This window comes from Monodelphis domestica, chromosome 8, assembly GCF_027887165.1.
Source record: "Monodelphis domestica isolate mMonDom1 chromosome 8, mMonDom1.pri, whole genome shotgun sequence".
NCBI lineage: Eukaryota > Metazoa > Chordata > Mammalia > Didelphimorphia > Didelphidae > Monodelphis > Monodelphis domestica.
This window is the reverse complement of record NC_077234.1, coordinates 64,342,243-64,486,421: the sequence shown is the minus strand read 5'-3', so window position 1 is coordinate 64,486,421 and position 144,179 is coordinate 64,342,243. Positions and strand designations below refer to the sequence as shown.

At 35.1% G+C, this 144,179-nt stretch overlaps 2 protein-coding genes across 6 annotated transcripts in view; both read right to left on the bottom strand.

Moving 5' to 3' along the window:
* FAM124B (family with sequence similarity 124 member B) overlaps positions 1 to 11,946 on the bottom strand; it is a 58,975-nt gene extending 47,029 nt beyond the window's left edge. For all 4 annotated transcript variants that reach the window (XM_056808196.1, XM_056808197.1, XM_016425283.2 and 1 more), the window contains exon 1: positions 11,541 to 11,946. The gene's annotated coding sequence lies outside the window, so the exon portion shown is untranslated. The remainder of the gene's footprint in view (positions 1 to 11,540) is intronic.
* A 22,855-nt stretch (positions 11,947 to 34,801) lies between these two features.
* On the bottom strand, positions 34,802 to 137,937 carry CUL3 (cullin 3). Of its 2 annotated transcripts, none has more exons than XM_001365391.3 (16): positions 137,325 to 137,937; positions 107,094 to 107,291; positions 91,898 to 92,011; positions 74,697 to 74,857; positions 72,558 to 72,672; positions 71,517 to 71,745; positions 62,598 to 62,743; positions 57,138 to 57,314; positions 54,859 to 55,029; positions 54,361 to 54,468; positions 48,805 to 48,929; positions 47,688 to 47,784; positions 44,811 to 44,945; positions 40,762 to 40,948; positions 36,383 to 36,528; positions 34,802 to 35,277 (listed from the first exon to the last, which is right to left on the bottom strand). In XM_001365391.3, the coding sequence occupies exons 1-16, from the start codon at positions 137,388 to 137,390 to the stop codon at positions 35,146 to 35,148; spliced, it is 2,307 nt and encodes a 768-aa protein (XP_001365428.1). In that variant the 5' UTR covers positions 137,391 to 137,937; the 3' UTR covers positions 34,802 to 35,145. The 2 variants fall into 2 exon arrangements, with proteins under 2 accessions (XP_001365428.1, XP_056663358.1); XM_056807380.1 differs by lacking the exon at positions 137,325 to 137,937 and adding an exon at positions 136,685 to 136,708.
* Between the last annotated feature and the right edge of the window lie 6,242 nt (positions 137,938 to 144,179).

Below are 144,179 nucleotides of genomic sequence, written 5' to 3'. Positions count from 1 at the left end.
AATAAAGTCTCACCTAATCCCTCTTAATTTTAATGCTTCCCTTCTATTAATTATTTTTTTATCCTGTATATAGTTTGCTTTGTACGAATTTATTTGCACATGCTCTCCCTTATTAGACTAAAAGCTTCCTGAGTGCAGGAACTATCTTTTGCATCTTTGTATCATCTCACTCAGCACAGTGCCTGGCACATAGCAGTCACCTAATAAATATTGATTGATTGATGATAAAGGACTTTGAATGCCAAAATAGTCTATCCTGAAATAAAGAAGACAAATAATTAGAAAAATATTCAGGGGGCAGCTGAGTAGCTCAGTGGATTGAGAGCCAGGCCTAGAGATGGGAGGTCCTGGGTTCAAATCTGGTCTCAGACACTTCCCAGCTATGTGACCCTGGGCAAGTCACTTAACCCCCATTGCCTAGCCCTTACCAGTCTTCTGCCTTGGAATCAATACACAGTATTGATTCTAAGACAGAAGGTAAGGGTTTAAAAAAAAGAAAGAGAGAAAAATATTCACTGTTTAAGATCAATACATGCCAAAATGATAAAAATGATATTACTCCATATTAGTAGTAATTAGGTAATATAATAGATTAATACTGAAGTTGAAGCCAGGAAGACCTGAATTGAATCCTTCCTCTGATACTTATGAGTGGTGAGACCCTGAGTAGCTCACTTAACTTCCTTCAACCTCAGTTTTCTCATCTATAAAGTGGAGATAATACCTTCTTATAAGGTTGTAGTGATCTAATGAAATACAGACATATAGGTAAATTTCTCTGCAAACCTTTAAGTACTATATCAATAATAGCTATGATTAAATCACATGTTTAATGCTAAGCCATTAAGGCTAGGGTGAGTTACTAGGAGAATAATTTTTTTTCCTTGACAAAAACTGGGATAAAATTGGAAAGGAATTTGGCAGAATTCAAGTTTAGAACAACCTCTTACACACCACAATCAACCCAAATAGGAGAAGGAGCTGAATATAAACAAATGATATCATAAAAGAATATAGGAGAATGACAAGTACCTTTCAAGACTAAGATGAGAGAAGAATTTATAACCAAACAGGGGAGAGATGAGTTCATAAAACTGACAGCTGTGAAGACATAAAACTGAAAAGCTTTTGCACATATAAAATTAATGAAGACAGAATCAGAAAATTCTGATATCTAAAATCTAAATATCTAAAAAAATCTAATATCTAGACTATTCAGAAAATGGATAACACCAATGCCAATTCCTCAAAAGCAAAGTTATTAAGGGATATGAAGAAGAAATTTAAAAAGAACTGCAAATCCTAAATGGCCCCATGAAACCATGCTCTGGATCAATAATAGAGAAATGAAAACTCAAAAACTTTGAAAGGTACTTTATACCATGCATACATAGCAAAGGTGAAAAAAGATAGGAATAGTCATTGTTGGAAGGGTTATGGAGAAACACACACACAGATCCACTTTTGGTAGAGCTGGGAATGGTCCATCCGTTATGAATTTCAATTTGGAATTACTCGAGAAACATGATTATGATTTCCACCGCCTTTGGCCTTATGATCCCACTAATAGTTTTGATCCTAAGAAAGTCAAAGGCAGAAAAAAGGGTCTAATACATGCCAAAATATTCTAAGTGGATACCTCTGGACTATGGAATGGTTGAAAAATGATGGTAAGTAAATGCCAGATGATATTGTTGTACAGTAATAAATTATATATATATATATATATATACATACATATAAGGAATTTAGAGAAATGAGGAAATATTTGAACTGATGCAGAGTAAAAGAAAGAGGACTACTAAAACATATATCCATATGACTAGAACAGTGTTAATGAGCAAATCACTCAAAGTTCATCAGTTGAACTCTGAACAATGGAAAAATCCATAAAAATTCTACAAGACAGACACTGAATACAATCTCTTCCTTCATGGTAGACAGGGAAGGGACAACCAAGGCAGAATATTGTATACATTGTCAGACACTATCTCTGATTAGGATTTTTTTTTTTTTGCTTAATTGTTTTCTTTGGCACAAGGAAGGGTAAAAATCTGGACTGGGGGTGCAAGTAGGAAATGACTGGTTTGAACACAAAAGACATTTCAGTAAAGCATATTTTTAAAAGAGAGCAAGAAGTAGATCTCCTTTTATAGAATCAAAATTTTCCTACTGAATAAAGTTAATCCAGTGAACCTACTTCTGAAGCTAATGCACCTAAATTTCTCCAATTACATAAATTATAATAAGAATTCATGGGAAGCTTTGTAAAGAAAAGAATTTTACTGCAAATGAGTGACTCACAAAAGCATGCCAATTGTCAAACATTTCCATTTACTAAAAAAATAATCACACAGAAGTTCACATCCTCTCTTGTCCAGCGCTTTCCTCTAACGGAAGAGCTATGTTTCACAGCTGATGAGAATCATTCCTACACTAATGACTTGTTTCCTTTGGAATGGCTGGATGAATGGTAATAAAATTCTTCGTGATTACTGTAACAAAATGGGGCTTTCACTCTATTGTTAGAAAATATTTTTCATAAGATTTACAAGTCAAATTTTCAATTAGAATTTTTAAAGAGACTGCATGTAGCCCAAATTTATTTTAATTTTTTCTCAATTACATGTAAACAAAAACTTTTATCCTTCGTATTTAAGATTTTGAATTCCAAATTCTCTCCCTCTCCAACCTTCCCTCTTCCTAGAGAAGGCAAGCAATTTGATATAGATTATATATGTGTCATCAGGCAAAACACTTCCATATTAGCCATGTTGTAAAAGAAAACAGACCAAAAAAAAAAACAAAACAAAACCCAGAATAATAAAGTAAAAAAAGATGCTTGAGTCACGTAGTTAATATTTAACAAAAGGATGACTATAAAACAAGCATATAACAAGGATTTTTGTCAGTAACTTTCAGAACATGTATGCCTGTAGCTTGATCTCCTACATTTTTGTTATTCAATCATTTTTCAGTCATTTCTGACTCTTCATGACCTCACTTAGCAAAGAGACTGGAGTGGATTGCCATTTCCTTTTCTAGCTCATTTTATAGATGAGGGAACTGAAGCAAATGGGGTTAAGTGACTTGCCCAAGGTCATCCAGGTAGGAATTGTCTTAAGGCTAGATTTGAACTCACAAAGATGAGTCTTCCTGATATCAAGCCTGGCACTATGCAGTATGGTGGCATCTAACTGTCCAATGTCCTACAAAGACTTTAGCAGTAACTGTAGTAGGGTACCACCGTAATTGATGTGCAGCATTATCACCTGAGTCCCAAACAGATCTGCCTAAGATAATATGATTTAATGCTGGAAGGGGACCTAATCAAATAATATCAGAGTTGAAAGGGATATCATAGAACATCTACTTCAATCTCTATCAGAACACCAATCTTCTTCCAATATACCTAATAAATGGTCATCTAGCCTTTGCTTACAGACCTCCAGCAAGGGGAAATTCATTGGTTCCTAAAGCAATCTCTCTTGGTTTTCAGATAATTCTAATTGTTAGGAAGCTCTTCCTTACATTCTGTCTAAATCTGACTCTTTCCAACTTCCAACTGTTTCATTCATCTCTCTCTTAAGCTGAGAATAAAAGTCCATTTCCTCTTCCAAATGATGGCCCTTCCAATAGCTCTCATGTCATTGTGCACCCATGCCACTTCAAACTCTTCTTCAGCTAAATATCCCCTGCTCCTCTGACTTATTCTCATATGGCTTGACATCCAGGCCATTCTCTATTCTGATTTCTCTCCTCTCAACACTCTCCAGATTATAATGCTCTTCTTAAAGGTGATAACCAGAACTTAATACAATCCTGAGATAGGGTCTGAATGACAGCAGAAAAAAATGAGACTCCAGCCTCCAAGGTGGGCAGTCTACACCTCTCTTAATGCTGCCTATAATCATATTGGTTTTTTTGGCTACCATATTGAATCATCCCTTATCGTCCAGACGATTCCTTCTAAGGAGCTTGGCTGGAGCTGCTCCACTACTAGTAGATTGACAGATATTTCCTCTGTGACATCATCTGCTTTCATTCAATTTGTACCTAGTTTATATCTTTGATTAATTCCATAGATATATCTAGGAATTGTGTATCCATAATTTACACCTTTAAGTGAATGACTGATTCAATTAATTAAAAAAAAAAGGCATTCTAACCTGAATACACTAACAGGCAAAGAGTGTATATTGTTCATTATGTGTACACATAGTTTGCACCTTTAAGTAATTGACTGATTCTGTTACTCAAAAAAAGGCTTTCTAACCTGAACAAACTAAGGCGATGAGGATGTACATGCTCATTATATTACAAAGAAAAAGAAAAAGGGAATGCCATTCATCTAGCATGTTTTTGATAGCCATGTGAGATCTTATGATTACAATTTATCTTTTCAGTTATTCTCCAATTATCTATTCAATTGTTGGGAGGAATTTTTATGCTGTCTCCATAAGAGGCATTAGACAGCTCTGACTGTCATTTAAAAAGAAGGAACGGACAGATCTTGTCTCTATCTCTTTAAGAGAAAAATCCTAAAAACCAATGAAGAGAGCCAGTTAGGAGCTCCATTTTGCTCTGGCTTTGGCCTGAGAGGAGCTGGAAGGTGCTGGCTGGTTCAGTTTTCTCTCTACTGGCAGTGAAGATTTCAGAGTCTGATCTTATGATGGATACTGAGCTGGGAAGAAGTCAGTGACTCAGAGATCAGACTGAGCAGCTGGACTGTGATGGGCAGTTTGACCATTTTGGAGTTGAGGCAACAGGAGTTCTGGGACTGTTCAGTTTGGGCTCTCTGTCAAGAGGTCTCTCTGACAGTTGGCTTCTGGCAGTTTGGGATTTCAGTGAAGGAATTAAGGAGGCTGAAAGAAGAAAGACTTATGAATTTTGCTTAGGAAAGTTAAATAGAATTTTAATCTTAGTTTAGTGAGGCCAGCTCCAGTAGGCAAGAAGATTCTAGCTTAAGGTTTATTAGAGATTTAGCATAAGGTGTTAATATAGGCATAGTAATATAATCTAACAACCATATTCTCCATTTTGATCCATAGGCAGAGGAGATAAAAGATAAGATATACATTGTTCTAGTTTCTATCCTTCTGTTTACTATCCCACCTCTACTATAAATAAATGAGGGTTGTTGTATTAAACTGCTTTAAGATGTTTATCAACTACCTATCAATATTATTACCCATAACACAATAACGTGTTTTAGAATTTTGCCTCTAATGTATAATTTGGAGATTCCATTCTCAACTCTTTTAAAAATTGGAGGCAGCTGGGTGGCTCAGTGGATTGAGAGCCAGATCCAGAGATGGGAGTTTCTGGGTTCAAATCTGGCCTCAGCCACTTCCTAGCTGCGTGACCCTGGGCAAGTCACTTGACCCCCGTTGCCTAGCCCTTCACACTCTTCTGCCTAGAACCAATACCCGGTATTAATTATAAGGGTCCCCCCCAAATTGGGACATTTGCTCTTCTCCAGCCTCTCCTTTACAGTTTTTCAAAACACAGCTTTCGTTAAATAACATCTGGATTTTGGAAATCAGATCTAGGATCCACATCTTAGTAATAATATTGATATGGTGGAGAGAGCCCAGAAAAGAGTAATGAGTGTGGGGAAGGACTTCATGATCACACAGTGTAAGGATCCATCCAAAGAACTATGGATGTTCAGATTTAGTGGGCAGTGAGATGGCCTTAGAACCATGAAGATCCATATTCAATTTGCCTCTGACAAATACTAGCTATGTGACTGTCAGCAAATCACGTAATCTCTCTTCTTCCCCGAAGCCCTCTAAGATGTATATTGCAGAATGGTTGCCAATTGGACCTACCAGTCATCCTTTCACAACCCAGTACTCACAGCCATCATTGGGAGAGGCAGTTCCTGTGGAGAAAGGGTCAGTTACCCCATTAATTGCCAACCAGTTGCCACCTATAACACAAGAAAGTCAGCCTAGTTGAAGCAGCAAGGCCACTATTTTGACCACCATCTTCCCTCAAATCCCATTAGAGATAGGCTAGAATCCCTGACCCCAAGAGCCTTTGACATAGCAACGCTTCCCACTCAATGTCCATAGCTATCACCCTAGAACAAAACTCCAGTGGAAAGGCAGCCTGGCACTTGGTTCTGTAGGTGCTACAGTTACATCTATAGAAGAACCAAAAAGTAAAATTCTTGCTACTAAAGTTCTCAGCATTGTCAAATGGTTCAACATTGAAACATATGCTTTTTATTGGTGGAAATAACATTTAAGAGGAGAAATGACTTACTATGTGCTTTGCTGTGGACCCTAAGGACCATAGGACTACTCCATCTGTCTCACAACTGAAACCTACCATATATATTCTCTCCCCATTTAAAAGTAAGCTCCTAAAAAGAAGATACTATCTGACTTCTTTCTTTGTATTCCCAGTGCTTAGTACAATGTTTTATACATAAGTGCCAATTTATTCATTCATTCATCTGCTTTAGGAGTGAAAATTTCCTTATTGAGAGCTCCCTTACCTAATGTTCCCTACATCGATGCTATCATAGGTCTGGACCAGTATATGACATGGGAGAAGGGTTACACTAATTTGGCTGCAGAAGCCAGAAATAGTAGCAAGAGGCTGAAGCTAAAAAGAGATAAACTGAGTCAAAATGTAATGAACAGTATCCTAACAAGTTGAGCTATTCAAAAGTACGACAGTCTTTTAGAGGCACTCTTGGGAAGCTCCTCTTAGAAACTATCCAACAGAGGCTGAATGACCAACTGCCGAGTAGGCTGTCAATGATTTTCGTTCAGATGTGGGTTCCTATTCACCGTGAGATTCTGTCATTTCATGACCAGAAAGTCCAAACATTCAAAATGTGGGGTGCTGTAACTATTCTAGTTAAACAAGATTTTAATTTGATTTCTTCAGTCTACAGTCTACATGTCATGTAGACATAACATGGTCATCCTAGAGACATGGTTTTATAAGGAATGAAGAGTTTGCCAACTGATACAAGGCTAGAAAAGGGAGAAGCGATTTGAAACAGAAACACAGGAAAGAAGAGTTCATGAGGAAAACCAGGATTGGCTGCATTTTAGCAGATAGAGGCATGCATAAGTAAGCTTTTAAAAGAAAAATTTTAATTTAAATCTTCAATCTTCTTATCAATTTTCTACCTTCTGTAGAGCCAAATTACCATACTAACTGAAAAAAATCCCATAAACACATTGACATGTCAGTGCTTTGTCAGTTTCATTGCTATCTCGAGCTAATTCTTTTTAAAAGCATAAGAATTATAACTATAGAATTACTAAAATAGCCATAGCTCACATCAACACAATGAAATATGATTTCTTGAAGTCTTTTTCTTTCAAATTTTTTCCTAATCACTTTTTAATGAACAGTATTCCAAGAAGAAAAATTACAAATGAAACTAGCAGAGATGTCTGCCATATTAGATGACAGAATTGAGATCCAAACATTTTTTGGATAGGGTAGAATAATGAACTATAACAAAAAGAAAATTTAGTAATAAATGTAAAGTCCTTGCTTAGGTTCAAAAAATGAATGGCAAAAATAGTAGGTGGGGGAAATTTACTTGGCTTAACAGGAGTTGACATGGAAAATATTTAAATTCTAGTAGCTCATTAGCTCAATATGAGACAGAATATATATATATATATATATATATATATATATATATAACTTAGTTTCCCAAACAAAAGTAAATGTCATCTTAGGCTTCTTTAATAAAAAGTAAAGCGCACAATGTAAACTGCACTCTGTACTCAGATAGGTCATATTTGGAATACTATGCTCCATTCTGGGACTTCCATTTTAAGAAGATTCCTCACAAACTAGGACCTATCAAGGGAAGGCAAGTAGGCTGGTAATGGGTATGAAAATCATGTCATATATGGAGAGCCTGAAGGACCTGGGGATATTTGGCCTGAAAAGAAAAGATTTACAATCATTTTTAAATGTCTGGAGGGCTATCATGTGGGGAAAAGATCAGTTTCATAGAACTCCAGAAGGAAAGAAAACCAAGGGGAAAGATGGAAAGTTTCAAGGAAGCCGATTCTGGCTCAAACATAAGAAAGGGTTTTCTAGTAATTAGTGGGTTTTTTTTGTTTTTTTTTTAAAGGAATTGGCTGCCTTCTGAGATGGTAAGCATCTTTTCCTATGAAATTGTTTTGAATAGAGGCTGGCTGGCTAGCTACTTACTAGGAATATTTTATATGTAATTCCTGTACTAGTTGGGAGATTAAACCAGATAGCCTCTAAACTTCCTTTCAATTCTATGACCTTAAGTCAAAAGAGAAATAATTTTTTCCTTATTAATACATATGGTTGAATATATTTATAAATTGGATATAACAATGTTTTTAAATTGGAAAACAAGATATAATTTTGTATTTATCTTCAATTAACCCAACTTTCTTTTCTTTTCTATTTGCCCCTTTAATCCTACTGACCACATATTTTAAGACCATTCTACAATTATCTACTTAACCCCTTAATTCAGCAGCTAGCACTTCTCATATCTCAGCACTATACTTACTCGTATTCATTTGAAATATAATATTTAAATATCTATTGTGTGACCTGGAAGTTAACCTCAACACCTCAGAGATTACTTAAATTCTCTACACCTCAGTTTCCTTATCTGTAAAAATGGAGGAAGTAGATTTATTGTTCAGTCATGTCCAACTCTTTATGACCCCATTGGGGTTTCTTGACAAAGATACTGGAATGGTTTGACATTTCCTTCTCTGGCTCATTTTACAGATGAGAAAACAGAGGCAAATCTGGTAAAGTGACTTGCCTAGGGTAACACAGATAGTAAGTGACTGAGGCCGCATTTCAAGTCAGGAAGACGAATCTTCCTGACCCCGGGGCTGGCACTCTACTCCCTTCACCACCTACCTGCCCTTAGGAATTGTACTAGATGTCTTCTAAGGTCTGTTCCAGTTCTAAATCCATATCTTAGCTCTAGAACATTATTCATGCTGGTGGACCTCATCTCAAACACTCACTTTTCATTTCTTCTCCTTTCCTTTCCCCCCTCAAACCCAGTTTGAGCCTCTCCTTCTGTACCAAATCTTTCCACCTACTTGGGCTCAATGGTACCAGCACATTCTCTGCTAACCTCCTAGATTATTAGGTACTTCTGTGTTTTACCCTAGCGATAGTTCAGGGCCATTTATGTCTTTATCATTGGAGTTTATACACTGGAATTCATTATGGCATTATTCAGCCTGGAGGACTAGGTCAAAGTCAAACCAACAGTTTTGGTTACCAACAGATTTATGATGCAGCCTCACTTAGGACAGGATTCCAGAGTGAAGAAAGACAACAGTATTACAACAATGACTCTTGTACTCGTAGATAGATTAGTCTGATTCATTCCACGTCTCACTTGGGACTAAAAGGTCCTCGAGGAGAGCAACTCTATGTGCCAATTAGCATTTCATTTTCTACCGTACCTACAGTAATATAAAGTTCTGTACTCAATGGTAGTTCGATAAACAAATGGAAAGGCAAAATCAGAAACAAAGAATGATAAACATGGCTCTGATGGGACATTTTCTTCGCAGTTAAGCAGAAAAGGTGGGAGTTATCATCATAGGGAGAGTCTTAGAGGCTTGGTTGGAATCTTGGCTTTGCCATTTTCTAGCTTTGTGACTTCTGACAACATACGCCACCCTGACAGTCATCAGTTTCCAGGTCTACAATCTGTACCATGGCAGTACCGAGGTTTGTGTCAAAATGAGTTTACAGAAAAGAAATGTACGGTCACACCTATTGCTCAATCTATAAACATATTTCCTATGATGTGTTAAAAATCACACACATTTTCATGTTTGGTTACTCTATCAACTGTTTCACCACTTAAGAGGCTTCTAAATTCTTTCATTGGCCCAATCATTGCCAAGATTATTTCCATATTCCAGATCTAATCTGCAGCTTTAAACGTCTGTCTTTCTGCCTTTGCCTTAAAATAGAGGAGCTTCTCTTTATGTTTTCTTTACTTGACCATGCTCTAACTGAAGTTTCCTACCTACTAAATCTATTTACTCCAAGTCTTTCTTATGAATTGGTAGATAGAGTCAGAACAGCACACTCCTTTCCCCTTCCACATTTTCATTTCTACTGTGGCTATACTGTAGGGAATTCATTTTGGGGTATATTTTTCTGACCACTGCTCCCAAAAAGTTGATTTCCTAAAAAAAATAAAAAACCAACAAACCCTTTAAAATCATTTCCCAGGCATTCTCTTCAATGGGTTAAAATATAACATTTACAGCACCAAAATATAGTCTTTATATATGCATATATAAGTTTTAAGTATTGGGAATTTGTTTTGTTTTTGGCTAAAACCACTAGCTGCTGAAATCTCTTACTCTGGTTTCTTAAATTTCTTTCCTTCCAGGTCTAGTCTTAGAACCTGCCAAACAGCTCCAGTATTGTAGGTTTCCTTACTAAATAAACTCTGGTCTTTTATTTTAAGCCCAAGTTTAGTCACAGGAGCTCTCCCGTGTAATAAATAAAAGCAGTCAAGCAAAATGAATCCATACATTGGCTCTATTTCATTTTGCATCTCTAGTCCATCACCTTTCTGCCAAGAGGCAGGAGGCCCGTTTAATTATTAGTCTTCTAAAGATATCAGCTTATGAGTTCTGAAATCTTTAGAAACTGTTTTCATTTCTGTTAATCTGACAATTTGAAGGGATTAGAGCCTATAATTTAATCATGGGGTGGGGGAAAGTCAATACACCTGGTCTCATAATTAAGGACTGATAGATGGCAAATAAAAGAACACAGGAAACCACTTGGAAATCCAGTAGGAAGAAGAAAATTATCATTTCTAAAGTTTTGTTTTGTTTTGTTTTTGTAAATCAAAGGGCCAATTTCTTAAATACTCAGGGAATGGAGATTAATAAAAAGTAAGGTTGCCAGTTCCCATAGTTATTTTCCTGCCATTATTTGTTAGAGAGACAAACGAGATTCTGGTCTCTGCTCTTTAATGATCAGATAAATAAACTTGATTGCGGAGGAAGCTGGGAAAAAACCTGTGTCCCATTACAAAAAAGCCTCTCATCAAGGTAACTAAGGGTATTTTTAAAGGAATGAAGTCTTTAGTGGTTGTGTGCGTTTGTGAGGTGGCCTTTATTTTTATTGTATTTTTTTAACCCCTTACCTTCTGTCTTGCAATCAATACTGTGTATTGGTTCCAAGACAGAAGGGCTAGGCATTGGGCATTAAGTGACTTGCGCAGGATCGCACAGCTAGGAAGTGTCCTAGGCTAGATTTGAACCCAGGACCTCCCATTTTTAAGTTTGGCTCTCAATACACTGAGCCATCCAGCTGCTCTCCTCGGGGTGGCCTTTTGACAGGGGATATTGGCCCATTTAAAGAGAAAAAGAATCAGAACAGCCAAGAGGCACCAAGACTACAACTGCAAAGAAGGGGGCGTCCCCACACCCGTTTGACAAGAGAAGACAAGGCAAGGCGCCCTCCCTACCGCAGAGGCAAAGACCACATCTGCTGGCCAAACACACCTCGAGCCCGCTGGGAAGCAGCTTTGGACACGCAGCGTCTCTTCCAGATGCAGTTGGTAGCGCTTTGGATTTGTTCAAAAGCAGCAATTTTCCAAGATTCTGCAGAGCCAACTCCGAGCCGGGACCAGAGCCGGGACTTCTCGGTCCGTGATGACGCCAGACCTGCTGCCGTGCAGTTAGTTACTCGCCGGGTTCAGCCAGAGCAGAATTCCAAAAGGACCCAAGGCGTGGGATGCGCCCGGACCTGGGGGCTCAGGGTCAGCCTGGGAACCCAGCTCTGTTGCCACGAGCTCCCCCTCTGTTCCTCCTCACTTACGCACACACTTTCCTGCCCACAGGGCCGAGGACAGACAGATCCCGGGTGCGTAACCCGGCACTGCTGACCCCTCGGCCGCTCCCTGCCTGGCCCCGGGGTTCTTCTAGGTTTCCACCCACAGCGCCTGAAGCTCCTCCTTCTACCTAACAGCGCCGCCCTGACCCCAGACCGGGACTGGACCGCGGCTCACTCACCCTTCTGCCAGACCCAGGGAGGGCCAGGGACAGCCGCAGGAGCATAGATCTCCCTCTGATCCCTCAGTGCGTCAAGGTCACCTGGGGCCACTAGTGCAATCCTTTACGCCACTACCTTGGACTGAGCTGGAGGCTGTCTGCTTGAGGCTCTTGAGCTGCCCACTGTGCTTGACTGATCCTGTTGATCCTGGACGTTTGGGGGTTGGCACAGAAAATTAGCATGGACTCACCCTTCGCGCTGGTCATCACGGGTTCCCTTTCGAATGGGATCAAAAATGGTTCGTGAGGTAGAGACTGCATAGCATTTCTGAGAAGTAGGTAGTTCAGATTGTACTCCCATTTTACAGATATGGTAACTGAGGCTGAAAAACGCTAAAGAGGAGACAGAGCCAGGTTTTCAAAGAGGGTGATTTAAAATTGGTAATTTTCTTTGCAAATTTTCCTCTTTCCACTCACTGCAACCAACTACCTCAGTAAATGGAAAAAGAATGGAATTTAGTACTTAGATGTTTTCCTGCTTCCTATTTTCTTTTCCTTGTTTTCTTTTATATATAATATGATCACCATTATATTTCTACATAGCCTTCTTCCCTAGACAAAAATATCAACAATGAAGAAAACAGCCATTTTAAGAAAAAGCTCGAAGAATTCAAGATTGCTGCTGCCTCGTTGATAAATGGAGGATTTCTTCCCTTAACTATCTTACAGAGTTGTTGTAGGAATTAAACAATAATAATGTGTGTGATAAATTATGTAAAGCACTATAAAATTATGGTTTTAATTTCCTTTAGTCACAACACTTGCCTGGTAAATAATTTTTCAGTGATTTCCCACTGTATATAGGATAAAGTAGAAATTTTTTTGGCCTGCCACTAAAAGCCAAAAGCAATTTGACTTAATTTTCTAACTTTATAATAACTACTCTTATATAGAATCCTCTACCCTGGTGGGGAACCTCTCTTCCTCTTCCTGAACATCCTTCTGTTTGAATTAATGGCAACAGTTTTGCCTCTCTCTCTACTTTTTAATTTTTTTTTCATCCTATGTAAATTTTTCTCATTCATCCTGCAATGTACAACTTACTGGAGACTCACTCCTGCCATGATATAATTACTGTCCTGGATGATCTTTTCCTATTCAGAGTTTCTATAGCCTTTTGCAATTGCTGCCACTCATTTGGACATAACTGTGCACCATATGCAGCTTAGAGTCAGGTTGAATTCCTATTTGGCCAGAAATGAAGAGAATCAATCTATGGACTAAATTCTGGGTTCACATAGCCAAGGGCCACAAAGTGCAGGAATGTGAGAGCCCAGCCACTCATCCTTGATTCCTCATGGCTCTGCTTCTTACCTCCTGGACTTTGCCACTATATAAATGTCTTCCTTTTCCCAGCTTACTCCCCATTTTTCAGCTTTCTTTTATGTGTTATTAGAATGAACATTAGACCACAATCTCCATGAGGGTAGGAACTGTTCTTCCTTCTGCTTGTGTAGTGAGGCTGTTCCCCACATGGCATGGGAAGTGCCATTCTGTGGCTTGAGGAAGGCAGAATAGCTGTCGCTAGACTCTTCCCTATCCCCTTCTTCAAGGGAGGTAAAAAGCAAGAGGTGAGGGCCAAAAGCTTGGCCACTTTACTTTTCTGAGAGAGAAGGTCATCCGGCTAAAATCCCAACTATCTGCACCATTAAATATTACCTTATTAGTCCGAATATAGTATGATGCTCCCCCCCCCCCCATATGAACCTTTGAAAGTTGCATTCTCAGGGGCAGCTGGGTGGCTCACTGAATTGAGAGTCAGGCCCTGAAAAGGGAAGTCCTGGGTTCAAATTTGGCCTCAGATCCTTCCTAGCTGTGTGACCCTGAGCAAGTCACTTAACCCCCATTGCCTAGCCCTTACCACTCTTCTGCCTTGGAACCAATGCATAGTATTGATTCTAAGGGGGAAGGGGAAGGGAAGGGAAGGGAAGGGACAAGAAAGTTGCATTCGTCCTATATTCTAGTACTTCCAGCTTTGAAACCCCTTGACATGCATTTCAGCGCATCTATTTATAATCACAACATTGTAAATGAATCAAGAAATCATGCTATGATGCAATATGGTTCGAATGTACTGGAAGTGATTTGAGGAGAACACTGAAAATAGATTTAGGCTAAATTGTTGCAACTTCACTTATGAGTTGTCTCCTGGGAATCTTCTTTCACATACGCGTTATGTTGCGGAGGCCATAGATCTAACGCCATTGTTTTGGGTTTTGGTAGCTCTTACGCCAATATCTGAACATCTACCCGTTATTATTTGATGATGGGTAAAGAAAATAATATTGACCATGTTGAGAAAAAAAAAAGAAAGACTTTTTCCACAACCCAAGTTCTTTTCCTTTTTCTGAGTTACCCTTCAAAACATTTGGGATCACACTATTTTGGGGTCCTGTAATATTCAGGCTAAGGGAAATTCTCCCACAATCCTTAGCGGTCTTCCTTCCCAACCTGGTCTGGGAGCAGGATGACTCCCGCAAAGAGGTGAAGAGAAAAAAAAGGGACGTTCTGCTCTCAACAAGGTGGTGACCAGGGAATACACCAACATTCACAAGCGGCTCCATGGAGTAAGCTTCAAAAAGCGAGATCCCGGGCTCTAAAGGAAATCCACAAATTTGCCATGAAAGAAGTGGAACTCCTGATGACACCAAACTCAACAAAGCTGTTTGGGCCAAAGGAATAAGGAAAGCGCCGTACCGTATCCGAGTGCGTTTGTCCAGGAAACACAAGAAGGTGAAGGCTCAGTCTAAGGAATGTGGTTTTGGGGTTCAGGCTAAATTCGTGATCCTCATTCATTAAGGAGGGAAGCAGGACCCCAAACTTTATATCCAAGGCTTGGCTCGAATGGATAACAAAACAGAAATTGAAGAAAGTAGGTGCCGGAGAACATAAACCAAACGATACAGAGTGAAGCCCTTCCTTAGTGAGTGAGATGACAGCCTAACCAAGAGTGAGAATCCCAGATCTCAGCCAAGGAGAAATTCCCTAAAGTCCGTAGAAGCAACCTGTGGATAGAGACGTGATGGAGGCCATTAGCTTTTCTCATGTTGGTTTCTTCCCATATTCTCCACCCCTTCAGCAATATGAAGTGAAGTTGGCATCTTCCGTCTTCTCTAGAGTTAGTGCTAGTCAAGAGATGGCACTGCAGAGACTAAAGAGCTTGAAGGGACTTAAAAAGCCCTACAATCTCCCCTCTTGTTCTTGGCGAATTTTTTTTATTAATAAAATTTATTTACAAATGCTTCAGCCCCTTCCTTCCCTCCCTCCCCCATCCAATAAACAGATGTATATATATAAATTATGCCTTTTATGTTTCCATTTTTCAGTTCATTCTCTGGAGGTAACATTCCCGAGTTATTCTTCAAGTATGAAATCTGTCACTGTGTATAATGTTCTCTTGGTCCTACTCATTTTGCTATTCCTTATCCCATGTGGTTCTTTCCAAGTTTTTTTTTTAATTAGCTTATCTTTAAGCCATCATAATCATAAACCATAATTTGTTTAGTCATTTCTCAATTAATGGGTATCCCCTCAATTTCCAGTTGCCACCACAAGGATTGCTGCTATAAATATTTGGGGACATTTAAGTTCTTTTCCTTTTACCCTGATCTCCTTGGCAAAAAGACCCAGCAGTGAGGGCACACAAGATTTTATAACCCTTTGGGTGTAATTCCAAATTGCTTTCCAAAATGATTGGATCAGATCACAGATGCACAAGTGGTTCAGCATCCCTATTTTCCCACATCCCCTCCAACATTTGATAATTTAATCAATCTGATGGATGTGGGATTGTTTTGGTTTGCCTTTCTCTAATCTGTAGAGATTTAGAGCATTTTTTTTCACAAGCTTATATAGGGCTTTGATTTCTTTATCCAAAAAAATTGTCTCTTCATATCTTTTGCCCATTTGCCAAGAGGGAGATGGCTTTTATTCCTATAAATTTGACAAAGTTTTCTATATATTTTATTTTTTTTAAAACCCTTACCTGCTGTCTTAGAATCAATACTGTGTATTAGTTGCAAAGCAGAGGAGTAATAAGGGCTAGGCAATGGGGGGTAAGTGACTTGCCCAGGATCACACAGCAGGGAAGTGTCTGAGGTCATATTTGAACCTAGGACTTCCCATCTCTAGGTCTGGCTCTCAATCCACTGAGCCACCCAGCTGCCCCCTCTCAATATATTTTAGATATGAAATCTCTATCCAAGAGGCTGTCTACAAGTCCCCCTTGCCAATTTTCTGCTTTCCTTCAAATATTGGCAACATCTGTTTTATTTGGACAAAAACTTTTCAACTTAACATACTGGAAGTTATCTATTTTATATTTCATAATGCTCTCCATCTCTTGTTGACTCATAAATTCCTGTCCTATTCATAAATCAGATAGATAATATGTTCCCTGTTCTTCTAATTTACTTACCCATTTTCATCTTATCTTGGTGAATGGTATAAGATGTTGGTCTATACCTAGTATCTGCCAAACCACTTTCCAGTTGTCCTGATGACTTTTACCAAGTAGTGATTTCTTATTCCCCAAACTTGGAGGCAGGTGCCAGGTACTGATCTCCACCAATGAGGAGAGAGTTGAAGACCAGTGGGCTTTGGGATTCACATGACACCTGTATTTGTAGTCCCAATGATTAGTACCATGCCTGGTCAGTGGTACGCCTTAAAAAAGCTTTTTAATTGGCTTGAGGTTGTTCTCTGGATCTAATGTCATCTTCTGCCTTCATGCATTTACATAGATCATGTCCCCCGTGCACTCCAACAGGCACCTGTTGCTCAGATCGAGGAGAAACATTATCTTCGTTCTCGGGATCATTACACAGTATTTGTTCTAGAACAGTGTTATTTTCCAAATTCTTCTACAGTCAATGCTGCTACTTGTCCTACAGAGAAATTTAGAACTGGAAGGGATCTTGGGGGAAAAAAATCTAATCCAACCTCATTACTTACAGATAAGTAAACCAAGGATTATAGAGATGAAGTGATAAGTATCTGAGACAAGTAAGGTTATTGGCAGTCAAGATTTGAGTCTAAGCGAAGCTGGCTCCTATAGAGGGTGCTTACAGTACTTGGAGTTGTTCAGCAGCCTAAACAGAACTAAGCTCATTATCTTTTTTTAGCAAGACTTTAATTAAAATAGAGAATATTTGTGAGAAAGTTACCAGAATACCCATTCACTCTCCCCACCAGGTAAATGGAAAGGTCTGATTCTTTTTGGATTAGAACTTTTTTCCATTAGGTGGCCCTGAAGGTGGGACCTACCCTTGGTCTAACCCTGTTCTACATTGGTGTTTAGTTGTGTCTGACTCTTCATGACCCCATTCAGGATTTTCTTGGCAGAGATACTGGACTGGTTTGCCATTACCTTCTCTGGCTCAATTTACAGATGAGGAAACAGAGGCAAACAGGTTTAAGTGACTTGCCTAGGGTCACACAGCTATTAGCTGAGACTGCTTTGAACTCATGTCTTCCTAACTCCAGATCATGTACTCAACTGTCCGACTTGGAGTCGAATAGAAGCTGGAGGCAGGGGCTGGATTCTAACCCACATTGGGCTCCTTTTCAACAATAGCTTGTTTTTGTATAGGGTGAAGGAGAAAAAGCTCTAATATGGATTATCAAATTATTAATAATGAAACCCACAAGTCACCCTCAGAATCAATTTCCCCTCCAGCTAGTAATCCCTAGCTTTCTAAAGAATGGTCTAATCATCTGATCTAATTTTATTTTTGTCAACTAAGTTAGTAACCGGCATCCTCCATTGCAATCCCCCCTTTATATACAATTAATGTATAGGTATGCTTCCTAAAGAAGGTATAATCAATTCCAGTTTTTATGTGAACAAAAAAAAATCAGAAAATATATACAGTTTAAAGAAATAGAAGGGAGAAAATCACATAAAGCACCTTTCAGCAACAGGTGGCACTTGGATAGAGCTGGGATGAGTTAAACCTTGAATAATTCCTATAGTTCTTAAGGGTCATGACCAGAAATCTCAATGTATTCCAGTCACACTGTCCCTAAAAAGCTATTTTCTCAAGAAGAGACCCTCAGATATTGGAGTCAAACCTACAAGGAGAGACTGTAGTCTGTCTGTCTCTCCTCTTTTTTCTTTTCTTTTTTTTCTGCTATCCCTCTTTTCTGAAGCAGTTCAGCTCACAAAAAGGAGGCTAAAAGTTACTAGACACTGTTCCATCTTGCTGACACAGTCTTCTTGCCAGAGAGACACGGTAGTTAAGAGCAACACAGGTTTAGAATAGGAGTACACTTTCAAAATACTAGAGAGAAGGGTGAAAGAGATTTATGAACAGTATCACCTGCAAAACAGCAAAAACCAGTTTAGGAGAAAATGAGCCTCAAGGAGCTTGGTATGAAATCCAGTTAAGTCAGATCATCCTGAGAAAATCTGTTTCTGAAAGTGAAATGAGATGCCTATCATTTGACTATTCCAATTGCCTTAAAAACACACACAGCCCTTACCTTCTGTTTTAGAATCAATACTTGTGTATTGGGTTTTTTTAAAAAATCGTTTTAAAGCAAAACTTTCTAATACTACCACTTCCTGAAAACAGTGAAGGTACCCTACAAACTAGATAAAATGGAAAGTGAATTACTAAAGACAGAGGTTCTTAAATGCATTTTTATGATTCTTCCTCTTACCCCCACTGGTTTTTTTGTAATTGTATTTTTTTAACCAATTGCATTTAATAAATGTCCACATAATATAATCGAACGTAATGGAATTCTCCATTAGTGGCGGTGTAATGTCCCTGAACAATTTGCAGGGATCTAGGAGAAAAAAACACTATTCATAAGCAAAGGATAAACTATGGGAGTGGAAACACCAAGGAAAAGCAACTGCCTGAATACAGCAGTTGAGGGGACATGACAGAGGAGAGACTCTAAATGAACACTCTAATGCAAATATTATCAACAAAGCAATGGGTTCAAATCAAGAAAACATGTAATGCCCAGTGGACTTACGCGTCGGCTATAGGGGGTGGGAGGGAGGAAAAGAAAATGATCTATGTCTTTAACGAATAATGCTTGGAAATGATCAAATAAAATATAATAAAAAAATAAAAATAAATAAATAAATGTCCACATAAGTTTTCTGAAGTTATATGATCCAAACTATCCGTCTTTCTTCCTTCCCTCCCCACTCCTAGAGCCAGCAAGCAACTCGATCTGGGTTATACAAGTATTATCCTGTAAAATATTTCCATATTGTTCCTTTTTAAGTGAATAATCACGTGAAACAAAAACCCAAATAAACATAAGTGAAAAATGGTTTGCTTTCACCTGCTTTCTGTCTCCCACAGTTCTTTCTCTGAAAGTGAACAGCACTTTGTCATAAGCCTTGCCCTGGATCATTGTATTCACCACGAGAGTAGCTAAGTCTACCAAAGTTGGTCATTCTATAACATTGTTTTTATTATGTACAGTGTTCTCCTGGTTCTGCTTATTTCACTCTACATCAGTTCATGGAGGTCTTTCCAGCTCTTTCTGAAATTATTCTGTTCATTTCTTATAGCACAATAGTATTCCATCACTATCACATATCACAATTTGTTCACTCTTTCCCCAATTGATGGATTTCCTTTCAGTTTCCAATTCTTTGCCAACAGAAAAGGAGCTGCTATAATTATTTTTGTACAAGTAGGTCCTTTTCCCTTTTTTTGGATGTCTTTGATAAACAGACCCATCTGGATCAAGGGATGTGCACAGTTTCATAGCCCTTCGGGGCTCCCAATTGCCCTCCAGAATAGTTGTATCAGTTTATAACTCCACTAGCAATGCATGTGTTTCAATTTTGCCACATCCCGTCCTTTACTGTCATATTGGACAATCTGATAGGTGTGATGAGGCATCTTAGAGTTGTTTTCATTTTCATTTCTTTAATCAAGAGGGATTTAGAACATTTTTATATGATTATTAATAGCTTTGATTTCTTTACCTGGAAACTGCTTATTCATATCCTTTGAGCATTTGTTAACTGAGGGATGACTTGTATTCTTATAAATTTGACATTGTTCTTTTTATATGTTATAAAATTTTTCTCCAGTTTGTTATTTTCCTTCTAATTTTGGTAACATTGGTTTTGTTTATATAAAAACTTTAAAATTTAACATAGTCAAAAGTATTCATTTTATATTCTGTAACGATCTCTATCTCTTGTTTGATCCTAAATTCTTCCCTTCTCCATAGATCTGACACGTACATTCTATGTTCTAATTTACTTATACTATCACCCTTTATGTCTAAATGATATCTCCGTTTTGACGTTGGTAAAGGGTGTGAAATATTGATCTGTACCTAATTTTTGCTATACTCTTTTCCAGTTTTCCCAGCAGTTTTTGTCAAATAGTGAATTCTTATCCCCAAAGCTGGGATCTTTGGGCTAATCAAACACTACATGGCTAGGGTCATTTACCTTTATATCTTCCTTTGACGCTCCCTTCTATCTCCTCGCCAGTACCAGACAGATCTGTGTATTGGTTCTAAGGCAGAACAATAGTTAGGGCTGGGCAATAAGGGACTTGTCCAGAGTCACACAGCAAGGATGTGGTAGAGGTCGCATTGGAACCCAGTCTCCTGTCTCTAGGTCTGGCTCTCTCATCACTGAGCCACCAAGTTGCCCCCTCCAATTGCCTTCTAATTGACCTCCCTGCTTCAGGTCTTGACTATCCAATCTATGATCTTAGTTGCCAAATTGATTCAAATGCAGGTCTGACCTGCTCAAACAGGAGATAAAAAAGAGGTTGCAATCTCCATGCTGGAGGACCTAATCCACACTGATGAAATCACCAATTCATATACATACTGTAGGAATGTAATGGATTGAGTAAATTTCATAGATTGTCTTTAAGAGGAAAGGAAGAGAATTTGGATCCAAGCCCTGGTTGGGGGGGGGGGGAGGGAGGAGATTCTGGAAGGAGAGGAGGATCTTGGGATTTGACTGACTTTAATTGTCACTCTGGATCTAGCTTTTGACTGAGCTTGTAAGGAGTTTTTTTCTTTGGTATCCCTTGGAAATCCTGATCTTGTGGAAAGATCTAGATATTCTTGAGTGGGAGATCTACCTTTCCCTGAATTACAGAGACCATCTGCCTGAGATCCATCTGTCAGAGACCCTCTGGGCTAAGGTAATCCCAAGGGTTAGTCACCTGGTCCTCTGGGTTACCTAGGAAACCAACCCCAGACTTGAGAGGGAATTTAGGCTACTGGTGAGTCCTGTCTTCTTAGCCTTCTTAAAGACAGTCTGGGTCATTAGGTTAGCAGATAGTCAGATAGCATTTGGGGGTTTTAGGTAAGAGCAGGGAGTAGATGGAGCCTAAAGAAGCAACAAAGAGTACCTCTTGCAAGGTACCTAGGAGGTGGGTCTGAGTTTAGATCTCTGGTTTAGGACCCTTCCTACCCTTTCCCTTTTACCCAAATTATCAAAATAAACTTGATTTCAAAAGCCCAAGTGTTTGTACTTTTCTGGCCTTGGGGAGGTCCCTAGTTGGGTGTTTCTCCATCTAGGCTTTTTCCAAACAATCTTTCTCTCTTTGGAGGAAAGATTTTATTTCAATTCATATCAACTGAATTTGCATTTTCTTTAATTTTAAAATTCTATTCAAAATAACTTATACAAGTATTCATTGATAACATGACAGCTATTTATAAAACTCCTTTTAACTTCTGGGTTATATGATCCTCAAATGGAAGGTAAGAGCTTTTCTCTGATCCTCCTGAACTCTCAAAGCTCTCTAATATAATAATGATGATCAAGAGGTAAAGTAATTGTGGCCAGGGCCCTAGGAATCTAGTGAGGTGATAACTTGATGAATTAACAGCTCCCAGGTGCTCCCCCAAGCACTCTCACAGCCCCTTGTTCTGCTGGATTCTTAGATCCATTCATTGATTTCCTGGTCCTTGGCAAACCTTGCCTGTGCCTTTGCCTTCCCTCCCCTCCCCGCTCTGTGGTGATGAGCATCAGGATTCAGCTCCCCCTCCTGTTCTGAGGGGAGGAGATGAAGGCATAGGAGAGTGTAGAGTGGGGAAGAGTGAGGCAAAAATGTCTTTTAAGACATCTTGGAGATAATATTTGCCAACCCTTTCACTTGAGAGAGGAAGGAACAAACCGTGGTCCAGTGAGTTGAAGTAACCCGCTGAAGTCTAAATAGTTAATTCCTGGCAAACCAAGACTTCGACTCCCACCAGACCCATTTATTTCTAAATCTAGTTTACCAGTGTGGACATCTCTGCTGCTGAAAGATGTCTTTAGGGTACATGATCTTGTCCCAGCACTAGAAAAGAAAAGGGAGTCACAGTAAAAAGTTGGAAGCTAAAATAAATTTAATGCTAAGACATTAAAGTGTCAGGAGCATCCATGTGTCATCTCTTCCATCTTTGCCTTATATCCTTTCCTTCATGCTGCTGCAGGACTTGTAGGAAACACTTCTTCACACCCCACCTACGAACTGACGTTGCCATGCTTATATTCTAAATTCCAGAGATCCAAGTGTTCCATGATGATCATGATTCCATATACCTAAAAAAATCATTAGGAGTAATGGAGCCTCTGTAGTGTGATTTACCCTAAGTCCTTTCTCCTTAAAGGAAAGCCTTGAAACCTTGCTTTGTCTGCTGGCTAAAAGACATATCCACGTTGGGAAATGGCCATCTCATGCTGGACATGCCCAATATCTAGCTTATTTTCCTGTCAAAATATTCCTTTGGGATCCCTGCCTCTGGTGAGGTGATGCCCTTAAAAAGCAAAAAGGGAAATAGGCAACAAACACGCCATTCTGTTTAGAGAAGCATGCCAACGTAAGCCCTTGGCACATCAGATATCCCCATTCTGGCTGACGTTAGAGCACTGAATGTGTGTATCAACATATAAAAAAAACTTGTCTAGAGCCTATACATACATAGAGCTCAGCTAATTTAAGGCACTGCATCCGGCTTAAAAGTCATTCCCTCTTGTTGAAGAAGATCTGATTGTAGGGCGAAATGGAATGGAAACAAGGAAAGGAGAGCTGAGGAATTAAGAAAAAAGAACAAGAATTTGGCACAATGACAGAATGTAGTTGTAAAAGGACTTCAGTCTGAACACCTGCTGGAACACTGACAAAAGCAGAGTAGCCGAGACATTCTTAAGGATGATTTAATTCTTTACAAGTTGGACAAAGGAAGGGAGCTGTTCTTCTGGATCAGGAAAGGTTTCTTGTAATAGATATGACTTCAGCTGGGATTTGAAGTCAAGTGAGGCAGAAAGAGATGGGAAAGGAGAGCTTTCCACCCATGAGAGGCAGCCATTGAAAATGTCTGAGCTCAGGAGATGGAGTGTCTCATTCAAGGATGAGGAGGCTAAGTATCACTGGATTTTTATGCTTGATCCTGGAGCTGATAGGGAGCCGCTTGAGTTTTTTTTTTTTTATATTTTATTTTCTAGTTATTTTATTATATCTACTTTTTTATGCTTGAGTTAATTGAGTGGGGGCTGGGTGGCATGGGAGACCTTTAGGAAAATCACTTTAACAACTGAGTGGAAGAAGGGAGAAGCTATATTTTTTAATATACCATTAACTATTTTTGGACACAAAATTTCTGCATAAATTTCCTTTAAATCCAAACCTTAAGCCCCTACCCAGGAGATCATTAGTATTATTGTGAAAATTATTAAAGAATTAAAATATCTATAATTGAAATGTCTAAAATGACATTCATTAGAAACGTTTGTCCTTCATTTTTTGAAGAGGAACTGGGGAACATCTTGACTTCTGGATGAATTGGATGTAAGTCAGAAAGTTGCCTAGTGTCAGGGAAGTTCCACAGCAAGCTAAAAATCAAAATGCCTGATGATGGCTGATTGCAGAGCCAACTGGGCATCTCCAAGAACACTTTATGCCCTTTTTTCTTTACTAATATTCACTAACTAGACTGGTAAGTTAGGGGAGAGCTATTTGTCGAGACTTGGGTATCCTTATTTAAAAGGGGAAAAGATCAAACAAGAAGGCGAATTTGACTCATAATTGATTTCAATGATCTGGCCAAAGGAGAAGCCATCCAATATTGGGAATACCGACCAGGAGGGAAGTTGGAACCTGCTGCATCCCAGCAATCTGTCTCTGGCCCTGGAAGGCTCCCCATTTTATCAGAGACTGGAATGAAGTTGTTGATGGCACTTCTTAGCTCCACCAATGGGAAACTGGGAAGTAAAGAAGAGCCAATATAGGAGAGTCAGGGCTCAAAAGATGCTATTGGTTATATGGCGGCTCAAATCTGATGAGATGTCTGCAAAGCTGTTGTCTTTGTTACTTTCAAAACTGTCCTACTTGGCAGTTTTGTTCTGTTCTCTTCTGTGCATTAAAAAATTGTTTCGGGGTGGGGGGCACCTATGTGGCTCAGTGACAGGAAACTAGGCCTGGAGACAAAGTCCTGGGTTCAAGTTTGGCCTCAGACACTTACTGGCTCAATCCCCCCCAGCCCAGCCTTTACTGCTTTTCTGCCTTAGAGCCCCGCACTGATTCTAAGACAGAAGGTAAGGGAAAGTCCCAGTGATCCTTTTTTTGGCATTGCTATTGCTATCTCCAACTTTTAAAGTATAACCCAAGAAAACGCATCTGCTCCATGAGGATGAGCTCTGTCTCTCATCCAGGCCTTGTCAGGAGAGAGGTCTCCTGATTCAGCATGGGTCACTGATCTGTGTGTTTTAATAACGCTGATGTCCTGGTAGAAACCATTGTCCAGATTCTCACTTCACTCTGCTTCATTCGTTTTACATGCCTCAGGGAGGGGGAACAGGGCAAAGGTGTGGGGCTTTGGATCCAAGAAGACCCTGTTTTCAAATCTTGCCTCAGACGCTGTGACCCTGGGCAAGTCACCTAACCTCTCAGTCTGTTTCCTCATCTATTAAACAGGAATAAAAACAGCCCCTCCCTCTGTTGGTGAGGATCAAATGAGTACTTTGCAAATAAAGTACATTGCAAATCTTAAAGCTCCAAGTGTTAGAATACCCATTCCCACCCATGATTCATTCCCATCATTCTCCAAGTGATATACACTCCCATTAGATTCTAGAATTCTTTCCCCCCTTTAATTCCCTCCAGCACCAGGAATTAATTTTGCTTGTGGCTTCCCTTAACTAGTAACTGCCCTCACATTTTGGCCTCATACGATGTATTTCTAAAACTGTCCAAATCTTTTCTTTTCAAATAAGTGAGGTTCAACTTCTCTTCCTTTCTCATTATTTTCATGCTTTCCAATTATGTGAAACAGTAAATTCCACCATTTCTTCCTTTTTTTTTGTACAAGTATACTCCTTTAATCCCCCTTTTCCCTTAAAATCCTTATACACAAATTAATCCATCCCCTGGTGCTGCCTTGCTTGTTTACCTCAAGGTTCCAAAGGGGCACGTTACCACCTCACAGCTCAAATATACCTTTCTAGGTTTGTGTTTATATTTCAAAATTCCTACTGAGCTGTTTTTTTCATCAGACATTTTCAAAAATCCTGTTCTATTAAAAATTCATTTTTGTTTCCCTAGTATTATACTCCTTTTTTCAGGGTAAGTTATCCCTGATTATAAGATTCTTTGGGCTTTTGGAAAAAGATCTCCTGATTTAAACAGGAGCTACCTAGGGTTATGCGTGATCTTATGGCTCACTGATACTTTGAACTGCTTTCTTCTGGATACTTGCATTATTTCTTCTTTGATTTGGGAACTCTCAATTTTGGCTCTGATATTCCTTGGTCATTTTCTTTGGAGCTTAAAGGTAATAAATGCTGTAATCTACACTTTGCACTCTAATTCTAATAAATGTAGGTAGTTGATTTCCTTACAGTTCCTAGGATTCTTTTTTTGTTTTAGTTTTCAAGGAGTCCGATGATTCTCAAATGATCTCTCCCTTTTTAGGTCATTTATTCTTGAGATCAGATGTCCCTCAACCTTTGTTTTATTCTAATATTCCTGTCTCACAGCCAGATTTTTTTTTCTATTCTATGGTTTAGCACAATTTATAATTCTTTCCTTGAGAGCTATTAGTGCTGATTCTCTTTTGTTTCATTTCTTCTAGGTATTCCTATAGAAAACTCATTTTTTTTCCTTTCAGTCTCTTTAGAGTAATATATATGGGTAAAATAGTGGTTTACTCATTTCTCCAGCTTCAGTTCATGAATTCAAGTCTACTGGCAGAGCCAACCTTCTGCTACACTTTTGGGAAGGGTGGTTAGCCCTACTATTGATTCTACTCCATGCATGGTCACTTGGGTTCTTTTGCTGACCTTCCTCTAAATACTACTTCCATGTATTTTACATTACAGTAGAATTGGGGTTTCTATCTCTTTTTTTGTAGTCCTTAAATGAATTCCACCGATTCATCTTTTTCAAGGTTAAATTCAGATGTTATTTTTGATAAAAACCTTTCAGGGTAAATGTGATCTGTTTAAATAGCTCACATTTTGCCAGCAACTTCTCTGCTCTTACCTCTTTACTTCCATCAGTACCTGGTGTTACTGTCTTCCTTCACACAGCAAGACCTATATTGTATCTCCAGTGATGTGTGTGATGAGATATTGATTACAGCTGGTTTGTTGAATATAATGCCAGATTATCTAATGCCAGAATCCTGGTCCTGGAATCAGAGAAGACCTGGGCAAAAATCCTGCCTCTGTCAATAATTGTCAAAGTGTCTTTGGACAAGTCACTTCAGTTGATACATCTGTAAAATGAAGGAATTGGACTAGTCTGGGAACCTGAAAATCTGCAGTCCTACAATATTTGCAATCCCCCCCACCCCCAGTGGCAATTTAAAAAACCTTTACCTGGGACAAGGTTGTCAACTAAATAATGAGAAGACAACAGGCTTAATTTTTATGTTATATTCATCAAAATAATTGATAAGGCCCTAGTTCTCAATAGAAAAAAGTATTAGCTTCTAGAGAAAAAAAGCATTGTTTATTAGAAATGATGGCTGATTAAACTGCAAGGCTAAAAATGTTTTAAAAATATTTTATTTACATAAACTCCTGGAGAATTCAACCAGCATTTATCCCCACATTTCAAATTCATCTTATGATAAAGAGACAAATGACAAATATACAAGCTGGTACCAGAAATTTATTTACAAATAAACAACACCTTCCATGGCATGTTTTCCAGATGGTACAGGTTCATTCAACTCTCCTACATTTACAGTACTGTACCAAGAGAAGTGATGCTTATAACGAATATAAAGCACAAGATCCTGAAATTTCTTGTGAAGCAATGAAGCATTAAATGATGCTCAGTACTGTTTATATGTTAAGTATAGTTTTATGCATTCTACTTTGAAATTTACTTAGTAATATCCATGCATGGTATATATGGTAACTTCAGTTAACAGAATATTCAATTAACCGGAACACCCCATTCCTCAATCATTCTGGACAAATGGGAGTTTACTATATATGCCAACATGGTAGTTTGGTGGATATGATTTTATTGGTGAAGCCACTCCAACTACTGATAATGATTTGCCTCCAGTACATAATTTTAAATAAATAAAAGATGTTACCCTTAAGATGACTGTAAAAAAGGTAGGATAGGCATGTTTTAAGGATAAATAAAGGATAGTTGGATAGTTTGAGGACTTCACAAGTAGCCCAATAATGTTAAAACAGTGGAATGCCCAATGGAAAATGAGAGCATTACAAGAAATGTAGCTGGATTGTTGATGATCTTTACTATTGGAGGTAGTATCCAGATAGATGAGATCAGTACTGAAGCAATAAAGAATGTATTTTAAAGAGTCCATGTAAATGCTGGGAGGGAAATCAAGACCAAAGGTTGAGCTTCTCTTAACTGAAACTTTTTTCAGAAATCATCCTTCCTTTCAAAGGTTCCTTTCCAATAAACCGAGATTCCAAAAGGCATCTTTTAGGCTCATTAGCTGAATGGTAGAGATTATCTTTAATTATATAAACACATTTCAGTTATCAAGAGTTCAAGCTACCCCAACCCATTGTCTAGAAGGAAGCAAAAGTCTCCAAGAGCCCAGAAAAAATTTCATAATGCCCCCACACTAAAGTCATGCACTTTAGCCCAGACACTCTTGTCCAAAGCCACCAACAATAAAAGAAACCGCTTTGGTTGTCTGGGTTGTTAGGCTATAGTAGAATGGAAATGGGTATGTCAGAAGTGATAAGGAGCAGTAATCAAAAGTGGGTACACCAACATCAGAAAGGACTTAAACAACTAAAAAGCCCACATCTGAATTAGACATAGTATAATAGTGGATGGTCATCAAGATTATATTGCGTTTAGTATCCTGTATTCAGAGGCTTAGAATTAGATGTGTTTTGTACCATTCTAGCATGATTTCCATCAAAAACTAATGAGATGCTTTGGCACTTCTGGGGGGGAAAGGGAGAGAACATAAAGAACATAAATTTGAACTGTTTGGAAAACTTTATGTGAATCATAACACTGTTTGCTCATCTGCTAAAAAATGGGGACAATAGCACCTACCTCACAGGGTTACTGTGAAGGTCAAATGAGATAATGTATGTAAAGTGCTTTGTGAATTTTAAAGCGCCATATAAATGGGAGGTATTACCATCATGCATATTAGTATGAATGAACTGCTGTTCTGGTTTCTGTAATGAAACACAGCCTACCATAGGAAAGTTTTACAAACTAGTTAATGCTGGGAAATTATACTGGTAAAAGTAATTTTTTTCTCAGTCAATTCTCCTAGTAAGTATTATAGGCTTTTCTAGTCTTATGTGTGTGTAAAATTATTACACGGATTTGGAAATGCTGATATTAACATCTATACTCAAACAAATCTGAGGACTGTTATCTATGCTTTTCAGAACTACTTTTGATAAATTACCAGATCGATGTTAGCAGACATAATTTTTCTTAACATTTAAACTGAATTTTGAAATGACTTCCACAAATCCCTTGGTTAGTATGTTTTACATTCATTTGCAAATATGAAGACAGGAAAAATAAAGTACACTTAATTATGAACACAGTAGGAAGGGGTTAAAAATACTGTTATTTTACAAATTGGACACCATTTAGGAAAAATTATATTTACAATGGAAAAAATTTGGGGGATTTACTTCATTTAATCTACTAAATAAAATCCAATTTGGAATTTCTTAGCTGTTCATTAGCTCAATGAGCTGAAGCAAGATATTAACCCTCAGAGTAGTTAACTGACTGAAGACTTTGTATTTAGTGGTGGAACTGGGCTGAACCTCTAGTCTTCATTTCAGACTCACTTATTAGAATGCAGTACCTTAACGGATGGCTCTAACTGGGTCTCACCAATACTGGGCTATAGAAGGCTCACCTAAGGTGGCTCAGAGCAGTCATTCTTAATTGATGTCCAACAGAATGAGCACCATCTTTTTCTTTAGCCTATGTCAGGCCTAACCCAATAATAAAAATTTAGGATTAAAAGCTTAAGATCCACTATGCCTGAAAATCTGCAACACTCTAGAGGACCTTGGGGAAAAGTGAGATTTCACACTGCCATTTATCTCTGGTTTTATGGATTCTGACACACAAATAACTCAAACACGTCAAATTTTGTAGGATTGACTAACTTTTTAACTGTTTATAGTTTGCTATGCACATCAGTGATTCTTCTAGAAACAAATCTAATCTCCACTGGTCAAAATTATGTGTTTGAGATCATTTTCTTATCTGAGAATCATCCATTTATGATAGTATGAATTTGCATTGTCCAAAAAAGGTATACATTTCCTTGTTTCTAAAATTTTAATGGTTTCTTTTGTTTCTTCCATAAAATTATAGGTGCCTGTAAAATCTATTTCAAAGACAGGTGAGGATGAAATAGAATAACTAATGCCAGGAGTGAGAAATGTCAACCAGTCTAAACTGTCAGACATATAGGCTAATGTATATAGTTGACTTGTTACAAAATAAACACACTTAAAACATTTCAATTAAGTTTTGATACCTTGAAAGTTGTGACCTTAAAAGATGCTGAAAACATTTTTGGAGCTCATGTTCAAAGTCATGGTGTCTCTTCTTTTTCAAATTCTTTAATGGTAGAAATATATTAATTATTTAAAAGTGACTTTGATCTTAGGGAAAAATACAAGGTAATTGAAAACCAAATCTGAGGAATAACATAAATGATCAATATAGTTTTTAAAATTCCTTAAAAAACATATTTGACTTATAAGACTATTCTTCTATTAACTAACTGGCAGCTCTTAAAATAAGAACACTTTCAAATAGCAACACCATTGGAACAAGCATATTATTCTGTCAAAGGGCTTTCTTTGAAAAAGAAAAAGGGTTTTTTTTTTTAAAGGTAGAATAATTAGCAAAATATATATAAAAGTTCTCATTTGTGAGGATTGTATGCTAGGTACTGACATTTCTAAACTATATTTTGAGGAAGAACAATCTGAGTATACTCCACATACTATATGTATACAATCTATTTTTGAGTCATTAAATAGAAATGACTTTCACTCACAAATTTTCCTGGGTTGGATATGAATCAGTTTCATGTTCCTTATTCAAATCACCAAGTTCTTCATGATATACTTTCTAATGATAGCAAAAACCAATTCATATAAACTTTCACCAAAGTGGCTGTAAAGGAAATTCCATGATATAAGTTAAATCATTATTAAAAAGCAGAGCTTACCTTTACTTTCCCAGCCCTGAAGTCATTAAGCTGGATTCAAATAAGACCAAACAAGCAAATGAAGTAAAGGGGGTCAAAAATCAGAGTACTGAGACACGAAGGGGAAAGAATCATTTTGTCTGAATTTTTTGGTTCATTATGTTGGGCACCACCAAAATCTATTATGCATCTGAATACCAAACACATCAATAAATTCCTCATTCATTATACTCCAAAATAAATAGATGATTATTTTATACATTTTTAATTCTTTGCAAGTAATTTTCCCCCTTTTCTAAACTTTACTGACAGAAAACTTGAAAAAGTGAATATTTAAGGTAGTTTTAGTTAGAAAAGATTTAGATCCAGATGTATAGAAAAGACTAAATTTGTTAGACTGCAAATGTTCTTGTGTAAGCATATTTAAATTTTATTCCATAATCCCTAAATTTAAGGATTTGTCATTTCCCTCACAGATTTGTTTTCAGCACTGTGTTTTGCTGAGTCACTTAGTTTAAGAAAAGCTAATTCTTGATTTATTTTTTTCTATAAACTAAGAAACTAATCCAAAAGATCTTATCTTGTAATAGCAAGCTTAAATAAACCAACTGTCTACTTCTAAAATATTCTTCAGCATAACTTGTGTTATGTTGTTGTATCAACTGAAAGAGTATAATACATTATCAGTATTTATGATGGGCCTACATGTATTGCATCAGATATACTTATTATAGTTAAATATTTCCAACAACACATTTTAAAACACTGTTTCATCTCTCTGGGAAGGAAAAAATAAAGACAATTTTTAATATTGAGTGCTGACTTGTGTAGTTAAAAGTTCACACTACCTACTGAGCAAAAGAATTCTCAACTTAGTTTTCTGAGAGGAAAACAAAGGAGTTTAAAAATATCCTTTTAAAAGCATATACTCCAATGAAGCAAACAAAAAAAAAGCATGTGTTATCACAATATTCAATGAAAATACTAAAAGTGCTAGATTGAGATATTTATGCATCTGCATCTGTTTGCTAGGCAGTTTTAGAGTATATACCTCATTATAACTTTTCTTCAGGTGAATGAGAAGGTAAAATGTTAAAAGTATTCCTTAAAAACATATTGTCAACATGCTATGTAAATATCATAGTAAGAATTCAAGATTATTTCTCTCTAGAATAGAAATAATTTTACTATCATTTGACTAACTTCAAGTGTTTTATAATATACTTTCATGTATAACAGGCAATGCTTGCTGACTGTTTAAAAAGAAAACTGCTGTTTTGATTTGGAATACATTTTTATATGACTGAGAAAACTTGGTAATCTTTTTAAGATTACTTCTGAAAATGTACAGCATTAACATTCCCTTTTAAATATTAAGGTAGCAGAAATTTGTTTTATTGGGAAAACCAAATACTAATAATTTAATACTTCTTACTCTTTTGATAGTTGTACATTAATACAGTTTTAAACTGTTAATAATGTTAAATTCAGTCAATATGTGTTATGGATAGATAATACTTTTTCCGAGTTCTATATTTTACTAAATTTTAACTACATAAAATGTAGAATCTTTATTGATGTGGTCTTAATTACCTCATTTGTAAAATAGTGAGGATTGGATTAGATAGTTCTAAGTATTCATTCAGCTTTAAATCCTCTGATCCAAGATGTAATTCAGAAGATATATAATGTTATAAAAACATGAGAGAACATTAGGAATATATAAATGTCCAACATAAAAACTCTCTTGATTCAACCTATTTGCTTTCTTAATGTAAATAGCCATATTTATCCAAGTGAACAGCTTTTGGGAAGGACATTTTTTAATTTTTAAAGCCTGAACATAAAGGGGAAGAAACCCAAAATGAATAAATCTATAAATCTGTGGGAACAACAAATATGAAATTAAGAACAGTTAGATAAATTTTACTTTGTACAAGAGCTAAATTTTTTTTCCAGGCAACATTCTGGTATTTATATATTATAGTTAATTTTTATGCAGCACCAAGTAGCATCCACAAAATGAATTAATTTTTTTTCTGACAGTCTATATCAAAACATTTCATTCATCTGGTTTGTTCAGAAACATTTCTGAGAAATCCTGATGTTAGAAGCACAATGACTATATTAGAGATTACACTTTCTATTTGCTTTCCCCCTTCAACACCAAAAATCAATGTAATTCCGATTTTATTCAATCGATATTAACCAGTACTAATTTTTTTGAGGAAACAAAAGCATCTGTAACCACTTTGTTAATATATTTTAGACACTTCTTCCATTTAAAAAGTGTCATCTTCCCTTCCTCTCTTCTATTTTGAAAAAACAAAACAAAAAAACCTTTTGTGCCTTATGAATAAAAGCACACACACATCAAATAAAATAACCTGCATGTGTATTACCTGAACTTAATTGTACAAAGATATCTAATTAGGTAAGGAAATTACAAAACAAACCAAAAACAAGAACAAAAAACCCCCAACCATTTGGTACCCCCTACAACCCAAATACCTCTTAAGAAATCTTAACAACCCTCAACTGAAATTCTCATTATATAAAACTGGACAAGGAAAACCTCTGGCTTTCAATTTTAAGAATGACCCAATATCCACATTTCAGACTTTAAAATGGATGAGAAACAAAAAACCTGAGAATGATGCTGATAATTTTTTTCGTCTCTCTTGTATTGCAACATGTAAAAATCAAAAAATAAACTGTTGAAATGGTTATAATGTAAGATTCTGAATGAGCTGAAAAAAGAAATCTAACAAGTACATTTGCCAATTTAGAAGGAAAAATTATTACCCAAGACGCATGGGAAAAAATATTTACGTGGAATTTTTAATCCAGATCAAAATTCAATTGCTATAACTTTACCATAAATTTGAACAGAAACCATCTTCTGAGACACACATTCTAATAAATGTATCAATAGTACTTATATTCAACCAAGTGTCAGTTATTCAAACTTGTTAGTAACAATCTATTTTCCCACCCAACAGGCATCTATAGTGGTTTGTCCCAATTACATTTTTGAAACATTGCCTTAGGAAAATAAAACAAGACAAAAATTAAATAAAACCAAAGATAAAAAATACTTTGATGTTAAAATAAAGAAAAATATAGTCCTTGGCAGATGTTAGGTCAAAAACATCTGCGAATGTTTGGAAGTACAAGAAAACTGAAGTACATCTTCAGTACAAAGCACATTTTTTAAAAAAGTAAAACTGATTCTGTGGAACACAATTTTTGTCCACAAATCACCAGCTTTAAAAAATATTGCTTTATCACACTCCAAAACACAAAATTTGGCTGTAAGAACTGAAGATTTCATTAAAAGGTTAAAGTAACCATATTTATTGCATCTTTAGATTGTATTTTAAAACAGTAAATTAATAGTGCACAACAGGCTTCACTTTTATCTCCCAAAAGTATTTAAAGTGGAGGAACTTTATGGTTGCAAAAAAACCAGACATTTATAACAAAGTGTAGACTGGTGTGCTTTTCAAAGGGGCAAAAATAACCAACTGCCACCTTTGTGCTCTGACATATTTGAATTAGTGGGTACGTGAACACTAAATCCATTTATTTTGAATTTGTCTACAATAAATGAAATAAAAACACCGCCCTGTACAATCCACTATCAGCAGTGAGTACAATAGCAAAAAAATTATTATACAATTTATACATACTAAAATATTTTCCTTTTTTACCTCTAGAAATAATGCAGAACAAAACCTAATCAATATAAGGACTTAATTTGGAAGAATTCAAATTAAAACAGGAAACGGCCAAATTAAGATAAAAATAAAAGATTCATGGTTGTGAGGCTAACTTAGTAAGTGCAATTTGAGTAGTGAAACATGCTAAAATTGTATCCTTGGGTTTTTGACTATTACCAAATCTCTAAATTAAACATGACTCAAGAACTGTTGGAAGTAGAGTAATATAATTGGGAATTCTGTCATTTCTTTTATCTTTCTGTTACCCAACTTATACAATGCGCAAAGTGCTAAGCAACACTACAAAAACACATTTACATCAACACTGAAGACCTGGGGAAATGAAATTCCAACAATTTTATTTTTTAATGAGCTGTATTTTCTAAATTTTTGTTTTATTTTTTTTTCCTGTTTTCATACAGTATTGAAAACAAAACGCGGCACATTCACATTTTCCCGAGGAACTGTAAAGATGATCTCTACAGGGATAACGTTGAAAAGCCTGAAGCTCAATCAATTGATGTTGAAAACTCTCTAAGGGAGTAAAGGCTTGATCTGAATGGTCTAGAACAAGTACTGCAATTTAATAGAAGAGATGGTCGTCTTAATATTTAATGATTTAAAAGAACTTCCCAGTTCATGCGAAGAGTATAGTCCAAGAAGAAATCAATTTTTCTGAACGCATTTTATGCTACGTAAGTGTATACTTTGCGATCCTCAGGTGTTCGTGCCAAATATTCTCTCTCAATAAGTCCTTCAATACGTTTTTTAATAACAACTGGACTTGGTAAGAATCGGGCCTTCAGCTGTTGAGTTACCTATAGGGGAAAAAAAAAAGACCAGCCCTTAAATTTTCTACAGAAAATTCATCATTGAAAATGCTGGTCTATAGATATGAAAACCTTATTTTGCATAAATATGAAGTTCTATATGCTTTAAACCTCAAAATTATAGGCCAAATCATTCTTATAAAGTTTATATAAGCTTTCATTTGAAAATTTAAACCATTTATAAAAATCAATGACCTCATGATGTTAAAGCTCAGAGTTTTGTTGAAGTAGAAAATTGAAGGTAATTAGAATGATAGATAATTTTAGACTAGATTGTATGAGGGGAGTAATGAAGATGATGCCTGCTAGATACTTTTCTTCCTTGTGATAAAATCTACAATTTTCCTTGTTCAACTGTTACTTTTCTAAGATGATGGGCAACAATCAAGTATGATAAAAAATGAAACAAAAATAAGAAAAAGGGCTCAAACAGGGCCTATGACATATTAAAATTGTGGCATTAGTCTCACATATCACAAGCATAATTCAAACTCCTCTGTGACTGAACCATTTGATTAAAAGTGCTAAATCAAAAGAAGATACTGATTGTGCTCCAGGTAAAGAAAATTCAGAACCATACCTAGGGGACTCAAATGGGTTAATATACAATATAAAGTGATTTGTAAGCCTTGAAGTAGTATATAATATGCTAAAGTAGTGTGTGTGTGTATATGCTAATGACTATCATTATATTATGAATTCGAAACAAATTTCAATATAGGTAACGAGATTTTTACTGCTAAAATAATGGCATAAATTGTGTATTTGCAGAAAAATGGTAAAGGCAACATATTACATTTGCTTGTATAAATTTTACTAGAAATATGTAAAAGTATAATTAAGGGGGAGGGAGAAGTACACTAAAGCTTTCTAAACATTTGCTTCCTTAAACTATTGTCATATTTGTTATTTTCATGAAAAATAAATGTGAACTGCTGAAGTTTTTGAAACACTGTATTTGCATCATGATATAAAATCTATCCTTTACTCTTATTTATTGGCAATTCATATAATAGTCACTTTCCTAAATTTTATATTAAAAAATGCATTCTTTTACAAGTCCTGCTATTCATCTAGACTGCTTTAACCTTACCTCTGCTACCAGCACATTGTGCTGCATCTTCTTCCTAGATTTCATTATCCGTACTATAGCAGCCTCTATCTCATGCTTTCTGTCGTCATCTACTTTCTGCCTTGTTTCTTTTCTTTCTGGGTCCGATTCCCCTTGTTTGGCAGCAACTATAAAAGTAAATGAAACAAGTTATATGCAATAAAATAATTTAATCTACAAGACACCAATTACATATCAAGTTATGCTCACTCAGAATGTCTTTCAGTCTATAAAATAGACAAACCAGTTAACACAAATGACATTCTTCAGAAATGTGCCGATATTTGAATTTCTGTATTTGTAAACATCCACAACAAGAATTGCTATATTTAACTTAATACTTGTTTACATGAAGATCTTCTTTCAGCAATACTGAACACTTTAGCCACTGTAAAACAATTAAAACACCCAGCTTCTGAAATATCACATTTTCATAAATGGCATAACAAAGAAATCAGGTTTCAGGTTACCCCATTCTCCTTTGTCTTTCTGTCAGAAAATATTTTTAAAAGGAAGAAAATAAATATTGTAATGTCAAGGATGTTTATTTGATACAAATTTGTGAGGACAATGTTTTGCTGCAGGCTTAATTTTATTTCTATGACATTAGTAAACCAATGATTAATTAGGTATCTTCCAAGATCATCTTTTCTAGTACCATATGTCCTATCTAAATTGCCCATATCACCTCAGTCCAAAGATTCAATGCCAAGTTGTGTATGAAGGACTTTCTACTTTTTAAAAAACTTTGCTAATTTAAGTTTTAAATGTGGCAAAGGACTTTGAAAACTCGGGAAGGAAAAGAACATTTTTTTCCAAGATACTATCAGTTAAAATTGCTACTGAATTGTTAGTCAAAGGAACTCCACATACATTGAAGTAATTAACTTTCTCAGTAGGGCACTCCTAGAATTCTCTTTTCAAATTTTATTAAAATTTCTCTGGTCACATTTTCATTTCTATCCCAACTTTATACCTTTCTTGATTCAGAAGTAGATGGCTTTTGTTGAAGAATCTTGCAACTATAATTAGTTACTCCTTATTAAAACTTTGTTGTAATGAATTACAAAGTAACAATACCAGGCTAAGTCTTTCCAGTTCAGCCTTTTCAATACTAGAAACCTCAAGCTAATGAAAACATTTTTAAAAAACTGCCAACTTCTCAAACTAAAAGATACTACTATAGTAAGAAAATGAAACTTGTATAAAGCAACTAAGATATTTTAAAAACAACTTAATCTGCTTTCTAAAGCAGAATTAAATAAAAAAAAATAAATGTTTTTATATGTCATCAAATTAGTACTGCATTATCATCTTAAGAGTCATATAAACCACAAAGACACTTTAGATGTCAGCTTGCTATCAACTGCACCAAGAATTATTAACTCACATGGAATTTCGTTCTTTTCTTTCTTTTTAAAAAATTCTTTATTAAAACTCTTACCTTCTGTCTTAGAATCAATGCTGTGTATTGGTTCCAAGTCAGAAGAGAGGTATGGGCTAGGCAATGGGGGGGGTTTTAGCTAGGAAGTGTCTGAGGCCAGATTTAAACTGAGGACTTCCTGTTTCTGGGTGAGGTTCTTAATTTACTGAGCTACCCAGATGCTCTGGAATTTGGTTCTTCTACTTCAATGTACTCAATATAAAGGGATGTCTAGCAAAAGATAGCAAAAAGGGGGAGGAATCCCCAAGTACCTGGCTATGTTCCTAAGAAATACAATGCTTCAATGAATGAACCGAAGTTTAACCCCTTCTCACTGGATTTATATAAGAGTGGGAAAACATCGCTTTTGAACAATCTATATAGTTATGATTTATATGAAGGAAAGTTTTAATGGAACAGTGAATAAGGGCAAAGTACAGTTAAAATTACCACAAAGGAAAAACATTTTTAGTCATGTTATAATAAGACTTGAATTTGCAAAAAATAATTAGTAATGATAGGAAAATCTAAAAGTAAAAATTCTATTCTTTTGAAAACTTGAGTGGGTCCCTGGAAACAGTGGCATAGTAAAAACCATATAGATTTCCCTGGAATACATATAAAATGAGCAATCCTTTATAAAGCAGCACAAATCTTGACAAATGTTTAAATTATATCCTCTAAATGATAGAAAATAGATTCATATTTATTCTTATTGCTGCCACTGACAGTTCCCCTTATCACATATGTACATCACGGTAACTCCAAGCCAAATCTGGCTGATGAGTATTATGACACAATCTGTAGCAATGGGAGAAGTACATAAGCTTTAAATGATAGCACAAAATTAGAAGACATAATTCAGTTTTTAAAACAATAAGTATAAATTCTATGTCGATGAAGAAAGAAATGTTAAGGTGCATACAATTAACTGCTCGATATTATTGTATTGCTGTGAATTGTAAATAAACATGGAAAGTTTTAAAATATCTGTTGTGTAACTTAAAAACCACAAATTTACTCTAATAAATTTTAGCAAGTAGGGGCAGCTCAGGGGAATGAGAGCTAGAGATCTTGTGGTCAAATCTGTCCCCAGATATTTCTTAGCTGTGTGACCTTAGGCAAGGTCACTTAATCCATCTCACCTACTCTTTAGTACTCTTCTGCCTTGGAACCAATACAAAGTATTGATTCTAAAACAGAAGATATGAGTAAAAAAAAAATCAGGAAAAGAACATTACGAGTTGAATCAGAGAAATTTATCCCACTGCAATTTTTAATAAAAAAAAAAAATCCTGGATATTGTTTAATATATCAGAAGGAACTGAAACAGGACTGACTTCTCTTAGACCAGTTCAGAATTTCATGGGGTAGGTTTAAAAAAATTGGTATGGATACATTCTTTAGAAATAATACAGGAAATAGCTAGTAAGAGCATACTAGTGAAGGATATCAACCTTCCCCTTTTACAACTAGATAAATCGAACCAAAAAATAAGTGAGAAAGAAGTAAGGGAAGTGAATGAGATGTTAGAAAAATTAGTTAATCGATATCTGGAGAAAATTAAATAGGAATAAAAAGGAATTTACCTTCTTCTCAGCAGTACATGGTACATATATAAAGACTGACCATGTACTAGGACATAGAAATATTGCAAACAAATGCAGAAAAGCAGAAATAATAAATGCAACTTTTCCAGATCATAATGCAATAAAAATTATAATTAACAAGGGTCCATGGAAAGAAAATTTAAAATCAATTGGAATTAATTGGAAACTAATTGAATTCTTCAAAATGGTGGGTCAAAAAACAAACAAACAAACAACCCCCCCCCCCCCAAATCATAGAAACAATTAGGGACGACTTCATTTAAGAGAATGACAATGAGGAGACAACATATCAAAATCTATGGGATATAGTCAAAGCAGTACTTAGGAGAAAATACATATCACTAAGCGCCTATATCAATAAAATTGAGAGGGAAAAGATCAACAAATTGGGCTTGCAACTTGAAAAATTGAAAAAAAAAATTAAAAATCCCCAGATGAAAACTAAATTGGAAATCCTAAAAATTAAAGGAGAAATTGATAAAATTGAAAGTTAAATTTTCATAAATTGAACTCATAAATAAGACCAGGAGCTGATACTTTGAAAAAACAAATAAAGTACTGATAAATCTTATTTTAAAAATGTTAAGAAAAGAATCAAATTAATATTATCAAAAATAAAAAGGGCGATCTTACTTCTAATGAAGAGGAAATTAAGGCAATTATTAAGGCTACTATGTCCAATTATATGGCAATAAATGTGATAATCTAGGTGAAATGGACAAATATTACAAAAATATAAAATTCCTAGATTAATAAGAGAGGAATAAGAATACTTAAATAATTCCATTTCAGAAAAAGAAATTGAACAAGCCATCAAGGAACTCCCCAAGAAAAAATCCTAGGACCTAATGAATTCACAAGTGAATTCTATCACACATTTAAAGAACAACCAATCCCAATATTACACAAACTATTTGACAAAATTAAGCAGTCTTACCAAATTCATTTTATGACACAAATTCGAAATGACCCACTGAGACATTTTAAAGTTCTTATTGCAATTTTAAATTAACGTAATTAAAATTTTAAGTTATGATTATGTAAACAAAAAATCTAAGTATCACATTTTATATATAGTGCATAATTCTGAAAAACAAAGATTTTTTAAAAGAATCTAAACAAAGCATTTCAATATTTAAAAATAAGCATTTTGTTTCCCAACTGAATACTCTTAACATGTTACTATTCTGTGATTTTTAATGAAGATTATCTTTGTATGCTCATTTTTTCTCAAGCTCACAGGGGCAGTACAAAAAATTGCTAACATCAGATTTTATCCCAAGATGACATTTTAAAAAGAATAAATAGTTGAGCACAATTCCAAATACCTGTTTGAATCTTGACTCTGTGCAGTTTGGATGTGAACTGATCATTAACCGTAAATATATGACCATTTTCTATTTCCTTTGATTTAGGTTCTTTTGTGAGAACCCTCTGTGTTGGTTTACCACATGCGAGGGACTGTAGGGCTCTAACAAGTTCTCTTTCGGGGATATCAGTCTCTTGTTGAATTTCCTGAAAATGTATCAAATTAATACAATTAGATTTTTTTTAAAAAGATCCAACCAGGTTAGGTAATTAGAAAAATGAGAATAACCAAGAAGTCAAGGAGAGAATTATATTAAGTAAATAATTTATAAAAATGACTTCTCTATAAATATCAGCATAGTAAACCAGTTCAGCAAATTGAGGAGAATCATAGAATATTTAAAGAATAAATTTTTGACATTTAAAAAGAAAGCAATTTCAGTTTTCAAGAGTCTTTAATAATTAGGTTAACAACGTATATGCAAGAAGAGGTCTTTTAGTAAGGATGAATTGTGATTACCATCATTTATTCAGAGTAACAAATCTTATGTAGGCAGATTCAAAATATATCCTCTATATATGCTTATACTATTCATTTGCTTCAGGTAAATCCTTAAAAAAACTTAATATTTTCACAGCTAAATCATCAGAAATTTTAAATGAAGTCTAAATTAATATGATTTATGGTGCATATGTAGAATATAAAAAATTTAAACATGGGTATTAATTAACACTAAGCAAGACAGTTAAAATTAACATGGCTGAAGTATGGCAGTCAGTACAGAAAAAAAAAATACAAGCTGCAAAATGCTCAAAAAAAAAAAGTTACCAGAAAAAACACAGTATTGCTTTCCCCCACACATTCTAATTAGTCTAACTTTACAGAAACAATGTGAAAGGGAGATCTTTTTACTCCATATTCCAATATGCTTTTCAGCACCTAAATACTACTATGGTGATCATTGTGGTCTGGAGCAAGGGTCTTAACAAAATGAGGTTGGTACCTTTAGCTGTACTTCACTGTATAGGGAAGCCTGTTCTTTCTCAAGGGTCCAGTTTATCATTATCAGACACAAACCATTCCTAAAGAAAAGGCAAAGGAGCAGCTCAGAAGAGTGGGCTAAACTCCCGCCACCATCTCAGCAGCACTACACAAGGTAGGCACATAAACAAACCTGGCCAACTCGCTGTTTGTGTGACTGATTAGTTCAATCACTTTCTGAAGGCCAGGAATGCTTTAATCTATTTATTAAATAAACTCCTGGCTTTTCTTATAATTGGAAAGTGATGATTCTAAGCAATGTGGACAACATCAGTGACTATGTATTTGATCTCTTAGCAGTATCTTTTCCAGTTTTAATTTTTCTTCATCTCCACTGCTTAAGCTTATAAAATTTTGCCAACTGAAAGAGAAGTATTAGGAAAATGTAGATTTTGTCCCAATTCAGTAAATGGTGAACACAAAATTTCTAATTTGTCATTATCTACAGAAGATAATCATTGAAGTCCTTCATTTTTTAGAATTTATCTTACTCAAATTCAAACCAGTGAAAATTTCAATTTTATACTTAAGACATAAAATTGCCCATGGAATATTGACTTTTATGTAAGATGGTAAACTTTGAAGTTAAGAATTTATAATTAGGTATTAAACATAATACAATTGAACATAATACAATTAATTTTGTCTATAAGAAATCTATACCCAATTAATAAATCCTGCATTATAAAACACTCTGAAAAGACATTTGTAAAATAAGTTAGTCACTACTAATGTGATCCCTTATTATCCACATTAATTGCTCCAACTTCACTATAAACTTAAAAGCAGTATGATTATCTACAGAGGAAATTCAGTATAGTACAAAAGAGTGGCAGACAGGAATCTGAAAACCTGGATCTGACTTTTGCCTTTGCTATATATACTAGCTGTGGCATGATGGACAATCCCATTTACTCCTCTAATTAGGCCTGTATTTCCTAATATATAAAAATGAGCATTTTTGGAATAGATTCTTTAAATCCCATAGACTTTGATAACCCCTGATTTCTGGAAATGGGTTCTAGACTTCACTTTGCTATCTATAGTCCTCTGCTGTGTGACATTCTGAAGACCACTTAATTTCCACTCTGAGCATCTATAAATGGAGAATATGGGCTGAAGTCATAGTCTAAAACTCTTTCTTAAGCCTTTTTTCAGCTTGAAAATTATATATATCTTTGGGTTGATAAAAATTGCCATATAGATTTTATCTAATACAAATGAAGAATTCCTGAATGAATGTGATAGAAACAAAAACTTAAAAATAACAAAATAATGAGTACCTTCCTATATAACTTACAAAACCATCAATGTTCACATACCTTTCCCATATAATTTGTTCTATATACACATACACACACTCACACCCTCATTAGAACTGTTGGCTATTGCCTCATTATTATTATGTATGTTACTATTAACAAGGAAAGCTTTTTCCTTCAACACTGTGAGGTAGTAAAGCCTTACTGCTTCACTTTTTATTTACTGATACAAAACCTAACTTATAAAACAACAGGTATTTAAAATTAAGTTGCTACACACTCTATCAATAATAATTTGTAACTATTCTTTACTATTCTGAAAGCCCCCTTGTCTTAAGACAAAACAAATAGCTGAGTTTTTAAATGGTTCCTCAAAGATAAGGTTTTTATTTTTTAAAAAGTCAATTCACAATTGTACCTACTATGTTCAAGGGAAAAGACATCTGAATTACATAATTTAAATTGAATCCCTTTTTCAAGAAAGCTACTTTAACTAAAATTAGAAGTTAGTTATTTTTTCTCTTTTCACATCAAGATTATTTTATTCATTCACTCATTCATTCATTATTTTTAGATCCTTAACTTCTGTCTTAGAATCAACACTATGTATTGGTTCCAAGGCAGAAGAACAGTTAAGAGCTAGGAAATGTGGGTAAGGTGACTTGCTCAGGATCACACAGCTAGGAAGTATCTGAGGCTACATTTGAACCTAGGACTCAATGAGATAATGTATATAAAGTGCAGCCCCCCCTGCCCCCCATTGTTTTTAAGGCCTTAGTGATTTCAGGAAATATTTTAATGGAAAACCCTAAACTGTCTAGAAATAGATAATAGTGGGTGGATCTAAATAATCCAACTGAAAACAAACCCAAAACAAACCCCCAAACTCCTAAAAAATGGATGTTTTTTATTTGCCAAATGCCCATAGAATACAATATGTAAACTATACCCTTGCCCTCTATAAAGGTCCTAAGAATTGTTTGACAGGCTTTAGAAATTACAAATATTATATAAAGATTGTTACTGGCAAGTTTTTCAAAAGGATTAAAGGAAAATTTTGATCACATTATTAATAGTAAATCTAAATGACTTAAAGAGATTTTGAAGGAAAGAAAAAATTTATTCAAAGATTTCCCAGAACAATTTTACAAAATATGACATCAGATCAATAGGAAATAGTAAGTATGTAAAACACTGTGTGTGTGTGCGTACATATGTACACTTGTAGATATATAGAGAAGAAAAGGAGAAAAATACAGTCAAATTGACTACTTACTGGCAAAAAAAATGTATAATTGAGAAGTCCAAGTTAGCAATTTTCCCAAGTAGAATACTAATTCCCAATTCTAAGGAATTAATGCTATCTTGAAAAGAAATCAAATGGAAGCAACAAGATGCAACTTAATAGATCAAAGATTCCTACTAAGCAGCCAAATCCTATGTTTTGGCAAGGTAGGAAGGTGAATAATCAGGGGTATGACATCTAATGTCTCTAATCAAAAGAAGGGTTAGTTGTTTTAGTACTTGGAAAGACATGTTTCACTAAACATTCATTCTGATAGGAAGCTCTAGCTAATAAGTTGGGAAAAAAGAATTGTAATAAAGCCAGCTCCACAAATAAAAAATACTAGGAAAATGTTTCAAACATTTTAAAGCACATAGTTTATGCACATTTCCATAAAGCAGGAATGAAATTAAGCAGCATTATGTAAGACCCAGAAATTATCATTTAATAAGTTAAAAATAATATAATTATAAATCCTACCTCAAATGTATATTTTTCTCTATTATTAAAGAGCATTAATATTGTCATCTGGAAAGTAGAGACTTGCAATATATGCTTCCGTGTATTAGAGCCAGTTACTTGGGCACCTCCAACACCAACTTCTGATCCATCTTCCTATTTTTAAAATAAAATTTAAATTTAAAAATTCCTGTTTGCAATTTTAAACCACAATTGCTTCTGCATTACCATATCTTTTAATCTCATGAGGAGAGCCAACCTCTTTACAACTACTGTCACTTTACACCTTTGACAAACAAAAGTTTCCTTATTAGGAAATATAATCAACACAAATCACTTTAAAACAATGAAATGGAAAAAAGTCTTGAGGTAATGGAAAAAGTCTGTAGCTTAAGAATTAATGCATAACAGTATAAAGTTTAAAGATTCAGATATATATTTTAGATAATAAAAAAGGGGAAAGGACCTACTTATGCAGAAATATTTATAGTTGCTCTTTTTGTGGTAGCAATAAATTGGAAATTGAGAGGATGTCCACCACTTGGGGAATAGATGAACAAACTGAGGTACATGTTGGTAATGGAATACTACTACTATGTTTTAAGAAATGATATGCAAGATGATTTCAGAAAAGGCTGCAAAGATGTGGGAATTAATGCAGAGTGAAATAAGCAGAACTGGGAAAACATTACACATAATAACAGCAATATTGGACGATTATTATCTGTGGAAACTTGGCTACTCTCAGTAATGCAATGATCAGGGACAATCCTGAAACACTAAGGATGGGGAATGCTTAAGCACCTCCAGAGAAAGGACTATTAGAGTCATCTTTTGTATCGGTTATATTTGGTTATATTTTGGGGTTTTCTTTGTAGGGGTTTGCTCTTACAACAATGACCAATATGGAAGTACATTTTGCATGACAATAAAAATGGAAAAAAAGTCATATTCAGAAATGTAACCCCGCCCCCAATAATCTTTCCTTATAAACTCTTTTAGAAAAGATCAATAAATTCATTCTTATGTTATGAGGGGGTGAAGAAGAATCAATTAAAAACATAATAAATAAGGAATATTTTATGGAAGGCTATGAACATTACAACTTAAATATTAATTCACAATTTTTGATAAAAATAAGTTTATGGGTCAGTTAAAAGTAAAATCTTAAAAATCTATTCTGAAAAACAAATCAAGATAACTATAAGTTACAAACATTGCTATTTTTACAAATATGGCAAAAATAATTATATTAGTATTAGATGGGATATGATAGAATAGGAACTTAGTGTTAGAAGAAATGAAAACTGATATGAAAATATTGGCATGCAACATGTAATAAGTCTCAAAACTGACCATACTTTTCAACACAGAAATTCTATTATAAGGATTGAAGCCTCCCCTCCAATTACAAGGAAAAACTATTTAAAAAATCTATAATATATATAAAATATGTATTATATATATTATACATATATATATAATCAAATATATAAAAATCTATACCAAAACAATTGGTAGGTTACTCCATTTGCAGTGGCAAAAATTGCTAATAACTAATATGTCCCAGTCCTAGAATAGGCTGACTAGAATAGGCTCAATTATAATTATTTTTTGTAATGATAGAATATGATGGTTTCAGAAAAATAATAAATATGAAGAATATAGTGAATTATGGGAAGACTTATATGAGGTGATACAGAGTGAAAAATAAGCACAACTACAACTATATGCTTATTAAAAACAAGATGGGGCATTAATATTGTTGAACATCTGTGAAATGCTTAAGGATTATGTAAGGTTTTACTCCTTATTTTGTAGGTTTACTTGATTTATTTTTGGTTATTAAATAAATTTTAAACGGTTCCTTTTAAAGTCTATTAATAACTCAATTCCATTTTCCACATACTTAAAGGGGATAATTTATAGATTCTCTGTTATCCATGGCTATTTTATATCTAAATAGCAAACATTCTTCAGTTTAACTTCATGAGAATTGTTTATTTCAACAAATCTTCAAAATTCAGATAATTAATGGATTTTTAAAAGTTACTGCTCTAAGGATAGATGAGAGTTGTTTTATTTTCAGTAATGCACAATTTTGGTAAATGTAAACTTGCTTTACAGGGAGAGCAACTGGAGCCATAATTTCACTGACATAGACGAACTCCTAGGAAACTCACCCATGCAAATTAGTACTTTTCTTTATACCTTTAGTGGTGCTAAGGTTTTTTTCAGTTCATGTCAGACTTACCCATTATACTGTATTACCTCTCTTACATTAGGGGGAAAAAAAATCAAGATGGGAAATTTTCACTGCTATTCTAAGACTCATTCTTTTTATTTTTGTAAACTTTCTTGAGATTCCTTAATTTAAGGCAAGCAACAAACTAAGTAAACAATAAAATATACTCAGGCTTAAAATTTTTAATTTAAAATATTCACTAACTTTTCCTAGTTTTATAATATTAGTCAATTATGTAATTTTATAGTTTTTACAAAATTTCAACTTCTTTATATGCAAAATTATTTAGCTTATGAGGACCCAAAAGTTGCCAGAACCTAAGAATTCTAAAGGCACCTTTGGTGAACTTAACATTTTTAAAATTTATATTCTGTTAATGCCTACATGATTTTTAAAAATTAAGCTTCCGATGAGAACTATAAGTCTTGTAATTGCTAGTGCTTACACATTAGGGCGGACTAATAGTGAATAATGTGTTTTTAAAATGAAAAAGCTAATTGAGGGAAATGAACAATCAAAATCCAAGTTCCCACTCACTAGTTCCCTTACTACCATTTTCCAGAAAAGAAATGTAAGAATTTGCATGATTTACACATAAGCATGTTTATATAACCAAATGATTCACATCATAGATTGCATTTATGCTCATTTACCTTTTTAACTGGTCCATAAAATGTGGCATTAAGATCTGCAGAACCCATATGGTGCTGGAGTGTCAGTTGCCGACCACTATGTTTGGCTAAATAAAACCTGTAATACAACAAAAAATTCATATAATTTACATCTTTTAAAATATAGAAAGGATATAACAACCCCAGGCAAGTATATGTAGCTATGAAGAGACAAAAAGAGAGGGGGTATATAAAAGAGAAGGTATATGGTAGAGTGCTTTAGAGCTAGAAAAAACCATGAAGTACATTCAATTTAATCCTTTTGCTTTGTAGCTGAGGAAATCAATGGCCAAACAAATTATTGACTTGCTCCAAATCAAACACTAGTACATATGGAAGAAGCTAGGCCATCTCTACAGAAGTACTAGGTCTCTGCTCTACTTAAAATCAACGGTTCTCAACCTCTCAATTTGTAGCAATGAGAATACATAATGCATATCAGGTATTTACATTCTGAATCATAACTGTAGCAGAATTACAGGTTTGAAGTAGCCACCAAAAATTTTTTTTGGTTTGGGGTCACTGCAACATGAGGAACTGTATTGCAGGGTCACAGCATTACAAAAGTTGAGAACTACTGACTTAAATGATACTATTGCTCAGGGCATATTTTACCATAGTAATTAAAACTTTCTTAAAATAGCTATGTTATAATTTAGCAGCAGATAAATTACTGAGTCCATGCCTCTGTCTCCATGTATTCCTGCAGAAGACATTTTAAAAAAGCATCAAATAGAAGATACTAATAAAATTACTTAAAAAATAAAACTAGCATAGAATGAATGTGCAGGCTTTCTGAACATCACTGTTTTAAGTTCCATCAAGAACTTAGGAGTTGATAAACTCTTCAAGATCTTTCACTAACTTGAGAAAGTCCCCTCCCCACTACAAATATGCCATTCCAAACTACCTCATATTACTACTGGTTCTCCAATCTTGGTCACTGAGTTCTACCAATTTTAGATAAAACTTAATGAACTTCACTATATATTGAAAGAAAAAAAGTTGCATTTCTTCTGTATGTTTTTCAAATTTTCAAATTTACTTCAATGTCAGGCAGTATTTATACTGGAAATACAAAGCCTAGGTTAGTATTTACCTTCTAAATATTTCAAAAGCATGTCTTGGTGCTGGCGGGATGTTGCACTTTGGTGTGGCTGACTGAGTGGGCCAGTATCCTGTTGTGAGGACTCGGACTGTGAGGTCAACACCACCTAATGATACCTATGCACAATGGGGGAAAAAAGATCCCTCAAATTTTAATTAGAATGAACTTTATTTTCCAATTAAATACAGTGACAAGTACTGATTTATTAGGCAAGTCTTAAATTGGTAATGAGTACATGACAAAGTAAGATTCTAACTTCGAGGCTTACTTACTTTAGCATCCAATCTTCATATACAAGTATAATTTTCTCTGCCTAAAACAGCACTGCACATAGCAGGAACACAAATGTCTACTGTTGAGTTTTGGGACCTTCCCCTATTCTGTCTGACCTTTCAAAAATATATTAATATTTGAAGAAATAATGTTGGTAAGAGCAGAGGTAGAATCTGATTGAAAAATACTGAACAGTTAAGTAATCCTATAACAGATTATAGAGAACTAAGTTTCATTTCAGTTACGACTGAGCATCAATGGTGAAAAGTAAAAGCAGTCTGTTGTGGTACTACAAATACTGTGTGGCCTATAAAAGTAATTAGGTTTTAAGACCATGAAGCTTTACTTTAGACTAAACAAAACTGTCAAGGTATCACAGTGACCTCTTTAAAGATGTTCTTAGTGAAATCTCTTCTTTACGAAGATTTAGAAACATCATGGCACCTCCTACCTCTGAACTACAAATATACAAATAGGACAAAAATGATTTTACTGTCAATTCAATATTTCAACCCTACTTAGTAAAGTTTTCCATTTCTTCATGCCTTGTACAAACTACCTAATAAAGTTTGAAAGAAAAGTATTTTTAGCTTTATTATTCAAACTTATATGATAATTTGACAATTCAAATATCTATCTTCACAGCAACATGTTGAGTAGACAATGATAAAAACATGACAATTCCTGAGCTCAAAGAAGTTTGCATTCTATTAAAGGAATACATATTAGAGCAGATATTTTACAAGGAAAATTAAGGATAAACAAGTAGGAGGATTGGGGGCTGCTTCATAAAGGAGGTGGAAACTCAAAAGAAACTTGAAGTATTAGAAGAATTTAGGAAGATGGAAATGAGCAAAAGGTGTATTCAAGGCATGGAAAAATGGGTTTGGCATATTCCTAGGTCAGAATGTCCTATTACACTCACAATCTAGTTTTTAATGTATTTTTTGAAAACCCTTAATCTTTTCTAGATGAACTCCATTTTATATCTGAAGCTTAAAAAAAATAAGATTAAGATGTTAGATTTATTCGTATTAAATTTCATCTTATTCATTTTTACCCCCATTGTTCTAGTCTGGAAAATCTTTGGGAAAGGAAAACTGTCAACTCCTCATAACACGTAACACAAACTCCAAAAGGATTACATATACATTTACATGTATACAATGTTTCATCTTAAATTAAAGGAAAAGGGCATACCTCTCACAATTTAGGATAGCAGTGAATTAAAAAAATAAAAAAAACCTTTATCTTCCATCTTAGAATCAATGTTGTGTATTGATTCCAAGGCAAAAGGATTAGGCAATGGGGGTTAAATGACTTGCCCAGAATCCCACAGCCAGAAGTGTCTGAGGCCGAATCCAAGACCTCCCACCTCCAGGTCTGACTTTCTATTTATTTACCGAGCCACCTAGCTATTCAAGGTAAAGTGAACAATTTCAAGTACATAAAGTTAAAAAACTTTTAAGAAAAAAACCCCGTACTACCTATCTTATAAACAATACTATGTATGTTCTAAGTCAGAAGACTGGTTAAGGCTAGGCAATGGGGATTAAGTGACTTATCCAGGGTCACATAGCTAGAAAATCTTTTCAACAGCAAAATTACACACTCTGAATTAGGCAGGGATGTTACCAGATGAAAATCTTTGCAGTGAACTTCTCTAATGGAAGTTCTGATATCAAAGATACATGACAAATTGAGACAACCATTTAAGAACAAGGGCCATTCTCTAATGATCTAAGAATATGAACATTTCCCAAAGGAAGAAATGTAAGCTATTAAAAAGCATATAAATATGCTCCAGATGACAAATTTAAAAATGCAATTTAAAATAAGAGGACATCAGTGATGCCATTTTGGTCCTCTTTCAACAACCATCAACAGTATTTTGTACTTCACCACTGAAATCAAAAGGCTGTCAACTTGTGATACATATTGCTTATGATAGTCTACCTTCTGTTTGTTGTATGGATAGGTTTTGAGGCTTCATCGTTATCCCACCTCAGCTCCTTCTCCTCCTGTGTGTGTCACCTATCTTGAGTGTGGGAAGGTTGTAAACATCTACTTTCCATACTCAAGATAGACTATCATAATTAAAGTCATCTCTCTTCCAAAGTCACTGAAATCAGTGGCAAGACTAGTGATGGCTCAGGTGTCTTTGATGCGTAACCAGGCTCTAAGCACTCTGCAGTGCCTGCTTCTGCCACCTTCATGGCTGCTGGACCAAATTGTTCTTGTCTGCCATTCCACTGAGGAGGTCTTCTCATGTCTGGGTAGATATTCCCCTACAACTCACCACTGGGACTGAGTCTTGTTATTGACGCTTCACCTGCTTTAGCCCATGTACCGACAGTTTTGCTAGAGTGTAGCTACAGTGCTGCTACAGCTTCTTGGAACCAGAGGCGAGAGCTGGGTGGCATGTGAACAACAAGGAAGAAAGTAGCCCTGAAAAGCCCTCATGCCAGAGGTAGTAAGTCTTCCCTGAACATATGCTTTATGATTACTAAAGGTAAATTTTTTTAAAAACCACATATCGAAATTGCTTAAACTCTTTGAGAAAACATGAGATCATTTTTCTTCATGTCTAGAGATATTCTACTTATTTTTCCTGTTGAAATTTCCCACAGCACAAGGTTTATAAAAATGCTTAAGATAGTGCCGGAGTTCTGAAATGTAGGTTTTTTTGCATAATAAAAGATTAAGAATTAAAAGTTAGGAAAAAATTCCAATGATAAAATAATAATGTTATAACAATTAGATTTCCAAATGGATCGGCAGATGGGTTTTCCATGCAATGTTATACAGTGCTCAAGTGTCATACTTGGCAAATCGTTAGCAGATATACTATTGATACTGTGTATAACTTTCAGGAATGCATGCTGAATTCATCAACCCCAAGAAGAAAAAAGGACAGAAAAGGAAAACAAAGATTAAATCACAGTATTTAATGGCTAGCCTTTCTTTAAATCAAATTCTATATAAGAAAGTTAGAGTAGAATGAAATGATCTCATACAACAAAGCACCAAATACATGTTACTCACAGACATTAAAAAAAATTATTGCATGATACAATTATTCTACATGTATTTTTAGGGAATAACTACTCAAAAACACATCATTATAACCCATTTTCCACATATTCCCTTAAAACCCTAAAAAAACCATGAAAAGGCAGAATTCACATTAGGAACTAGGTAAACAAAAAGAAAAATGTATATGCCTAAAATAGTACTATAACATAATAGTTACTAAATGCATTATTAATAAATTCCAAAACCAGAAAAAGTGTAGTATTACCACATTGTCTAATCCTACTTATCTTTTCCCCGAATCTCTTCTGTTCCTCCTTCCCCTCTCTACCCTCAATAAAAAATATTATTTATACTAACAAGTATAGTGGAAAGAGCTAAAGAAGTCTCACCGCTGAAACATCAAGAGATTGCACAATATGAAAATATCTTTTTCATATTCAATGAACAACTGTTGAACAAATCCATGGATGAATGAATATATGAGAAACAAAAAACTAGAATCTGAGTATTCCTCCAATTTGATAATGAATCTACAATGTGAAGCAATCTGGTCTGATCAGATCCCCCCACTCCAAAATGGGAGTGGAAAAGACATACTAAATGAATCGCCACCTATGTTTTCTTATGATTGGTATAATTGAAATCTTGGGTCCCTACCCTAGACTGGTATCTTTGAAAAAGTTTTATTTTCCCCCTTTAATACCTGGGGGTACAGTTTGGGCCCCAAAGTTAAAGAATCAATGCTACTGTGCAATTCCAGCAGAGTTGACTAGTTCTGAGACTTTTGATGAAGGGGACTGAGATGCTTATGCCATATCTGGACATTTATCATCACAATATCCTTTGTTTACAATGTGATCTATTATATATTTAGGTCCCAAATCCATTTTGAGTGTACTGTGAAATATGGCGTAAGAAGCTGGTATATCTAATTGCTACTGGACTGCGTTCTAGTTTCCCTATATGTATATATATATATATATATATATATATATATATCAAAGATGCAGTGCTTTCCCAAGTTTGTCAAACACTGGATTCTATTTCTTGATATTTCTTTGCCTAATTTGTTTATTGTTCACTTTTCTATTTTTGAACCAGTACCAAAGTGTTTTCATGATTATAGATGTATCATAGAAGTTGAGGTCCAGAAGTGCTACCTCCCTCTTCACTTCATCTGTTGTTTTTTTTACCCTTACTTGTTTTCTCTTAAAAAGCCTATATTCTTTTGTTCACTCAAATGAAATGCATATTAGTATCTGTTTTAGCACCAAAAAATTATTAGGAATTAATAAGTTCTGTGTTAGTTTGAGATGCCTTTTTGACTTAAAACCAAATGGAATATAACACGCAATATAAAGAGAAGTTTTATAACCCATGTGGAGAATTGAAATGATATTCACTCATAAGTATAAACACCAAAGAATGTGGAGTTAAATTGAATTTTGAGAATGATATAACTTAATCATATATAAGCATTTTTCAAGGAAAAAAAACTAAGCCCAAGCCATCAAGGAGAAAAAAAAGGATCACCTACAATCAATGTTCAAAAATTTTTTATAAAATAGTATATATGGTAGCTAAGAAAGCTGCAGGATTTTGTTTCGTTTTAGCTAACAAACTTGAATGGCTCTGTACACACAGTGCTTTAATAAGTTAATAACAATATTATAATACCATTTCTAGTGTGAGGAATTTATACTAGTACTTTATTTTGTATCTAACACTTTGAATTACAGCATTCTCTATATTTTTAACACCCTAAATTTAAGTACAAATAAATTTGTTTCATCTTTATTCTGATTTTATAGACCAAAAAATTGGATGACAAAAACTGTGTCTGAGATCATACAGTTTAGAGATGATGCTTAGGACTAAATGAGAAAAAGCCAAGTCTTATTCTTTTTTCTATTAACATTTTCCATAGAACATGCCTGTTTTAAATTTAGCAACAATTTTAATATTGTTTTGATATAACTTTTGGGGTGGGGAAGTGAGCAAGAAATTGGGTTATAAACAAAAACTTTTTTATCTAGAAGGAATAAAGGTTTTGAAGAATTTTGTGATGTATGAAATTCCTTAAAAAATGCTCACTATTTAATACTCAATATAAGCAAGTAACTAAAGTTAACTCACTTTCAAAGGGAAGGACTTGATCATCTGGTTTATTAAATAAAATGTTTACTATGAAAAAGATAATGTAAAAATATATGTAAGAGATATTAAAAGTAGTCTTACCCCTGTAGCCTGTAGATGTTGCCTGAATTCATCCATAGTTGTGTTTGAGATGCTCATATCCCTGAACATTCCTTCCAGTTTCGATGTAAACTGACATCCACATTCAGTCTTTGGAAATAAAGTATACATATACAAAAACTGAATCTTTATTCATTAAAATAAAACAATCTTTTAACGAAAATTAAATATAAAATATCTGAAGAGTAAGATTGATCTTTAAAGGAAAACTGACAATACCAAAACAAAGCTTTTGAAAAATGAATGACTACTATTAAACTGTTTGGGAAGGGGAGTGAGAAGAAGAGGAGAGTGCAAAGAAGCATAACAAAGTAGCACTAAATTAAGTTCAAAACACCCTGGGCTTCTTAGAAGAATTTACTTAAATTTAGGGAAGAAAAACAACTTTATAAATATATCACCATGCACATGCACATAATCCCATGTCACCTATGTTGAACAATTGCATTAAATGTTAATGGGTGTTACATTCTGTCTTACCTTTAATTTAGATATCATATTTTTTTCTGAGTCATCAGAAACACTTTTATTTGTAAGAAGTCTTCGTGCCAAATGTTGTTTATAGTAACGTTCAAATACATCTTTCTCTTGCATAAACCTAAATAGAACCATTGCTTTATCCAATATTGTTTCTACTTCTTGTTCTGTAAGCTGCAAAATGGAAAGAATTCAGAAATTTGATTTCCATGAAAAGAATAAAGTACCATATATATTTAAATGTATAACAAACATGGATTCCTTCTATTTCCTGAAAGGGAAAATGTTCCTCCACATATATCAAGCAATTATAATTGTTCGTAGCATGTTCCTTTGCATTTTCTGTGTACTTTATTACTAACCAATTCCTATTTCCCTTATCTCTCCCTACTTCACCAGTAAGTCCATATCCAGACTAACCTTAGAGTCATGGAATATTTTTAAATGCTACTGAAGATGTTTCTCCAGTAAGAGACCCCCCATACCCCAACTTCATTTATTCTGATGAGATATAGGAAAACCCAATGAGTTAAATTCATGTTTTGAAAACCTATAGTAATCTAATTCATGATGATACAAAGAAATAAAAAAGTTAAAACTATTCTCTTGACATGTCTCAGCCATGTCAAACTAATGCTTATATATAACAGTATTGTACTCTAATAAATATTCTTTTTCTTTTTCTAGCTTAGGCAACAACAGATGGGGCTCCTAAAAGGTTCCAGCAGCAGAGGGGCAATTTGGAAGAGTAGGCAGAGAGCTTGCATCATAACCAGGAAAACCTAGGTCTAAAGCTCACTTTTGAAATCATATTGGCTACATCCTGAGCACATTTTGCAAATGGCCAAACAACTTAAGTTTCTTCACCCAGCAATTTCTGGTAACAATGAAATCACAGGTCCAATACCAATATAAAACCTTTTCATCCCTCCTCAAACTTTCCCAGACTCCTTCTCCTTATACCTTAAGTCAGCTGAGAACCTAGCCTCATATTTCACAGAAAAAAAGAGGCCACATGTTTAGAGTTCCCCATCATCTCCTCACCTCACTCATGTATTAAGCCACTATCTCCTTTTTTATGTTTATTTCATGTACAGAGTTGTCTCATTTCCTTGCCAAAGTGAAGTTCTCTATATGCCCAAGTGATTCCATCCCATCCCATCCCATCTTCTCCGGAAGATGGTCCCAATTATCACTTACTTTCATTTGTTCCTTGTCCCTGGCCACTCCCCTACTGCCTACAAACATGTCCAATTCTCCCTCATCCTTAAAATTCATACCTCAGGTGTCCCAATTCCTAGGAACTATTGTCTTAAAGCTCTTCTCTCTTTTATAGTAAACTCTCATTAGTATACTGATTTCCTCAGTTCCCATGGATTCAATTACCATCACACCTCACACCTGGCTATAGATTGCTGGCTGGCTTTCCTGTGTCTGACTCCAGTCCACTTTCCAATATGTTATCAAAATTTATCTTTCTAAAACACAAGTCTTCCAGTTACCCTCCTATTCCACAAACTCCAATGGTTCCCCATTACCTCTGTTTTGCTTTCAAAGCCTTTAACAACACCTTCACCCAATCTTGCTCCCTTTCACCTACTCTGTAATCCAGTGACAATGACCACCCTTTGCTGTTTATCTCTGCTTCCTTCAAGTCTCAGTTTGAGTCTCACCTTCTACAAGAAGTCTCTGCTAAGAGTCTGCCTTCACTATGAGACTGCCCTCAATCTAACCTATATCTGTACTGTTTGTGTAAGTGTTTTCTCCTCCATCGGGCTGTGAACTCTTTGAAGAGTCTGGTTTTTATTTTTTAACCTTTCTTTGTATCTCCAGTGTTTAATACAATGTCCTCAAACAGTAGATGCTAAATGACTGTCCCTTACCTCAACACAATACAGCCACATGGTATATAACTATATTAATCATGTGTCTAGAAGTTCACCTATCTAGCTGAACTGAGAAACATAACCTCTATCTATTTCATTGGTTTTAATAAAGTTTAGGCAACACTTATAAAGTTGTTCAGAAAATAAGGTGTGAGAGTTCAATGACTGAGAAAAATGTACCATAGCTTTGTAGTCTTTGGTCTTGATACCTATATTTTGCCAGTTGCAATGTAAAAAGTACTGATGTTCTATAATGTGTCCATAAAATTACATATGTTAATGTAATCTTTAAAAGATTTTATAATTTATGCAGAAATCACAAAAACAAACCCTTTTCACTGTTAACATACCACTCTAGTTTACTTTTTATATAGCCTCAAATGTATTCATACTTACTCCTTTGACTCCCTTTTTTAGCTTATCATCAATAAATAATGAGAGGTATTCTGGGGACCTGGAGTTGAGGTTGAGAAAATACTCAAAGTCACCCGCAATTGTCTGTTTAAAGAGCCGGTCATTATTGAATGATTCTTGAAGAAAACGATCAAACCTACTCTTCAGATCCAGTAAACCCTTAACAAGGGAGGAAAAAAAAACCTTTGTTAAGTTTTAATTTTTGCTAAGATTAGTATTATGCATATATTCTTTGTGAAATTCTGTGAATCTACTCACAAAAATGAATTAGATATATAAAAGATCATGATATTAGTAATGGTACTCTTAGACTACAGAAAGGCAAATGTTATCCAGACATTTTTTAAAAGGAGGCCACAGTCATTCAATTCCTGAAAAAACTCTACAACTAATTATTAAAAAGCTGGTTGATGAACATCTGAAAAGTGAAGTGGTGATTCCAAAAAAAGCTAGAATGGTTTAATTAAGAACAAATCACATCACTGGAACAACCTCCAAAAATTGATGCAAAGTGAAAGGAGCAGAACCAGGAGAACATTATACAGAGACTGATACATTGTGGTACAATTGAATGTAGTGGACTTCTCAACTAACAGCAATGCAATGACCTAGAATAATTCTGAGAGACTTATGAGAAAGAATGTTAACCACATTCAGAGGAAGAACTGAGGGAATAGAAACACAGAAGAAAAACAACTGCTTGATTACATGGGTCAAGAGGGATATGATTAGGGATAAAGACTAAACAATCACCCTAGTGCAAATATCAATAATATAGAAATAGGTCTTGATCAATGACACATGTAAAACCCAGTGGAATTATGTGTCGGATATAGGAGGGGGAAAGAACAAGAATCTTGTAACCATAGAAAAATATTCTAAATTGATTAAATAAAATTTTCCAAAATAAAAAAAGAACAAATCGCATCTCCTATTGATTAAAGAAATACAAGTTAAAACAATTCTGAGGACTATCTCATACCTATCAGATTGGCTAATATGATAGAAAAGGAAAATACTAAATGTTGGCAGGGATGTGGAATAATAGGGACACTAATGAATTGTTGGTGGTGTTATGAATAGATCTAACCCTTTGATCTATCATTACTACTAGGCTGTATCCCAAAAAAGAAAAAAGGACCTATACTTACAAAAATATTGATAGTAACTCTTTTTACAGTGGCAAGGAATTGGACATAGAGGAAATGTCTTATCATTTTGGGAATGGTTAAAACAAGTTTGGTATATGATTGTGAGGGAATACTATTGTGCTATAAGAAATGACAAGCAGGATGCTTTTAGAAAAGCCTGGAAAAATTTACATTAACTGATACAAAGTGAAATTACCAAAATAAAAAAAAAATACTGTACACAGTAATAGAAATATGGTACAATGATTGACTGCGAACAACTTAGCTATTCTCAGCAATACAATAATCCCAAACTATTCTAAAGGACTTATGATGAAAAATGCTATCTACTTCCAGAGAAAGAACTGATGGGAGAATGAATTTCAAACTTAAAAATTTAAAAAAACAAATGTTAAAAAAATTGTATAGAATTGAGAAAAAATAAAACTCGAAAAGTCATAGCAAACTAATTGCATTTATTGACAAGATTATTATTAATTTATAACAAAGCATCTGCAGAGTACCTTAGACCACTCTTATGTAAGACTTAATGCTATGGACTAGGTGATAAAACAATTAGATGTATTCAGAACTGGGTAGATGGCAGGGCTCAAGAGTAGTTGTTAATGATTCAAGGTCAATGGGTTAGAAGTTCTCCACTGGAGAGGCAGAAACACCTATGTTTAAATAGTCTCATACTGCTTAACATTTTTAGCAATTATTTGGGTAAAGGGATGAATGGCACATTCATTTAATTTGAAAAAATTTTAAAGCTGAAATGAATAATTAACACACTGATGTTACAAAAATGATCTTTGATAAGTCAGATTAGGATGACTCTAACATGACTAAATTCAATAGGTATAAATAAGGTACAAAAAAATCTATTCCACAAATATACAATTGAAGTGAATTGAGTGGACAGCAGTTATGAAAAAAGATCTAAGGGCTTAAGTGGACTGTCAGCTCCAAATGAGTCAGCATTTTGATGTGGAAGTAAAAGAATTCTCAATGTTGAGAGTACAGATGCAAAACTGACAGGAAATAGGAAGTGATGGCTCACTGTGCCCTCCCTTCCTCAGAGCTCATCTGAAGTACTGTACTCAATTCCAGGTACCACAGTCTAAAAATTTCATATCACTGGTAAATTGAAGAATGTCTGGAGGATAGTTTGAGTGCAGATAGTTCTTGAGTCCGTGATCTATAAAGATAAAGTGAAGGCCCAGAGAAGAAAGAAAGGCTCAGGGGGTGAAAAGTATTTTAAAATATTTGAAGGGATGTCACGTGAAAGAAGAATAGACTTATTTTTCCTTGGTCTCAGAAGGCAGAATCAGGAATGATGGATAAAAATTAGAGACCCTGTGTCCTTACAAATAAACTGGCAGCTACTCAGTTGAAGATCCTATAGTAAGAGCCAAGAGATGGACAAGAAACCCTCATGGAGGTCACAAAAGTTATAAGATACAGAATTAGAAGATCTAGGAAACTCAACTCACATGATAGTCAGGGGACTGCAGGACCCCCTGAAGACATGAGAGAGAACTAACCATGCTCAGGTAAAAGCGTGAGACCAAAAAGGGCCAAAGACCCCATCCAAAAGTGTAAGAGAGAGGGGTCAGCTGGGTATCTCAGTGGAGGGAGAGCCAGGCCTAGAGATGGGAGGTCCTAGGTTCAAATCTGGACTCAGACACTTCCCAGCTGTGTGACCCTGGGCAAGTCACTTAACCCCCATTGCCTAGCCCAGACCACTCTTCTGCCTTGGAGCCAATACACAGTATCGACTCCAAGATGGAAGGTAAGGGTTTAAAAAAAAAAGTGTAAGAGACGTCAGACCCAAACCCTGTTTCAGAAAGTAAAGCCAAATGGATGAGAAAAGCAAAGATGACACTGAGTACACAAAAATTGTTGTATGTCTAGCAATTCCCCCAAATGTAAATAAGAATAACTATAACAACAAGCAAAGAGAATCAAAGAAAAACTGGATTTTCCACAAGGAATGCATGGAGACATAGAAGAAATGAAGAGATAAAGAAATGAAGAGATAAAAGATAAAATAAAGACTCAGGGAAAGAATAAGTAACTTCTAAAAAAGAAGTGGTAAGCTTTTCCTAAGTAACATTGTTTAAAAACCAGAATAGATGAAAAAGAAACCAATACATCTACCAGACTGATAGAATATTAAAACAAAATCAATACTAAAACAGGAAAAAAAAAGATAAATGATATCAAATACAACTAGCCTGGAATACAAGAAAAAAGTTTTAGGAATATTTAAAAGTTGAGATATTGTATTTCAAGAGACCCAAAACAATATGGCTAACGTAGAAATGCTTCACCTGCATAATTGATATACTGCTTACTTTATGAATGGGGTTGGGGTGGGGAGCAGAAGGGAGGAAGAAAATTTGGAATGAAAAAAAAATTTAATGGTAAAAATAAACAAACAATAAATTAAAAGAAAAAAATTATGAGAGAATTTCAGAGAATTTAGGCAATATAGATTCATGCAAAGCAAGCAGAACCAAGATAACAGTATTGTTAGGAAAAAACAACTTTGAAAGTCTAATGCATGCAGCGATAAACCATGTTTCCAGAACTAAAATAAGGTATATAATAAACCCACCTTCAGTCCTTTATGAAATTCCTAAATAATTGTTCTTTGTGGTTTTAATAAAGAATTATTCAGTTTTGTAAATGTAATTTTAATAATCCCTTTAAATTTTATTTGTTGCTGTTGCCTCTTGAAATATGATTTATTTAGATTGCTAATCCCACTCATTCAGGAATATGCCAAGAGATATTCTGTGGGGAAATGGTGCCTCTTACAGTGTAAATTTTCTCCTTTACCTTTGCTAATATCATGGCAGAATTTTTCTTATCCCTTGTGAGGCAGCTGTTCACTGAGTTTTTCATCCTTACAATCCTGTCCCATGGTATTTAACATAAAAAAATAAAACTGTTAACAGATTAAAAAAAAAAAGAGGTGGACTCAATATGCAGAAACAGGCATTTTTGGATATGCCTACTATATGGATTCTTTTTGTTTGATTATGCTTATTTTTGCAAGTTTATTTGGGGGAGATGGAAGTGGAAGTGTTTTAATAATTTTGTTTTAATAATGTTTAATAAGAATATGAAGGTGATGAGGGATAAAGGTTAGCAATTTTGTTGCCAAAAAATGCTAGTGAAATGTATTTAAAATGCATAAAGGAGAATAGAAGGAAGTTTAGAAGGAAGCACAATCAGAAATGTTTTGAAAGTAACAATACCTAAATTTTAAAATCACAAAGAAATAAATTTAAGTATATTGTTAGGAAAAAATTCCTAATAGTTAAAGCAGACTAGACCTGGAATGCAATGGCCCTAGAGAGTTTTACCATTTATAAGATGTTGCAGTAGGGATTTTTTTCATGTAGGTGATGAACTGGATTCTGAGGTCCTCCCTTGGCCAGTTCATAAATCTTGACTGTGATGCTACAAGGCTGGATACCTAAATCCCCATGTAATTCTTTAAAATACTAATGCCCCAAACAATGAAGACATTCATATATTATGTAATGTACTTCTATTTGTATTGATACTTATTTCAGTAAGGAGGTCCAGCTAAAAGTTATAAGCAAATCAAAAGTGATCAGCTATATCTAGATCCCTGACAAAAAAAAAATGGAACTCATAAATTTGACACTTTTCTCCAAATACTTAAAAGACATTCATATTCCAGCAGTCTTCCATTCATGGTATAGTAAAGTCCAAAGCTGCTTACTCTAAGGCAGGGGTCCCCAAACTTTTTACACGGGGGCCAGTTCACTGTCCCTTAGACTGTTGGAGGGCCAGACTATTAAAAAAACCACAAACAAATCTGTATACTGCTGTTTGAGATAATGGAGGCTGCGGCAATGGCTGTGATGGGCCCGTCACACCTTGCACAAGCCCATCACCACCACCACTATACACAGTGCGGAATCCCCTCCCCCAGATCGCTGCTCACCGTGCTGACATCTTCCACTGTGCAGCCACATAATCCTTTGCACGGCGCCTTGTTCTCTTTCAGTTACTCTCAGAACAAGGCTGGAAGTAGTACTATACGTGAGCGATGCCACATACAGTGCTCCTCTAACCGACGACCAATGAAAGAGGTGCCTCTTCTGGAAGTGCGGTGGGGGTCGGATAAATGGTCCCAGGGGGTCACATGTGGCCCACAGGCCATAATTTGGAGACCCCTACTCTAAGGTGTGAGGGCATTTAAAAAACTCATCATGACCTTCTAAAAAAGCAAACTGAAATATTCAAATAAAGATGTACAAATGCTTACCTGAATATAATCAACTGGATTCTTTCCTTCTCCTTCCTCAGAAACAAGGGCTTTACCTTGTTCCCTTAGATATGAGCTCATACACTCACACATTGTTTTCAAACCGTTTGGCACACGGCTAAATAACTTGTACATACAGGCAAGATCTAGAATTAGAAAAAAAAAACTGATTACAGCAAATCTTAAAAAATAACAAATATAAGGTACTTTGCTATACAAAGACTTTCATGATGTTTCATTATGCAATTTAAAAAAATTAAAATTAGATACTAGGAAATTGTATAATGTATTAAAATGTGAAATTATGAGATCTCAAAATAGCAAAATTATAACCTAGGTTTCAGCAAAACAATTTTTCAAAATGACTTCAATATTTTAGAGGAGAATCAATTTTGATTCTTTTACTATATTTACTATAATTTTACTATATTTACTATAATTCTAGTACTGGACATATGGTTGCTATAAATGTCTTATAAAAAAACTTAATGATGGCAGTGTGTACAAAATAATTGGGAAAAAAAATAAAAATGACCTCAAACTGTAGTTTGCTTCTGTTCCTCTTCTGAAAGTGAAGTGATAACTATGACTAATCACTTTAGCCAAAGAATATAAGAATACTATAGAAAAAGATAGTGAAAAATTGCTTAAGACAAACATCATCTGAAAATATCTCTTCATCCTTGCAAATCTCATTTGAAACTTGTAGGAAAAAAATATGCTGTCGAATATGTCTTCTCGGAGTAACGCTAGACTCCTCTACTGGGAACTAGTCAATATTCTACTATAATACCTGCATTAAAATAAAATTTGAGTTTACCTTGAAATAAGATTAAATTCATAATCTTTCATTAGGATATAAACATCTCCCCTCTTGCAGTTTATTGCTATATGGTATTAAAATAAGAGATTTGAAAAAAAAATTTTTTAAGATAAAAAAAATTCTACTTTATTATCTTATTATCTTCATGATATCAACAGTTCAAGGCCAATGATAGATAGGTATTATATCTTTAAACCAAGGACAAAACTACTTAAATTCAGAGACTCTTTCACTTAATTGGCTAAGAATCTCAATAAAATTGACTACTAAGAAATTGTGAAGGAACCTCCACCAAAGTCTTCAGATTCTTAAATTGAAGTATATTTTAAGATTATCTTTTTCTTCTTTAAAATGAAAAGGTTTGAGAATAGTTCTTACTTGAAATATTTTTAAATATTGTTAACAAAGAGAAAAAATTTTAAATGTATACTATGAGAATATTTATTAATTTGGTTAATTCAGATAGAGAAATTTGTTAGTAAAGGAATTTAAATGCAATTATATATAAAAAATGGTAATCTTCAATTAACAAATTAGGGAGGGCAGAGATCAATGAATTGGAAATGCAAATCAAAAAACTTGAAAGTGAACAAATTAAAAACCCACAGAAGAAAACCAAACTAGAGATCCTAAAAATTAAGGGAGAAATTAATAAAATCGAAAGTAATAGAACTATTGAACTAATAAACAAGACTAGAAGCTGGTACTTTGAAAAAACAGACAAAATAGACAAAGTACTGGTCAATCTAATTTAAAAAAAGGAAAGAAGGCAAATTAACAGCATCAAAGATAAAAAAAAGGGGGACCTCACCTCCAATGAAGAGGAAATTAAGGCATTCATTAAAAACTACTTTGCCCAACTATATGGCAATAAATATACTAACCTAGGTGATATGGATAAATATTTACAAAAATATAAATTGCCTAGACTAACAGAAGAAATAAAATTCTTAAATAATCCCATATCAGAAAAAGTCCAACAAGGCCATTAAAGAACTCCCTAAGAAAAAATCTCTAGGGCCTGATGGATTCACAAGAGAATTCTATCAAACTTTCACAGAACAGCTAATCCCAATACTATACAAACTATTTGACATAATAAGCAAAGAGGGAGTTCTACCAAATTCCTTTTATGACACAAACATGGTACTGATTCCAAAGCCAGGCAGGTCAAAAACAGAGAAAGAAAACTATAGGCCAATCTCCCTAATGAATATAGACGCAAAAATCTTAAATAGGATACTAGCAAAAAGACTCCAGCAAGTCATCACAAGGGTCATCCACTATGACCAGGCAGGATTCATACCAGGGATGCAGGGCTGGTTCAATATTAGGAAAACCATCCACATAATTGACCACATCAACAAACAAACCAACAAGAACCACATGATTATCTCAATAGATGCAGAAAAATTCTTTGACAAAATACAACACCCATTCCTATTAAAAACACTAGGAAGCATAGGAATAAAAGGATAGTTCCTAAAAATAATAAACAGTATATATCTAAAATCATCAACTAACATCATCTGCAATGGGGATAAACTAGATGCATTCCCAATAAGATCAGGAGTGAAACAAGGATGCCGATTATCACCTCTACTATTTGACATTGTACTAGAAACACTAGCAGTAGCAATTAGAAGAAAAAGAAATTGAAGGCATCAAAATAGGCAAGGAGGAGTCCAAGCTATCACTCTTTGCGGATGATATGATGGTCTACTTAAGGAATCCTAGAGAATCAACCAAAAAAGTTAGTCAAAATAATCAACAACCTAAAGCAAAGTTGCAGGTTACAAAATAAACCCCCATAAGTCATCAGCATTTCTATATATTTCAAACACAGCTCAGCGGCAAGAATTAGAAAGAGAAATCCCATTCAAAATCACCGTAGACAAAATAAAATACTTAGGAATCTATCTCCCAAGACAAACACAGGAACTATATGAACACAACTACAAAACACTCGCCACACAACTAAAACTAGACTTGAACAATTGGAAAAATATTAACTACTCATGGGTAGGACGAGCCAGTATAATAAAAATGACCATCCTACCCAAGCTTAGTTATCTATTTAGTGCTATACCCATTGAACTTCCAAAAAGTTTTTTTACCGACTTAGAAAAAACCATAACAAAGTTCATTTGGAAGAACAAAGGATCAAGGATATCCAGGGAAATTATGAAAAAAAAAATACAAAGGAAGGTGGCCTTGCAGTCCCAGATCTCAAACTCTATTATAAAGCAGTGATCATCAAAACAATTTGGTACTGGCTAAGAGACAGAAAGGAGGATCAGTGAAATAGACTTGGGGTAAGTAACCCCAGTAAGACAGTATATGACAAACCCAAAGAACCCAGTTTCTGGAACAAAAACCCATCATTTGACAAAAACTGCTGGGAAAACTAGAAGACAGTGTGGGAGAGATTAGGTTTGGATCAACACCTCACACCCTACACCAATATAAGCTCAGAATGGGTGAATAACTTGAACATAAAGAAGGAAACTATAAGTAAATCAGGTGAACACAGAATAATATATATGTCAGACCTGTGGGAAGGGAAAGACTTTAAAACCAAGCAAGACATAGTAAGAGTCACAAAATGTAAAATAAACAATTTTGATTACATTAAATTAAAAAGGTTTTATACAAACAAAACCAATGTAACCAAATTGAGAAGGGAAGCAACAAATTGGAAAACAATTTTCATAACAAAATCCTCTGACAAAGGTCTAATTACTCAAATTTATAAAGAGCTAAATCAATTGTACAAAAAATCAAGCCATTCTCCAATTGATAAATGGGCAAGGGACATGAACAGGCAGTTCTCAGCCAAAGAAATCAAAACTATTAATAAGCACATGAAAAAGTGCTCTAAATCTCTTATAATCAGAGAGATGCAAATCAAAACAACTCTGAGGTATAACCTCACACCTAGCAGATTGTTCAACATGACAACAAAGGAAAGTAATGAATGCTGGAGGGGATGTGGCAAAGTAGGGACATTAATTCACTGCTGGTGGAGTTGTGAATTGATCCAACCATTCTGGAGGGCAATTTGGAACTATGCCCAAAGGCCGATAGAAGACTGTCTGCCCTTTGATCCAGCCATAGCACTGCTGGGTTTGTACCCCAAAGAAATAATAAGGAAAAAGACCTGTACAAGAATATTCATAGCTGCGCTCTTTGTGGTGGCCAAAAATTGGAAAATATGGGGATGCCCTTCAATTGAAGAATGGCTGAACAAATTGTGGTATCTGTTGGTGATGGAATACTATTGTGCTAAAAGGAATAATAAGGGGGCAGCTGGGTAGCTCAGTGGATTGAGAGCCAGGCCTAGAGACGGGAGGTCCTAAGTTCAAATCTGGACTCATACACTTCCTTCCCAGCTGTGTGACCCTGGGCAAGTCACTTGACCCCCATTGCCTAGCCTTTACCACTCTTCTGCCTTGGAGCCAATACACAGTATTGACTCCAAGACGGAAGGTAAGGGTTTAAAAAAAAAAAAGGAATAATAAAGTGGAGGAATTCCATGGAGACTGGAACAACCTCCAGGAAGTGATGCAGAGCAAGAGGAGCAGAACCAGGAAAACATTGTACACAGAGACTGATACACTGTGGTACAATCGAACATAATGGAATTCTCCATTAGTGTCAATACAACATCCCTGAACATTTTGCAGGGATCCAAGAGAAAAAATACTATCCACAAGCAAAGGACAAACAGTGGGAGTAAAAACACCAAAGATAAGCAACTGCTTGACTAAGCGGTGGAAGGGACATGAATGAGGAGAGACTCTAAATGAACACCCTAATACAAATACCAACAACATGGAAATGGGTTTGAATCAAGGAAACATGTGATACCCAGTGGAATCATGCGTTGGGTAGGGGAGGGACGGTGTTTCCAAGGAATATTGTTTGAAAATGACCAAATAAAATATTTAAATTGGAAAAAAAAATGGGAATCTTCACTAATAACCAATATTTATATCTCTGTATATGGTTTAACATTTTTCACCTTTTAATATAAAAATGTTTTAATATAATATCTAATTTCTATCAAGTTTTTAAAATATTTCCGTAAAAGTAGTAAATGATTAATCAGAATCTCCTAATCAGAAAGCTGGCAACAATTGCAACTAAATTTCCTAAGTTAAAGAAACAGGTATTTTGAGTCTAGCTGGTATATCCATACTAAAGTAAATTCATTAAGCCAAAAGCACTCTGGTTTAGTAGCAGTGAAAGCTAAAACCACTCTGATAATCCTTCCAAACTAATCTTTAAAAGGTACCTCAAAACAGAAATAAAAAACGAACAGCAAGAAGGTGTGAGGGTGTTTCGCGCTGAATACAACTTGAAAGGTAGGCAGAGTTGATTTTCATGGGATAAGGGGGAACTGGAAGCAAAAATGCACACAGAGGAATGGCGGCCAAATACTCTGCCCTCCCCGCCTCCCTATGTGACAGGTTCTGAACCTGGGCATAGTTTAACTTTGGGATTCCAGGACCCTTTCAATCCTACACTGCTGTCAAGAAAACCTAGTCCCAGGGCAAAACAGCTAACAATGTAGAGCCCAGCAAGCCAGCAGCAGAGGAGATAGAAACGGCAGCTTTCAGAATTCCTGTCCAGAGGTAAAAAAAAAAAAAGCTGGTAAAATGAGCAAGTAGCAAAAGAAATATCTAACCCTGGAAAGTTTCTATGGAGACAAAGAGCTAAATTCAGAGTGAAAAGAGGGCTGTGAGATCCAAGAAACCACATGCAAAACTTGAAAGGAAAATGGAATTTGGTCTTAAGCGCTGTAAGAACTAAAAAAGGAATTAAGAAAAATCAAATAAGGCAGATTGAAGAAAAATTGCAAAAAGAAATAAACTAATGCAAAAAGAAAATAACTTAGAAAGCAAAATTCATCAACTGTAAAAAGAGGCCAAAAAATCGAATGAAAAAAGAATTCTATGAAAAGTAGAATGGACAAAATGGAAAAGGAGGATCAAAATGCCATGGAAGAAATTCATTTCAAAAGCACTCTGGGCAAACTGGTACCCAATTTTCCCATTATTAATCTGTACTTATGTGATTAAAAGCTTTCCCTAACCTGCATATTTTACATATGTTCTTATAATGTATAAAAGGAAAAGACTGGTCAGAAATGATGTAAGAAAAGGAAATCCAATTTTTTTAGACTAGCAATAAAACAACATATTTGCACTATGTACTGAACAGACAAATTCATCTACTGACACTTTCCTTAACATGGTACAAAGTTAGACCAATCATGAGGATAACATTTTTGGCTCTACACTGAATAATAACTATAAAAACACTAACAATAATATTAATATTTGTAAAGCACCTACTAGGAGATATCAATAGTACTAAACATTTTACAAATATTATCTCATTTGATGCTCATAACAACCCTGGAAGGCAGATGCTATTATCATCCTCATTTTACAGTTGAGGAAGCTGAGGTAAAAAAAAAAAAGGTGAACTGACTTGCCGGGGTCACATATCTAACTGTTTGGGAATGGATTTGAATTATGGCCTTCTTTAGTTCAGATTTCCTCATTCTATTCACTGCTCTGGCAGAAAGCAAAACTAGATCTGACTCTTGAAGGAAAGAAAAGATTTGAAGAGGCAGGAGAGAGGAAGGAGAGTATTCTAGGCATGAGTCAGCAAACGAAGTCACAGAAAAAGATCATAGATCTAGTATTGAAAGGGATTTTTGAGGTCATCGAGTTCCAACTCCTCAAATCATAGAGAAGGAAACTAAGGCTCAGTGGTGGTAAGTGTTTGATGTGCATAGGAACGTACAAGTGGCGTAAGATGGATCTGAACCCAGCTGTTCTGACCTCCAAGTTCAGGCCTCCTCTTAACAACTATGCAAGATTATCTCTCCACTGCAATAGTTTGGACCTGATTTTGTAAATCTTAAAATTTCTTAAACTTATAAATGTTGGAGATTTCACCATTGGGAAATTTCATACTTGAAAAATTTCCTACTGATAGTCTATTGGAATGTGAAATCCTCCTTGGCATGGGAGGGTCCTTCTCCTCCCTACTTAAGATTACTTTAGGACAGAAACCTTTTGCTGAACAATGGAAAGGGCGTTGACCTATGCTTAAGCATAGAACAGGAAGTTCTTTGAGTCATGATTGATTTTAGAATTGATACAATAGAGATACTTGGAATGACAGAACCAGGTCTTGGAACTTCCAATCTCCACCCTACTCAGGGTAACAGGATTTAGGAAGGGCTGCAGCAAAGAATCAAGATTTAATTATTTGAGAATATGACCTTCACCAGACATGTGCAAAGCCACAGACCACTGGGCGGTCCTGGGTTAAGCTAGAACCACCATTGGCACAGGGAAGACATGGACAGTGATTGGTAGATGTGAGAACTGAGGGGAGGGAACTTCGATGGTTTCCTTAAAGATAGCAGGGTCTGAGGACTAGGGAGGTTGGAGAGTTTTTGCTCTGAGAGGTTGTGCTCTGAGAAGCTTGCTCTGAAGGAGTCTGGAGGTGGAGGCCCCTGAGACTCTCCATTTTGGTCACGTGAGTGATAGGGACTGGTCTTTTTTCTTTGCCTCAGCTATCTAAGGGCTTTGGCCTTTTGGCCCAGCCTAAACAGAGGGGTGTCTGTCTCTCTGTCTCTGTCTCTGTCTCTCTCTCCTTTGTAATTAAAAACTCCATAAAAGGTTGACTGCTGACTTGAGTTTTCATTTAGGAATTACATAGCTGAATTCCTTGGCGACCTTAAATTAATATATATCAGTCTTTTAAAGTGATTTCCTTGTCACAATTTGCATGTCTTAAGATACACTAGGATGGTAACTGTATGAGCAGACTGTAAGTCATCACCTTTCACCTGAACAACAGCAGCACTGGCACCCCAGGCAATTATTACTATGAATCAGATGGGGTAGAGGGGTGCTTAAACCCTTACCTTTCTGTCTTAGAATCAATACTGTGTATTGGTTCTAGGGCAGAAGAGTAGTAAGGGATTGGCAATGGGGGTGAAGTGATTTGTCCAGGGTCACACACCTAGGAAAAGCCTAAGGCTTTAGGCCTGGCTCTCAATCTAGTGAGTCATTTAGTTGCTCCAGGATAAATCTTTTCCCATGGATCCTTTACCTTCTTTTTCATTTGCTTGAACCTTAGTGTTTCAGATATAACTAGAAACACTCCTTAACTCCCTTAGAAAAATAGGTTGTATAGAAAATGGTTACTAACAGTTTTTAAAGGAAGCACAAACTAGAAGATAGCTGAGTTTGTGTCATCTATTTTTATTATTGCATTATTAATTTAAAAACAAATTTAATGCAAAGGCAAATTTCATAAAAGCAATTGCTACCCTATAGTTTCTCTTTAGTCTGTCTTTTGTAAATTCACTCTTCTAGGAAAATAAAGACAAAAAAAGTAAATATGGGTATAGTGGAAAGGAGCCTTGGCAGTGTTTTAACACTTTTAAAATCTTATAATTTAAATACGAGTTGTATATAAGTTAACCTAAAAAGAAAAATGGGGCATTTAACTTTCCCCTCAATCTTAAAAAATAAGTTGCAAATTATTCTTTTTTTACCTTTTAGTGGTCTTCAATATATACTTATAGTTCTAAGAACTTTCCTACTTGTTAATACAAAAACTAAATTTTTGACTACATTCTTACTGAAGCCACATTAAACTTCCATCAAGAAAAATCTGTTCACAACACAAAAAAATCAAGAGTTCAATTTCCAAACAGTAACAAAAACAGGTCAAGAACTTGGAAAAAGATCAATGACTACAATCACACGAGATAAAATTTGTTGGAAAAGCATCTTTGAGTTAATCTTTTTTATTTATCAAGGGGAAAATTCAAGTGAAGGGAAAATACAGAGGGATTATAAAGTTCTTCTAAGATAAATCTCAGATTCTTCACAGGCAGATGCCAGAAGCTCAGTAGCTCATGTACTTAAGATCAATAAGAGTGATAACAGAATGATGATCTATTGTTATTTCTGAAGGACCTACATTAATATCTGAAAAATCCTATTTAAGTTCAAAGACTCATAAAAACTGAAAAATCTGTTAATATTTTTTAAACATACCTTCTGTCTTTCCATTTTTCAACATATGCACAAGCCCAGAATTTTCCATTTCTACTATGGTCTTCATATGTTTGGAAATTAGTTCTCTCTCAACCACTTTTACAATTGGTTCCTCGGTTGATTTGTCCAGGCAGTGCATCACTCGTTCTATTTCTTCATTAATTCTTGCTTCTACTTTCTTTATATAGACTGAAGCACTGTTTTCAGCTAAAAACTTCTGACTTTCCATCTATAAGTTTAAAAAACACAGTAAATACTTTTACATGTAGAAGACCTTCTAAAATGTAGAATAAATAAAGATTAAAAAATGGTAGTATGAGGATAGTAGAAGGAGTGTTGGAAGTGACTTCACACTTTAATTTTGGCTTCTACACTATTGATCAAAAGCCAATATCTTAAGAATGGATTATAAACCTTTTATGTAGGTGTTAAAAGGACTCTAATTATAATAAACAGTTCTTTAAAAAAATAAATTCAGTCTGTAGGTGAAGTGATGCTCTTTAATCATAATACATAAGTCTGAAAGAGCATACTTTTGAAGCTTTAGTCTAGCAACCTAAAACCAATCCTGTATAGAGTTCTGTTCATGGCTTATTAACTCTCTCTAAATTTAATTTGATAAACATTAATGAGTGCATGAAAACTACATGACAGTTGAGAAGGTATCTTTATATAAATCTATATAAAAACAATCTCAATAGACCTTATTAAAAGTCAAAGGACTTGTTACATTTTTTCAAGAACTAAATTCCTAACTTACTATTTAGCACCTCCAACAATTTTCATCATTGCCCAGGAAAACAACTTTCATTGGCCAATAACTGTAATTAAAGCTACTCAGCATATTCTGTAATATTGTTTTACAAATGAACATTCCAACTAAATAATCAATAAAATATTTTATGCAATCTGCCTTATTCCCAGACAAGGGAATGTTGATTCAGATATATTTTTATACTGAAAACTTTATTCATAACTTTATTACACTATTTACATTTGGATACATTCAAAGTGCATTTATTTATATAAATATTAATTTACCTGGAAGAATTCTGCTGACATCTCCAAAAATGGAGCTTCAAAATCTTCTTCATAAACTGATCTTCCTTCAAGACCTAGAATCATTAACATCTGGCAAGCATTTCTTATTGCACCTCTGTGAAAAGATGTTCAACAACTTAGGCAACAGATAGCAATAAGACATTTAAAAAGGATTAAAACTAGTGAAAAAATTATTTGAAATATTATATCCACAGAACTCAATCTATTAAACAATCTTCCACAAGTAACATTATTATTATTATTATTATTATTTTAATAAAAACCCTCACCTTCCATCTTAAGAGTCAATACTGTGTATTGGTTCCAAGGCAGAAGAGTGGTAAGGGCTAGGCAATGGGGGTCAAGTGACTTGCCCAGAGTCACACAGCTGGGAAGTGTCTTGAGGCCAGATTTGAACCTAGAACCTCCCATCTCTAGGCCTGACTCTCAATCCACTTAGCCACCCAGCTGTCCCCTCACAAGTAACTTATTTTTATTGGAAAATGGATAGAGAATCAGTTCTGTTGTAAAATTCTTAATCAAGTACCAAATATTTAATGCCTAGTGTGAGCTAGGCAGTGTGCTGAGTGGTAGTGATACAAAGAGAAAAGAAAATAGTTTCAGTACTTAAAGTGCCTCTATGAAAGGACAACCCATGTACATATAACTATATAGCAGTTCTAAATATTCTATAGCTTCTAATTCTAGTCATTGTTAAGATACTGTACATATTTTAGAGAATCTAAGATATCTGAATATACCAATGAATTAAAAATAAATTAACTAAGGGGACAGCTGGGTAGCTCAGTGGATTGAGAGTCAGGCCTAGAGACGAGAGGTCCTAGGTTCAAATCTGACCTCAGACACTTCCTAGCTGTGTGACTCTGGGCAAATCACTTAACTAACCCCATTGCCTAGCCCTTACCACTCTTCTGCCTTGGAACCAATACACAGTATTGATTCCAAGATGAAAGGTAAGGATTTTTTAATTAAATAAAAACATAAATAAATAAAACAACTAGAGCTATAAAAAGGGGAACTACTTACCAGCTTAAAAAAAAAATTCTATTGCTCATCGAATGGCTTTAGGGCAGTCTTGACCATAGCAATAAAGTTTAAGGGTCATGCACTTTACAAGTCTGCACCCAAAAGCTGCTGCTCAGCATTCAGAGAAAACCATCTTGCAAGGTTCACACCACTATACAATCCAGAGGCAGCTAGGGGGGCTTCACAGTATGTAGACTACCAGGCCTGGAGTCAGGAAGACTGGAATTAAAATCTGGCCTCTGACACTTACTAGCTATGTGATCTTGGGCAAGTCACTTCATCTGTTTCAATTTCATCAAATGTAAAATATGGATAATAATGATAACACTTACCTCTAGGATTGTTGAGTATAAAATTAAAATAATATTTATAAAGTGTTTTATAAATCTTACTAGCTTGATTATTGAAACATAAAAGCTGAAATAATGACTTTAGGACTCAATTAGAAAAAGGATGGGTAAAAAAGATGAAATAATAAAAACAGAATACAGACTTCTCATGAAAAAGGCCAAGAGCAAAAACTACTTAACACGTTAAGAGGAGTATGAACATGAAAACAGTATGAAAAGTCAGCATGGAGGACAACTATCTATAGCAGCATTGGTGAACCTTTTAGAGATAGCATGTCCAAACTGCAACTTTTAGTTGCCTATGAGCCCCCCACATTACCTCAGGCATTACCCTAGACTGTGGTGGGAGGAAATGCTTGTATAGGGTGGTTGGACAGAGGGATGAGGCATGCAAAAAATGTCCTCAAGCACTGGAGAGAGGGAAATGGAGCAGCTTTCTCTGTGCCACCCCAGCACCAGTGCCTATAGCTTTGCCAACACAGGTCTATAGGAATAGTTTTCTAATAAAATTTATTTTCTAAAATAGCATTTACAATGTCTAAAGTTAAAAGAAAGTAACTCTTGATTCTTTAAGAAGATATAATAGAAGGAAATTTAATCTGATTCATCAAAATTACAACTTCAATTGTTAATTGATCATCCAGAGTGCAAACTCTAAGATTATTTACTATTATTCCACTATTTGTAAATTCTGTATATTATCAGTTTTAAAAATTGCAGCAGTAAACAGAGATCATCATACCTGTCTACAACTTCTCCTTTTCTCTCTCTTGCAATCATGTCCAACAGAGTTTGCCTCAGGTGATCTCTAATACACCCATATCGTACAACTTGATCTCGAAAAATAATTAATCCCAAATTGTAGACATTCTCCACATTATTTTGCTGTACATAGACACGGTCCTGCAATTTAAAACCAAAACAAACAAACATTAATGTAAAAGTATTTACCCCAAATCAGTAAAAATAAGTAAAACTCCTTTCAGTGTATTATTTTCAAGTAAAAGTCTTGCTAAAATTATATGAAAGTCATCCACAAGAGTTATTGGCCATAAAAGAAAGCCTGGTCAATTCTAACAGGTGGGAAGTTTTGTTCTTAAAAATCACAGAATCTGAGAGTTGGAAGGGACTTCAGAAGCTATCTGATCCAGCTCATCTAACCTTTGTTTTAAGACCTTTTATGAAGAGGAATAGATTATTCCCCATGATAACCTTTTCTACTTTCCAATATCTCTAAGGGTTTTTTAAACTTAAATTCTACCTTCTGAATTCTAGGAAAACAAGTCTAATCTCTCTTCTACATTATACCCAGATTCCTCAGTCCTGGCTAAAGTCTTCAACTGAACCTTTTGTGGCATGATCTCTAAAAGAATTTTCATAAGATAAAATGTGTATTTATTTTGTAAATGCTAAAGTGCATAAATATTTTCTCTACTAGACTGTAAGCTATATTCATCAGCCTAGTCCAGTCTAGTCTAGACCCTCAGTAGTCATTTAATGCTCACTGATTGATGACATCAAAGCCTTTTGCCACCTTGGTTATCTTCTGGACATAGTACTGAACACAGTCAAACCAACCAGGGTGGCAGGGATTTATCACTATTACTTCCCTAGTCCTACTAAAAACAAACAATCAAAAAAACACAATCAAGGTTTGAAATGGAAAATTTCCTTTCTTATGGGACTACTATAACATGCAATTATATCATGAGCTTGCATTCTACTATACCCTTAGCTCTTTTTCACTGTGAAAAAAGCTCAGCTGTGCTCTTCTCATATCACATACTTGTGAAGGTGGTCTTTGGAACTCATGATTACTATTAATTAAACCTTTTTCATTAGCTTGCCTCTGAAGACCTCATGTTCTGTTTCTCTCATTCCATTCATAGTTTATCCCTTTTAGTTTTGTAATTTCTACAAATTTAACAAATCAGCAATATCTTTATTCAACTCACTGATGAAAATTGGCATAAACCTGTGAAGCACACCTACTCCTTTTCCAAGCTGACTTCAAAAACTTAAGACTTTGGATCCAACCAGTCAACCAGTTCCAATACTTGAGTCCTTGGTAACCAGTAAATATCACTACTGAATATCCAAAGGAAGTTAATCATTGAAAAACCCAGATATTAAGAAAGATCAATAGCACCATTATCCTTAACAGACAACTGGAAACAAACTGGGAAATGGATTAATGATAATTTATATATACATACATGTACACATATACACACATAGATACACAATGAAATAATCTCATATCCTGAAAACACATCAAATGAAAATTTTGAGATGTTTAATTGTGTTCAAAGTGATAGTAAAGAAAGTTGAATTAAACAATGACTATAACAATTTAAACAAAGACATTACTAAAAGAAAACAGAATTCAGGTAAAATTCAATGGATATTTAATACCAAATTGTTCAAGTTAAAGCACAAGTCCTTCCTTTCTGTTAAAAAATGGTAAAACTACAAAGGTGCAAAGTGGCATGTACTCTCCATTAAAATCATTATAAGGAGCCTTTGCTTAGCTTTTGGGTTTTTTTTTTAGTAGCTAACGTTTAAGAATTTGTTGAGATAAATTTGTGTTATCGACAAAATGTCAAATATTTTAAAAAATAAATCTAAATAACTAAGAGCTTACATTTTCCTAAATTTTGAGCCTAAGAATCCTGTTAATAAGTAAATAGAATTAGACAGGCATTATCCATTCTGATGAATTTATTTTCACTCTCTAATCATGGTTTTATTTTCTAAATTTCACTTAATCCGTTCCTTTAAAAATATACTTTAGAATTTTGCCAGGACAAGAAGTCACACTTATTGACCTATAGTCTGCAGACTCAATTCTCTTAAAAAAAAAAGGGGGGGGGGGAGGAAGAATAGGTTAAATCATGAGACTTCCAGCTTTTTGTTGTTCTTTCTTTTCCTCTGTGTTTCAGCTTGTTCTGAAAACTTCTGTTTACTCTTAAAGGGCTGTATCATTCCTTCATATTCATCCTCTGTTACCTGTCTTTTGCTTCCATCTTCTGCACAAATCTTTTCAAAAATCAAGTTTTGTAGCTGAGTCCACTGTGCATCAATATCAGTACCTTCAGACAGCTTGGTTTTTCTTCTATGTCAGAATTGTTTATCTTTGTGTCTATAGAATTTCACCCCTGAGTTATTCATCCCTTCTGGGTTGATATTCTCTCTAGAATTTAAAGACATAGAATCCTACAAAATCTGAGAGAGAGCTTACCTAAAAAGAGAAGTTCATTTGAAACCTTTGACTCCAGTAATCCAAGAAACAAAGAAAAAGAAATGATTCTTAAAACCGATTTGGTTTCCTTCCACTGTGATCAAGTTAGGGAAGTGGAAAGAAAACAAAGAATGCTAAGAATCACAGATTTTTACAATGTCTATCAACATTCATTTAATTGTCAATGCTTTAAATGTGAGCCTATAATCCAGCAACCAACAAATCAAAATACTAAAGATGAACCAAATCAATATTGACATTTTTATTATAAACAGTGACAGAAAAAGAAGTCACTGTTAAAACAAAAGATAATACCCAACTTCTCTTGAAAGAGCAAGTAGAGGAATTGGAAAGCAAAAAGCACACATTGGTTGATCAGAAGAGCATCAAATGTATAATTTAGGCATATAATTTTCTTACACTGATACAATCCAACCACAAACAATGACAATGTTATGCAAAGAGTTTGGTAGGGGTTTCCTCTTAATTGTTGAGAATTTTAATACTATTTATATTATAACAGGATCAGAGTACATGATGTTAGAGGGGACTATGTCTAATTACAGATGAAGAAACCGAAGCACACAAAGGCTAAGAGTCTACAACTCAGGTACATAGTTTTTAAATGTCTGAAAACCAAACCTAGATCTTCCAACTATATCACTATCTACTATTCTATTCTGGATCTCTAATTAGGTGCATTTTAAATGTTTAAATATTTAATCTGTAAATCTATCTATACCAAGAAGTACTTTATGGCCTGTAAATTTTATTTTCTGTGATCAAGATAAAATTTCTATTTCATTTTCTAATAATCTAGGCATTTTGTATTTTAATAAGAATTTATTCATTTCTTTAAATACTTGGTTTTGCTTTAACTTTGAATAATAGATTCCGATCCTTTTGGTACTTTATTTTCCTTTTTTCTTTTAACTGATAAATATTTTACTAATTTTGTTGGTCTCTTCAAAGATTCACTTTTAGCTTTTGTTGATAATTTCTTCAGACTTTTTACTTTATATCTTATCTAATACTTATCTAATATTTAAAAAATGTCCACTTTTGTGCTCCTTCAGTATTTTCTTGCACATTTTCTAGTTTTTTTAAAATTCCAATATTTTCATTTTCTATGTTGTTAATACATATTTTCAGCAATATAATTTTTCCTCTGAAAATGATGTTGGTTGGCTCCATGCTAAAAATGTGAAAATGTTGAATCATCAACACTCTCTTACTATTACCATTATGATTTTTTCTATGACTCATTTGAGATGCCATTAATACCTCATTTTAAGTTTCTACCTTTTGCTTATGTTCCCTTTGTTAATTATTTACTATGTTATAGTACATAAAAGATATTCTTAGTATTTTTATTCTATGTTTACTTAAAAAAAATTTTTAAAACGCTTATCTTCCATCTTAGAATCAATACTATGTATTAGTTCTATGGAAGAAGAGTGGTAGGGGCTAGGCAATGGGGGTAAGTGATTTGCTCAGGGTCACACAGCTTGGAGGAGTCTGAGACCAGATTTGAACATAGGACCTCTCATCTCTAGGCTTGGCTCTCAATCCACTGAGCCACTCTGATGCCCCCATCTTTACTTAAAATTTATCTGGGCATATGACCGAATTTTGTAAAAGAAGCATGTGGTATGATATATTTAAATTCTTTAATGTGTTCCTTCACAATATATTCAGCTGCTTTTTCAGTTCAATATTATTTTTCAGGTATTTAAAAAAAAATTGGCTTTGTCCTACTCTGAGGAGTGAACATTAAGGTCTCCTATGATTACTGCATTGCTAAATAGGCATCAGTTGGCAGTTTTTTGTTTTTCAGTCCAGATTTTTCCTTTGGTGCATATGCTTCATTGTCTATTGTAACTGAAGTATAATTTCTGATTAGAACTAGATGATGAATTAATTCTGCTTTGTCCAATAACATGCTTGAAAACTCCTGATTTTTGAACCACTTAGTGCATTATAAATTTTATTCCAGTTTTTAAGTTTTTCATTTCGCATACACCATATTTTAAAATAAATTTCTTGAAATGTATGCAATTGTAGAGTTTTGTTTTCTCACCCATTTTGTCGCTCTCTTATTAGACTGTTTAACTCATTCAGATTTAAAACTTAAATATAATTCTTTGGTTTATTTTTCTGCATTTATTCCTTTTATATTGATTTTATCCCTTTCCTTTAAAATCAGTACTTTTTATCTTTTCAATTAGTTTTGCTTTACTTCTAGGCTAATATATTTTCATAAGAATCCTGTTGCCCCACTAAGGGGCAACATCTCAACTCCACTTCTTTTACCTCTCTTCTTTCAGCCATCCATATATCTTCTGTTTTCCTTCCTGCAGAAGATACAGATTTATTTACAGATGATCAAAGAAATTTAATTCGAAGAGTTAATTTAATTCCTCAATTTGCCCTTGTTCTTATGTGCTTTTTTAGATTCTTGAGCTTTTTTTCTTTTAAGCTCTCAATCTAGTGTTTTTTAAAGGTCCATAAAAGAGAATTGTTTTTTATTGATAATTATGCTTACTTACCAATAATATATTTCTACTGTTTAAGGTGCAAGCAAGGCAAATACTGTGGCTCACCTGTGCAAGTTTTTTTGTTTTTTTTTGGTAGGAATGCTTCAACTTCTCTTTTGCTCAAGGTCCATCTTTCTTCAATGATGATTAGAGAAGCCAGTGAAAGAGATGTTTTAGGGTTGCAGTTGGAACTCCTTGACTTTTCAGAAATGTTTTCCATTCTCAATGACTTCTATTATACAATATGTTTCAGTTCAGTCAATAAGCACTGGTTAAGTGTGCTCTGTTTTTAGGTATGGCTTTCTCTTGGCTTTTTGCAAAATGTATTGTTACTGAAATTGTAAATTCAAGTTTATAGTGTTTCTCTGGTGACACTGGGTGGACTCAAACTATTAGTTCTTTATTGTCTTTCTCCAAAGTTCTTCACAGTTTTCTTGAATTACTTTGCTACGGTATGGAGTATTCATGGCTAGGCAAAATCATTATCTCACATTTCTTGGAGGACAAAGGTAGGGCGACTTAGGCCAAGTCACTGCCAAAGGAGAACCAATAAGCCACAAACCAAATAGATAGCTCATGTTCACCAGGTCTAGGACATAGAGGAGGTAGGAAGAATAAAATGGAATAAATATTTATTATAGTGTCTAGTACCTGGATGAGGGAGGTATGGTGAGAATACTGAATGGGACCTCTAAGAATTTAAATTCTCTGATATTTCATGGACTGTTTTAAAATCAAATGCTGTGTTCCTTATTTTTTTTTCTTTCTTTCATGATTCTGTATTTGCTACAAAATTTCTTTTTCTGAAATTTTGGGATGGAAGAGGTTTGAAAGAAACTACTAACCCCACTGTCTTTTTTCCAAGAAGAAATCTGCAAGGCACTAAGACATTGAAAGCACTAAACGAAAGAACAGAACTTAAGGTATGTCTTTACAGAAAATGAATGGTTATCAGAGTAGGAGTCATTTTATAATCACCACTGTGAGCACAGATGATTCTTGTAAAGAGACCAAATCAAATCAATACTAAATTAGAAGGCTTAAGATGAGATGGAGATATGGTACAAAATTATAATAGTTCCAACCTGAATCAGTTATGCATGTTATTGATGCTTAAAAATTGGAAATGGAATAAAGACATTGACACCAAATATCATTTCCACAGATGTTTAATTAATGTGAGACAATAACCATAAGGAGACCAAGTGAGTCCAGAAATTGCCTTAACTGGGCATATATTATGTACTACCCAAATCAAAATATATGGCCATTAATACTTTTCTTGCTTTAGAATGTGGTCAGGAGAGTCCCTCTTTTGGCCCTGGACCAGTAGTTTATTGATCTCAGGTTTAGAATATAATTTCAAATGAATAATTCCACAGAGAAAGGAGAGTGGAATGTTATGAACATTGACTGCCTCACAGAACATCAACAAACAATGGATCAAAAAATTTATTTGTAGAAGACTTGGCATTGGATCCAATTAAGCCATCATTCTAAGGGCATTTAAAAGTAAAACTATAAAGAGTACAAACAGAAAAACAAAATGAAGGGAAAAAAATGAAACAGTGCTTCTATAAGAAATTATTTTCTATCTCAATTGACAGTGTTAATGACAGTGCTGTATTTTAACAACTTGGTTTCTGATATGCTAAATGAAGAAGCAGAAATAGTACTAATGAAGACAAAACATAAGAGCAGTTTGATCAGACCAGGTACAGAGAAGGATATCTTTACTGAAAGCGACATAATTTAGAGAACACTGGAAAGTTGATTCTTAAGATAAACACAAAAGAGATAACATCAAGCAACTGGGGGGAAAGACAGTATTATTATCCAAAATAACATAACTGTAAAACCATCAATATCTGCCAAACCATGTGTCCATTTTCTCATTTTTAAAAGAACGAGTTACACATACTTTGATAGCATTCTTGAGCATGAGAAGGTAATAGGTTTTTTCAAACAATTTTCTAAGAAGCTAGGTGACAAAGTTGATAGCATGCTGGTTTGGGGGTCAGAAAGTCTTGAGTTCAAATCCTACCTCAGACACTTACCAGCAGTGTGACCCTGGACAAGTCACTTAACCTCTCTCAGCCTCTGTTTCCTCATCTGTAAAATGAGGATAATAATAACACTTACCTCACAGGGTTGTTGTGAGGATCACATGAGATAATGTATGTTAAGTGCTTTGCAAACTCTAAAGCACTTTATAAATGTTACCTATTATTACTAGAATAGATTACAATTTTATAGTTACATAAAATACATAGAATTTAAGATTTTTCTGTGCTTACTTACACCTTAGAGAATAAAAATGTAGCCTTTAAGTCTTTCCTTCACAAAGTATGCCCTATGCATTTTTAAAACCACACACAAATCTGATAGAGACAAAAGCAGCAATAATTATCTCACAATCACCGTTAACTCATTGTTAACAATTGAAGCCTGAAAGCTCAACAAATCTTTTTTTTTTTGCATTATTGTAAAGAATGTGCTCTACAGAGCTCAAGAAAAGAGTTGATTCCCTATATATATCATGGGTATTAACCTTGATTTCAGAGAGCTCATGAACACAGGAGAAACCTCTCCCCAAAAAAATCTCTTTTTTTCCACTAACCTTTGATTTCCTTGGTAATACTTTTCATTCAAGAAAATTATACTGAGAAGGGGTCAACAGGCTTCACCAGATAGCCAATGGGGTTAATGACATATACAAAAGACTACGAACTCATGCTATAGACAGTGAGGTTCTCCAGTTGCTGATTACAGATGAAACTGCCCAGATTATATAAAGCATAGAATACTACAGAGCCCCCAAAATAAATTCATAGTAATCCAAAATTTCACCCTAACAACTCACAAAGAAGAACCAAGTAGATGAATAATATCTATTATTCAGAATATAACATGCACTAGGATGAATAGGTCAATGAAATCAGTCTATCACTACTTGTATCTTGAGCAGATGCAATAGATGAATAATGAGCTAATCCCAGAAGTAAATAAAAGGGGAAAAGTAGGTTGGGTTGCTTTAGAGAAATTATACAGCATTTTTAACAAAATCAAGATGCTTCCTACAGTGGGGATGAGGGAAGAGACTCAAGGGAAATGTAAGCATACTTTGCTAATAATAGTATATATATGTGTGTGTGTGTGTGTGTGTGTGTGTGTGTGTGTGTGTGTGTGTGTGTGTGTGTGTGTGTATGAAAATGATGTGCAAAATATGCCATTTGGAAGATTATCATTGAAAAAAAAGAGGCGGGTTGGTCACATAATAAGAACAAAGGGTAACAAACAGATGAATGGTCTAAGTACTACACTGATATCCAGGTCATGGAAAAGACTTCCAGAATGCAATGAGGACCTTAACACAGTGACTTATGGGAAAGCTGTGATAAGAGCTGCATAGGACAAGAAAAGTGTGAACTAAAGTAAGTAACCACAATAAATGGAATTAAAGATCCATTGAAGTAACAAAGTTATTCAATAGTTATAAAAGGTAATTTTAAAAAGTTACACAGAAAATAAATGGGATGCACTCCCCTCCAAAAAAAGAAAAAGAAAAACTCACACATGAGACACATGAGAATCATCATCATGCACCTCAATGTATCACACTTGGCAAACTGGAATTCCTGCTCTTAGGATGTAACAACTGAAAAGAAATCTGACCCCACAGTTTTAATGGAAAAAAAATCATTAAACATAGCTCATCATTTAACATAAACAAAAATTAACACCTAGATAATTTGAATATATACACAGAATTCTTGCTGAATGATTATAGTCACTCTACAGAATAAAGCTATCCTTGAAATGTAATGTTGGTTTGTAAAACACAATCTAAAAATCTAACAACCTAAATAATATGAACATAAATGTACGAGTATCCATAGTTACACAAAATGTAAAAATTCATCACAAGGCACAGATAGATGAAGCATTTGTGGTTGTTCATTATGTGCTGAGCACTATTCTAAATGCTGAGGAGAGAAATACAAATAAGCCTGTCATCAAGGAACTTGCATTTAAACCACCTCAAGGATATCTAAGGATAGGAGTAGGAAAGCCAAAACCTCCCTGAGTTGGAGCACAGAGAGCATGGCCTCCAGACAGGCTTCTCCAGGCTGGCAACAAAGCATGAGGAGAGGGAGTAGCCCAGCCACAGATCATTATCTAAAAGAATCACCATGAGATTTCTTTAAATAGTAGAATGCCCAAGTCCTTACAATTTTGTTTAGTTTATTGAAAATTTGGTTGGATGGGGTCAAGTGGGCTAGTTTAATACTAGAATCCTGTCAGACCTTTAACTAGTCATGTTTCTTCTTTAAGCCTCAGATAGCTGATCTCAGATACAAAGGTAATGTAGAAAACCAGTTCTAAAAATTCTGAGTCTATACCCTTGATGACTAAATAAGCAATTCTTAAGCAAAACAATGTATACATTTACATAATTAACAAGCACTTAGTGTTCATACTAGCATGAACAACTAGCAAGAACTTTCTCCAGAAAATAGAAGGTAATTAAAAACATCAAGTAGATCATTGTACCTAGAACATCTTTCCTTTCTAAAAAGTCTTTCTCAAATTCAAACAAGATTTCAAGGCATCAGATCATTCTTAGCTCTATTAAATGAAAAAAAAAAGGAAAACAAAAACAAACAAAAACCCAAATTTGTAATCAGGCAAACCCACATTCCTAGAACTCATGCTTAAGGATCTTTTATATTTTCTTAAACACGTCTCACTTTTTTGAAACAATTCCAACTAGCACACAGTATGTATAATAAATTTAGAAAAGGTATATATAGTTAATCACAGCAGTTTTTTAAAATCTTCATCTCTCTTCAAACTTCCTATGGGTCCTCTCTTTCCTACTCTTAGTTGAGAGCCTTGCCTCATGTGTCTTTGAAAATATGAGGTTGAGAGCTGCATCTATTCACTCCTCTTCATCTCATATCACTCATGTCTTATTAAGTCACTATCTCCTTCGTGCCTGTTTTACAAGAAGAGTTGATCCATCTCTTTGCCAAGGTGAATGAAGTCTCCTACATGATAAAAGTTCATTCATTTCGCCTTGTTTTCTCAAACAGATGGTCCCCTCTATCATTCCCACTTTTCATCTATCTTCAATCTCTACTGGCTGTTTCCCTATTGCCTCTAAACAAGCCCCGGCTTTCCTTCTTCACACTCCCCAAGGTTCTTAAAAAACCCTCTTTTGATCCATTTATATCTGCTGGTTCACAATCTGGCTTCCAAACTCATCATTCAACTGATACTATCTCTCCAGTTATCAGTGATTCCTAAATGGCCCAATCTAATACCCTTTTTGATGCCACTGAAGACTATGACACTGTTGAGGAAACTCTTCTTTTTGATCTTAAAAAAAAAATTAATCCCTTACCTTCTGTTTTAGAATCAATACTATGTTCCAAGGCAAAAGAGTGTTAAGGACTAGGCAATGAGAGTTAAGTGACTTGTTGATGGTCAGAGAGCTAAGAAGTGTCTGAGGTCATATTTGAATCCAGGACCTCCTTGTCTGACTCTCAATCCACTGAGTCACCCAGCATGCCACCCCTCTTCTTTTTGATCTTCTTTTCTTGTTTTTTTTTTGGGGGGGGGGGGTGTTGACACTGCTCTCTCATTCTCCTATCTGACTTGTCCTTCCAAATTCCTTTCTTTAGGCCACTCACTGTGTGTCTTCCAAGGCTATGTCCTGGGTCTTTTTTTCTTCCTCCATACTAATTTATTGAACTCACTATTTCTCATGGATTCAGTGATTGCGATCTATTTATACTGTGCAAACCTCTCCCAACCTCCAGTCTAGTATCTGCAACTGCTAATTAGACATTTTGAATTAGATATCTTATAGACAACTTAAACACTAATTATCCAAAATTGAATTCATTCTCTTTCCCCACATCCTGAGTACTATCCTCTTCATTACCCTAACTTGAAACCTAAATATCATCCTTGAATCCTCATTTTTTCTCACCACCCCCTGCCTCTTCCATTTATAATCAGTGGTTAAGTCTTGTTGTTTCCACCTTCATAATATCTCTAAAATATGCCTCCTTTTCTCTTTTGACATAACCACCACTTGGTGCAGGCCCAACACCTCATCTATGGACTACTAAAAGAGTCTGCTGTTTGGTTTTCCTATTCCAAGCTTTTCTCCACTCCAGTTTTCAAACTGGTCTTCCTAAAACACAGGTCAGACTACATCACCTCCTTATTCAATAAATTACTGCAGTATTGTTCAGGATCAAATAGAAAATCTTCTTTGACTTTTAAAGTCATTCACAACCTGGCCCCTGTTCCCACTTTTCTTTTTACATTCCTTGAACAAGGCACTCAATCTTTTAACTCTTGAGCATTTATACTGACTCTACTTCAAGCATGCAATTTTTTTCTCTCCTCAATTCTACTTCCTGGTTTCCTTCAAGTCTCAATTAAAGTCACATCTTCTACTAGAAACCTTTTTTGATCTCCATTAATGCTAGCGCCTTCCTTCCATTATCTCCAACTCTAAACTACATAAATTATTTGTATAATGTGCATGTTGTTTCCCCAATTAGACAGGGAGCTCCCTGAGAGCAGGACCTTTTGTCTTTCTTTGTAGCTCTAGTGCTAACACAGTGCCTGGCATATAGTAGGTGTTTAAATGCTTGCTAAAGGATAGGGATTCAAAATGAGGAAAAAGAACCTGTTTTCACACTTACAATCAAATGGAGGAGACACATGCAAACAAACATAGACAAAGCAAGAGAAAATGGCCAGAGCTGAGAAAGGAGACCAGTGTCACTGGATCAAAGAGTACAAGTACATGTTTGGGAGTGAGGTATAAAAACCTAAAAAGATAGGCAGAGGCTAGGTTATAAAGGGTTCTAAATTCCAAACAGAGCATTTCTGTATTGGCTCTTCAAGTCAATAAGAAGCCACTGAGGGGGTGGAAGGTAGGGGGGGTGGAGGTGGTGGTGGTGGTGGTGGTGGTGGTTATGTACAATCAGATCTGATTTAAAGAAGAATTACTTTAGTGGCTGAATGGAAGGAGGGGAGAGGGAAGAGACTTGAAATGCAAGCAATAATTACCAAGACAGACAGACAGACAGGATACACATGCATGCATACACACACACACACACACACACACACACACACACACACACGCTTCCAAAAGAAATTAAAATAACCAAATATTTCCCTAAAAATTCTATTTAATAGTGTATTAAGTGACTATGTTCAAAGTACTATGCTTAAGATATAGAAAATAAATAATAGGGGGGCAGGTAGGTGGCTCAATGAATTGAAAGTCAGACCTAGAGATGGGAGGTTCTGGGTTCAAATCTAACAGCAGACTTTCTTAGCTGTGTTATGCTGGGCAAGCTACTTAACCACCACAGCCCCACCTTTATAGTTCTACATTGGAAATAATACACAGTATTGATTCTAAAACAGGTTTCTAAGGTTTAAAAAAAATAAATAATAAAAGAGACCTTACCGTTCCCCATTAGATTTTAAGCTCCTTTTAAGCATTAAAAAAAAAAAAAAACTAGCACTTAGCATAGTGCCTGGTACATGGTAGGCACTTAATATATTATTTACTGATTGAAAAAGACAATTCCATTATGGAGAAGGTGAAGATAGATGTGTGTGAATAAAATTGTTACAAAATCCAGCCTTTGCTCAGGACAAAGGATGTAGCCATTAGAAAACTTTTTGGAGGGAGATGTAATTTTCAGCAGAGGGTTGGGCAGGGGAGAATAAATCAGTGAAGATTTTATTCATGGAGGCAGCATCTAAGATGCATCTTACAGAAAGTAGAATTCAACCACAGGAAATATGAAAGGATCCCAGAGGTAGGAGGATAATAATAGTTCATCTAGGATGAAATCTAAAGGGGAATAGTATGAAATAAGGTTGTATAGGTAGGAGAGTCTAAAACAGGTCCTTATAAACGAGAAAACAGATGAATGGAGTAGTCATGAAATTTAAAAGAAAACACAAACCACAAACCCAACAGATATTATAGAATCCTCAAATAGAAATTCTGAAAATCAAAGAAGAGATCAACAAAACTATGCAGTTACTTTAAGTTCTTAAACAAGGAAGTATCATGATTAGACTTTCTGCTTTAGTAAAATTGCTTTGGCATCTAGATCAAGAACAGAGAAGAAAAGCTGAGGTAAAATATAGTAATGAAGGTGAGAGATTAATTATAGCAGTGTCAGTATGAATGGAGTAAAGATCAACACTAAAAGTATTTGAGAAATAGATTGGATGGAGGGGAATAAGAGTCAAAAGATGACACAGATTTTGATTTCATGTGAAACAGTTGATGGTGGGTGCAAGAAACAGAAAAGTTGGTAATGAGTCAGGTTTGGAGAGAAAAACAATGAGTTCAAGTATGGAATCATTAGATGCAAGAAACTAACTGAACATGTAAATGAAGAGAACTGCATAATGTGTTGGGGATAGAGAGAAAAAGACAGAGAGAGGGATGGAGGGAGACAGAGGGAGAGGGAGGGAGGTAGAAAGAGAGAGAAAAGGAGGGAGGGAGACAGAGGGAGAGGGAGAGAGGGAGAAGGGGGGATGGAGGGAGACAGAGGGAGAGAGGGAGAGGGGAAGAGAGAGAGAGGGGGGGAGGGGGGATGGGATATTATATTTATAACTAAGCCACAGAAACAAGTAGAATCACAAAGGGGATCTAAGGACATAACCTTGCTAATGTACTGTAACTTAAAAACAAACAAACCCTTATCTTCAGTCTTAAAATCAATATTGTGCATTGGTTCTAAGGCAGAAGAGTGGTTAAGGGCTAGGCAATGGGGGTCAAGTGACTTGCCCAGGGTCACACAGCTAGGAAGGGTCTGAGGTCAAATTTGAACCCAGGACCTCCTGTCTCTGCATCTGGCTCTCAATCTGCTGAGCCATTCAGCTGCCCCCTACTTTTAACAAAAATTAAGCATTTATATGAAAATCAACATTAAAAAAACACAACCAAAAAAGTGAATTGATGAAAAATCTAGTAGTTATTGCTTTAAAAAGCAAGTAGATAAAGGCTACCTTTCTTGATTAAAGGGAGGTAAGCCAAATTACCAAAATGAAAAATTATAATTCAAAACAAATGAATAGAAAATAAAAGGAAAGTATTAGAAATGAATCTGCCTAATAGTATATCAACAAAACTTAAAAGAAAAGAATACTGATAAAAACATTAAGCACCTTTAGTATATACTGGGAACTCTGTAGGTGTTTCAGATAAAAAGACAGGAATGGAAAACATCCAAAGTATAAAGAAACAAATAATATGTAATAGAAAGACAAAAGGCATATGAACGGCTAGTTCTGGTGGGAGGGAACTGGCACTTGAAAAGGACCAGGAATGAGGGTGGCAATTGAATTGAGTGTTAAGATAGTTAAAGATTTTTCAAGATGAAAATAAAGAAGTATATTCCAGGAGAACAACTTAAGCCGAGTCATAGAGAAAACAGAATAGCAGCATTGCTAAGAAATACTCAATATGCACCTGGTGACTGGAAATCAGGAGACAGGATAGCTATATAGAGCCAGAGAAATCAGAGCTCTGGCATATATCCATAAGAAGTAGGATGGTTGGATAGTGATTCAACTAAGGAGACTGAAAAAGAAGTGGCCACACATGTAGGTGAACCAAGATATCACAAAAACTCAGAGAAGAGTGTATAAAAGGAGGGAAGGGAATGAGCAATTCTATCAAATGTTGCAGAGGTCAAGAAGGATAGCACTGAGAAAGGGTCACAATATTTAGCAATTAATGCATCAAGCCATAAGTCAAAATAAAAGGATTGGAAAAGTAAACAGGAAATGGGAAAATAAGAGACAATGATCATGTTTCATTCCATCCTGTTCCATCCTTGTCCCCAGTCTTCACCTTGGCAGGATTTTGGCAGTGAAAGAAGATACATAATAGGGTAACTTGAAGGAAAGGTAGGCTCAAGGGAAGGTTTTTTAAAGGATGATAGAGATCTGGGCATTTCCCAAGCAATAGGAAGTACACTTGGGAGATCAAAGTGATAATACTGCTGGAGGAAACAGAAAGGGATAGGAACAAGATTTGGTGAGAAGGGCTACTGTTCCAGAAGGAGGAGATAACATCAACATGATCTGAAGTGTAGAGTAGGGGAGAACAGCATGCTACAGAGAGCCAACAAAGTCATACAATCACAATAACTGGGTCCATTACAAACTGAAGTTACATAATCTCAAATAGGGACTGACTTCTGCAAACACATTTTTCTACTCGTCTTTGAGTGGCTCTATTCTCCCTCAGTACCTATTTTAAACCTTCTCTTTGGTAGAAGACCTTCTATCAATTTTCTCAGTTAAGTATTTGATAAGATCTGCTGAGAGCTAGGTGGGAAGAGTTAGTCCCTGAAGAGAGACTGGGAATATTCAAACAGGCACTAAGGAAATCGAGACAAAAAAAATCAATCAAGGTCAAAAACAGTTATTTCTCTCATCTTGGCTATACTGTATTTCTACAATTTCATCAAAGTGATATAGCTTTTCTATATAATCACATCCTTACTACCACCACTATGATTAGAGAAATGTCCATGTTTTTCGATGTGTTCTCCTGTCAGAACAAGGTTACTGACAGATAAAGAATGAAGAAAAAATCAACTTGGAAAAATAAATGGAAATACATCACTTTTTCTGTTGCATTTTAACAGTTGGCTCAATATGGTTAAAAGAACAAAGGTCTGTAAGAAAGCAGTATGTCTGATTATAAAGCACAGACATATTAGAATTATGGTGGTGATATGATTAGATGAGGGTATATTTACATTTAATAAGGGTCTATTAATTTTTAATTCTATAAACTATGATGAATTCATTTTATAATACATGAAGGACTGTGATTTGTCAGCTTGAGGAATTCATAATTCCCTCCTTCAATGATGTATCAAAACAAGCCTACAACTCAGCAGTAAATCCTTAGGAGCTACCTAAGTAAGAGAAAAGTTACAAGGTATAACACATAGCTTCTAAATTTCAAAGGTAGCAAGGTATAGTGGATAGAGTGCTGGTCTTGGAATAGAAAGACATGGTGTTAAATTCTATCCTTTTTACTAGCTGTATGATCATTGGTAAGCCATTTAATCTTTGGAAGCTTTGGTATCATCATTTAAAAAATAGGGGTAGCAATATGTGTAGTAATTACCTCACAGGATTTCGGTAAGGCTCAAGGACATAGTGTATATAGATTCTTTTGAAATTTTTAAAGAGCTAAATGAATGTCAGTTGTTTAAGAATTATTTTACTTAGCCAGGTAAAGTAAGTAAAAAGGTCTGATGAACAAGTTCTCCTATTATTAAAACATAACCCTTAGCTCTAACCAACTGAATCTTATGGCATATTGATAAGAGTGTCATACCCAGGCTTGAGATAATTCATCACATAGAAAATTTATGGGTGGATAAGTCCAATGAGACCATCCTACAACCCAAAAGAAAACTGTTTACTATGAATTAAAGTGATTTTAATCAAGTAGCCTACTCAACAACACCTAACATTTTCCAAAGATTTTCTCTTACTGAACAAGTGAAAAATAATTTTTAGTTGATTTTGCTGTGAGGAAAAAAAGTTGTGAATACAAGTGTAACTTCAAAATGCTATCAACTTTAACCAATGTCTTTCTATGAACATGGAAAGTACTCATTAATGAGTAAACTATAAGAGTGTAGTTTTTCAAATCCTCAGTCATCTATGTTAAAAAATAACCTAAATAAATGACAGGGAAATGAAAATTTCCTTCAGTTAAAGAACTGAGAACTGAATATTTATATTCAGCTCCTTTCTCATGATCTTTCACTCACATACATACTTTTTCAAATAAGCACAAAAAAGTTATGTCAGCTAATATACTGACTCTGACTGGTGGTAGGGAGGGGGTGCGCAACATTTTTCTAAGAATTTTGCATTATGAATCAGAAATGATAGTAAAAATAACTCCAAGAAGCTGAACAACATTTCCACTCTGATAATCAAGCAAAAACATAATTTACCACTTTTTTTTTTGCATCTATAGACTTTATAGAAGCTTAGTACACTTAGGAACTTTAAAAAAATTATTTTTTGCATTTCACAAATATCCCTCTTGAAGGAATTACCACCTACCATATACATTAGAATGTCTCTAATCATCACCATAGCTGTCTGATGATCATTCCAAGCTTGATTTAGTGTTTGAAGAAAGTTGTTATTCAATGAATTTAGTACATCTTCTCGCACCTGCAATAAAAGAGTTTGATTTTAGTCTGCACAATTTATCAAAGAAAGAGTAAATAGTATGTTCATTTTTTAGTTAAGAAAAACTAAGGAAAAGCTCAGCTATGATAAATTTTTCCAGGTGAGAAATATTACAGCCCTGAGATTTTGAGTGCTATACTTTCCATCTGTGTTACACTGTATTTTCATCTTAATACTACAAAAATTTCAGGGCAGGATGAGGAAGAAGTCTTACTTGTCATCTTTTAAAGAAACAGGCCAGTTACTTTTTTATTTTAAGAGAGAAAAACAACATAATAGCAATATGTTTCTCTACAGCAATATGAAAGAATTAGAAACATTTTAAAAAACTTTATAGCATGCCACATATATACCTATAAGCAACAGTTATAAGCAGGAATAGTTATGTTAAATCATAAAATGTTACAAGTTAGAATAGATACAAATAGGGTATTTTTAAAGGGCAAAATGATTTTATAGTAAAATCTGGTGAGTATGATAAAATTTAAATTCATATAAAAATAATTTCTGGAAAATGTTTCTAAAGATGAAGGTATAAAGGAATAACTGGGGCAATTAACACAACAGAAAGTAACAGAAGAGTGTCATTAAAAAAAATCAAGGGACAATTTAGGGAGGTACTAGGTAATATCAATAAGGGGTCCTAATAAATGAACAATTCTTTGAAAGAGTCAACGGGGCAATTAGAGATAGGGCATTGAACTGGGAGTCATGAAGTCCTGGATTCAAATCCCACCTCAGACACTTACTAGCTGTGTGAACCTGGGCAAGTCACTTAACCTCTCTGTGCCTCAGTTTCCTCATCTGTAAAATGAGGGGGTTGGACTCAATGGCCTCTAAGGTCCTGGTACCTTCCAGCTCTAAATCTATGATCCTATGAAAGGTACAAGAGTATCATTCAGACTGATTACAAAGTGGTACTATCAGATTCCAAAAACAAGTTTTCTTAGCTGTCAAGACAAAGTTGAAGAAATGCCGAGGGAGGGAAGAAATGGAACACAGTCCATTTTTATATTTCCACTATTGGTGAAAAATTCTGCCTTATTCTAACAAGTGGGGATAACCACAATAATACTTATCAAGAGGTATATTCCAACATAACAATCAAACATTGTTACCAGAGGTTAGAGATCTATTCTTCTCTAAGGGGAACTGTGGCTCCGCCGTTTTTCTGGATTTTTAAAAACAGTGAATATTGTCAGGCTCATTTACAAACATATTATATACATGTTTAACAAATGTTTACGGAACGACATCTATCAGTCCAACAATATACCAATACTAGAATATTGGAGGAAATTAGTTGTTTATCCTACCTTAGGTAGTATAAAAATGACCCATGTTTCACAAGAAATGTTTAGACATTCAAGGAACTGGGATATTCTCTTTGACAAAGCAATATATTAGTATATTTTAAAATATTGGTAACATATGAAATTGCATATCAATAGAGGAAATAATGCTTTAAAACAAAAATCATCAATAAGTTAAACATTTTTGAAAAATAAAAAAAACCTGCCCACCCTAAACCAGTCCCTTCATCAAACATCCCTATTTATTACAACTCGGTAATCACAAGTCCTACCTCTGAGGCATATTAGCTGTATAACCTGGGCCAAATCACTTAACCTCTCAGTGACCCAGGCAACCCTCTAAGACTGTAAATTCCAAAGCAGGTACTGATTTCCATTGGTAGAAGTTGTTTCCTTATTGGGAATTCCCTACATCAATGAAATTATAGATCTGGACCAAACAAAACTATAAAAGCATAAGCCACTTGTAAGAAAATTAATATTTTCTTTTTTTTTAAACAATACTCTATTTTTTCCAATTACATATAAAAAACAAAATTTAAATTTATTTTCTAAAATTTTGAGTTCCAACATCTCTCCCCCCTTCCCCTTTCCCTCCCTAAAAAGGCAAGTGATTTGATCTAGGTTATATTTGTACAATCATACAAAACATATTTCCATACTGGTCATGTTGGTGGAAGACTTTTAACAATAAAGAAAATCAAGTGAAAAAGAATGCTTCCATCTGCATTCAGATGCTCTTAGTTCTTTCTCTGGAGGTTTTAGATATTTGTATTGTTGAAAATAACTAAGTTATTCATAGTTGATCATCAAATAACATTGTTTGACAGTGTACAATATTCTTCTGGTTCTGTTCATTTCACTTTGCATAACTTTATTTAAGTCTATCTAGGTTTTTCTGAAATTGTCACGTTAGTCCTTATATAGCACAATAGGATTACGTAACATTCACACAACTTGTTCAGCCATTCCCCAATTAATGGGTATCTCCTCAATTTCTAAGAAAATTAATATTTTCATAAATTTACTACTCTTTCCCCAAATGAACAAAAGATGACTTATCAAGTATTCTTGATAAATTAGTAACTAACAGGAAAAAATAACACAAAATATCCATAAACTGGATATTCTAAAAATAAAATGGAGTATCTATTTTTCAGTACTCATATGGATCTATGGTCTCCTCAGTTCTTTGTAAGGTTGCAGATCACAATACATGCATGCTGGCTCATCATGTACAACTCATTCATTTTCTACCAAAAGTTCCCCAGAGGGTATATCCAAAGTTTCAGAAACTTCCTCACTTTCTTTCAACACTATGAAGGTATCAGTGGAACTTTCTGGCTGTGCCCCTGTTGCAAGCTTCTCTTCTTATCATTCTTTGATGACATGAAAGTTCTTCATTGGTTATACACTGCAGTCTGCTCATACCCATATTATGCTTCTCCATATTGATCTTTAGGTCTTTAAACACAGTGGTATTCCACTTCCTGCTGCCATAGAGCAACACTGTTAAAATTTTAGGACTGAAAAGATAGGCAAATTTGGCTGTCATGGGAAGTTTAAGCCCAGGAAAAGTTGCAGTTTCTCAAAAGCAAGAAGTCTGATTTCTTCCTCTTCAACTCTAGATAGATCATTATACATTTATATTCTTTGTCCCAGATATATAAACAGTTGGTCAAAATCTACATAGTATGCAAATTTCACTCAGTTTCGCTTTTCCAGGAACCATCAGAACAAGGGGAAGGGGAAGGGAACAAACACTTCTATAAATGTGCCAGGTTCTGTACTAAGACTTTACAAATATCTCATTTGATTCTCACAATAACCCTGAGATGGGTGTTATTATTATTCCTAGTCTACTGTAGAGAAAACTGAGGAAAACAGAGGTTAAGTAACTTGTTAACTGTCTGAAACTAGGTTTAAGCACAATTCTTTATCTCTTTAAGCCCCCAAATTAATGTTGAAATATAGGCAACACATCCATCATTCATTTGGTCTTTCCTCTGTGAATGGTGAGGACAACTATTTATTATTACAGAGGCTATGCAAAATTTGGTAGCCTGAAATAATCAACACAATGTCATCTGCAAACAGGATTATCTAGAAGATAATCTTTAGGGAATTGCTCCTCCACCATAGTCACAAATGCCTTTGGTGGGCCTACCTTTCTCTGTTTTATAACTAGTCCAATGTTAAGTGATAAAGGTCAATGAAAAGGGTACAAAGTTATTCTATTACAGTTGAAAGGAATCCTGAATGACCTTGATGTATGATGAGTGGGAGACACATTACTGTCAAAGGGCCTTTAAAAAGATGCTTTATTTCAATGAATTAGTCTTTTTCATAATCAAATATGCACAATATTTTCTATCTTTTAATTCATTATGAGACAGTAAGGATGCGAGTACACTACTACTAAAAAAGCTTATTCCCTGCCAAATCTTTCACTAAGGATAACATCCTCAATTTACAGAGAAAAGATGTTGTATATAAAGAGTTGTATAGGTAGGAGTAAGCATATATAAACCTTTATATTAAGAAAATCTAAGATTTTTTTTAATGCCATTGGTATCTTTCCCTACTCCAGATATCTTATATGTGTATCCTCGACATACCCATAATTTTAATATGTTCAGTATGGATCTCCTCTAACCTAGACCCAATCTAGTTGCTTTTCCTCTTTTGTTTTTGTTGTTGTTGGGGCTACAGAAAAAAAATCTTAGATCTACTATATGACTCAGTAATACAACTATTTAACCTACATTCCTAATGAGATCAAAGGAAAAGAACAAGGCCTTGCAGGCACAAAAAAATATTTTTAAAGTAGTTTTTTATGGTAGCAAAGAACTATACATAAAAAATTATAGAGAACAGCTGAACAATTAGATGTATGTGATGGAATACCACTATGTTGTAAGAAATCATGAAGAGGATGGTTTTATAGAAATCTAGAAAGGTTTACATGAACTGAAGCTATATGAAGTGAGCATATCTAGAAGAATAATTTATACAATAGCTGTACCATAAAAAACTATAAAGACAACTTTGAAAGACTTAGGAACATAACATAACAAGAAACTCTTTTCAAAAGAATCAAGATGAAATGTGCTATTTCTATCCATTTTCTGATAAGAGAGGTGATGGACTCAATACAAATTGAGATACACCTACATTTACACATTCATGTCTGTGTGGGCTGCATATTGCCAATGTGAGAATTTGATCTACTTGACTGTATCTTTTTAACAGAGGATTTGTTTTTACTTTCTCAACTGAGGGAGTGGGAGGGAGAATGGAATTCTGAAAATTAATTTTATTTAAAATATATATAGTTCTTATAATTGTAATATAATTTGTCCATATCACTTTTCATTTTCCATGGTATAGCCTGAGACTTTTATCAAACTTTTTTGCTAAAATCTAGGTAAACTGTATTAGCAGCATTCCTCATTTATCAGTTTAGCAGCCTTCTATCAAAAAAGGCAAAGTAATTTGCCTTATATGATTCATCTTTTTTATTTTTATTTTTTTAAAGAAGCCTGTTAGTGTGTTCGTTACTTTCTTTTCTGGAAGTTCATTAACTATCTAAAGAATAGGAACGTGGCTAAGACTGGTAACTGACAATTCTTGCAAATAACCCTTTTCTTAAATAAATAAAAAAAATTTTATTGATATTTTGAGTTTCTTACACTTCCATAGTCATCCCAAGCATCCCTACCCCTTTAAGAGAGCCATTCCCTATGACAAATAATATTTTTTTTAGAGGAAAAAAATTCAGCACAATTGATATTTTGAAAAAATCCAAAAATATGTGCAATGTATAACACCTTTGTACCTGACACCTCAAAGATAGGTAGTTTTGGGATGTCTTCTCTTTTCATTTGGGTCCTGTTTAGCTATTCTTTCAATTTATAATGTAGTCACTGTATGCATTTTGGGGGCTCTGTTTATTTCACTCCTATTGGTTCGTGTAGATCTTTCACTGTATTAATCACCTACATAATTTTTTGCAACAGTTATATTCCATTACATTCATGGAACCCAATTTGTTTAGTCAATTCTGCAAATGTCAGCCATCTACTTTTCTTACAATTCTTAATTATCTCAAAGTTTCCTATAAATATTTTGTAGTATATAGGGATAACACTTTTTCTTAATAAAATCCAAAAGCATTCCAAATGCTTTTAAAAAACATTGAGATAGAAAACACACCTCCCCTTTACTTCTTTAAAGAGGTAGGGAAGGTAGAGTGTTCCACTGCAGAGAGGCAGGCTTAATAGTTGGTTTTGCTGTATTCTCTTTCACTTTCTTTTTTTGATCTTTGTTACAAGAGATAGCTTGCTGGTAGGTGAGGGAGGGAAGGAGGGAGGGAGAGAGAGGTTTAGAAATGAAGGTGGTATACAAATAAAAGCAATAAAAATAAGTTTAAAAGAAAACAAGAATACTTTTTATAATTAATTGAAATGGTAGATCATTCAACGGCAATATGGATTTTGTCCAACTGGAAGAGTTGCATGTGTTCATCCAAATTTGTCCAATAAACATAAAAGCACTATTTACACAACAGTCATAAACATGTTTGTTCATCACAGCTATTCCCAGATTGACTAGTTTTTTATCTAAAATCCTTAAGAGTGTGGGGGGTGTCATTATTTCATCCTTGTGTTCCTCCTCTGGAGAATGATGTGGGACTCCACGGTTTTTAAAATTGCACTGAGGGGGCAGCAGCTGGGTGGATAGAGAGCCAGGCCTAGAGATGGGAAGTTGTGGATTCAAATTTGACCCCAGACACTTCCTAGCTATATGTCCCTGGGCAAGTCATTTGCCTAGCCCTTACCACTCTTATGCCTTAGAATTAATACAGAATGTAAGGGTTTAAAAAAAAACACCTGCATGTTTGAATGTAGTTGGCAATTTAAATACTTGATTTTAAAAAAAATTTTAACTTAAATCACATGTTCAACTCTATAGAATAAAAGGAATTTTATAATGTTTAAAATTGTTTATCTCATTCATAAGTAAAATTACTTACACATTCCTACCTAGATGTAGGTGAATAGATTTACTGCCTATAATTTAGTAATAAAAGCAAATGATATATTTTTCTTATAACTGTCAATCCACCATAATAATGAACTACACTAAGAACTTACATTTTAAGGATACCTAAAACCTGAAAATTTGCTCAAAAAAAAACAACAAAAAAGCTAAATCATGTCATTTGCTTTAGAAAAAGACTCTAGACCTAAATTTTGATATAAAGAATCCTAATATGAATCTGTGATTTCAAAAAATCAAAGATTTAAATATCAAGTAAATGGCTTCTATTTAATTTAGTTGCTAACAATTATTACAAACTATGAAAAAAATTCAAAAGTATATAAATTAGCTTATGAAAAAATATCATCTACCTAAAAACAAATTAAGCTATAAGATTTAGAACAACAATTTGGTAGAATAAGGGACTAATGCACTAATTGCACCAATGCAGTTTTAAGCCCAAGAAACTTAACACTGGACAAAGACTTTTGGGACCCATTGTATATTAATTTAAGACAAAGTGTTTGGCCTTTAAAGAGACAACTAGAACACTCAGATTTCCTTTACAGAAATTTCATGAGTGTAGGGAAAAAAAAAGTTCAAGAACTATCAGTACAGCTAAATTTATGTTATTGAATTTGAAGTTTAATTGAGGTTTCAAAGCTTTAAGAAAACAAAACTCAAAGACATAAATCTTTACTTTTAAATCACAGAGATGGCTAACAAAGACAAAATTTATTGTTCTTTAAGGTTTTAAGCTTTTAAAAACATACTCCTGTTTCCTGAAGTTTTCTATTTCTTTTAGCTGTTCTTCACAACAGTTTTGAACATAGACATTCAATAAATGTTGCCATCTAAGATCTAAGGATTTATATACCATCTTCTTCCAAAGAGTTCCTAGAACTCTGACATGATAATGATGAATAACATCCCTCAGTAGGCTTTTTCAGAGCAAGGACTGTCTTTCTGCCTGGCACTAAGCCAGCATTTAATAAATGCTGCTGAATGACTGAATGACCAATATGTTTGCATATTGTTCTGACTAAAAATTACACCGAGGTCTTTCAAATAAAAATATAATAGTTCTCATAAATTAAAAATAATTTCAGAGAATCCTAGAATTAAATTCCCAGTAAGTGATTTTACTATTAACAATCACTCTTTATTTATTTGTTTGTTTATTTATTTGTTTGTTTATTTGTTTGCTTATGTATGTATGTATGTATGTATGTATGTATGTATGTATGTATGTATGTATGTATGTATGTATGTGTATGTGTATGTGTATGTGTATGTGCTTGGGAAGCTAGGTGGTACTGTAGATAAGAGTGCTGGGTTTGGAGTCAGGAAGACTGATCTTCCTGAACTCAAATTTAGCCTGAGACACTTGCTAGCTTGCATACTTGGGTATGTCACTTAACTTTATTTCCTCATCTGTAAAATGAGTCAGAGAAAGAAATGCAATCCTCACCAATATCTTTGCCAAGAAAATTACAAGGTCATAAAGTAATGAACCACTTGTATATGCTTATGAATGTAACAGTATATTTTCTCATTGTATACAATTTTTAAAAAATTACAACTTATATTTAATACAGTAGCAAATATAAAATTACTTCAAAAAGATGGTATACTTAAGAGATTTGGTTTCATAAGACTGCTTTGCCCTTTTCTTATACTTAGGCAATGTTTATTTTTGTTGATGTTGAGTTTATAACAAAAAAATTTAATGAAAAACTAAACAGTTATCAAGGGCTAAAAAGTATCTTTGTACAATGTTTATTTTGTCTTGCCAAGGGATCTCAAAAATCAATTTACAGCAAGATTTGATGGCTTTCGGAATGGTCAATGAATGACTTCTCAATTTTTTGACTGTCAAATATTGCATAAAGAAAAAAGTCCCAGAATAGAATTAAATTCTTCTAAATTTTCAGGTTATTTTGAGAAATACAGAAATATTTCTTAATTAAAACAAGAGACAACCTTTTTTGTTTTACTAAGGCCTATGTAGATGATATAGCACATGCAAGAAATCTGTTATTTATCTGTTTTAGGATCTGGGGTAACTCATCAGCTCTATACAGGTCTTGGACTCATCATCATCATCACCATCAAAAGGATACTATATTCAGTATATCTCAAATGAGAATTAGCTGGTGCCATAAAAATATGAAATTTGGGGTATGGGACGATTTAGCTTTGATTCCATATCTAAAGAGTATTAGACTCCATGTCTAAAAAAGATTTAGCTTTGATTCCATGACTAAAGGAGTATTTACGAAAAGTCCATATTGCTTATAAAAAGTGTTTCTTTAAAAAGTTGGAGAGTCCTGTTCTGCCCTGGGTATATAAAAAAAAAAAGAAATTGTCTTTTTAAAATGCAACATTATAAGCCTCACAGTTATGCTAAATTAGCAATAAACATGGTTGATTGTCTTAAGAAGACTACCTGAGAAGCAATAGATGCATAAATAGACAAGCAATACACAGATACTAGATCCAATCCAATTCAAAAAACAGTTACTAAACACATGTTCTAGGTCCAGGAATTCTTCAAATTGTGCCATGGACACCTTTTGGCAGCCTAATCATTCTAAGAATATTTTTAAATGTATAAAATAGAGGATTACAAAGAAATATTAAATTTCAATTACATTGAAATAGAAAAATATTTAATTCACAAATGTCAGGTTAAAAACTCTTGTTCTAGACTTTTTCAGAAAGTGCCAAGATATCTTGACTCCAATCTCTTCTCTTCTTAGTCAATCAATAATTATAAATACATATCCCAAGAAGATTAAAGATTAGAACAAAGGTTCAAAATATTTACAGCAGCATTTTTTGTAGGATCAAAGAACTAGAAATTTACATGAAATCAAAACTTTTATTAAGCATATCTTATGTGCAAGCACCAAACTAAGATCTGAGTATATGAAGGCAAAAACAACATTTGCCCTCAGGTAGCTTAAAATCTAATGTAATGGAATATTGCTATGCCTTAAGAAGAAATTCATTTGAAGAATTCAGAGAAGCAGGGGAAGACTTCAGAATGAAATAAAAATAACCAGGAAAAAACATACAAAACTATAATAATGCAATGACTAAATAAAAATGAAACCAAACTCTGTTATTGTACTAGATATGCTCAGCACTGAACGAGATAAAAAGATTGAGTGTAGATAGAACACTGAATATACTCTGAAATCTAGATGATATGTTGGTTAATTTTGAACTTTCTTTTTTATTCTTTGTTATAAAGGATGGCTTGCCAATTATGTTAAAGAAGAGGTATATTTGGAAATGAAGGTGACAGAATCAAAAGATGCAAAAACGTTTAAATAAGAACTATTTTTAAAAAAAGAAAACTATTTAAAAAACAAAGTAAAAGATATGTCTGAAAATGTCTTTGCTTAATTTGATGTCCTACCGACTTAAACAATTTTTTTTTCAGTCAAAATTCTTAATGGAGAATAACTTTCTTTTCAGTCATCCCTAAGTATGGATTTTGACCATGATTTAGTCTTTTGTCCTACTCTTCACTTCACTCTCAGAGAAATCATTCATTCTTTAATGATCACTTCTTGCAAAGAATTGCCAAATCTAAGACTTCTCTTCCAAGGTCTATTCACAAATCTCCAATTGTCGACTAAGTTTAATTTGAATATTCCATCACCATATAAAACATGATAACTTCTTCAAATGGAGGTGGGGGTAAGAATTTTATATTAAATGATCTTTAAGAGCCCTTTCAACTTTAAACACCTCCCTTTAAATATTAAAGAAAAAATATTTTAAGAGTTCCATATCTGGTGTCTTAAACTCCAATCTCTACCCTTTTAAACTCATGCTATACTAAACTGGCAGGAGTCGATTTCTGAAATATAATTTCTTTCTTTTGACCATCACTCATTTGCTAAAGAAAAAAAATAAACCTTCAAAGGCTTTCAACTGTTCGTTAAAAAAAATTCTGACATTCAATGGGGATTTTTTATAAACAAAGACAGAAAGAAGACTATACGTGAAACTAGGGATTTTTATTATATGTAGCTTACTTTTCTTATGTAATATTCAACATGTAGACTTCAAAACTGTTCTGCTTGCTTCTTGATTCTTTTCTATGCAGTAAAAAAATGCCTCAAAGACTTTCTTTACTTTACAAAAAAAATTTTTTTTGAGGATATATTTGTGTATGTGTGTGTGTGTATGTATGTATGTATGTATGTATGTATGTATGTATGTATGTATGTATGTATGTATGTATGTATGTATGTGTGTGTCCCTCTCACTCATACCCTTTAAAAACAAACAAAAAACCTGTTTTACAAAAATGTTTTGTCAAGAAAAACAAATGTCCATATTGCCTGGATCTGGTCATCTTTATTGGGTACCTTTAAGCCCATAACCCCACAATCAGGAAGAGGGTAGCTTTGCTTTATCAATGGTCACCTTGAGTCACAATCAATTAATTATGATTTGAATTCTTAATCTTTCAAACTTGTTTTCTTTAAAATCACATTAGTGTATACATTATTCTCCTAATTCTGTTCACTTCATTTTGTTCATATAAGTGTTCCTAGGTTTCTCTGAAACTGACTTTCATAATTTTTTAAGAAACAGTAATAGTCCATTATTTTAATTTGTTTAGTCATTTCCCAATTGATAGGCATTCCCGTTTCTAAAACAAAAAGATCCAATATAAATATTATCATTCCTATAAATTCTTTTCCACCCTTTGATCTTGCCCAGTAGTAATATCAGTGAGTCAAAAAGTATGCATAATTTACTGATGTTTTGAATATAATTCATAATTAGTAACTTGAAAATTTTTTCACATGCTCAATGATACCCTGGATTTCTTCCCTGAGAATTGCCTGATTATGTCCTTTAATAACTTAATATATTTTTTATTATTCTTATAAATTTGAATCAATTCCTTATATCTCCTGGACACAATTTTATCAGGAAAATTTGCTCTAAAATTTTTTCAATTATCTGTTTCCCTCCTAATTTTAGCTACAATGGTTTTTCTTGTGCAAAAAAAATTTTTTTTTAATTTTATGTATAATCAAAATTAGATACTCTATCCTTTGCTTGGTCACAACTGCTTCCCTAATTCATAGTATTGAAAGGTCTTTTCTTTTTTTAATAAATTTGCTTAAGTATATATATATAGTATAAGATACTGGTCTCTTCTAATTTCTGCCAAACTGCTTTCTGGCTTTCCTAGCAGTTTCTTTCTAATTTAAGTCTTTATACTACTAATGTGGATCTCCTCATTATTCTACATTTTAAAAATCTTAATTTATAGTAGGATAAAGGTAGTATTTCTTACACAGGCATTCATTATTCTCTACAAACGAACCCCAATCTCTGAAATCGATCTCCCAAATATCTCCTAAAACAGTAATGCAAAGAAATGATAAAATAAAACAAAAACTGTAGAACACAATTAACAATAGAGACAGGGATTGGAGCTGTGAATTGATTGGTATAGGAAACTCAAAAGTGAGTAAACTATGAATACCAATGAATGACAGCCATTTCTCTTCAATTTATAGCTTTACAGAATTGCTAAAGTTCAGAGAGGTTAAGGTTAAGTAACTTGCACAGGGTCACACAGCTTAGTATATGCCAGAGGGTGAAATCTGAACCAGGTGTACTTTTGGCTTCAAGGTTGCCTCTCACAAAATTTTAGTGCCTGCTAAATATTTAGCAAAATATGACATAGTTAATAGAATCAATAGGAAATTCATTCTCTTTTAATGACTAACATTCAACAAATTTCCTTGTTATATATACCTAGATTACAAAATAACCTGGCAAACTCAACCTTTGATCTACATGGAAACCAGATCATTGTCAAAAACCAAATGAACTGTTGTTCACCATCATAGGAACATAACAGTCCTCCAAAAATACTTGATAACTTTTAAAATCAACATTGCTGTAATATTCTATTTCCAAGTGATAAGGAACCAAAAACTTTCAAAATATAGACCCAGGAAAAGAATCACATGTTAACAGGATCACTGTTGTCCTATCAGCTATTGAAGTCATACCAAGGATACTTTCAGTGAGCACAGAGGATACAGCTTACAATTCTAATGCTTTCATACAATTACAAAAGCAGATATTGTATCTACTAGTGCAGTAAATGTAATAATATTAATAGATAACTTTTATATAGTACTTTAAGAATTGCCATTTTACTTGTTTTTTTCATTTGATCTTTACAAAACTTCCATATGGTGGGTTTTATTATCATCACCATTAATAAAAGAAACTGGGGCCAAGTGAAGATAGGTGGTTTGCTTATGGTCGCATAACTATTAAGTATCTGAAAAAGGATATTAAGTTTGGTCTTCCTGAAAATCAGGAATTCAAACTACTATGCCACTTAATAATAGTAGCAGCAGGAAATTACTTATCCCAAGTCTATTTCTATGTGAAATCCACTGAAGAAGCTAGAGGATGAAAGAAAAAGATTAGAAAAATGTGATAATAGGTGAGATTTGAGCTGGGTCTTAAAAGAAGACAGGGAAACTAAGGGGAGTTGAAGAAAGAAACCATTCTAGGCAGGAGAGATAAGACAATGGAAAGGCATGGAGTAAGGAGATATTGTATATGTAGCCTGTGAATCTCCTCCTTTAGATTACTTAACAGTAATATTCTATGCTGCCCATTTAGTAGCTAAATGTTGAATAATTATTCAACTTGACATATGCTTAGGTGGCAGTGTGGACAGAGGCCTGGATTTGAAATAGAAAGACTCAAGGCTGAATTCAAACTGACATTATGTAAGCTTTGTCAAGTCACTTAACCTCTCAGCCTGTGTTCTCATCTATAAAATAGAAATTATAATAGCATATGTCTCACACTCAATGTGAAGTATAAATGCACACCTTAAAGCCAGATATAAATGTTAGTTATTACTATTAATCTATTCAGTATGCTCTAGAAAGCAGGGTTAGAATCTTATATTCCTTTACATCCCTCACAGTGCTGTGTACTTTAGAGCTGAAGAAGTTAATAACTAGGGCTACTGACCAGGGAATCATCTCTTCCTCAAAGTCCTATTATAGGAAAATAACTCCATAGACATTAGTCCATCTCTATTTCTAGTGCTGAGGCAGAAAACAAAACAAAACAAAAAAATAGCCAATCCCCTATCAAGTACTGAGAGTCACCAACAAACTTTGGTTTCTGCTTTATCATAAGGTCCACAAAGGATACTCTTCTCCAAGTTGCCTAAATCCTACCTATGATGAGCTTAAAAATTCCAGAGGACTGTATCTCCTTTATGAAGTAGCAGAGACTCGGCACTGCAGGTCTCCATGTAACCTGAAATGGCCAACGTTCTACTTCCAAGGAAAGGTCAGAATTACAGGACAGCCTCCTCTTTTAAACTGGGGTTTGAAGACCATGTTGCTTTAGTTCTCTAAAGCACGTAAGGATAAGCCACTTATGATGATACTAAATATGCAGTAACCTGCTACAGTTTATAAGGAACCTTCCTCATAATCATTCCTACAAGATTGGTAAAAAATGATGGCCTCATTTTATAAATGAAGACTTAGAGAGGGTCAATGAGTACTGGATACAGGAGTTCAGACTGTATCCTTTCCCTTTCCCTGAGGCCATATCACCTCTCTGTCTTGCTGACTTCTACACTACATCCAGTATCCAAAACAGGAACCTTTATAGTAGAAGACATCATGTCTTCAATAGCTGTCCACTCAACTGTCTACCATTACAGTTTAGGGCTATTTAAAAAAAAATGAGTCTAATGTTTTCTGGTTAATCTTGATGTTCTCTGCTTTGTGTTCCAAGTGGAAATCCTTCTCTCCCTTTTAAGACAGTTCAGGTGTCATAAAACTCCTCTGAAAAGACCGTCCTAACTTAGTTACTAGTGTTCTTTTCCCTCAAATTACCTTACACTAATTTATTAGAGCATGTATCTAAGCCTCCATTACAACATAAACACATTCTTTTCTTTTTCTAATTTCATGGTGCAGCATCTAAAGAATTGGTCTCAAAGGCAGGAAGCTCTTAGGCATATAGTGACTGTGTGGTTTGGAGTATATTTCAGTGCTCTATGACTGTTGTTCAATATTTCAGTCATTCTTTGTGATCCCATTTCCTTGTTTTTTGTTTGTTATTTGCAAAGATACTGGTGTTATTCACCATTTCCTTCTTTGAATCATTTTACAGTTAAGGAAACAGAGGCAAATAGTTATGTGACTTGTCCAGGATCACACAGCAATTAAGAGCCTGACACTGGAATTGCACTCAGTCCTTCTTGACTCCAGATCCTGTATTCTATATCCACTGTGCCATCTAGCTGCTCGAAAAGTGTTAAATAGATAGCCCAAGTATATGGCCATTGTTTGTTTAATAAATAATAGCTTCTAAACTAATTGAAAACTTTATTCTCTGAAGCAGGCATAATCCCCATCAGTCTGTCTTACATGATTAAATAGCTCAGCAAACCCCCTTCTTCACAGATAATAAAAACTACACTATCGCAACTCCAATCAAAATGATCGCTAATTCCAAATAAGTAGGTACTGGGTTAATGAGGTTTCACAGTAAAGATTTTCTGTAGATTATTAATATGCCTTGGAAACAAATTCCTAAAGGGGGGAAACACAGGATTATAAATGTCTGTCAAATGCTATTGAGATCAAGTCTTTAAAAGTTATAGATACCTTATTTATGAGGTGCTCAGTAACAACTTCCCTTAGACCAGTGTAGAGCTTTTCTCCATGTTTATGCAAAACCATTGTATATGCATTTCTATACAGCTCCTCAAAACTAAGACCACTGTTATTCTTACGCTGGATCTCTTGGATTGCATTTTTCAGAAGATCCCAAATGCTGTTTACATATTTCTCATCCATGGTCATCTGTAATATTCAAAAGAAAAGATAAAGAAAAGGAATTAGCTTCATCTGAACCACAGTCACAGTACTGTGAAATAATTTCTTATACAAGAACATTAGCTAAAAATGATTAGTCAGGAATTAATTATTAAACATTTATTAAGCACCTACATATGCTAGGGCAAAATTTGTGCTAAGGGCTGCCAGAGAAATAAGCCTCGAGCCAGCAGATGGAATGCCTGGTTTGTAGAATAACCAGGCAGTCAAAGTTAGTTAATTGAAAAGTCTGTGGCAGGAAGTTAGATAAAAGACTGGAAAAGTAGGAAGGTGCTAGCTTGTTGCAACTAGGTTTCCTAGTGGATAGAGAATCTGGTTTGGATTCAAGAACTGAATTCAAATCCATCCTCTGATACTTACCAGCTATAGGGACCCTAGGCAAGTCAGTTAGCCTGTTTGCCTCAGGGGCACCTGTAAAATAGGGGGATAATAACTGCATCTACTTCCCAGGTTTTTTTTTTTTGATGATTAAATGAGATGAGAATTATAAAGTCCTAAAGCACAGTGCCTGACACATAATAAGCACTATATAAACACTTAGCTATTATTAGGTTATTAAGGGCTTTTGAATGCCTCATAATCAATAAACATTTAGTGACTTTCTGAAAGAACATCTTGTATTGTATCTTGGAGTTGGAAGAAAGTGATATGGTCAGACATGCATTCAAGGAAACTCATTTTTATTGGATGAATGGAGGATGGATTAGAATGGGTAAAGAGTTGAAGCAGGCAGACCAATCAGGAGGCTATTGCAATAATTCAGGTATGAAGTAAGGACTTGTCCAAGAGTGGCGGCAGTATCAGAGGAAAGATGGAAGCTTAACTGAAAGATGTTGCAAAGATGAAATCAATAGGTGCTGGCAATTCAGAAATAATTATGTCAAATTTCTGATTCTCCATTTAGATGATTACGAGGATTTATAATGTTTTCTTTTTTACTTTTGAATTTTTAGAGAATTCAATTTGAATAAACTTGCTAGAAGTATTATAAAAGCACTTATAATTATCCTTTATGTCTTGTTCTTTTCTTACTTAATTTCTCTTTCAATATGCAAAAACCTTCTTAATTTTAAAGAAATTAAAATCTTATAGAAGAAAAGACCTTCAAATGTCATCTGGTCAGGTGACTGAATTACAGTACTTAGCTCAGCCAAGCAGCTCAACACATACTTCTGGCATGATCATTAACAGAATGTACTGTGCTATACCAGGTGCTGATTTGAAGTACAATAGTTCCAATGGTCCTGCAGTCAATCCATAGTTCTTTCAGGGTATCTCTCACTCAAAAATACACTTAAAAGAGTACAGCTAACATAGACTTAGTAATAATCTTCCATACCTTCTTGAGTGCTATTCAAGAGTACATTTTAGCCAAAGAACTTTCTTTCTACCTATCACAAATCTAACTTTAAACTTACCCTGACCATAAAAATTTTTAACCAATTGAATCTGAAAAGAATCTACTCATACAAAGAAATTTCCATCTACAAGTGTCTGCAAGATACATACATCCTTTGCTGATACCTCATCTTCCTTAATCATGGGTGTTTCCCAAAGGTTGTTCTTGGCTTGCTCTCTATAGTGATCTCATTTACTCATATGGTTTCAATAATCACCTCTATGGAGATGATTTCCAAATATTACATACACACACATATATATACACAGGTTCTCACACTTTCTTTACTACTTTTTTTGTAAGATACAGGTCTAAAGAGCATCACTTGCACTAAAGAACTCATTCTTGAGATAACCAAATATTTCAAACACCACTATAGTTGATTCTCAAAAAAGCAAAACAAAATCCCTACAACAATAATTTACCTGTTCTGTAAAAGAAATCTCAACAAAAGTATCTTTTAATATAAATTTTGATTTCTTTTTTTAAAGTTTTATTAATGCAGTATGTTTTACATTACAGTCATTTCTCCTATCAACGCTCCCCTCATAGCACCTTCCCTTGTCTCAAAGAAAACAGTTAAGCAAAACCAATCGATACACTGACCATATCTAACAAAACTCCTTTTTCTATTTTTCTGGAATCAATGATTGCCAATTGCTTTTAATCTGAGATCAGCTGCTTTTTATTATTTTCACATTATAGTCATTATATATGCCATGCTCCATTCAAGCTTATGTTCTCATTTCCCCCCCTGAATTCTTTAATTTTAGAAGGTGCACAATAATATTCCATTATATTTCTGCACCAAATTCTTTTTAACCACACCCCAATTAGATGGGCATTTATTTAATCTATTATTTTTCAATAGTTAACTGAACAAAAATGTTCCTTTTAGTATTTTTAGATATTACAGAAAAAAATCATTTAAAATTTTAACTGAGTCTTTACATATGTTGTTTTCTTTTAGAATCTTAATGTATAGGCATTACATTAAAGTTTACAATGTAAGTTACTAGCAATACAGAATTATGCAAAGAAAGTGACTAAAATGTCCATGACCTCTGAATACCATTAGGCAAGAGGTGATTATTGACTCAATATGTCAAAAGATTTATAGCAGCATTTTTTGAGATTGCAATGAACTGCTTAAAAAGTAGAAGTCCATTGATTAGGGGCTGACTAAAAAAAATATAGTACATAAATTAATGAGCTACAAGAAATTAACATGAATACAAAAAACTGTGGAAAGCCTTGAATGAAATGATGCAGGCAGAGCCAGAAAAACAATGTACACAATGACAAAATAAAATGAAATGAGATGTTGCGAATATTTTATAATATTATAAATGACAAACAGCCACCAAAAAGGAGAATGAGAAGACCCTTCCCCAATTTCTTTTTGGGTGTAGGGTTCCCACAGCTGTAGCATAATACACATGCCAGATTTTTAACATGCCTATAATTTTGTTTATTTTCTTCTTCCTTTCTTTCTTCAAAAAAGAAAATTCCCCAAAGAATGAAAGGGACATGGGAGAGGATGCAGGGGAAAATGTAGGTTATATAAAAAACAACATATTAATATAAGCCTCTGACAAAATTTTTCTTTACAATAGCCTCATGGTGAAGTAGATAGTTTCAAATAATACACTAGAAAATTGAATAGCTCCATGTCAGCTATTATTTGTAGGACTTAGGGCTCAAATGAAAGTTTTCTAACTCTAACTCTAAGACCAAAATGAGATCCCACAGAATGAGGCAGCACCCATCCCACTCCAGCCTCGTGTTTTGAAAAACCCCAAACTTGACAAATATCAAACAGGAATATATGTATAAAAAACACAGAAATACAAGGCTGCTTATAAATTTCTATTATATGCCTTACACTTTTAAAAAATGTTAAATTTAACACAGCAGTACCAAGATTGCTCTGCTTTCCTGTTTCCCCTTCTGAACTTTTTGCTCTCTTCTATGTATCTTAGTTGTTTCACCTACTCTATGACGCCACCTCACAGTCCCCCAACTATTCCCTGGGGAAAAAAAAAACAACAATCCAAACCTTCTCCATTATAACTAGGTACCAGCAAAACAAATTCACATATCAATAGTATCTAGGATGTGATTAGGGCATTGATATTAAGGAATCATTCTACTGCAAATAAGACATAAATAAGTTTTGAACAATGATACATGTATAGCCCAGTGGAACTGTTTGTGGGCTTTGGGAGGGGGGACAGGAGGATAATAATGAATCATGTAACCACAGAAAAATATTCTTAAAAAAAAATTTTTTTTAATCTCCCCCATTATATTATTTTAAATCTTTGTATGATTTGTTCTCTTGGTTCTGCTCACTTCATTACATATCAATTCATAAAAAAAATTCCCCAAGTTCAAACTTACATTCATCATTATACATAGAGTCCTTTCTCCTTTGCTCTTTTGAAGGGCAAAAGTCTAGGAAGTCACACGCATGGGTCAAAGACATTCTGCATAGGCTAGTGACTTTCTGGAAGGGTTGAATTATTCAGTCTTATCAATGAATGTGCCCAACCTCTCAATACTTCAATAACTGCCAATCTTTGTTATCTTTGCCAATTGGATGCATGTGAAGTACATGTCAGGGATTTAGTTTGTATTTCTATAATTCGTTATGTGAAGCACTTTTCCACAGGGTTACTAGCTTATTTTTCTACTGTCAAATCCTCTGTCCATCGATCTATTGGGATATGACTCATGTTCCTATATATCTGCATAATTTCCTTACAAATCTGGGATACCAGTTTTTTTTTAATAAAGGAAATGATGCCAAGCATTTCCTCTAGTTAGTTTCACTTCTTAGTCTAAGCATGCTGATTCTGTTTGTGCAAAATTTAAATCTTAAATAGCTGAACTGTCCTTTTTACCTTTTCTGATCATCTCTACCCCTTGTTTGACAAAAATCTCTTGAAGGGGATAGAAATCTTAAGAATCGTATCAAGTCATACTATAATTTTCTACTATGAAGTCAAAGTCAATATGAAGGACATTTCCAAGAGCTTGAGAATAATACACATGAAGGTAATTCCTGAAATAATAGCTTAAAATCAAAGAAAAAAATATCTAACTACTTTATAAACAAGTACATGGCATTTAATAGCACAAGGACTATAAAAATGAGTCTCAAGAAATGTGACATCAAGACAACAAAGCCTGAACTATTCAGAAACAATTAACTAGGGTTATATAGCAAATAAATGTAGAACCCCAAATGATCTTTACAGTTCATTGAAAAATAACCCAAATTCCATCAAAGCTATTTATAGAAGAATGAGGTCTAACTTGCAGTGAACATCAACTATCAACTAACTATTCCTTTTGGGGATGAATCTTTGCCTCTCCACATGTTTCAAGTACCTCCAAATGCCTCCCAACTTGATTTCAAGTGTTTTCTCCAGGATGAAAACTCCTGGAAGTTTTTCATTACCTGGTCTCAACACAAGAGCAGAAAGCAAGTAATAGAAAGGAAAAGAGAACAGAATGAAATACAGAAAATGGTTCTAAAAGGTTAGGGTCATAAGATATTATTCAAAAGAAAAAGAAGAATTCTGAATTCAAGAAGAAATAAGATACACTTCCCACCCTTTTTTTTGAGCTATGGACATGAAGTGAAACATTTCATATACTCAGACAATTGATATATTAGTTTCCTGAAGAACTTCCCCTCCCTTCTTCTCTTATTTTGTTACAAGGTAATAAAGAGATGAGTTCAGTAAATATCAGATGACACAGATATCTAGTAGAGATGGGGGCTTCAGTTATCCATTCATATGCTGAAATTTTCTAACCCCCAAAAACGCATATAACAATTTCTTGACTGCATTCCTCGTCTATCTTCTGTCAATTCTCATCCTACTTGGCCTCTCTGTTCATATAACACTATCAACAAACTTGATTTTCCTTCTCTGATTTTCTGACACTAATCTCTCTTCTCTTATCCTCCACCTGACAAGGTCTCAGACTCCTTTGCTGATTAATCATGCACATCATGCCCCCACCTGGGATTCCTTCTGAGTCTGTCTTTGGCCCACTTCTATTCTTACTTTATTCACTCTGGGTGACCGTATCAGTTCTAATACAGAATTCATCTTTTCCAGCAAACACATCCCCTTTCTATTCCAAATTCCTTTATTTATGTGAAAGGTATCATTATTCTTCCAGTTCCCCAGGTTTTTAACATCAGCATCTTTCTCCTTACTTTCTAAATCCATATGTATAATCAGATATTCAATCTTATTTTTCCTCCAACCCTTAATCTCACACAACTACCACCTTACCAAGGCTTTCTAAGTTTCTTACCCAAATAACTGCAACAGCTTCCTCTTTCATCTCCAATTTATGATGTCTGACCAGATCCTAATCCAATGATGGCAAGAAATCTTTTAGAGGAGTGCTGGGCCCTGCCCCCACTCGCAGACTAAGTATGGAGCTGAGTCCCACTCCCCCCCAATGTGCCATGTGTGTGGACACGCGTGCACACACACACATACACACATGAGGGAGAAAGTGTTCCCATGGGCTGCTGGGCAGATGAAGTGTGGAATGTCCTCAGGGAGTGTACAGAGGAGATGGGGAACATCTCCATCCAAATTCCTCTGCTTTTCTAATAAACTCTGGGGGTGGGGTGGGGTGGAGAGGGTTGGCTATTTGCCCAGAGAGTACTCTGCATGCCATCTTTGGCACCTATGCCATAGATCTGCCACCACAGTCCTGGTCAACGAACAAATAGTAAGCACTTACTGTGTGCCAAGCACTGAGGATACAAAGAAAGACAAAAGACAATCCTTGCTCTCAAGGAGCAAGGTCAAAAGAGGGAGACAACATGCAAACAATTATGTACAAACAAGCCATATCCAGAAAAAACTGGAGTAATGACAGAAGGAAGGCTCTAGAATTAAGAGGGATTGGGAAAGGTTCCCTGCTGCTATTGTTGGAATTTGAAGAGAGGCCAGGAAACTAGAAAGGCACAGGATGGGAAGGACAGGCTCTGAAAAAATTCCTGACTTCAGGCAGCTTACTGGAATATCAGAATGAACTGATGTTGGTGGGGAAAAGCTATAGACAACAAAAAGCTGGTGGAAAGGAGGCCCAAATGACTCTATTAGAAGAAAGAATTAGAGGCATGGATTGTTGCAGTGACAACGGAGAAAAATACAACAGAGAATCAATACTATGATGACTGGTAGGAGCATCTATATGCCCTTAAGTTGAAGTCCCCTACCCTAGATGGACAATAAGCTTGGTATTAGAAGAATTTGGTCATGCATACGATTGCTGGAAAAAAGTCAATGATGTATGAGATTACAAAACCAAAACACTTGTGACAGCATTTTTATGGTAACAATGAATAAACAAATTATACTATGTTTAGTAAATGAAATATTACTATGAAAAAAATAAATAAGGAATTCAGAGAATTATGAGAAGACATAAAGCAATACACAAAAGATTAGCAGAACCAGGAGAACCATATTAATGTAATTAAAAACAACTCCCAGAAGTAATCTAATTTCAATTAACTGATCAATCTAGGTCCCCAGGACCTTCCTTTTACCAAGTAGAGAGACTATGGGCATTTACAATTGACAGAATTCTCAGACTGGAGTATCAGAGAAATTATATTGATGTCATTTACCTAGATTATATCAAGGCATCTGATAATATCTCAAGATATCCTTGTGGAAAAGGTAGAAAAATGATGTAAACAAGAAAGTTGTAAGGACAAGTTAGAACTAGTAGAACAGAAAAATCTAAAGGTAATCATCAATGATTCATTGTTAATATAAAAGTAGATGAAGTGTCACAAGGATTGATACTTGGCCCTGTGCTGTTTAAATTTCTCTGACAGAGGCACAGATGACATGCTTTTCTGGATGGCACAGAGCTGAAAGGAATACTTAACACTCCAGATGACAAGTTTAAAAAAAATGTCCACAGGCAAGAAAATAAAGAGAAGAATTGAAGAGGACACAAATGAATAAAGATAAATTTAATAAGGAAAATCTAATATTTGGGATCAAAAGAACTACTTCACAAGATCTGGGAGTTGTAGTGAACTGTAAGAAGAAAAAGATGTGATACAGGAACCAAGAGAGTTAATTAATGCATTCTTAAGCTGCATTGGGAGATAACAAAAGTCAAAGATTATAGTACTAGAGTTTTGCAATCTGCCCTGGTCCAATATTGTGTTCTGGTATAGTGTTCTCACTTTAGGAATAATACTAAGTTAGAAAGGGGATTTAAGAAAGCAATTAGCATGGTGACAGGTTCTTATTTCATGACAAAGATGTTTAATCTATAAAAATGACTTGAGGGGACATGGTACTTGTCTTCAAACATATGAAGGGCTATCACTTATTGAACGCAATTGGGGGGGGGGGGGGGGGGAGGGCACAGAAGCCAAAACAGTGAGTGAGGAATAGAAGTTTCAGAGAGACAAATATAGAACTGATTTTATGAAGATCTCCTTATCCTCAACAAATGAGAGCTATCTAAATTGGGATGCCTGCTTTAGGAAGTACTAAGATCCCTTGGACAAGAAGTTGTCAAGCAAAGGCTAGATAATTAAATTGTTGCCTATGAAATAAAGGGTATTCTTGTTCAAGTATGAGTTGTGTTAGATGTCCTTTCAGTTCCCTTTTAAATCGATAATTCTTGATTCTGTTAATGCTAATTTTAGAAAATTATAATGAATACTTTTAAATTAGATAACCCTACATGTACTTTCAGAAAAAAAATTAAAATGCATGTATTTTTACTGTTCAAAAATCTAACTCATAACAGTGCAATAACAAATGACACATCTGCACATAAGTGAATCATTAAATATTTTACAGTTATCTGATTTTAGTGGTCATTTCATCCAAATTTCAAAGTACTTCTAAGGGTAAGATTGAATGTGATTGAACTCTGAAAAGCCAGCATTCCACATTCTATTCAGAATTTTTAAGCAATGAGTTTCTAATTAACAATAAAAAAATGTACATTTTTACAGTGCTTCAAGTTTTAGAGTGCTTTCCACACAACAACCATATACTTGGTAGGGCAATTTTGGAGATGGAAATTAAGGGTAAGAAATTCAGTGACACATCCATGTTCACAAAGCTATTATTATGTATCAAAAATGAGATTCAAACCCAGCTCTTCCTAAAAGTCCAGTGTTCTTTTCACTGCTCCAGGTACTCTCTCCCTACTGTCAATATATCATATTACTTTACTTCCCATAGACATGACTATAACCCTCAGTCAGTAGCCTCCCTAGTGAGAAAGTTAAGAAATAAAACAAAAATAAAACAAATAAACATTGTCAGCCAATGTATTTTGCAGCCTACCACCTCTGACAAAAAAAGGGGTGAGGGGTCATTTTATCCTCTAAAGACTAAACTAAAATAAAATTAAAATCTTTCAAAGTTCCTTACATTACTAAGGTCATCATGTAAACTGTTTCTGCTTACTTCATTCTGCAAGCAATTCATGCAAGTCTCAAGTTTCCTTGCATTCTTCACTTTCATCATTATCAGTTTGATAATAGTCCCTTAGATTCACAATGTATCCAAGTCATTTCTTCAAACAATGGGCATCTACCATTCCTTCTAATTTTACTATTAGAAAAACTTATAACTTATAAATATTTCCCCCTGTGACTTCCTTAATGTATACTCTTTATAGTGATAATGAGTTAGAGAGTACATACAGTTTAGTTACTATTAAAACATAACTTCAAATTGTTTTCAAGAATGGTTTGGGGGGGGGGCAGCTGGGTAGCTCAGTGGATTGAGAGCCAGGCCTAGAGATAAGAGATCCTAGGTTCAAATCTGGCCTCAGACACTTCCTATCTGTGTGACCCTGGGCAAGTCACTTGACCCCCATTGCCTAGCCTTTACCACTTTTTTGCCTTGGAGCCAATACACAGTATTGACTCTTAAGATGGAAGGGTTTAAAAAAAAAAAAAAGAATGGTTGGACCAATATAATTAGTGTCTTAGTGTAGCTGTCCCTCAGCTGCTCCTCTAACATTTATCATTTTTTTTGTTACTTCTGTCAATATGGTAACCATGAGATTAAACCTCAGTTTTAATTTGTATGTCTGCTATTAGTGATTTAGAACATTCTTTCACATGGTCTAGGAATACAATTTGTTCTTTTTAATATTGCTTGTTTATATTCTTGGATTACTTTATCTTTTGGGGAACAGCCTCTAACAGTTAGTCTAACTCTTCCAGAACTCTCATTGCATTAGTTCTATTCCCCAAGCCTATTTCAATTTATTTTGTTGTTCTAATCCATTCCAGTGTTACTAGTTTTCCTCTGAGAAAAACACATTGCTCACACCCTTTCTACTGCCCTGTGGTCACAAGCAATAATCATCTTTATTCTCAATTTGAGTTTCCAAACCCTTCTTGTCCCACTTTTTTTTTCTTTAGTTGATGAAATTTATTTATACTACCTGCTCACCATTATCTAAAGCTCTCCAGCTCATTCCCCTAATTTCCTTAATAACTACAACCTATTTCATCATTTTCCTCTTGAACCCATATTCTGCAATCATTCTTCAGAACTTCAATCTTCACTGATATCCCTTCGATCAGTACAACCACTCAATTACTCAACTAGCAATCATCATTTCTCTATCGTACTTCATTAATACATGCCAAATTCTCTCTCATGGAACTATACATACCATTTCCAAGATCTTGAACTTAGCAATTCTACTTTCAGACCACTGTTGCAGTTCTGCACAATTATTTACTGTTGTGTTTCCCATGATTTCTCCCACAAAGTACATTTATGGTCTAAATCCTCAATTTCTATTCTCAACATCCTAATGAAACTGCTTTCTCAAAGGTTACCCTATTAATTCTAGGATCAAATACAAATGTTTTTCTTTCTTACTGAAGTCTTTTCACAATCTGGGTCCAACCTACCCTTTCCAGAATTTTATATGTTGCTCCATTTTACATTTTTTGGTCCAGTTCAACTAGCCTTTTTGCACAAAAAAAAGAATTTTCCTTCCCATCTCCATAGTTTTGCAAGAAGTATCCCAAAAACCAGGAATTCACCACCCCTCTCTACATCTACATCAGAGAATCCCTAGTTTACTTCAAAGCTTAGCAAAAAATACCACCTCAGAGTGAGGCTGCTCCTGATCTAGCTGCTAGCACTACACTCCCATATTACCTCATTTCTTTTTATATATTGTGTACATACTTTTATGGGTACATATTGACTCCTTGAGTTAAGAACCAGCACTTAACTCATTCTCTCCTTCCCCCCAAGCCCCACAGAATGAAACCAGTTGCTGAGTCTTGTCACTTCTACTTTTGTAACATCTCTCCTACATAACACTGCCACCACTGTACTGGACTTCATCATCTCATGCTTGGACTATTCTAAAGCCTGACCCCAAATCGCTCCCCATTCCAATCCATTCTCTATTTCAGTTGAGATCTGAAAAAGGGAGAGTATAGTGGGGCTGTCATTTCCTCATTTCTCAGCTATGAACCTATACACTCAACATGGTCTGGGACCACATTAGGAGATTTTTTTCTGCCACATTTCAGCTCAGTTGAACTGACAGTTCATTTATATAAATCCCTAGATTTTTCCAAATAACTTTTCCCAAATAACTGTGGTTTTCACTCCCATCTTATATTTGTACCTTATTTATACCTACTGAATTTAATCATATTAGACTCAGCCCAATCTTCTGGCCAGACAACAATCCTTTTGGAACATATCATTCACTGTGTTAGCTATCCATTTCAGTTTTTTGTTATTTTCAAATGAAATGAATGTGTCATCTATCCCTTTACCCAGATAACTGTAAAATATTAATCATGAAACTATTTAACCACAGATCCTTCTGACCCTTCCCTGGAAGTCTCTTGATCCACTGACACTGAACCATGTCAGATCATGGACATCTAACTAGCTCTGAATCTTGTTTTTGACTGTTGAAGCCCATTATAACCTGACCCCTTTCTACTTTTCCAAGCTTCTTCCACTTCATTCCCTCTCTCCATAGATTCTGCAAACTAGTGACCCCAGTAGACTCGTTGCTATTCCTCACATTAAGTTACTACATCCATGAATTTTCACTGGCTATGCACCCTTCTGGGAATTCTCTTCCTCTTCTCTTATTGGCTTTTCCTAACTTTCTTCAGTTTCAGCTGAAGTTCCTTCCATCTTCCATAAGAAGCTTTTTCCAGTCCTCAGTCTTAGCTCTTTCCCTCTAAGATCATCCCCAAATCATCTTTTACATAACTTCTGCACAATTGTTACAATATTGTCTCTTATTAGATTGTAAGATCCTTAAGGTCAATGACTCTCTTGCTTTTTTTCATATCCCTAGAACTTTAGGTACTCAATAAACATTTTTTGTATTGTAGGAAACGAGCAAAATACTGTACAACTACAGTAATACAAAAAGACTAAAAAGAAAAAGGTTCTATTTTCACTATAAAAACCATTCTGACCCAGATATTTGGAGATTTAAGGAAGGCAGAGTGCCTTGAATATATAGTGAGTAGTTAAATACATTTTTGTTTCCTTCATACATTTTTTAATTCCAAGTGTCTAAAACAGTGCCTACAACATAGTAGATGCTTTAACTGACTAAACATCCTATTTGATAAAGCCTATAGATTTTTTTAAACGTTTTCATCCTATTTGACCTGACTGTAACATTTCACACTGTTGACCTTTCTACTGAATACTTTCCTTAGCTTCAGAGACAACATTCCCTACCTTTGTAAGTGTTCTTTTCCCATTTCCCTCCCTGGTTCCTTTTTCTTACCCCTTATGCTAGTTGTTCCAAGATACTGTTTGTAGCCTTCTTTCTTTTCTCTCCTGCAAGAACCATATTTACTCCCATGGCTTTAACAACCACACCTTACAGATGACTGCTAAATCTTCAATCCTGACCTCTCTTCCTAAGATTCACATCACACATCAGCAATGGCATATAGAATTGCTCTCCCTCTATTGACCACCACCACCTACTTCTCTTCTATTCTCTTCTCCAAGTCTGCTTTTTACTATTTCTGCTAGTGGCATCACCCAATTACCCATGTCCAAAACCTGAGGGTTAAATTCGACTCTTCTGGGGGCAGCTGGGTAGCTCAGTGGATTGAGAGCCAGGCCTAGAGATAGGAGGTCCTAGGTTCAAATCTGGCCTCAGACACTTCCTAGCTGTGTGACCCTGGGCAAGTCATTTGACCCCCATTGCCTAGCCTTTACCACTCTTCTGCCTTAGTGCCAATACACAGTATTGACTCCAAGATGGAAGGTAAGGGTTTAAAAAAATTTTTTTGACTCTTCCTTGTTGCCTCTATCAGTAACTAATTATTCTACTTTAACGATCTTTTTCATCTGTCCCTTGCTCTCTAGTCTCATTGCCACCATTCCATCCTACAGGCCCTAATTATTACTAAAGTTCAAAACTATCTCCTCTGAAAGTCAAGGAGAGTCTTCTAAAATCTATACAAATCTGGCTTCAGACACCTTCCTAGCTGTATAATCTTGGGCAAGTCATTTAACCTTGAATGCCCTTACCACTCTTCTGCCTTGGAACCAAAACTTAGTACCAATTCTAAGAGTTTAAATAAAAATAAAATCTATGCTTTGGTCACAGTGGACCTTTCATCATTTCCAATATGTGATCTGCATTTCCCCTGTTTTCCTGCTTTTCTCATTCTGTTCACTACACTTGAAATGTTATCCCTTTCTTCACTTATTGGGTCTCTGTCCACCATGCTTTAAAGTTCAAATACTAATAATTCTTCCATGGCACTTTCAATTATCTTCCCAGTTGGATCTTTCCCATTCCCCAGAGTTCACTATACTTACACTTTTTTTGAACTTGTCTTATACTTATTTGCCTTATATTCTCCTATCAGACAAAGTTCACGAGGGTAGAGGAATTAGTCTTATTGTAACCTTTGCTAACACAGTTGGTATTTTAAGTGCAGAATTGAATTGAAATATTATAAAGCAAACAAAACCTCATGTAATATAATTTCAAATAACATTTTTGAATGCTGCATCTAATTTTTGCAAGGCACTGCAACCAGTGGTAAATAATATTGATTTTTCCCCATAGAACCAGTATGCAACCAATTTACTAATAGCCAATTTTTTTTTCAACAAAGTTTCTAAACTCCCCATATTGACCCATAGCAACAAATCTAAAAAATTTTATAAAGACTTCTATTCTACCAGTGAGTTTCTCAACTCACCACTTATTACTGATGATTTCAATCTTTAAGTTTCTAGCCCCCCTAGCACCAACACCTATCCTTCTAGGGCCTTTTGTCAGGCCATTCTCTAAGATTGGAAAGTTTTCCCCTTCCTTCATCAGCTGAATTCCTGTCCATTCTTTCAAACCTCGTTCCTATGGTATCCCCTCAAGGAAATTTTTATTAATCTTCCTCACACTAGACATGGTGTTATTTTCTAATTCTCTAATATATTTACACAATATACTGTGTTTTTAGTTATGCTTCTTCCATTTACAATACTTCAAAAAGCTCATTGAGGGTAGAGCTGTCTCTTATCTAAATTTGGTTCTTATCAAAAGTAACTTTCCAGAATGCTGCACACAGGGACTCAAAAAAACATCTCTTGTATTGTTGCAGAATGGAAAAAACAGGCAAAATATTGTACAACTATAGCAATAAAGACTATAGGGTTGTTTTCACTATAAAAACCAGTGTGGGCCAGACTCCTGCAGAGTTAAGGAAGGCAGAGAAAAAAAGGAAACTAATGGGAAAAGACTGATACTTAATTTACCAGTAAACTATGAGACAAGAGTTATCAGTATAATGATTTTTTCACCTGAAAGATGCTTAATTTTATTCCATGTTAATATTTTCTCATGTGTTTAAAAAGGCATGTTATATTATACTTATATGAGCTCAAAAAGTTTTCTTTTCTTGAATGTATATTCTTATTTGTATAGAATGGATTTCATAAAGGTGTGATGTACCTCTATTAAAAACTAAGCCAAAATGAAGAATCCCAACTTGCTTAACTTACTGGACTTTTACAATGCTTACTTATATTCTTAGCAAATAACCATTCAAAATAAAAACTATTCAAATTAAAATCTGGGCAACAGCTCACCTAAATATCCAAATTTAAGATATCACATTAGGTCACATTTTTGACACAGCAGTGTCAAAAGAAATAATAATGATTTTGAAAGGGCTACTAAGTCATATATAAGCATCCTTCTGTTCCTGCACAGTGACCTACTGTAAAACCACACAATTACCTATTTTTAACTGTATTTTGATTTGTTTTGTTAAATATTTCCCAATCAAATCTTAATCTGGTTCAAGCTGCATTGGGGTGTATTGCTTGCTGAGTGTGCTGGCTGTGGGGGACACCTCCGACTTAAGACTATTCTAAGATCACAATAATAATAATGCAATTTTCTAAAATATCACATTCTTTCAATATTTTTCCTCAGTGAATAACCTTAAGTATAAATTAAAGTGATTAGTCAGTTAAAAAAAATAGAGAAGCTCATTTGTAGTAATCAAAACATTTCTTCTTTCCACCCCAGAGGTTAAGAAATTTACAAAATTTCATGACAAGCACGATTTTTAGGGATTCTTTTTTTTCTGACTTAAAAGTGTTTCTATGAAATAAAATTTGAACCCACAGTAAACTGAATGCTCAAGTTCAAATTCTTTTGGATGGCTACTTTTTCCAGGTTAACACAACACAACTAGTACCAAATGGAAACTTCTAGCACTGTTATATCACCAAATAATCAATTTTATAGTGGTCTCAATCACTAGTTTTTTAGAATACAATATAATGAAAACACTGATGAAAGTTAAGGGATTAAACTGAATCAGTCAACTCCTAACTCTCATGAACTACAGAAATGCTTATAAATATTTAACTCAGAAAAAGAGCTCACAAAATTGACAGTGCCCTAAGCCTTTTAAATAGTGTCAAACAGTGAGAGCATTAGATTGCATTAAAATGATAATTTTGCACAAGAGATTTGGGTTTTCTGATTGTAGTATAATTTGAACAAAAATTACTCAATTAGAACATTTTATATATTGTTCTTTAGTTTGTGAGCTGTTTTCCTCAAAGAAACTTTAACCACAAGCATTTCTAGCTCCTTTAAAAAAAATGAGGGAACAGAAATGTTAAATGGTCTGCCAATGCTCCCATAGCTACTACTATTTGTAAAGTGCTTAGCACAATGTCTGGCACATAGTAGTGTTTAAGAAATATTTGTTCCTTTCCTCCCTAGTAAATGGCAGAACCTTACAAGACACAAAACCTGACCACCTATTAAGACTAATATTTTTTCCTAATAGACTATGCTGCAACTATGCAAGACTTAGTTAAGATTCATATAGTATCCTTATTCAAAAAAGTCAAAGAAAATCCATTGTGCAAGAACAAACTATGGTAATTAATTACTAGAAAGTTAATATTTTAAATGCATATAGTTAAAATCACTAAACACATCCTTTGTCACTCATTTCACTTTCCCTAAAGGACCTCTCCCTTAGAGATATACTTTGTGCCCCAAAGTCAAAATCAATTATTTTGAGAAACTGCCCATACAATATTATAGATTTCACTTCAGGAGCCTCTGATTTTTTTTCTTTTTAATATTACTTAAACTAATCATAAAAAGCATAATCAAGACAGATAAACATCTGATTTTTCATACTATAAATATATAGTACTTGCACAATCTGATGGTACTACTCTAAGATTGAGTGAACTACACTGAAATGTAAATTAAAATAATTTTATTCTTCATGTCCACAGCAGACAAAGGATAAGAAAGGAGCCTTTAGTCCCTAGTAAATAATTTGCTACCAAAAAGAAATTTAGAAGGTGGTGGGTGGGGGAAAAGGGTGAAAATTTGAGATTCCAAGCAATTCAAAATTGACAGAAAAAAAGCTAGAGCAAATTTAAAAAACTGTGAATGATACTTAAAGTCAACTATTAAATCTCAAATTAGTTGGGTAAAGAACTCCAAAAAATGACAACGTTTTAATTAGTGACAAAATTACAAATATTCCAGGGGTTTCTCACTAGACAGCAAGTTCCTTAACAGTAGGGGGGTATCACACACGCATAGTAAGCATTTAAATATGTTAAAAGAATGAAATACAGTGTGTAGAGAGGTTTCTGGGATAGCAATTGGATATCACCAAATCTTTGCTCCTTTCCCCCTTTTAATCTAGCAAATAACATCATACCCATCTGGAATACTATCACATATCCTCAAAGTTTAGAAAAAACTATACTGTCATGTATTTCACTCTAAAGGACAGATAAGAGAGCCTCACTCAAGTCAAATCTGTGGATTTACTCATTCTGGTTTTCTTATTTTTCCTGGCAATCTTTCACTTATATTAAACTACAGGTGGAGGGATAAGAAGAGAAGAAAAAATGAGAAATCTGATTTAGAGGAAAATATATCAATAAAGAAACAGGGAAATATGGTCACATCGTCTGTGTCAATAGTTCCTGAGGATATCAGAGCACGATAAAACTGTTACTGATTTTTCTACCTGAATCATCTATAAAATGTTCATTAAGGACTTCTCCATTAGTGGCAATACAATGATCCTGAACAAGAAAGAACACCACTATATCCACATTCAGAGGAAAAACTGAGGGAGTAGAAACAAGGAAGAAAAATAACTGCTTGATTACATGGGCTGAGGGGATATGATTGGGGATGTAGAATCTAAATTAACATCCTAGTGCAAACATCAACAACATGGAAATAGATTCTGATCAAGGTCACATGTAATACCCAGTGGAATTACAGATAAGCTATGGGAAGGGCAGGGGGAGAGGAGGGAAAGAATATGATTTTTGTAACCAAGGAATAATGTTTGAAATTGACTAAATAAAAATTAAAAAATAGAGAAAAAAAGTTCATTAAGTTTATCACAGAGGCAGTCACTAATTTATGAGTGAGTCAAATTTATAGGTATTAAGTCTTTTGTAATTTGAAACATTCTCTGATAAAAACAATGTTATAAATGTTCCCATATCAATCCATAAATGTACTTAACTCATAATGAAGCAGAACTATAGTACTAAAAAGATTTTTGGACACAATGAGTTAAAACTGGCAATGCAAGCCATCCAATCCCTCCTGCAAGTATATTCACCCCAGCTCTTAGAACAGTGCCTGACATTTAGCCTCCCACTGAGAATAACAAGATAGCAAGAATTGAAGGGAGGGTCCTTTATGGAAGGTGAGAGTAGGAAAAGAATGTGGGTTTAGTGGGACTCCACTTTTGTCCATTCTTCAGGGGGCTTTGTGTGTGTGCCAGAAATTGCCAATACTGTTTAAGTCAGAGAAGTTCATATGCCTTAGAAAGACTTCCATAAAAAAGGCAAAAAGTTTAAAAAAATTTTAAGAAAGCACTTAAGACAAGTTTCATTAATTAGAAAATTGACTTATGTGTACCTTTATCTGACTAATATCAAAGTAAAGTGCCACCAATAAGTACTAGTTTTTTATCAAGTCAATCATATTACAGGCTCATAACAGAAAAGCAAAAGGATTATACAGTCTGCAATACTCTTATTTCAGAAATGTACTTGTTTTTTGATGTTATAAATAAATACAATGCTTATTATCTGCTATTTCAATCCAACAGTTACATCAAAATAATTATGATTTTAGGGTCTCTTTTAATCACTTTTCTATGTCTAACACTATAATCAAAGATTCCATTGAGGTAAGTATATTTATTAGACCAACATTCTGAAACAGTAACTAGCTAGTCTTATTTGCATACATGCAACTGGAGATTTATTTACATTTTCTCAAATTGCTATTACCTAGACACCAGTGAAAAGATCCTATTTTTTAAAAAAGTATTTTTATTTCCAACACTCATCTGGATTTTAGGATGGGTAGACACAAAATAGAGGTGCTAAACTCAGAAAGAAAGTGATAGAGAATATGCTTTAGAGAAAAGTTCACTTTATGATTAAGTATAAAACTCACTCAATACAAATGTGAAAGTAGAATCAATGTTAGTCAAAGATAATTATACTTGTTTTCTGTGAAACTTTGGTTCTGATATTAAAAGGTCTTTTAACATGAAAAACCAACTCCAAAATTAGACAAATAGCAAACCAACACCCCACTATCTCGCTCACAAACGAAGGGGGGAACGGGGATGAGCTGGTATTAAATAATTGAATTTTAAAATATTTAATTCTCTGAAAGAGCTTTGGGAGGGAGCAATTGGTTGGTCCTCTCTGCTCAAAAATTATCCAAATGTTATAATAAGCATTCATTAAGCATTTATGGTAGGTATAAGGATAAAAAGACCATTAATGAAACTTCTTGATCTCAAAGCACTTACTGACATGCATATATTTCAATGAATGAGTCAGGAGCATTATTTATTTGTTGGCATTTATTTACGTGGCAACACGAACTTTTGGATATATTTTCAGAATATACCATATAAGCAAGAGAATACTCTGCCAGCTGAGAAAGGTCTAACAGATTAGCATATCTACAGGGCATCTTGCCATACAACTCTAATATATATTGCCAATGAGAATATAAAATGTGTAAAATCATAGAAATAACTTTTTCAGTCCTTTATGTTTTCAACATTCTTAATGTACAAGGGTATATATTTCTGAGACATAACTGGAAAGAAATTTGATTAAAAATATAGCACTTGTAATAATACACATATAACCCAGAAAAAAAAAACCCACCCTCCTAACCTATATATTGCTTCTCAACCCATTCTCTCTACTCAGTCTTATTAGCTCAAAAGCCCACATCTTAGATTGGCAAGGTCTCCAAGCTGGTCTCCTTGCCTCAAATCCATTTCCCACACTGCTACCAAAATGATTTTCAACTCCTCTACTCAATAGACTCTAGGAGCTCCTTATTATCTCCAGGATAAAATATAACCTCCTCCTTAGTTGTTTTTTTTTTTAACCCTTACCTTCTGCCTTGGCAGAAGAGTGATAAGGGCTAAGCAATGGGGGGTGGGGATGGGGGGGGTTAAGTGACTTGCCCAGGGTCACACAATTAGGAAGTGTCTGAGGTCACATTTGAACCTAGGACCTCCCATCTCTAGGCCTGCCTCTCACCACCCAGCTGCCCCCCCCAATTAGTTTTTAAAGTTCTTTACAACCTGTCACCAACATATTTCCAATCTTCTTATAAATTACATCCCTACTTATAATCTACAATTCCCCAACTCCTCAACTGCGGTTGCCTTCTCCCTCTATTATACTGTATTTATTTGTTGTCTTCTAGCAATTAGGATTATTTCACTCTGTAGTCTTATTCCCAATGGCTTGAATAGTTCCTAGAACACAGAAATCATTGGATAAATGCTTACTGACAATTGCCTTCAAGAATTATTCATTATAAAGAATATTTATTTTCTCTTTACAATAAATTTGACAAAAGTAGAAAAAAAATTTACTCCCTTATCTCTGGAAAAGAGGCAGCAGGACATAGTGGATAAATTGATCTTTGAAGAAACCTGTACTCAAATCCCATTTCAGATTTATCCTGGCAGTGTGACTCTAGACAAGTCATCCCTTCTCTCAATGACCCTAGAAAAGCTCTAAATTGCAAGTTTTCATTAGTTGAGGAAGTCTTCTTACAAGTTTCTAAACCAATAAAATCATAGATCTAGTCTTTAGAAAGAAAAACTCTAAAATTAACTCATACTTACCAATAATAGGCCTAGAAACATAGATTTAAAGTAAAATATGTTACAACTAAGGTGGAAGTCAACATTAACTATAAGCTATTTTTAAAAATGCAACTTTTATGAGTTCAATCATAGTAACTGGAAATTGATTGTGTTGCCTATTCTAGTATATACCCAACTGGACAGGTAAAAATGCTTTAATTTGCATTCTGAAGCACCATTCCAAGCAATGCTAGTTTAAAGTAGTTATTTTCTTAAGTAGGTTCCTTGAATTTTTCCTTTTTCAAAAGTGTAAAAATGTGATGTTACACAATTTCTATAAAGTGGAAAGAGTCCTAGACTTGGAGACCAAGCTTGGAAATTTGGCCTTAACACAAGTTGTCGGACCATCCACAAATCACATTACATTTACTGAGTCTTAGTTTTTTATATATGTTAAAATAGAGATAACAATAAATGCAACACAGGGTTGCTGTGGAAAGGATTTTGTAAATTTTTAAGTCCTATAAACACAACCAATGCAGCTAAGATTAGAAGGGAGAACAGTTAATTAGGGGCATAGGAGAGATGCACAGCAAATTTTTCTGTTAATGGTCTCGTTTCCAAGATAGATGAAAAGTTTATTCAAATTTATAAGAAGAAACGGATCTTCAATCAATAATAGTTAAAGATTATAAATTTGTATTTCTTTATGGGGAGCCAATATTCAAGCCCTCATTGACCAAATGAAGAAATGCTTCAAATAAGTAATAATTAAAATAATTCTGAGGTTCTGCCTCACACACATCAGATTAGCAAAATTGAGGAAAAGTATATAAGTTGGAGTAGCTATGGAAAACAGGCACATCAATAAGGCATTGTTAGTAAAGCTATGTTAGTTCAGCAATTTTGGAAAGTGACTAGAACTGTGTTTAAAAAGTTAAACTGTTTATAATTCTTTGACCATTAGTAGGCCTATACCATAAGGAGATCAAAGCAAGAGGGTTCTCCTAGGTGGCTCAGAGAGTCAGAACTAGAAACAGAGGTCCTGGGTTCAAATTTGCATGCAAGACACTTCCTAGCTACAGGACCCTGGGCAAATCACTTAACTCTCACTGCCTAACCCTAACAAATACACAATATTAAAGATGGAAAATAAGGGTTTAAAACCTAGATCAAAGCAAGAGGAAAAAAGACCCATATGTATAAAAGTATTTATAACAGCCCCCCCCCCCCCTTTGTGGTGGTAAAGAACTAGAAACAAAAAGGGAAAAGGATAGCACACTAATACATTGCTGATGGAACTCTGAAATAGTGCAATCATTTTGGAAAGCAATTTGGAATTATGCAAATAAAGTGACTAAAAATATATTTACCCTTTGAACCATAGACTATATATTAAGTTCTTATACTCCAAGAAAAACACAGATTAGAAGAAAGTACCCATGTACACCAAAATATTTATAGAAACAAAAGGAGTACTCCTCTGGGAGATAGCTAAACAAATTTTGGGGAATTAATGTAATAGCATTGTGCTTTAAAAATTGTTGAAAAGAAACCTGAAAACATATAAATTAATGCAGTGAAGTGAACAGAATTGGGGGAGGGGAGGACTCTGAAAAACCCTGATTCCAGGGGATAGATGAAGAATGCTACCAAAACCTTGGGACTAAAGAAGAGCCTGACTAAAAATGCAGAATGAGACATTTCTGGACATGACCAATTTGGTAATTTGTTTTGCTTGACTACACATATTTATAACAAAGGTTTTTCTTTTTTCTTTTGGGATGGGAGAAAGACAAATAAATGCTTATTAATTGGAAAAATTTAAATAAGTGCTATGTAAATGTTTATCTTGAAAATTACCTTTTAACATAATGGCTAAGATTTTTAACTCAATAAGGAAAAGAGAAGATACAATGGACAATTTTGATTTATATAAAATTGAAAAGCTTTCATACAAAAAAGTGTAATTAGAATCAGGGAAGAAATGGTTACTAATGAAAAAAAATCTTTGTAGCTCATTTTTTTAATAAGTCTGATATTAAAGATATGTATATAAAAATTATATGCATACATAAAAGCAATTTCCCAAAGGAATATCCTCCCCACAAATATCCCAAAGCTATAAAGGCAATCTTCAAAAGGAATGGAATCTACCAACAATCTTCTGAAAAAACTTCCAAATTATTAAAAAGAAAGATGCAAACTAGGGGGCAGCTGGGTAGCTCAGTGGATTGAGAGCCAGGCCTAGAGATGGGAGGTCCTAGGTTCAAATCTGGCCTCAGACACTTCCTAGCTGTGTGACCCTGGGCAAGTCACCTGACCCCCATTGCCTAGCCCTTACCACTCTTATGCCTTGAAGCCAATATACAGTATTGACTCCAAGACGGAAGGTAAGGGTTTATTTAAAAAAAAAGAAAGAAAGAAAGATGCAAACTAAATAATTCTGAAGTTCTACCTCACACTCAAAGATGACAAGGTTAATTGTTGTAGGAAGACTGGCTGGCACACTAATGTACTGGTGATGTGGAGTACTGTATTAGACTAAGTATCATAGAAAGTAATTTGGTGTATACTGAAGATGCTTACCTCTGCCCTTTAACCTAGCAAGACCACTTGATAGACATAAATTTCACCAAATATAAATAGTTATAACTGCTTTGTTGTTATAGCAAAGAATTGGAAATTCTTTGTGGTTACCTATCAATTGGGGAATATCTGATCAAGTTGTGGTGTCTAAATATAATGGAATATTGTTGCAGAGGGAAATGAGCAAAACCAGAATAATAAAATGACCACAATGATAATACAACTTGAAAAGACTACAGATATGACTTAAATCTGATGATAAAGCATGACACTCTCTTTCTTAGCAGAAAGTTGATGAACTAGAGGTGCAGAATGATACAGACATTTTTGGACAAACCTAATATGTTGATTTGTTTTGAATTACATTTGTTTAAAGTGATAGCTTATTTAAAATATGCTTAAAAACTAGCAAATTGCACATAAGAGTTCAAATCTTTATATATAATTTGTGAGGGTCTTTTTTAAATGTATAAATGAGTGTATTTGTTCTCAAGTTCATAATTAAAAAAAAAATTTTTTTAAGTTTTTATAATGGTATATCCTTTCTACGGTTCCTTTTCTGCTCCAAAATTATGACTAAGATAAACTTCTCAGGAAGAAAATTAAAGTTAAAATTCTTTCCCACAAGTCCATGTTAACTACCCCTTAAAACTAGTGCCTTTGAATCTATACTGATACAAAACTAATATGTATTTTATTTTACATGGAAGTTAAGAGTTCAAATGTTTCCTAACATTCACTGATTCACTACCTCTCCACTGACTTACCTACATAAGCAGAACCATTGTGGTTTTTAAAAGATTGGGTAACTGATTACTTTGGGTTGCAATATTAGGTGACATCTTAATTTTAAAGGTTCTAGAGTTGAAGAGAGAATGATCCCTGTCCATGAAGTAGTCATAATGTAGGGAAGTGGGTGAAACAATTAGTAAACAGTATAATATATAAGACTAGAAATTAATATCACTGATTTTTTTTAAAACAAATGTTCGTGAATTTTAAGATCCAAATAAGTACTATTTCCAAAGTAATATACACTTATTCAAATGATGGCAGCAAGGCCATTTCTGGAACTTCTCTTTGGAGAAAACTTTCAACATCTAAAGTATTCTTTTAAATATGTTAAAAAGATGTCAAATCTTCATTGAGACGATTTCTTGATGTGGCTTTTGTAAATAAGCACCAAGAACAATTTCAAAGAAAGTTCTAAAACTACTGTGGTTAAGTCTATAATTAAAGTTTTCATTAGGTAATTTTTTAACTGACTGTTAAAACTGCCTTTTTGTACAAGAGATGTCTCTTATCCATTAACAATATTGACAGTATGGTTTAAGAAAGAGAATTAAGGAGTGAGCAGATCTGGGTCTCAATCTCATTTCTGAAACTAGTTATATGACTATTAGCAAGTTACTGAATATTTCTGAGTTTCATCAAAGTTTCCTCACCTGTAAAATGAGAATAATACACTACTTTTACTTCATGGAATTGCTGTGAATAAAGTCTTTGTAAATTTTTAGGCTGTATAAATGTGAATTATGATTACTAGTTCATCTTACACTTAAATTTTATCTGATTTTTTACAGGCAGTTATACAATTTCAAAAGTTGTATTTAGAAGACTTAAAAAAAATTAAAAGGTGGATGATCTCTATATGATATATTTCATAGAGGTGATTGATGTTCAGAACAGGTGGTATGAGTTGTTCTTTCAGGAATCTTCTAACTCATAACTTATACAATATGGGGGTGTGAAAAATTGAACAAAATTTTATTTTTCCAAAATTATAAAATGGACTTGAATATTATCTTAGTAGCAAAGAGTTCAAATAGATTTTTTTTTTGAAAGAAAAATGTTACTTTCAATAATTTTAATGTAGGGAAAATTACAGAATCTGAACTAGCATCTTACAGTCTTACTTACTAAAGAGGCTTTTATGTATATTATTATAGAGCATGGAATCTATGGTACAATGTGTTACTGAAGTACCCAATTTTCATGAAATAGATCTATTGAGTTGAATTACTGATACTAATGATCTATTATCCAGGTACTTCTTGATGGCAACCAAAGAAAATTGATGTACATTTTTATGGATAGCTATTCTATATCTCATTTCTTTGTCAACAAATAAAGCCAGAGTGGTCTAAATAATACCCAATATAGAAATCTAATTTTAAAATTTTATCTAGAGTAAGACAGTCTAAGTAAAATTCCAAAGTTTAAAAGAATTAGAGCTGATTAAAAAAGCTATGGTTAGTTTAAAAAAGTTTATCTAGTTGATTCCCATTTATAAACATCATATATTAACTTGCATTAGAAGTACCTAATTCTCTCTCACAGTCCATATTGCTAACTGCTACAGTTGTTACTTTAAAGAAATTTTGCTTCAAGGACAGCTGAACTGTTTCTCTACATCTGAGGGGAACCAAAGAAGCTGAAAAGTTGGTGAGCAGGTGAGGCTCATCTCAAACTCATCACTTAAAAAAAAAAACCCAAACCCTTGAATCAATACTGCATAAGACAGAAGAATGCTAAGGGCTAGGCAATGGAGGTTAAGTGACTTGTACAGTGCCACATAGCTAGATAATGTCTGATACCAAATTCAAACCCAGGACCAGCACTCTATCCACTGAGTCACCTCGCTGTATCCCCTGCTTGAAGTTTATTTCTTTTGCCATTTCTAGGCCTTTAGAGCTTTAGCTTCTAAAGAAGAATATATACTTCCCTCATATAAAGTTATAGGCACAATATTGACTAATTTTAAGCCTGAAAAGATGAACTCAAATCAAAGGACTTTCTCTATTTGGACGTGTCTAGGAAATGACTAATACCTAGCATAATATTCAAAGGCCCTAAATATATAATGGTTGGCCTTAACATAAAGAGGACCCTAAATTATTATCACCCTCTTGCAGGCTTCCTAGCCCCAAACCTAGACAACTTGAAGACAAGAAAATATTCTTTTATCTGTCCTCCAATGTTACATTTATTCATCAAGCATCATGTAAACAGCCTGGGTAATATCATCCCAGGGATCTATCCCCTAAGGAAAGGTTGGTAGACACTAAACAATAAGTAGTTACCAGACAAACTGTCTCAAAGACAGATCCTACATATGGGAAAAGCTTAACAAGGATCTCAAAAGGGTTCAGTGGAGGGAAACAGAAATTGGAAAAGGAAGTACTATAAAAACACTTTTAGCAGTGTTCTGGTTCTTCAAACTACTATAGTTACATGCCTATACAGAAAGAACAACTAACTATATACAAAAGGCCTCCTGGGATTTTTAATAAGAACAAAAAGAAAAAAAGGTTTACAAAATACTTTGCACAAGATATGAAGTTAGCAAACACCTTACTCAAATTAGAGTTCACAAACTAGAATTTTCAAAAACCTTAATTTCTGTAAATAATTATAGATTTGGAAATAGCTTTATTATTTTTTCATCTTAGGGAAAAGCAATTTTTGGCAATTTAATAGCTGTTTAAAAATTCAAGTAGTATCCAGCTGAGGCAACAGTAATTTTTGGAGTCATGTTCTGAATGCTGAAAAAGTCATATTTAATATGTCAAGAATCTGTAATCTGTGTGTTCCCTCCTCCAACAAAGATTATTACAACTCCTCTATAATTCTGTAGATATAGCCTTCAAAAGCTACTATAGGAAAAAAAAAATAATAATCATCATCATCATCCGGAGACTAACCTGGAGATGAGCTTCCAAACTCAGCTAAGTTGATCCTCAGAAAAGACCAATGAGTCTCTAGGCCCATTAGCCTTTCTGGCCTGACAGGATATGTCATAGTTTGTGCTTTCTATTGGCACAACCTTTAAAAATCCTAGGTCACCACCATGACATAATGAAACATCAGCTCTTGGTGCAGAGCACATTTATATATGCTAATTAGTAGAAAAGAACCAGGTTTTACTTTACTAATGACGTTGTGAAAATCCATTCAGATTACTTTTGAAAATTCTAGCATAAAATAGTCTGAATTTGTAATTAAGTAGCTAAATATCAGACATGTCACACAAAAAAAATTAAAAACTGTGGGGGGAAAAAACTTTTATCAATCTTTTTACATTTGAATTATCTAGGAGTAGGGCAGTTAGTAATCTGGAGTGAAAGTCTGAGGCCTTAAAGCCCCAATGAATGCAGTCAAACTTGAAAGTGACAGATTTAATAAGACCATACACATTTTCTCTGTAGGAAATTCTGTTCAATTACTACTTCTGAGCAGTGACTCCCAACTATAGGCTGTTCAGGTAGTAAAAGCTGCTAACTAGAGGAAAAAGAAAAACACAAGAGCTTTTGAACTTTTTATACCAGAAGATGAGTAAGCCATCAATGAACTTCATTACAATGGAGGTATTTATCTTTAATTGTGTTGCCACAGGTGCCACATTGACATGGGACTTAAGAACTAGATATTGGTAAGGAAAAAAAATTAGGTATTTTACATTATCTTGAATTACAAGTAATTAGGCATGGGTATTCAATATTTCTGAAAAATAATTGTGATATACTTGAACTCTGGGGGCTCCCTATAACCAGAAGGATAAAATATAAACCCCTCTCCTTCCACAACTTAGTTCCATCTGCCCTTTTACAGCTCATTTTACATTACTCTCCTTAAAGTATGCTACAGTTCAACCAAACCAGCCTTTTTTACTGTTCCATCACACAAGGCACCCCATTTTCTATCTCTAAACCTTTGCAGTGGCAGGCATTCATATCAGGGGCATGATCCCTCTTCAATCCTCACTCTCAGACTCCCTTAGCTTCCCCTTCAAGGCTCAGCTTAAGGGCCAATTTCTACATGAAGCTTTTGCTGATCCCCAAATTAAATTTAACACCTCTCCATGGTCCATTAAAACATCCAATTTGTATACTTATAATGTAAATGTTGTCTCCTCTAGCTAGATGGTAAACTCCTTGAGAGTAAGAATTTGTTTCATTTTTTTCTTTGCATTCCCATGATCTAGTAAAGAGCAGACAATAAAAAGGAGAGTCTTTACTAAGTATGTAACCATGATGCTACTCTAACTTTTGTTTCAAGCAACAAGGTAAAAATCTTGCTAATTACCTAAGTTCTTGCCAATTACCTCTTCAGTTAATACAACAGCTGAAATTTATTGGGGAAAAGGGAAACTAAAACCAAGGAGTAGGTTAAAGATTTAGTGTTGTCAAAGGTACACAAAGGCAAAAAGGAAGTAGGAAGATAAACCTAAAGTTTTTCCGTAACATAGAATTATCAATAGGAATGCTGCCATATCTTTGTAACAGATTTGAATAACACAAGTAAAATATTTAAAAAGTTGAATATGAAAACTCAAAGTAACAAGGTGAATGCTGGGAAACTGAACCATTTCCTACAAAAATCTGGCATTTTGTAATAATTTTTATATTAAAATTTAAAAGCAAATGATTACCTAAGACAATCCAGAAGTCCTATTTTTAAAAGAAAGGCTGATAAAAGTTTGGAGATGCATTTAAATGCAGCTATTGACTGAATTCAAGATCTCATAAATAGAAATGTTAAGGAAAAGATGCTACTAGATTTCATCAACACCTTATTAAGTAGTTGAAAGGAGAGTAGATATTTAAGATTTCAAAGATCTGAATTAAAATCCCTGCTTTATCATTTGGACCTTGTGAACTTAGGCAAATAACTTTTTATTTTCTGGGCCTTAGTTTCCTCATTTGTAATATAATATTGGACAAAAAGATCTCTAAGCTTCCTTATATCTGCATAATCCATCTGTATAACCATGATCCTATGAATAGTTCATTCTAACGAAGGCTATCATGTTCAAACAACTGTCACGTCAACAAAACTCCTTTTATCCTCAATGAAATAGTTCACTTTCATTGGGAATCACATAACCCTCAGTTTTCTCATCTGTAAAAAGGGGATAATACTCGCCCTCTCTAGCTCACATGACAAAATTACACTTTATAAAGTATTATAAATGCAACCTAATCCACTAAACTTTCCAAACGGTGAACTCGTTTCCCCTCCCCACCAACCAATTTTGAAATTACATATATTGCATTTGAAAAATTCAAGATAGAGGGGTCACAAGTTATCATTCTCCCAACAAAATTATATTAGCTTTGTCTATAAACATTATTAAAAAGGTACCGATAACTTATTAATATCACGTAAACTTATTTCCTAAGAAGTTCAAAATATTTTTAAAAACATTCTCCCTTTCCTTCAGTTATTTTGCATATATGCCTACTCTTTTGAGGGGCAAAATTCTTAACTCCTACTCTTCTGGAGTTTTGTTTATAAAAACTTGTTACTATAGTTTTGTGTTCAGAAAAATTTCTGCCTGGCCAAATACCTGTTAATATCATCCTCACATAAGCAAATATGTACAGTCTGTTATTACATTTTGTTCGTCACTGCTTCAATCAAGTGTGACCTCGAGCCTACACTACACCCCCCTCCCCCAGGAGTGTGTCAAGCTTTCACGGCAGTGCCCGGTCTTCCACGACGGCCTGGACAGGGTGAAGGAAGTCGCCCCCCTCCCCAACCCCAGCCGCCCTCCTAGGACCCCATGAGGGGAGGGTGAGCAGAGCCAAGTTGAAAATGGCCAGAGTTTGCCAAGTGCTTCGGAAGGAGAGATGCTGCGAATACCTTCAAGGTGCCTGCCGGACAAGGCTCAGCAGGCCCTAAGAAGGACACCTGTCACAGAGCCTGGCCAGCTTGGCCGGCCCCAGAGCTCCTTCCGTGGGAGCCGAGACCGTTCCCTTGGTCGTTCCGGGCGCCGGGCAGCCTCTTTAGGACTTTCTGAGAAGCGAAGAATTCTCCCCTTCAAAGTTCCCACTCCCACTGGCACACACGCACGCACGCACACACGCGCCGAGGCTTACAATGAAAAAGCCCCGGGAGCACCCGTCCGAGGGGTGGGGAGCGGCGGGGAGAGGTGGCCGGGCCCCCGGGGCCTGCAGGCGGGGGGCACCCAGGCAAACACACGGGCGCCAGCGGGGCCGCCGCCGCCCGGCTTGGCCGGGGCCCTGAGAAACGGGCTCCACCGGAGAGAGCAGCAGTAGGACCGCCTGGGGCGCCCCCTCCTCGCTGCCCGCCCCCGCGGGGCGCCCCCCGAGCTTCCCCCGTTGCCGGGAAGGTTCCAGCCCCGCGGGCCAAGGGGCGGCGGTGGGGGAGGGGGGAGCGGCCGGCCCTGCGGCCTGTTGGGGGGAGTTCAGCCCGGGGCCTCGAGTGCGTCTCTCGGCCGGGCCCCCGGCCCCTCGGCCCCGGGCGCGGAGGAGAGACTCACCGGAAAGGCCCGGATCCGCATCTTGGTGTCCTTCCGGCTGCCTGTCCCTTTGCTCAGGTTCGACATGGTTCTCCTCCTCCTCCCCTGCTCCTCCGCCTCCTCCTCCTCCTGGTGCTGCTCCGACGGTGGCGGCTTCAGGTCGCGCTCTGGGGCGCCCAGGTCACATCGAAGGCGGCCGGGCTGGAGAGGCCGGCGGCTCCCGGGATGAGGCGGCGAACCCCGCGGGCTGGGAAAGGGGGAGGGGGAGGCGGCCGGACCCCCGCGGCCCCGGCTCCGGCCCCGGCCCCGGTTTAGGCGGCTCTGGCTCCGGCTCCGGCCCCGGCCCGGGCCCCGGCCCCGGCGGCTGCGGCTGCGGCTCGGCCTTCCCTCGGGGGCTGCGCTGGCGCGGCGGCTCCGCGGGGCTCCCCCTCCCCCCGGGCCCGTCACTCGCGGCTGGGCTCCCTCTATCGCGCTCCTCCGCGATGGCGGCGGCGGCGGCGACGGACAAACATCTCACTGCGCAGGCCGAACCTCCTCCTCCTCCTCCTTCTCCTCCTCCGCCTCAGCGAGACAAGATCCGGCCCAGAGGGTGGAGGGGGGAGGGAGGGAGGGAGGAGAGCCAGAGAGTAAGAGAGATTGGGGGAAGGGGGGTAGGGGGTGGGACGGGAGGGGGAAGCGGCCGCAGCGTGGAGGGGAGGGGGGAAGAGGGAACGCTCGTCTCGCGAGAGTGGCCCGAGGCTGGTGAGGGGCGGCCGAGGCGGACAGAGCGGGTGGGGACGACCCAAGGGAGGAGGAGGGATGGGGGGGCGGGGGGAGTCGGGGGAAATGGGAGGAGCCGACGGGGCGGGGCAGGAAAGGGGAGGGGCTGAGGGCGGGGAGCGGAAAGCTACGTCTTCGAAACTGGAGAGTCCGAGACCAGGTTCGGGGCGGCGGTGGCTTCTGATTGGTGGAGAGCAGAACGAGGTCTTAGTCACGTGGCGGTGGGAGTAGTAGCGGTGGTAGTGGAGAGGCGTGAGGTCCTCTGCAATGGGCTCTTTTGGGGAGATCCTATCCTTGGGCTGGGAGGGAGTGTCCCTGCATCTAGAGCTGTTGTTCTAGGACGAATAGGAACCGGATGGGCGAGTGGGTGGGAGACTGGAGGAGGAAGGAGTTTTTCTGGAAGGAGGTACCTGCTCTGCTGTCTGCTTGGAGGAGGTTGGGTGACTGGGGGCTTTTCAGGATGAGATAGGCAGATGAGCCTCCTTTGGCCTCAGGAAGCTACAGGGCAGTCCCCAGGCTGCAGGCCGCACAGTGGAAGTGTGCTAGGTCCTCAACCTTGTTTTTAAAGACCCATGACCAAAAATAAAATGTTTTCAGTTGCTATGGCAATGAAATCTTGTCAATTCCCTAAATTATGTATAAATTACTCAGACCTGGGAACTTCAAGTTTAAACAATTTGGATTCCGTTCAGTTCACAGTTACTAATTTTAAAAATTAAAATATTAAGCTATTTATCTTTAGTTAGCTCTTTAGGTTTTGAACTTTTTCTTTGTTTTTGGCATCTCATTCAGCTGTCCCACAAGGTTTGACTCATTGGTTTTACTTTCCAATTATAATCAATTTTACTTCCTGATTTTGCTTACTTGCCTAACTGCTCTCATGTTTTCGATGAGCACTACAAAGGGAATATTTAAGGCCCCAGTGAAGTTCACAATTTGCTCACAGAAAACCTACCAATATTTTCTGCAGTATGTTCCCAACTTGATTGAGAACATTGTCTGGTTCCTTTTTAGATCAGACCTATTTAGTGAGCTCAGATATTTTTTTAAGAGATTGAAGTTGCCTTAAGTTAATTAATTCATTGAGTAACTAACTACTGGGTGTTGTACTTTCAACCCTTCCTTAGTTGACTAGTCTACAGTCACATTGCAATAATTTTCTTCTTTTTTATTATTGTTTTTGTTGTTCTTTGCTAATCAAAACATAGACTTGAGAAATGAGGATGTTGCTTGAGGCAAAACTTGTGTGTAACTACTGAGGCTAAAAATAGGTCATTTGAGAATTGGGACAATGAGGTATGATTGGGAGGGGTGCCATGTGGTCTCATATGGTAGGAATCCAAGGAAGAAACTGATCATTCTTGGCTAATTAAGTCTACCCTTATATACTTATTAGATTATGGTAACAATCAATGTTTTGCTATTGATTGTACTATGTATCTTCAAGAACACACTCCATGTTTCTTTGTTATGCTTTTAGATCATTACCCAAAGTTCCTCTTCAGCTACCAGTTTGCCTTGCATTGTTATTAAAAATTTTCATTCAAATCCAAATTTTAAAAATTGAGCCCTACTTTAAATGTATTAAAAGGATCTCACTATCTAAAGGAAGTATAAAGGAATCCTTTAGTAAAATGAAGTCACTTTCTAATCTATTTGTTTTATAAATTCAGATTTTCATATTTTCTTTCTGCTGAAACTGAGGACAGTTATATTTCAAAAGATCTACTGTTGATAGATCTAGAAAACCAAAACAGCTTCTCCTAATGGGATAGTTTGATCTTTCTTTCATAGGGAAATCTTTAACCTTTTTTGCTTCTTGGTTCTTGGCTTTTGGGTGATAAGAACTATCTTTGGTACAATTTATATAAGAAGTCTGAATCTGAAAGCTTTTTCTTCTATAGAAAAGTAGTACATCATTATCAAGTAATATACCAAAAATGCTTTCTTGTCTTCATACTTCCTCGTAATCCCCAACTGTCCTCCGACCTGTCTATAAAAAGCTTGTGGGTACTGCCTTTTCTAGGTGTAGATTCCTAACCTAGCAGAGAAAGAAGGGCAAAGAGAGAGAGTAGCTGCCAAAATTCCACATGCACACCAGCCTGCTCATCCTGAACATGTACTGACATAGGGAAAATGACAGGCTCATTTGCCAACATGTCGTTGTGGGGGACACAGGCTGAATGTGCTAAGTTCCCTGGCTACTTCATCTCCTTTGAATGTGCAATCTAGAATTGAAAAAAAGCTATTAAGAAGAAAAGATCTTTGTTCAGATATGTCTGTTAAATGACAGAGAGAGGAATCTACTGAACTTGAAGATGATTAATTAGTATTCTAAGCCATCTTAAAAATTACTTGACCAATATATCTAATTTGATGGGACAGACACTGGTCCTTGTAAGATGACAGAAAAATTTACAATTAACCAAAATGAATTGACTTTTAGTACTTGACAGAATCAGGTATAAATGCTAATACCAAAACTTCAACCTCAAAACCTCATTTTCATTATCAGGAAAATATGGATCATTCTAGGTATATTAAGCACTTTGCCTGATCATTGTGAGGAAAGGGAATTGTAAGGGTCTATAGAAATTTGAATAATCAACTGACAGATGAGAAACCAGCAGCCCTCAAGCCTAGAGCCCAGGATACTTGTCTCTGCATCAGAATACTTTCCATCCTTCTTTCTTGATTACTTCTGTAGCCATTACTAATAATTGCTAACATTTATATAGAGACAGCTTTAAAATTTGCAAAGCTCCCCAGAATGTAGGTGCTATTTTTATCCCCACATTATACAGCTGAAGAAATTGAAGGAGAGGTTCAGTGACCTGCCCAGGGTCACATAGCTTCGAAGTCTCTGCCATCAAATAATGAGCCAAGACCTTCCTGATCCATTGCTCTATTCACTGTGCCACCAGCTGGTTTTGCATGAACAAAAATCAGTGCAGCTAGACTTAAGAAAAGAAGCCTGAGTTGGGGTAGGGAGGAGCTGCTGCCTTGAAGTCTGATATCCAAGATTTATAACAAATCAACATAGATATGGAAGACAAGGAATCATTCCCTAATAAATAAGTAGTCAAAAGATATGAACAAATTGACTTCCAGAGAAGTAATGCAAATAAGGTGCAGTGGAAAGAATGTTAGATTTGGAGTCTGAAGCCTTGGGACATATCCCAGGTCTTTTAAGTACTGCACATGTGACCAAATCATTACACTTTCTGGCCTTCAGCTTTCTCATCTCTAAAATAAGAGATCTGAACTAGGTTACCTCTCAGGTCCCTCAGCTCTTAAGTCTAGGAAACTGACATCATCAACAATATGAAGAAATACAAATTTAAAAATTTCTAGTTATACTTCACACACAAAGTGGCAAAGATGTTAAAAGAAGTAAAAAGTCATTGATGGGAGGCCATGAGAATACAGGTACACCAAAATATTTTTTTCTTTTAAAAATATTTCACTTGGGAGCATCTGGATAGCTCAGTGGATTGAGAGCCAGGCCTAGAAGTTCAAATGTGGCCTTAGACACTTCCCAGCTGTGTGACCCTGGGCAAGTCACTTAACCCCCATTGCCTAGCCCTTAATGATCTTCTGCCTTGGAACCAATATTGGTTCCAAGACAGAAGGTAAGGGTTTAATATATATATATATTTCACTGATGTTTTCTTTTTTGACATCATTATCACTTCTGAATGACTAATGACAAATACTAGTTTGGTAGAGTTGTGGATTGGGTCAACTGTTCGGATCACAATTTGACTAAATTGTTCCACATTTTGATCTATTAATCACTACTGGGCATACATGATGTACACACACATATATGTGTTCTGTATGTGTGTGTATATATAATCTAAAGAAGACAAAAAAGAAGAAAAAGCCCCACATATACCTAAATATTCAGAGCAGCATTTATTCATTACCACCCCAGGCACCTGTAGTTACATGTAATAAAGAGAAGAACTATTACAGATCTAGTATTCTTTTACACATCAACATATTGGTTCTCATAGAATTAGGGTTGAATGGTACCTTAGAGGGAGATGATCTAGTGTAACCCTTTCATTTTACAGATAAAACAGCTCCAAATATGAAAAGGCTTGCCCAGGGTTCTATAGGTAAAATTGAATTCAGCTCCTCTGGCTCTGAAATAATTATTAGCAACATTTTGTAGAGCAAATGAGAGAACTTATATCTATATTCTGAGTTGTTAAAATATGTAAATGTATTAGGAAATAATAGGTGGGGGGGCGGGGAATTAGAAGTATTCAATCTAGTCACATATCTTTAAGATCCTGAAATTAAATAGGAAACCTCCCACTTCCTATTAAACCTTTATGTCATTGATTTGGACAGCTATTTTACTTATGTCACTGAAAGGAAGAAAGTATTAGCATGGGCACAAGGGCATTTTGAACTGAGGAAAAATAAATTTAATTTCTTGGGAAAATAATGTCTTTTCATTTGTTAACTGATTGTAACTAGCCTGTAACATTTATCATTTACTAGGTAGAATAGTCTGGTTAGAAATACTGGTAACCAGGGAAAAAAGAACTGAATGTTGCACATTTCCACAATAAAATGACATTTTATAATCAAAATGTCTAAAAATAAAGCTCTGTTTTTAATATGACATAACAATATACAGTTCCTTTACTCTAACACTCTAAGTTAGATGGTAGTAACTGCTTTGGTGGAGGGAGTTTACTCACCAGGAGTCTGCTACACTGGTGACTTCACCAGCCTGATTAAAAGAAAACAACCTACCACTCACTATGCACCATTCAATAGCTTCTTAATTAAAAATCAGAGGCATTACACAGCTATCATTTTTTTAGTTGCAGTAATGATTCTCTGCATGAAAGGAGACAATTACAAATAGATGCAGCTTTCACTTGTGACAAGTCAAATACATGCTGAAATTTATGACTCCTCAGCTTCCTCTTTGTGGAGTAGGTTAATTTTAGAGCTGAGATGAAGTGTAGTTCCAAGGAACAGTAAAAGTAAATAGTCTAAATTGTATTCCAGGCTCAGGAATTGTATGAATTATAAATACTGCATTCAGCAAATGTAAAATAGCATTATGATTTAGCTTCCTGAATGGGCTATTTGTCTTTGGAACACAATAAAAAGTTGTATCTTCAACTCTAGCACCTTGAAACAGTAAAAATGAAACATTGACTAAAGCTTGAGGACATGGAGGGAAAATAAAAGGGAAAATTAGCTTGATTCTTAATAGGAAAAAAATGATGAGGGCCTTTTCCTATGTCCACATTGATATCAATGTGCTACACACTAATTAAAAGAAATATTTTGATGCTTATCTCACAAAGACATATTGCTCTACTCCTCAAATGCTTGTATAGCTGGCAGTTTAGTGCAGAATCTGATGAAAGGTGCTACACACTTATTTTTTAGAGTCTGAGTCTGTAACAAATTGCCACTTCTGGCCCAGCTGAAATCACCAGCTTAAAACTTCTCTATTTGACCTGCTTAAAAAGCAGATAAAGGCCATTTTGCTTTAAGTATACTAGGAATGGAACTTTTCTACTCCTGGCTGCCTAAATGAGATTTAACAGGAATATTATGTTAGGGGAAAAGACAGTGCTTGTTCATTAGTTTTCCTTTTATATGGCCTGGTGTTGCAGGTTGAGCTGTTTGAGGTATTATCCATTTTTTCTAAGTCACTATCTGCCTCTTCTCTTACAGATGCTATTCATCTCCCTCTTTTTAATTGGGATATTGATTTTAAAAAAATAACTATATTCTTGCATACTACAATCCTAGTTTAAATTATGACCCTATCGTGGGCACATGAATAAATAACTTTATTTGTAATTAGACTTTACTCTTCCTACTAAAAGGAAGAACCTGTTTTAATTTTTAGTTCACACCCTTGTGATCAGTAAATGTCCAACAGCATTTTTTATTGGACAACAAATGCCATAATTGTTGCATGTACCAAGTAATGTTTCATAGTGGGTAGAGCACTGAACTTGGCTTTGAGTTGACTTCAAAGTTTCCCTTAGATTCTAGCTTCATGACTTGTGTGCAAGTTACTTTAATCTCTTAGTCAAATCAACTGTTATATCACCAATGAATACAACTACA

Coding starts and splice junctions, on each gene's coding strand:
- CUL3 (XM_001365391.3), bottom strand. CDS start 137,390: ATGTCGAACCTGAGCAAAGGGACAGGCAGCCGGAAGGACACCAAGATG. Junction 44,946..47,687: donor TTTATGGACCAGTTAAAAAG/GTAAATGAGCAT, acceptor TTTTAAAAATAG/GAAGATGGATCAGAAGTTGG. Junction 35,278..36,382: donor ACAATGTGCTGGTAGCAGAG/GTAAGGTTAAAG, acceptor TTTCCCCTATAG/GTAACTCAACAGCTGAAGGC.